Source organism: Rattus rattus, chromosome 7 (assembly GCF_011064425.1).
Source record: "Rattus rattus isolate New Zealand chromosome 7, Rrattus_CSIRO_v1, whole genome shotgun sequence".
NCBI classification, from domain to species: domain Eukaryota; kingdom Metazoa; phylum Chordata; class Mammalia; order Rodentia; family Muridae; genus Rattus; species Rattus rattus.
The window spans coordinates 53,495,757-53,639,935 of NC_046160.1; the positions used below are offsets into that span (position 1 = coordinate 53,495,757).

The 144,179-nt window shown below is 41.6% G+C and overlaps 1 protein-coding gene across 1 annotated transcript; it reads right to left on the reverse strand.

The window, feature by feature from the left end:
* Window positions 1–51,367: 51,367 nt before the first annotated feature.
* Znf277 (zinc finger protein 277) lies at window positions 51,368–105,445 on the reverse strand. Its single transcript, XM_032909101.1, has 12 exons — window positions 105,436–105,445; window positions 105,161–105,362; window positions 97,200–97,288; window positions 96,603–96,685; window positions 71,233–71,324; window positions 65,721–65,831; window positions 64,897–65,029; window positions 57,897–57,964; window positions 56,209–56,305; window positions 54,198–54,240; window positions 52,756–52,930; window positions 51,368–51,757 (listed from the first exon to the last, which is right to left on the reverse strand). The coding sequence occupies exons 1-12, from the start codon at window positions 105,443–105,445 to the stop codon at window positions 51,571–51,573; spliced, it is 1,290 nt and encodes a 429-aa protein (XP_032764992.1). The 3' UTR covers window positions 51,368–51,570.
* Between the last annotated feature and the right edge of the window lie 38,734 nt (window positions 105,446–144,179).

A 144,179-nucleotide genomic window follows, 5' to 3' on the forward strand; every position in this document is an offset into this window, starting at 1 on the left:
AAGTTCTGGACAAAGAGAAGAGTCCTGTTGAACCGGATGCAGATAAGAGGGTTGGAGCACAAGTAACCAGCTCAAATGAAGACTGTGTGCCCAGTACAGCTAGCTTCCTGTGCTCGAGCCATCTACATCCCAATTGGTTCCATATACCACGGGATAGAGCTGAATTGTCCCCAAGCTTCATTCACATAACAACAGAGCAGACTGCTCTTCTAGATCACCATTCTTTTGAAGTTTCATCATAAACAAAGACTCTATGTTCATTCTACTTTAATAAAATCATACAACTGTGGTAGGTTGCTTGCATACAATGAGACAAGCCACTGGCCTGTCTTCACTCACCAGTTTTCATGTAAGGCGTTGGCTCTCTCACTGACGATCTAATGTCCTTAGATGGGCAATTCAAGTGCTACAATTTCTTTATAATGGAATAATAGGGCTTCCTGGAGCTCTCCCCTCCCTCTCCCTCCCCTGTCACCCTCCCTCTCCCTCTCCCTTCCCCCCTCCCCCTCCCCCTCTCTCTCCCCCTCTCCCTCTCCCTCTCTCTTTCTCTTGGTTTCTCAAGACAGATTTTCTCTATGTGGTCATCTCTATGTTAGAACTCACTTTGTAGACCAGGCTGGCCTCGAACTCAGAGATCTGTCTGTCTCTGCCTCCCAAGCCTGGGACTGAAGTCATGTGCTACCAGGCCTGTTTTCTTGGAGTTTCCTTTCACTGAATCCTTTTTGCCCATCTCTGTTCCAGTGGAAGGCAAGTGACTTATCTAACAGTTTCAATCCCCTCTTCTTGTGGTATTCCGTGAAGAAACTAGACACCTCTTTTAGCATATGCTACACCTGTAAGCAGATGGCCCAGCAACCATAGGTCCTGAGTGAGCGTCTGCTCTGAATGCAGTGGTTTTTCAGGACCCTGGTAGGGATACACTTGGATTCCAGTAGGGGTGTGTGTGTGGACAGAGCATAGGGAAATTACATGGGTTTGGCTAGAATTCTAGAACAAGAGCCTAGTCAGAATTTAAGAGGGAGAGAGGGGAGGAAGGGGGACACACAGAGAAAAAAAAATTCTGAGCTGGCCGAGAGATTCAGCAGCCCTCATCAACCCTGTAGAGAGGAAACCAGGGAAATGGATGCTCACCATACTTCCTCCCTGGTGGGGAGGGAAGGGGGAAGAGAGAGTCTGTAGGCTGAGACAGAGAGTGTCCCTAGGACCTGGGTACCCAGAAGCCTTTCAAACACATTTTGAAGCACTGTGACATTTCAAACTCAGCATACCTCTTAGTAGACCATTCGTCTAACTAGTCCCCAGACTTAGCCAGACTGGTCCCTTCTATTGTACCCAATCTTAGGAAGTGTCCCATTTACCAATTGGCTTATACAAAATGAGAGAAGCATAGGAGGGATTCCTGGATGGTCTGCTTCACTCCACCTGCATCAGCTGCAACACAGAGACTGTGTAGTCAAGTTAGGGAACACGAAGATTGTAACCACTGTCTCCCAGGGTTTGAATTCTTGAGCTGAGAGGGCCACTGAGGGCAGGCAGTGGTTCTGGATGCCCTCCTCACAGTGTCCACTGGCTATTGGAGGTCTCTGATCTTTTTTTTTTTTTATTAACTTGAATATTTCTTATATACATTTCGAGTGTTATTCCCTTTCCCGGTTTCCCGGCAAACATCCCCCTCCCCCTCCCCTTCCTTATGGGTGTTCCCCTCCCCACCCTCCCCCCATTGCCGCCTCCCCCAACAGTCTAGTTCACTGGGGTTCAGTCTTAGCAGGACCCAGGGCTTCCCCTTCCACTGGTGCTCTTACTAGGATATTCATTGCTACCTATGAGGTCAGAGTCCAGGGTCAGTCCATGTATAGTCTTTAGGTAGTGGCTTAGTCCTTGGAAGCTCTGGTTGCTTGGCATTGTTGTACATATGGGGTCTCGAGCCCCTTCAAGCTCTTCCAATTCTTTCTCTGATTCCTTCAACGGGGGTCCTATTCTCAGTTCAGTGGTTTGCTGCTGGCATTCGCCTCTGTATTTGCTGTATTCTGGCTGTGTCTCTCAGGAGCGATCTACACTTCTGCACTTCTTTGCTTCATTCATCTTGTCTAATTGGGTGGCTGTATATATATGGGCCACATGTGGGGCAGGCTCTGAATGGGTGTCCCTTCAGTCTCTGTTTTAATCTTTGCCTCTCTTTTCCCTGCCAAGGGTATTCTTATTCCCCTTTTAAAGAAGGAGTGAAGCATTCACATTTTGATCATCCGTCTTGAGTTTCATTTGTTCTAGGCATCTAGGGTAATTCAAGCATTTGGGCTAATAGCCACGTATCAATGAGTGCATACCATGTATGTCTTTCTGTGATTGGGTTAGCTCACTCAGGATGATATTTTCCAGTTCCAACCATTTGCCTACGAATTTCATAAAGTCGTTGTTTTTGATAGCTGAGTAATATTCCATTGTGTAGATGTACCACATTTTCTGTATCCATTCCTCGGTTGAAGGGCATCTGGGTTCTTTCCAGCTTCTGGCTATTATAAATAAGGTCATGATGAACATAGTGGAGCACGTGTCTTTTTTATATGTTGGGCATCTTTTGGGTATATGCCCAAGAGAGGTATAGCTGGATCCTCAGGCAGTTCAATGTCCAATTTTCTGAGGAACCTCAGACTGATTTCCAGAATGGTTGTACCAGTCTGCAACCCCACCAACAATGGAGGAGTGTTCTCTTTCTCCGATCCTCGCCAGCATTTGCTGTCACCTGAGTTTTGATCTTAGCGTTCTCACTGGTGTGAGGTGAAATCTCAGGGTTGTTTTGATTTGCATTTCCTGATGACTAAAGATGTTGAACATTTCTTTAGGTGTTTCTCAGCCATTCGGATTCCTCAGCTGTGAATTCTTTGTTTAGCTCTGAACCCCATTTTTTAATAGGGTTATTTGTTTCCCTGCGGTCTAACTTCTTGAGTTCTTTGTATATTTTGGATATAAGGCCTCTATCTGTTGTAGGATTGGTAAAGATCTTTTCCCAATCTGTTGGTTGCCGGTTTGTCCTAACCACAGTGTCCTTTGCCTTACAGAAGCTTTGCAGTTTTATGAGATCCCATTTGTCGATTCTTGTTCTTAGAGCATAAGCCATTGGTGTTTTGTTCAGGAAATTTTTTCCAGTGCCCATGTGTTCCAGATGCTTCCCTAGTTTTTCTTCTATTAGTTTGAGTGTGCCTGGTTTGATGTGGAAGTCCTTGATCCACTTGGACTTAAGCTTTGTACAGGGTGATAAGCATGGATCGATCTGCATTCTTCTACATGTTGACCTCCAGTTGAACCAGCACCATTTGCTGAAAATGCTATCTTTTTTCCATTGGATGGATTTGGCTCCTTTGTCAAAAATCAAGTGACCATAGGTGTGTGGGTTCATTTCTGGGTCTTCAATTCTGTTCCATTGGTCTATCTGTCTGTCTCTGTACCAATACCATGCAGTTTTTATCACTATTGCTCTGTAATACTGCTTGAGTTCAGGGATACTGATTCCCTGAAGTCCTTTTTATTGTTGAGGATAGTTTTAGCTATCCTGGGTTTTTGTTATTCCAGATGAATTTGCAAATTGTTTGTCTAACTCTTTGAAGAATTGGATTGGTATTTTGATGGGGATTGCATTGAATCTGTAGATCGCTTTTGGTAAAATGGCCATTTTTACTATATTAATCCTGCCAATCCATGAGCATGGGAGATCTTTCCACCTTCTGAGGTCTTCTTCAATTTCTTTCTTCAGTGTCTTGAAGTTCTTATTGTACAGATCTTTTACTTGCTTGGTTAAAGTCACACGGAGGTACTTTATATTATTTGGGTCTATTATGAAGGGTGTCGTTTCCCTAATTTCTTTCTCGGCTTGTTTCTCTTTTGCGTAGAGGAAGGCTACTGATTTATTTGAGTTAATTTTATACCCAGCCACTTGGCTGAAATTGTTTATCAGCTTTAGTAGTTCTCTGGTGGAACTTTTGGGATCACTTAAATATACTATCATATCATCTGCAAATAGTGATATTTTGACTTCTTCTTTTCCGATCTGTATCCCCTTGACCTCCTTTTGTTGTCTGATTGCTCTGGCTAGAACTTCAAGAACTATATTGAATAAGATCTTCTATAGCACCCTCCCAGTCCTGTGAGCGTTGCCTCCTAGCTCTTGGCTGGAAAGCCTCCCTTTGCCTCAGTTACTGTGAGTTAGTTTTGCTGCTTATCAAAGAGCCTTAATGAGAAAAATAAAATGTCAACTAGAAAGCTGGTTTGATATGTACTTTTGCTCCTTAAACATGCCATTCCCCCTTCACAACCTATGGAAACTTCTCTATCAAAGATTGAGCAATGAGAGGTAATATTATTAATTGAAACATGCAAGGCTGCTACATATGACTGAATGGAATCAAATGCCAATGTTGACAGTGAGTCTCTCAGGGAAGGCTTAAAGGTCACTTTCTTCCATCTTTGAGACTTTGGTCCCAAGTTTTTAAATTGTGTGAATGAGTGCACATCTTGTAACTAGATTTTGCAAAGTAAGTAGACGCTATCTTTAAATTAAGTTTAATAATCCATGTATTAATGCTAAAATAATAGTAAGGAAGGTCTCACATCATATACCAAAACAGCAAAAATGGGAAACTGCAGAGTCCTGGCAGAGAACAATACAAAGGAATTGCATACATTACCTATTCATACCCACTCACACACACAGTCACATAGTAACCGATGTCATTATTCAATGAACATGTGTTAAGTATCCACTAACGAATGTCTCAGGCATGCAAACAAGTGAAAGTTACCTTTCATCCTTGAACCATCTTACTGTGTGGTTGACACACAGACTCCAGGTAGTCTGTGGCCACCTACATTCAAGTCGCCTGAGGTATCTGTGACAAGAAGATATCTGGATCAATCCCCCACCTCATCCCAGCACCCAGGAAAACAGCCGAGAAAGATTAAGACTTGACCTTGAATAGTCTAACGCATTAACTGTTCGAGGAGACAGACATTCCAGCCTGTATAAATTAAAAGCACTCAAGACAGGATCCCAAGACTCTAACCTTACCAGTTTTAAACAATGTACCAAAATATCAACATTATAGATTTACACTTTTGCCTCCTTAAGAGTAGACATACAGGAGTTAAAAACTGAACATGGCAGAGTCAGTGGCCTGGAAGAATAATTGGTGGGGTTATTACCCTCTTGTTTCTCCTTCAGACAGACTGTTTCATTAACAAATTATGCCTCTGTTATATGCAATCTATGACCAATAATAAACACAGCTGGATTTCCACAGCTGTTGTGGATCGAGATTGTCTTATGTGCACAACTGGAGTGCTGTTCATCTGATTCTGGAGTACTATTACCTTTGAGACCTGAAACAGGAAGGAAATTTACATTACATTGTTTTAACTGCAGCATAAATATTAACAGGGCCCTTTAAAAACCACAAATCCTTATGCTGCCCCAATCAGTGATAACTCATGGTTGGTTTGTTTCCTCATTCAGTCAGTTACGGAGGCATCCCATGCCATGGCTTGAAGGCAGGCGGTGTAGGGTCCAACTTACTGAAATACCTTTTCTTAAAAAAGAAATTGGAGCTGGAGAGATTGCTCAGCGGTTAAGAGAGCACGGACTGCCCTTGCAGAGGACCCGAGTTTGGTTCCCAGCACCCACACAGCAGCTACAACCATCCGTGAGTATAGTTCTCGGCAGTCACACGCCCTCTTCTGACTGGATAAGGGATAGAGCTGCCTGTGGTTCACTTATGCATATGTGGTAAAATATATAAAATAAAAGTAATTCTTTTAAAAAGGGGGTTTACAAATCAGGTAGAGAAAAAAACAAAACAAACAAACAAACAAAAAAAAAACCAAAGAACAAAAGACAGAGAGGAGAGAGACACAGTAAGCAAGATTGCCCCAAACATGAGCATAAAAGACACTAAGTGCTTCAAGGTGGAATAGGGACTGCCACTTGGTTTCAACAGAGCAACCTTGCCTCTGGTGGCTCAGCTCATTAGGGAATGAAGCAAACTCTGCAACAACTGAAGGTAGAAGTCTGAAGATCAGCAGTGCTGGGAGCCTTGGCAGAAGCAGGAAGAGGAAGCTAAGAGGAGGAACAGCTCTCGAGAGCTCCATGTAGTACTGAGCCTGCTGTGTTGCCAGGAAATCTTCAGAGGAGTGGAAGCAAGTGTTTAGAAAGCTGGTCTTAGGCTGTGTAGAGGGCGCTGGGCAGAAGGTCCCTCTTGGCCTGCGAGCCAGTGTAGAAGTTCGGCTCTCAACGGGAAATGAGATCGTCAGCCTCTCCTGGTCTCAGCTTCCTAATCTGCCAAGTGAAGACACCAGGACAAGTTCACGTGTTTCAACTAGTCTGCAGTATGATTTTTGGTGGAAAAATTAGATTTTTGCTGGATTCTGTTAATTTAAATATTTTTATGTGTGCATTTGTGTGCACATAGCCACATCCGGGCAGGTACACATTCACATGTATATGCATACATCCACATGTGCGCATGTGCTAATCGAGTCCAGGGTTCAACAAGGTGTTTTCTTCAAATGCTACAGTATTTTTTTTTTTTTTTTGGTTCTTTTTTTTTTTCGAGCTAGGACCCAACCCAGGGCCTTGTGCTTCCCTAGGCAAGCGCCTACCACTGAGCTAAATCCCCCAACCCCGCCACGGTATTTTTTTTTGAGACAAGGTTTCCCATGGAGCCTGGCACTTACTCATTCGGATATATTACATGGTTGGCAAATCCCAGGAATCCTCCTGTCTCTACTGGGCACTGGGTGCTGCCAGCTTGGCTTTTCACACGGATACTGGACATCCCAACTCAGGTCCTTTTGCTTCATGTCAAGCACGTTACAAGTGGAGCCATCTCTCCAGTCCCTAAACTTTAATTTAAAAATTTTTATTTGTTTATTTCTTTATTTGGGTGGTGCAGAGGACAACTTTCAGGGGTTGGTTTTCTTCTTCCACTGTGGATTCAGGGGATCAAACTCAAGCTCTCCTGTTTGTGTGGCAAGCACTTCTCCTTTTTTGCCAGTTCTGCAAACCCCTAAGTTTTAATGTATTTTTATAAAAATACTGCACAGCAACCTCTTGGTTACATTGATAGTGTTTTGTTGTTGTTGTTGTTGTTGTTGTTGTTGTTGTTGTTAATAGGAAAAGCAAACTTATTTAAATTGTGTGTGTGTGTGTGTGTGTGTGTGTGTGTGTGTTAAGGAAGTAACACAGGCAGTAGGGATGTAGTGAAACATGAGAAGAAAGTTTGGAAATATTGATAGTAGCACTGCTTCACTCACTGGGCAGTGGTGGCACACACCTTTAATTCCAGCACTTGCAAGGCCAAAGCAGGCAGATCTCTGTAAATCCAAGGCCAATCTGGTCTACAGAGCTAGTTCTGGAATAGTTAGGCCTACACAAAGAAATCCTATTCAAGAAAGAAAGAAAGGAAGGAAAAGAAAGAAAGAAAAAAATGAGTGTGTGTGTGTTCATTCCCAATAGTCTATGATTTCTTTAAAATGATAACTTTGTTTGATTTTCAAAGTAGAATGGAAGGAAAAGGTGAGACCTTCAAAAAAAAAAAAAAGTAGCCAGAGGGCAAGAGGCTTGGAGAAATGAAGAGGGGACCCTCCTTGGGTTGAGGGAGCTGCAGAAGGGGAGACCAAGAGGAAGGGTGAGGCACTACTGAGAGCTCTTCCCCTGCTGAGGTGGCTATTAGAAATCTATAGGGGAAGAGGTGGAGATGCACAATGCCTTGCAGTTCACTCGTCTGTGAGCAGGCTGAGGGCATTAGCCACACACAACACAACACAACACAACACAACAGATTAAACCACTCATTGACATTCCACACTCTGCAGGTCGGTCTAGCTGACATTTCAATACTTTCTAACAATTTCTAGAAGCTGTTCCTTGTAGTGAGGTTTAGAAAGAGACCAGACAGTCTCTTCCCTAAGGAGTCTGTCTTGGGGTTTCTATTGCTGTGATGATACATCATGACCAATAGCAAGTTGGGGAGGAAAGGGTTTATTTGACTTATACTTCCTCATTGCTGTTTACCACTGGAACTCAAACAGAGCAGGAATCTGGAGACAGAAGCTGATATAGATGCCATGGAGGAATGCAGCTTACTGCCTTGCTCCTCATGGCTAGCACAGTCTGCTTTCTTATAGAACCCAGGACCACCAGTCCAAAGATGGTACCACCTAAAATGGTCTCCCCCACAATGAATCACTAATTAAGAAAATGTCCTACAGTCCTGCTAACAGCCTGGGTGTCTGGAGGCATTACCTCAGTTTAGGCTCCATCCTCTCCAATGAACAGCTTTTGTCAAGTTGACAAAAATTACCCAACACAAAGCCTTCAGTGGAGGAGGGAAGCAGATATGTACAGAAGTGCATTAGACTTCACTGTGATGAAACCAATGATAGTGCCCACAGGAGAGGAGTGAGGGAGAGCTCGGGGAGTCTAGCTGCATGCGCTGGAGAGAAGAAAGACCAGCTAGATATTGAGCACGAATTACCCAGGAATCTTACTGGTACCAAATACTCTGATCTGTACACTCAAACCATGTTTACAGACTATGTGGCATGCGTCAAAGAATAAACAGTCAATAAAAGGGATTTTAAAAAAAAATCCTGCCTCTTCAAAGCTAGTGGGTAGAGATGGATAAGACACACATAAAAGTGTGTGAAGAGGTAGGATGTGCTGCGGAGGATAGACAAGGATGGGGAGGCTTGCTGCTCTTTTGAAAGGCACTCAGGAGAAGCTGACTGAAAATGGATTGTTTGAGTGAGCTTCTGAGGGAGATGAGGGAGCAGGCCACGTGGAGATAGACTAGTGTTCCTGAAGGAAAAGGAAAAGGAGCTAGTGAAGGGTCTGAGGTAGTGTGCTTTAGGAACACTACAGAACTGAGTGATGAAGTGAAAGGACAATGGAAAATAAAAAAACATGTTTGAGCATCGAATACACGAGTTCAATAATGGATTGAATAAGTTAATTACGTTACAGACAGTCCAAGGGTGAGCTAAGTAGCATCATAGGAGTGGTTATGTTCAATGGACGGTGAGCTCCTCTAGCCTGCAGCTCAGGTGAGAGGTTGAGCTGGGCATGGTGTATGCAGGTGGCGACTACAGCCTTGAGAATGGATCAGACCTCCAAGGAAATGCACAAGTGAGAGAAATAAGGTAGGAAGAGTGGCTGCTGAGAGCCTGGGGTCTCAGGGACGAGCTGAGAACAGCTCTGAGGTGTTTGGTGACAAGGGAAGAATCAAGAAGCAAATGACATTAACCTGAATGGGACACGGAGACCAAGGAAAGTCTGGAGGCCCAAGGGGACTCAACATCCTGGAAGCCCAGTGAAATGCTGGTAAAGAATAGTTAACTATTCGGTGAAGAAGAGGGAATGAATAGTCAACTGTCAAATGCTGCTTCTGGGCCTAATAAAATGAAAACCAAGAACATGCTACTGGAGAAGTCTGCAGACAAACTGTGGATCTTCACAAGAGCCAGAGCAACAGAGACAGACACACACACACACACACACACACAGAGAGAGAGAGAGAGAGAGAGAGAGAGAGAGAGAGAGAGAGAGAGAGAACCTGGTTAGGGCTTTTGAAAACTCAAAGCCTACATGAAGTGACATACCTTCAACAAGGTCACACCTTCTATCTTTTCAACTGTTCCAAACAGTTCAACTGGGGGCTACTTAGCATGCAAGTATATGAGCCCATAGGAGCCATTTTCTTTCAAAGCGCTACTAGTATCTAATACCTTGTATGCTAATTAAAAATATAATAAAATAAAGAGGACCTGTTGGAATCAAGATGTTAGTGGCGAAACATACAAAGAACTTATTGTGCCTGGCCCTATCTCAGACACTCATATGCACATTTGTGCAGTTAACCAGACCGAGTCCTATGTCATTCATATTTTACGGATGAGGAAACTGATGCACAGGGAGGGGTAACCTTGCTCAAGTTTGTACAGCAGGCATGTGGTGAGGTAAGGTTTCCTGTAGGGCTCTGGCGCCTGGGGCTCTCCACAGCAATCTCTTGCTTGGCTAGGTGTGTGGGCTGAGCCAGTAGGAGACAGACTAGCTAGGGGTGCAGGGGAGCTTCTGGTGGGTGTTTTTCGGGAGAGCAGATCTCTTCCCCAAGCGGTGATGTTACAGCTCTTAGGACAGAAGCTCTCAGATGATGGGATAATTCCTGCACACCTTTGATTCTGAACATGACACTTAAATACAGTTTTTTGGATGGGTCAGTGTCTAACAACAGGTACTTCCTATTGGTTTGGCCTGACAGCTTGGGAAGACCTCATCTACATATTTGGGGGCGTGATCTTGTTTCTAAGTCTGATCTGTCTTGAGCCTACATGACCCGGTGGTCACAACCTCACCTATGGAGGAGGGGTTTGGGACGTTGTCCTCTGTGATTGATCTGTCTTGAGCCTATGTAACCTGTGGTCACATCCTCACCTGTGGAGGAGGGGCTTGGGGCATTGCCCTATGTGACTGGTCTGTCTCAAACCTCTCTACCAGGGTCTGTGGGGCGCTGCAGCTAGTGAGGCCTTGATCTAGGAGACTGGGAATTGGCTTGCCATCCCTGTTAGCATTTCCAGGGATTAGACCTATCTTGACCAGGAGTCAGGGTACGTTTCACAGCCCGCTGCCCCACAGTTTCCCACCCAGGTAGTGCAACAGACCATCATTCTCTACATTTTATGTGGTTACATGAACTTCAGAGATACAAAGAGGTTGCGTGTGCGTGTGCGTGTGCGTGTGCGTGTGCGTGTGCAGTGGGACCTGTTCTTTCCTAGCACTGCAGAAGCACATTATTTATATTAGAATACTCAGTGGAAGCCTGTGTTGTACAATCATGTCTAATTTGGAGAAACTTTCTTATGAAATGGAAGACATAGCCATTTCTGTGACTCAGGTAATGTATCATTCCTTTGTTTGTGTCGTTCTTTAATACCCCAAGGCTTTCAAGAGCTTTTGTGGTACGTACAGAAAAGAACCAAATACCAGACATTAGGAAGCAGGGATCTGACTGGATCAGAAACCTACCAGTACTGAGAAACCCCAGCAAGGCTGTTTTCTTCAAATCAGTTCATTCAGGAGAACACTGAGGTTCTGTCCATCACTCAGATAATCTTGTAACTCTTAGACCTTGTGGCATATGGAAAGAGCTCCTCCTTCCAGCAAGGATTTCTGAGAATGTCTTAAGCACCCATGTATAAGCCAGGAATGCTGATAAACTTTTTATATTTAATAGTTTTGTAGAGGTCTAGTTTACATATTTAAATGTACTCTCAGTAATTTCTGATGAAATTTTGGGTTGCACGCTGTGATAGCTCTTCCTTGTTGTCAACTTGACCATATCTGGAAGGAACTACAATCCAGAAATGGAGGGCACTCCTGTGATCCAGATCTTGAGGCCTGAAGACATGGGCTTTAGATCCAGATCTTGACATGGGACGATGCACAATTTTGATCTGGATTTTGAAGCATAGTGCCCACGAAAAGCTTAGGCCCAGGCAAGATAGTACGGCCTTTAATCCCAGGAGACAGAAGCAAGCAGATCTCTGAGTTCAAGACCAGCCTAGGGCAGAGCAAGTTTCAAGTGAAGAACAGTTTAGGTACAGGCATGCAGTAGAAACTTCTGGTTTCTTTGAAAAGTTAGTTATGTCAAATGATGTCTTGTTAAGGCAGACATAGGTGAAAGGATGTTTTGATATAGCAAACAAATGAAAATACCCGTGATGAAGGAGTATAAATATGAACCCATAGACAGAGGAAGCCAAACACTGAGCAGTGGCTTGGTCTGCTCTGCCTAGCGATTCTTCACTAATGGCACAGGTATATTGGTTTGCCTTACATAGCGTTGTTGAAATCAATGTGTGGAAATGCACACTTTGAAAGAAACTCACCCAAGAACTGCTTGTGAGGTTTCCGTAGCAGCTTGGTGCTTCTGAGTCCTCACCTCAGGCCAGTTGGCGAGCTTTGCGGTTTCTTCAAAACTGAACTACAGCTGCTGGTTCATGCTGATGGATAGGAATGGTCTGTAGCTGCTGAGTCATATTTGGTGTTTGCTATGGGATTGAACTGCTGCCAAAGAAGATCAAGCTCGCCGCCAGAGAACAGGTCCACTTCCCCCATACTCTAGTAACTCTTCTCTTCCACCACCTCTGTTGGGTAGTGGGCTAGAGGAGAGGTTGAACCTTTATTAAAAGTAGGTTGCAAAAAATGTATGCCTTCTCAGGTGTGGTGGTACCCAACTCTAATCTGGACCATACCTTCTGACTGAAGCCTACAGAAGGACAATGGAAGAAGGCAGGTTTCTTCTTCTTCACTCGCTTGCACTTACTTGCCAGCACATCTATTGGAACCCACTTCTTCAGGATTTCAGCTTCTACGGAAGGCCAGCTGAAACACCCAGCCTAGTGGGACTGAGCATCTACCAGACTCTTGGACTTCCCCTTCACAGCTGCCCACTGTTGAGTTAGTGGGACTGCAGAGTGTGAGTCATCCCAATGACTTCGTTTAATGTATAGAGACAGTCTGTAAGTTCTATGACTCCAGAGAACCCTGGCTAAGACATGCCAAAACCCAGTTGGGAGATGCTTTTCTCACCCACAATGCTCACTGGTGCCCATTTATAGTTTCCCCCACTCCTATCCTGTGCTCTGGCAACTTCTGATGTATTTCTAGCCCTATAAAGTTGTCATTTCTAGACATCTTATGTGAATGGATTCATACAGTATATAGCTTCTTAACTCTGCTCTCATACTTTGGAGTTCATTCATGTTGTAATATATATATGTTACTTCTTTTTATTGCTGAACAGAATTTCACAGTGTATATAAGCTGTTAATCCCCTCATTCCTAGATGGACATTTTGTAACTGCCTGGAAGCTATTATGAACAGCGCTGCTATAAACGGGCACATGCATGTCTGTGCATGGCCGTGTTTTCATTTTTGTGACTAGAGATATTTAAGTATATAATTACTTCAGTAGCTCTCGGTATGGTCATAGAGTCCTACAACTATAACCACCATCTAAATCCAGAACATTTCTGTCATTCCAAGAAAGAAATCCCGTTCCCACTAGCAACCACTCCCTTCCTCCCTCCCCTGGCAACCACTGAGCCAGTTTCTGTTTCTAATGAGCTGCCTATTTGGGACATTTCCGGTCCTGATAATTTTCTTGATGTCCTTCTCGCCTTGTCCTTATTGGTGATGAAAGAAACCAACCACATGTGGCCTTTGTGACAAACTTATTTCATCTAGCCTTATTCAAGGTTCATTATGTACTATATGACTCTACTCTTCCTAGTGTCAAAAGCGTTCTGTTGGTTCCATTTGGCTTTTGGGATGGTTCTTTTGTTTTTATTTTATTTTATTTTTCCTTTTTGATAGTGTTTTAATTTAACAATGCTAGCATTGCTATGTAGATCAGGAAGACCTCAAACTTAAAGCAATCCTCCTGTCACTGCCTCCTGAGTCCTAGAGTACAGGCAAGTAACAATAGTACTCCAGTAGCTCTTATGGAGAGCTTATGATATCACCAGTGCAGGCTTCCCTTTGGACTTGTGCTTTAAATTCTTAGTCCCTTGGGTATAGTTCTAGGAAAAGACATGGAAAGTCATGTGCAAACTATAAGTTTAAGTTTGTGAGGGGCCATTCAAATGTTTCTCAGAAGGACAGTACCATCTTACATTCTCATTGTTAATGCTGGAGGGTCTTGCCAACACTTCTTGTCTTTTCTTCTTCTTGTTCTTCTTGTTCTTCTTGTTCTTCTTGTTCTTGTTCTTGTTCTTGTTCTTGTTCTTGTTCTTGTTCTTGTTCTTCTTCTTCTTCTTCTTCTTCTTCTTCTTCTTCTTCTTCTTCTTCTTCTCTTTCTCCTCCTCCTCTTCCTCTTCCTTCTTCTTTTCTAAGTAGACTGGTGACTTACTTACGGTTTCTATTCCTGTGAGGAAACACCATACTCATGGCAGCTCTCATAAAGGAAAGCATTTTTCTGGGACTGGCTTACAGTTTCAGAGATTTGGTCCATTATTGTCTTAGTCCATTTTCATCACGGTAGGAATCTTGACGGTATGCAGACAAACATGGTACCAGAGAAGAAGCTGTAAGTTCTGCATCTGGATTGGCAGGCAGCAGGACACACTTACTCCAACAAGGTCATGCCTCCTAATAGTGCCACTCTCTATGAGTCCAGGGACCATTTCCATTCCAACTACCACATCACATAGACTTATAGTTATAGTGCAAAAAATGCATTCCCATAGTCTCTAACAGTCTCAAACTTGTTTAAAAGCCCAAAATCCAAAGTCACTTCTGAGATTCACACAATCTCTTAACTGTAATTCCATGTAAAAATAAAAAATTATAAAGCAGATCACATAAATCTAACATACTATGATGGTTTGTATATGCTTGGCCCAGGGAATGGCACTGTTGGGAGGTGTGGCCTTGTTGAAGTCACTGTGGGCACAGGCTATAAAACCCTCATCCTAGCTGCCTAGAAGCCAGTATTCTGCTAGCAGCCTTCAGATGCAGATGAAGAGCTTTCAGCTCCTCCTGCACCATGCCTGCCCGGACGTTGCCATGTTCCGGCCTTGATGATGATGAACAGAACCTCTGAACCTGCAAGCCAGTCCCAATTAAATGTTGTTCTTATAAGACTTGCCTTGGTCATGGTGCCTGTTCACAGCAGTATATCCCTAACTATGACACATATAATGGCACTGAATATACATTACAATTCCAAAAGAGAGCACAGTTAAAAATACTGGACAAAAGTAAGACTGAAAACCTGCCAGGCAAACCTGCCGGGCAAACCTGCTGGGCAAACTCCAATCTCTGCATCTACATTTCCGATGTGAAAGCATTCTTCAAATCGCTAACTCCTTTCAGCCTGGCTGACAGCAACACATGCCTTTCTCTTAGATTGGTTTCACTCCTTGTTAGCAGCTCTACTCAGACTCAGATCCCATGACTCTGGCATCTCCAACATTTTGGATTCTCCAAGGCAATCTAGGCTTCATCTTTAAAGCTTCACATAATGGCCTCTCTAGGCCTCCGTGAAGAGATACCCCTGACATGCCTGGCCTCAGTGACATTCATTAGTCATGGAGGGAGCTTCCATATCCCTTTCTTATATCCTTGACTCTAAAGCCAGAATCACATGGCTGAAGCTGCCAAGTTCTGCTGCTTGTTTGAGCTGGAACATGGCCCCTTCATTCAATTACATCTTCACCAGCTTTCTGTTTCGATAGTTTCACTGCCTAAGCCTGGCTATCCTGAAACTTGCTTTGTAGACCAGATTGGCCTTGAACTCAGAGATCTGTCACCCTTTGCCTCCTCAGTGTTAGGAATAAAAGTGTGCCTCACTACATGAGGCCCTAAGGTTTTCCTTAATCCCTTTTCACAAGCTGGGAGCTTAGCTGAGTACGACCTTGTCCTGAGGTCACCACTCCTTGATTCCATCTAACATCAGGACATTCTTTAGTCTGTTTCTCTCCTTGAATAAAGAATTTAACTCTATTCCACTTCCTGATAGTTTTTTCTCCTCAAATTGTATATTTTGCATTTTTTTTCTTTCCCGGTGTGCTCCTTTTCATTATAAATCTTCATAAGATTAGCCACTAAAAACAATACAACACCCCCACAGTATTACTTTTTAATGTACTACTACTATTGTTATTGTTATTGTTTTAAAGATTTGTTCATTTATTTTATGTGTATGAGCACACTGTAGCTGTCTTCAGACACAGCAGAAGAGGGCATCAGATCCCATTACAGCTGATTGTGAGCCACCATGTGGTTGCTGGGAATTGAACTCAGGACCTCTGGAAAAGTAGCCAGTCCTCTTAATCTCTGAGCTACTCTCCATCCCATACTTATTTTATTAATGACTAAATGCTTGAGCTCTTTGATCCTTTTACACTTTCCAAATAACCTCTGGCGTTTCATTAATGTACTAAATCAATTCAAAATGAATATTATTCCAATTTTAAAAAGATTACTTTTAAATTCCATGGGTTTGTGCATGTGAATACAGTGCCCATAGAGGACAGAGGAGAGAACCAGATCCCCCGAAGCTGAAGTTACAGCTGGTTCTGATCCTCCTCATGCGGGTGCTGGGAACTAAACTTGAGTCCCTGCAAGAACACTAGGAGCTCTTAATCACTGAATGATCTCGCCAAACCCATATTATTTATTCATTTTTAAAGGTTTTACACATTTTGTCATGGGTCAAACATTTATCTCCTGTGTAACAGATAAGAGCAAATCAGATCCCCAATTTAAACCAGATCAAATCTCCAGAGGTGAAAACCACTCAGCTCCTTCTCATAGGACTGATGGATGACCATTGATAGAGTTGTACAAACGGGATTCCGGTGAGATTATCATTGACCATGCTCAACCATTACCGGTCAGCCACAATCCAGTGACAGTCTTAGCAAGATAGTCTGTGCTGGTTAAGTACAAGAGCTCTAGGAAGAGAAGAACACTGCATACACCCTCCACTGTAGTTCCTACTTTCTCATTAGCAAACCTCCCTGTACTATATATCACACCTAGCTTTCCCTCCACCATTCCCGTGGGAGAAATGCTGTCTCTTGCTGTGTGTGCTAATAAATGCAGTCATGTGTGGAGGTCAGACTCTGCTTGCTTTCCTGACTTTTGTCTTTTTACTCTGTAATCCAAAATCCACCAAATATGATTTGGCATAAACCCTCTGTCACACCATTGGGTCTAAATCCTTAAAGACCCAGCTTGATTCTTCTTCAGCATCTTCTGTTGGAGTTGTTCCTGATTTTGTTACTAATTTTCATCTGAACCCAGTGGGGGATAATAGGACAATTCTGCTTCTGTTTCTTGACCAGGAATCATTTGATTCTGACAGTCTTAAGAGAAGACTTGGTAAGAAGCTTAGTCAGGTGACTGTCACATGATGGCAGAAGAAAGACCTTTTTTCTGTTGTTGTTAATGTATATGGGGTGTGTATGTATGTGTGTGTGTGTGTGTGTGTGTGTGTGTGTGTGTGTGTGTGCTGTATGCATATATGTGCAGCTGCACATGTTTTTGTTTGTTTTGGTGCCCAGGAGGCCAAAGGTTGACATTGCATGTCTTCCTCCATTTTACTTTTGAGATAGGACTTCAATGAACTTGGAGTTGACCAATAAGTCTCCAGGATCCCTTTGACTCCCTGACATACTTCCCACCCTCCCCCGCCAGTGCTGAAGATACAGAAGCAATCTGCTGCGTTTTACTTTTATATTAGTTATAAGTATCTGAGCTCAGGTCTTCATGTTTGCTGAGCAGCAGGAATTTTACCTTCTTTTTTAATTATTATTAGATATATTTCTTTACTTATTTTTTTTTCTTTTCTATTTTTCGGAGCTGGGGACCGAACCCAGGGCCTTGCGCTTGCTAGGCAAGCGCTCTACCACTGAGCTAAATCCCCAACCCCTATTTCTTTACTTATATTTCAAATGTTATTCCCTTTCCCGGTTTCCTGTCCATAAGCCTCCATTCCCCCTCCCCCATACAGATATTTCCTCATCCATCCCCCTTACTGCCCCACCCCCATATTCCCCTGGACTGGGGGTCTAACTTTGGCAGGACCCAGGGCTTCCCCTTCCACTGGTGCCCCAACAAGGCTATTCTCTGCTACATATGCAGTTGGAGCCCTGGGTCAGTCCATGTACAGTCTTTCAGTACTGGTTTAGTCTCTGGAAGCTCTGGTTGGTTAGCATTGTTGTTCTTATGGGGTGGCAAGCTCCTTCAACTCTTTCAATATTTCCTCTAATTCCCCCAAAGGGGAGCCTGTTCTTAGTTTAGTGGTTTGCTGCTAGCATTGACCTCTGTATTGGACATGATCTGGATGTGTCTCTCAGGAGAGATCTATATCCGGTCCCTTTTAGCATGCATTTTCTAGCTGCATCAATCTTAACTAGCTTTGGTGGATATACACATATATATATGCCACATGTGGGGCAGGCTCTGAATGGCCGTTCCTTCAGTCGCTGCTCTAAACTTTGCTTCCATATCCCCTCTTATGGATATTTTCCCCCTTTTAAGAAGGAATGGGAGCATCTGCATTTTGGTCATCCTTCTTCTTGAGCTTCCTGTGGTCTGTGGATTGCATCTTCGGTAATTCGAGCTTTTGGGCTAATATCCCCTTATCAATGAGTGCATACAAATATGTTTTTCTGTGATTGGGTTACCTCACTCAGGATGATATTTTCTAGTTCATTCCATTTGCCTATGAATTTCATGAAGTCATTGGGATTTTTTTTATTTTTTATTTTTGCATTTTTTTTATTTTTATTTTTTTTATTTATTTATTTTTATTTATTTATTTATTTATTTATTTATTTATTTATTTATTTATTTATTTTTTGGAGCTGGGGACCGAACCCAGGGCCTTGCGCTTGCTAGGCAAGCGCTCTACCACTGAGCCAAATCCCCAACCCCGCATTTTTTTTTTTTATTAACTTGAGTATTTCTTATTTACATTTCGAGTGTTATTCCCTTTCCCGGTTTACGGGCCAACATCCCCAACCCCTCCCCTCCCTTCTTTTATGGGTGTTCCTCCCCATCCTCCCCCATTGCCGCCTCCCCAACAATCACGTTCACTGGGGGTTCAGTCTTATGGGACCCAGGGCTTCCCCTTACACTGGTGATCTTACTAGGATATACAATGCTACCTATGAGGTCAGAGTCCAGGGTCAGTCCATGTATAGTCTTTAGGTAGTGGCTTAGTCCCTGGAAGCTCTGGTTGCTTGGCATTGTTGTACATATGGGCTCTCGAGCCCCTTCAAGCTCTTCCAGTTCTTTCTCTGATTTCTTCAACGGGGGTCCTATTCTCAGTTCAGTGGTTTGCTGCTGGCATTCGCCTCTGTGTTTGCTGTATTCTGGCTGTGTCTCTCAGGAGAGATCTACATCCGGCTCCTGTCTGCCTGCACTTCTTTGCTTCATCCATCTTGTCTAATTGGGTGGCTGTATATGTATGGGCCACATGTGGGGCAGGCTCTGAATGGGTGTTCCTTCTGTCTCTGTTTTAATCTTTGCCTCTCTATTCCCTGCCAAGGGTATTCTTGTTCCCCTTTTAAAGAAGTAGTGAAGCATTCACATTTTGATCATCCGTCTTGAGTTTCATGTGTTCTAGGCATCTAGGGTAATTCAAGCATTTGGGCTAATAGCCACTTATCAATGAGTGCATACCATGTATGTCTTTCTGTGATTGGGTTACCTCACTCAGGATGATATTTTCCAGTTCCATCCATTTGCCTATGAATTTCATGAAGTCATTGTTTTTGATAGCTGAGTAATATTCCATTGTGTAGATATACCACATTTTTCTGTATCCATTCCTCTGTTGAAGGGCATCTGGGTTCTTTCCAGCTTCTGGCTATTATAAATAAGACTGCGATGAACATAGTGGAGCACGTGTCTTTTTTATATGTTGGGGCATCTTTTGGGTATATGCCCAAGAGTGGTATAGCTGGATCCTCAGGCAGTTCAATGTCCAATTTTCTGAGGAACCTCCAGACTGATTTGCAGAATGGTTGTACCAGTCTGCAATCCCACCAACAATGGAGGAGTGTTCCTCTTTCTCCACATCCTCGTCAGCATTTGCTGTCACCTGAGTTTTTGATCTTAGCCATTCTGACTGGTGTGAGGTGAAATCTCAGGGTTGTTTTGATTTGCATTTCCCTGATGACTAAAGATGTTGAACATTTCTTTAGGTGTTTCTCAGCCATTCAGCATTCCTCAGCTGTGAATTCTTTGTTTAGCTCTGAACCCCATTTTTTAATAGGGTTATTTGTCTCCCTGTGGTCTAACTTCTTGAGATCTTTGTATATTTTGGATATAAGGCCTCTATCTGTTGTAGGATTGGTAAAGATCTTTTCCCAATCTGTTGGTTGCCGGTTTGTCCTAACCACAGTGTCCTTTGCCTTACAGAAGCTTTGCAGTTTTATGAGATCCCATTTGTCGATTCTTGATCTTAGAGCATTAGCCATTGGTGTTTTGTTCAGGAAATTTTCCCCAATGCCCATGTGTTCGAGACTCTTCCCCATTTTTTCTTCTATTAGTTTGAGTATATCTGGTTTGATGTGGAGGTCCTTGATCCACTTGGACTTAAGCTTTTTGCATGATGTTAAGAATGGATCACTCCAGAACACCTGCTACTTTACTTCTTCCAGGAAGGAAGGAAACAGTTAAGCACAGACAGCAATCCATGGCGAAATCTTGGAAGATTTCTGTAGCAGGCTAATCAAATAATCACAACCTTGTAGTAACAGTTGCACTACAACACTCCAGCAAGATCTCAGAACCTGCTTATTAAACCTCAGGGCATTCTGTGTACTTCATGATTTCTCTACTCAAATGAGCAGTTTCACTTACAACTCTTAATTGATAAGGTAGAGCATTTGCTTCGCATAGGGAGGGAGTCCGTCAAAAGGACCTAAATATGTGTGCATATATACATATGCTTACATTGTACTTCCCGGTTTGGCATCATTTTATCATCCAGTCCAAAATGCCTAGGCAAGAAGCCAAAAGCCTCAGAATATGCTTTCTTTTAAACTAAATCAATACGAATGATTTAAAGAGTTAATTCTGTTTAATTATAGTTAATAGTATCTACATGTGAAATTTGTATGCTATATATTTCATGAAACATTCACCCCACTGTTTAGTTGGGTTCCCTGGAGCTATAGACAGCTGTGAGTAGCCATGTGGGTGCTGGGATATGAGCATGGGTCCCCTTGAAGAGCAATTAGTTCTCTTAACAACTGAGCCATTCCTCTAGCCTCAATCTGCTGTCTAATTATAATCTGGATTACATTTTCTACAGCAATGTGCTACTGAATTGAGTCTACAGTATCTACAGTAATTTTAAGAAGTCATAGCTCGATTTAGGAAATGAGTGTACATCACAGTCTAAGAATGCTCTAGAAAGCATTATGTGTTTAGGTCTTCAATATGTGTTTGAATGAATTTATAGTAATAGATAATAGTCAAAACTAGAACATAAACCAGTTTCATTGATAAAGTTAGCAATGTACTGTCGATTGGCAAAAATCAACACACGCACACCAACTTCTGTGAAAGAGAAATACTCAGAAAGTCAAGGAGCTAGAGAATAACACCAAAGAGAGAAAATCAGAAGGACAAAACTCTAGGAATCTTGTTCTGGGACTCAAAGATATTAAAATGTCCTTCCTCCCAGATATGGCTTACAGCTCACGCTGACATTAACACCCAGTTACTACTGTTGCTACTTTTCTCTTCATTTTCATTAGTGCCTGGAATTTGTAGACCCTTCCCTCTTTTTACACACATAAAATGAACAGGTTGGCAAAATGTTAGCAATCCTTCCCTTAGAATGTTATCCAAGGGAATTGTCTTTTAAGTGACAAACACACACCTATAAAGGCCTGATAAATGTGTCCCCAAAATATTGTTCCCTCAGTGGCAGTAATCTCATGTACTATGTACCAGGGCCCTTGGGCAAGGGTGTATGTTATGCTAAGTGTCCCTGTGTATGCTTGCACACACTATAAATAGTAGCTTTCAGAGGTCGAAAAAATATGAAAAGAAAAAGATGCAAACCTGGTTGAGTCCCTTACAGGTGTCTAGGACAAGACTTCATTGACAGTAGAGCATGATCTTTTTCTGAAGTCAAGAAATGCCTCAAAATGGCAATGGAAGGTAAACCCTGTGATATTAACACGTTGTAATGGTTGGTTTTGATTATTGATTTTGCACAATGTAGAGTTGCCTGGGAAAGGAGTCTCAATGAGAAATTGTCTAGATTGGGTTGCTTTGCTCTGTGGAACTGCCAGTGAGGAACATTTCTTAGATTTATTTGTTTGTTTGTTTAGTGTGTGTGCGCACGTGCACGCACTTGCAAAAGGGATTTCTCTCCTTGTGAGCCCCACAGATTGAACTCAGGCCATCAGGATTGGTGGCAAGTATCTTTCCCCAAAGATACCTTACTGGCCTGCGATTTTCCTAGGTTTTTCAATAGGCTGATTGAGTGGGAAGGCCACCCTGACTGTGACTGGTAGCATTTCATGGGCTAGTACCTGGACTGAGTGGAAAGGCGATGCTTTGAGCAAGAGCATTCTTGTATCAGTTCCTTGCTCTCTCCTAGAGGCAGGCTACATTGGATTATCTGGAGGTGGAGCCACAGACTCTTGTGAGACCCTTGATATGAATCCTGGGAACTTGGGATCTCTGCAAGAACCATTCATACTCTTAACCACTAAGTCATCTCTCTAACCTCCAATTCAATTTTGTTTGTGATAGTAACAGAATAAAAATAATCCAAGTAGTCTTCTTAACATGGGCTAGTTAAAATATTTATTTATAGTATATCCACTCATGTCCTAATGTGAAAAAAATACCATAATATCTTAATGAAAAAAGATCAGTATACTAAGAATGCTAACATTTCTATAAAAAAAAAAACAAGGGGGATAATGATAGTTAAATTATTTAATAAGCATGATTATGTAGAGAACAGTTTTGATACAAGAATCAGAATGCAGTGGATAGAGTTACCGTAGCAGTTAACTTGTCATCTTCTGGCTTTTTCTACATGTTTAAAGATTGTCATGTGAATATGGTCCTGTAATACAAGACAAAGAAATGCCTGTGGCACTGAAGTAGGCCTCCGTCACACGTTTGTAGAATCTGAGGCCAAACTGATACAAATAATACAAAACGAAAATCACACACCAGGACTAAACATTTAAAAGTTGTAAATCAAGATAGCGAACTCTTTTTTTCTCTTATTTTGCTAAGCTTCCTTCCTTCCTTCCTTCCTTCCTTCCTTCCTTTCTTCTTTCTTTCTTTCTTTCTTTCTTTCTTTTTCTTTCTTCCTTTCTTTCTTTCTCTCTTTCTTGTGGTGTTTCAAGACAGGGTTTCTCTGTGTAGCCCTGGCTGTCTGGGCACTCACTCTGTAGACCAGGCTGGCCTCAAGTCAAAGGCCACCTACCTCTGCCTCTGGTGCTGGGATTAAAAGAGGCACTACCATCACCCAGCTAATCAAGTTTCCTAATAACAAAATAGAAAACTAAAATATGTGAAAACTTGTAGACCATCACACCTGACAGGACTGTGTTGGAGGGGGTGGTTTGTTGATGTACAGTGATGAGAATACCACAGAGACATGCCATTTGTGAAGTTTTACATTTATCCCAAACAGTTCCTTTTCTTGCCTTCACATCACATCACTATCTTATAATAATTTTTTCCACATAATTGAGGTCTACCAATAGTAATTTTATATTAGATAATACTTCTTTTTTTTTTTTTTTTTTTTTTTTTCCGGAGCTGGGGACCGAACCTAGGGCCTTGCGCTTGCTAGGCAAGCGCTCTACCACTGAGAGAAATCCCCAACCCCCTAGATAATACTTCTTGAGTAATTAAAATTTTAGGATTCTTTTCTTAGTTTCAATCGGAAGAAATTGTTCTGCCAAGGCAAAAACAACTAGAATTGCCATTGGTTTCTCAAAGCAACAGTTAGATTGGAAAGAAACACTAAGATTTACATACCATGTTCACACTACAATTTGGGGATTGTGGAAAGAGTTGCTGTAGTAACAGACTTGATCAGAGCAGCTCAAGGAAGAGAGGGTTAATTTTGGTTTGTAGACTGAGTGGATGCAGTCCACTCTGTTGGGGAAGCTGTCATTTAGGAATAGAAAAGGCTGCTGCTCAGGACAGAGAGAGTGATGGACGCTCACTTATCCTTTTCATTCAGTCTACAGGTTAATGTGGATTTTCCCACCGGAACCAAGCCAATCCAGAAAACACCTCTCAGACATTCCAAGGATGTGTCTCCTTGGTGATTATAAACCCTGCCAAACTTGCAATCAGTATGATATGTCACAAATCTACCCTCTGTCATCTTGACATGCAAACATATCACTTTAATGCTATAACATTTCATCATTCCCCAAAGCTCATGGCCATCTCATAACTCACAAAACACTTAGTCGTCTCTAAAATTCCCCTTAGACTTTACACCGTTAAAAAGTCCAAAGCCCAAAAGCCCAGTTGCTTAACTGGGAGCTTTATGTACAAGGAAAGAACAAGTTATGTACCTGTAGCATAGGCACTGGGGCTAAACATTCTCCTTCTCAAGGAGAAGGATGGAGTAGCAGCAAGGAATGATCAGACCAGAGCGAAGGTGAAAGATAGCAGAGAAAACAGCGAATCCTGCAGCTCCTTGTTAGGCATCTGGAGTTCACAATGAAATGATCTGGACTCCAAAAGCCACAGTAAGCACCAGCTTTGTCACTCTGCCACCTGCATCACTTATAACCTCTCTTCTAGGGACCTTCTACTTCATGACTGCCCCTTGTCTTGGTGGATAGCATCTCCAACGTCCCGGAGTCTCCGTTACAACTTGGGTTTCACCCTCACAGGCCTTCCCTGCAGAGACTCTTACACTGCTGCATGTCAGGGGCTCTCTGGAAACCACAGAGGGAGAGTCCGTGGCCTCCTTAATCTTACATCTTTACACCTGCAAAACAAGATCACAGGAGGATGACACTGTCAAGTCCTAGTGTCTGCTCAAGATGGAGTCTATCAGGCTTGGACCACCATTGCTGAAGCCTCCTCTACTGGCCTTGGGGACACACTTTCCTAGAAAAGAGAGGTTTAGATTCTCCCCTTCAAAATAATTTGCATTGTCACAAGTTGGAGCTTGACTGGCTAGGTTTTATCCTGGGGCAACTGTTCTATGTCTTATAGGGCAAGAGGCCCCACTCTAACAGTGCAGCCTCTTTTCTAACATTCTGATTGAAATCTAAAGATATTTGATCTTGTTCCTTTCGTAAAATGCATCTACCCCACTCTCTGTAGATAGAAATACTAGCACTGCCTGGGCAGCAGCCAGAACATAACTTGACTGCTATGCTGTCTTGAAATTTTCTCTGACAAACAAATCAACCCAATACTTTTCAACTTAGCCGCACAGGTCCTCAGGACATGAGTAGACTGCAGGCAGAGTCTTTGCCATAATGTGGCAATAATGTCCTTTAGCACCATTTCTAATAGAGTCCTTGTTCCCTGAAACCACCCAAGAAGGAACTGCCCTGTCTCTCTGGCATTCTATTCCGGTCTTTCAAATGCCCACCAGAAGGACCCAGTAAGACCTAGTTACAGCATTCTTAGGGTTTTCTAGCCCAGAGTTTCAAACTCTTCTCTAGTGAGTCATTCCTAAGCCTTAGTTAGCATCAGCCCTGCCTTTACCTGCTTCCAATTTTCTGTACTTTTCTTGGTGCTGTGACAAAAAATGCATAACCAGAGCAGCTGGAGAAAGGAGGGGTTTAATTTGTGTCACTATTTGAGAGGAATTCCATCATGGTGGGGACATCAGGGCAGCAGAAACCGAAGGCTGCTGGTCACATTTCCTCTGTATTCAGAAAGCAGTGAGCAACCAACGATCTTCCCGCCCAGTTCATTTCTCCTCTTCATTTAGTCTAGAGGTTGAGGTGGGTCTTCGTGTTTTGTTCTCTGTTGCCATGATAAACAACTATGACCAAAAATAACTCAGGGGAGAAGAGGGGTTATTTACCTTATAGGTTACAGTCCACCACAGAGGGGAGCTGGGGCAGCAACTCAAGACAGGAACTGTAAACAGAAGGCAACATAGGGATTTCTCATCTGGTTTACTCAGCTACCTTTCTTAACAATCCAGATCCATCTGCCTAGGGATGGTGCTGTTCATAGTAGGCTGAGCTTTCCCATATCAATTAGCAATTAAGAGAATTCCTCACAGACATGCCCATGGGCTTGTCTCATTGGTTATTTTAGGTAATTGCAAGTTAACAATATGAACTATCACAACTGGGAAAGTGCTTGCTTCTTAAGCATGAGGACCTGAGTCATTAGGGCCCTAAAAAAGGGGTAGACATTGCTTATGTCTCCCCCGGGAAGGGATTTTAGCAACACCTGCACTTCTCACAACGAGAAAAGCAACTAACAAAGAGTATTCATACATCATGCATAAGTGTGGCTATGTTCCAATAGATCTTTGTTATAGAAGCAGATAGGGAAGTGACCGTGTCCTCAGACTTGAGTTTGCCAGTCCTTAGAGACTAGTACATGATACCATGCAATTGCCCCAGTTCTATCGGGCAGGATATGGTATCTTACTAAAGAACGCCTGTAATTTCAGCCACACAGTATGTGGTCATTCATTTGCTGTCATATTCAAGAAAGGGTGAGGGGAGGGGTCAGAAATGGTCCATATTCACATCACAAAACAACACTGTACATGACTGTTTTTGCCCTCAGAGCTGTGAGCAGTTCTGCTTTCTGCCATGATATACTGGATCTGGATTACAGTTAGGTCTTCCCACTTCAAATGATTTAATTAAGAAAATTCCCTCACAGGTGTACCTAGTCACCTGCAGTTTAGTTGATTCCAGACATAGTCAACTTGATATCATGGATATACAAATTTATCTTTGATAGATGGCAAAATTACATATATAACTACTTCTTTATGACTTATTAGTTTGGTTTGTGTAACGGTTTGTATATGCTTCCCCAGGGAGTGGCACTATTAGGAGGTGTGGCCTTGTTGGAGTAGGTGTGTCACTATGGGCATAGGCTTGTCCTAGCTGTCTGGAATCCAGCCTTCTAGTAGCCTTCAGAGGAAGATGTAGAACTCTCAGCTCCTTCTGCACCATGTCTGCCTGGATGCTGCCATGCTCCTGCCTTGATGATAATGGACTGAACCTCTGAACCTGTAAGCCAGCCCCAATTAAATGTTGTCCTTATAAGAGTTGCCTTGGTCATGGTGTCTGTTCACTGTTCATATCAGTAAAACCCTAACTAAGTTCATTTACCCACTTTATACACCTAGATACCATGGGCCAGAAAAAATGGCTCAGGTGAAAAGGGTTATAGAAGTATCTATGTTTTTAAAAGCAGCTAATCTAATAAATGCCTGTGTTCACCTCTCCAAGACCCAGTGAACATTATACAAGAGTGGAGTGTGGGGAGATTGAAAGAGCTGGAGGTTAGGGAGGAATGCAGGCAAACACGGTCTCCTGGGACCCTCATGAGCACAGCTGTGGGTACCTGCAGCTACCTGTACACCATTTGCTTCAGGTACAAATAGAAAGAAGGGAGAGGGGGAGGTGAGGGACTCAGCAGAGTGGGAAGGGGAGGGACTCAGCAGAGTGGGAAGGGGAGGGGTCAGCAGGAGGGGGAAGGGGAGGGGTCAGCAGGAGTGGGAAGGGGAGGGGTCAGCAGGAGTGGGAAGGAGGGATCAGCAGGAGTGGGAAGGGAGGGGTAATGAAAGCAAGTAGGAGCCTAAGACACTGTTCATGGGTAGGAAAGTGTCAACATTTCAAAAATTAAAAGAGGAATTTATCTTAAAATCATGCTGCTCTAACAGAAATTCACTGCCTTGCCAGACAATAAAATTGATTGAGCCTTCGCATTTCCATTCCAAGCTCATACTAGCCCCTCCCCTCATCACTTTGCCTGGATACGCCATCCCCACCCCTATCTCCCATCCCCTCACCCCCCCACCCCCCCACTCCCGCCACTCGCGCTTGAGTTCCTCATATACGCAAGTGCAAAAAAACAAAGTAACAAATGACTGAGTCTCAGCTAATGCCACTCATGGGGTTGGGCCTTCTACCCGGCCCGAAACCCCACAGCAACTTAGTTTTAGATAAATAGCTGAAGGCTTGGAACTGAAGTGGCTCTGCGCAGGGTGTGCACTTTGGAAACGGCAGAGGGAGAAAATCCACTCAGCTATTTTGGTTCCAAGTGTCCAGCCCACAGGAAGGGAAGACAAGCTGCCACCAGCTGGCACAGAACTCCGGGCTGCCACAGACTCACCAGCATGCCACAGTTATCAATATGAGTGTCACAGTAGGGTAGTGCTCAAGGTCCTCGTTCCTTTGGGACCCGGAAGAATAAATACACCAATGCTGAGGGAACTGTTTGGGTGAGACATTTTGGATCAAAAGGGAAATTTCTAAATTTTACCTTCATTTTCTTACTCAAGTTTTAAAATAATAATGAAACCATTTATGTGTTGTGAGTGCTGTGAAAACGGCACTCCACGCGTGGACAGGCATATCATGTGGAACGGTGGGGACTTGAGGTTAACTGGATCTCAGTGACTGGCAGTTGTTTAAAGATGTGTGCTTGGAATTAGTGGAAACAGCTCAGGTGGTAACATGCCTAAGAGGCAAGCATGGGGACCAGAGTTTGACCTCCAGAAGAATGCCAGTTACAAGAACATGTGCTTGACATCTCCGAATTTGACAGGCAGAGACCAGAGACTCCCCAGGGCTTGCTGGCCAGTCAGCCTAGCCTACCTACAGAGTCCTGCTCTAGGCCAGAGAGACACTGTATCAAAAACAAGTGGGACAGTGTCTTGGTTAGGGTTTTATTGTTGTGAACAGACACCATGACCAATGCAAGTTTTATAAAGGACAACATTTAATTGGGGCTGGCTTATAGGTTCAGAGGTTCAATCCATTATCATAAAGGCAGGAGCATGGCAGCATCCAGGCAGACATGGTGCAGGAGGAGCTGAGAGTTCTACATCTTTATCCGAAGGAAGCCAGGAACAGACTGGACATCCTCAGGCAGCTAGGAAGAGAGTCTCCAAGCCCAACCCCACAGTGACGCACTTCCTCCAACAAGGCCACACCTTCTGATAGTGCCACTCTCTGGGCCAAATATATGCAAACCATCTTAGATAGTTCCTGAGGAACAATTTTTGAGGTAGTCTTCTGGCCTTCCATGCAAACACATGCACAGCAGGATATGCACTTGGAGAGAATGTGCAGGATGTGTGCAGCACTGCTGCTTTCGTTTATCACAAGACTGGACCCCATGAAGGGTCAGAGAATGAGGATCCAGGCACCTATAAGCTGTCTCCCCTTTGTCCTTATACGTGAATTCCAATTCATCTGTGCTAACATTTTGAGAAACGTGTGCAGAAACTACATTACTGTCCCTCACACAACCAAATCTACACACACACACACACACACACACACACACACACACACACACACACACACAAAACAAGATAGAGTGTAACTATTAAGATTTTTTTTAAAAAAAATTTATTTATTTATTTTTCATGTATGTGAGTACACTGTAGCTGTCTTCAGACATACCAGAAGAGGGCATCAGATCTCATTACAGATGGTTAGGAGCCACCATATGGTTGCTGGGATTTGAACTCAGGACCTCTGGAAGAGCAGTCTGTGCTCTTAACCACTGAGCCATCTCTCCAGCCCAACTATTAAGATTTTTAATATATTTCAACCAATATAATCCATTGTGGATTTAAAAAAAACTCTTATGTATATGTATGCCTGCATGCACATATGTGTAAAATATGCATGCATGCCTGATTTCCACAGAGGCCAGAAGTAAGTGTTGGACCCCTAAAATGATAGTTACAGAGGATTGTGAGCCCTCAGCTGGGAGGTAGGAATTAGATCTGAGTCTTCTCCAAGAGCAGCAAGTGCTCTTAACCACTAAGCCATCTCTCAACAGTCCACCACTGTGGATTTTATAGTTATTTAAAGAACGTCTTAGGTATCTTTGTCTTGAGCTGGCCAGGTGATTACAGTACTGAGCATACTGTCCTATAAGATGACCTCTCAGAAGTAGAAGTGTCTGAGACTGCTCTGGCAACAGTGAGGGTGTAGATGGTGGAAGTGAGCAAAGAAACAGGATTTAATCACCATCTCTAACCTCAAGCTATGATACAGAATAATAGTGATACAAACTGTATGGTATTGGTACAGAGACAGGCAGGTAGATCAAGGGAATAGAATTGAAGACCCAGAAATGAAGAAATGAACCCACATACCCATGGTCACTTGATCTTTGACAAAGGAGCTAAAACCATCCAATTGAAAAAGACAGCATTTTCAACAAATGGTGCTGGTTCAACTGGAGGTCAGCATGGAAAAGAATGCAAATTGACCTATTCTTATCTCCTTGTACAAAGCTCAAGTCCAAGTGGATCAAGGACCTCCACATAAACCAGATACACTCAAACTAATAGAACAGAAAGTGGGGAAGAGTCTTGAACTATATGGCTACAGGGGAAAATTTCCTGAAGAGAACATCAATGACTTTTGTTCTAAGATCAAGAGTCGACAGATGGGACCTCATAAAATTGCAAAGCTTCTTTAAGGTAAAGGACACTGTCATTAGGACAAAACGGCAACCAACAGATTGAGAAAAGATCTTTACAAATCCTACATCCTATAGAGGGCTAATATATATATAAAGAACACAAGAAGTTAGACTTCAGAGAACCAAATAATCCTATTTAAAAATGGGGTGCAGAGCTAAATAAAGAATTCTCAACTGAAGAATACTGAATGGCTGAGAAGCACCTAAAGAAATGTTCAACATCCTTAGTCATCAGGGAAATGCAAATCAAAACAACTCTGAGATTCCACCTCACACCAGTCAGAATGGCTAAGATTAAAAAAACAAAACAAAACAAAACAAAACTCAGGTGACAACAGATGCTTGTGAGGATGGGGAGAAAGAGGAATACTCCTCCATTGTTGGTGGGATTGCAAGGTGGTACAGTCACTCTGGAAATTAGTGTGGCACTTCTTCAGACTATTGGACATAGTACTACCTGAGGACCCAGATATACCACTCTTGAGCATATACCCCAAAGGTGCTCCAACATATAACAAGGACACATGCTCCACTATGTTCATAACAGCCTTATTTACAATAGCCAGAAGTTGGAAACAACCCAGATGTCCTTCAACAGAGGAATGGATACAGAAAACGTGGTACATTTGCACAATGGAGTACTACTCAGCTATTAAAAACAAATTGATGGAATTAGAAAATATCACCCTGAGTGAGGTAACCCAGTCACAAAAGAACATACATGGTATGCACTCACTGATAAGTGGATATTAGCCCAAAAGCTCGGAATACCAAAGATACAATTCACAAACCACATGAAACTCAAGAAGAAGGAAGACCAAAATGTAGATGTTTCAATCCTTCTTAGAAGGGGGAACAAAATACTCACAGGAAGAAATACAGGAACAAAAAGTGGAGCAGAGACTGAAGGAAAGGTCATCCAGAGACTGCCTCACTTGGGGATCCATCCAATATGCAGACACCAAACCCAGACACTATTGCTGATGCTAAGAAGTACTTGTTGACGGGAGCCCTATATGGATGTCTCCTGAAAGGCTCTGCCAGAGCCTTACTGATTACCGTTGAGGTTGCTTGCAGGTAACCATTGGACTGAGCACAGGGACCCCAATGGAGGAATTAGAGAAAGGACTGAGGAAGCCGAAGGGATTTGCAACCCCATAGAAGAACAACAATACCAACCAATCAGACCCCCCAGAGCTTCCGGGGACTAAACCACCAACAAAAGAGTACACATAGAGGGACCCATGGCTCCAGCTGCATATGTAACAGAGGATGGCATTGTCTGGCATCAATGGGAGGAGAAGTCCTTGGTCTTGTGAAGGCTCCTTTCCCCAGTGTAGGGGAAATTCCAGGATGTTGAGGTGGGAGTGTGTAGGTGGGAGGAGCATCTTCATAGAAGCAGAGGAAGAGAGGATGGGACGGGAGTAAAAGGGAACACTTAAAATATCCAATGTAAATACTTAAAATATCCAATAAAAAAGCTATATTTTAAGAGAAAAAAAGAAGCAGGATTTACAAGAAAGTTAGCCAGTTCCTGGGCTGGCTCCTTCCTTTCCTTACTAGGGTACCCTGGGCAAAATGTATGGAGGCAAACCAGGTATTTAGGGGGCATGTACGATCTTAATAATTTTGCTAATGTTTGAGGCTGAACTTGCAGCAGCCTTGGTTGTGACGAATTGATGCATGACAGCTTCCCGAAGGAACGCCAGGACAAATTTGCACAACACTGTGACTAGAAAAGTCTCTTGAGTTTTAGATCCCTCTGCAGGGGGCCAGATTCCCTCTTTCTGGATCCCCAGGGACTTGCTGCAAACACACAGTTTAAGCTCGAAGCATCTCAGGTCAGATCTCACCCAGACCTGTCCTAACCTCCAAGGGCCTACCTGAACCGAGTGGCATCAGGGAAATGATTCATCATTATGTAAGTTCCTTGGAAACTGACCAGAGATGGTAAATGAGTTTCATCTGAGAGCAGTTCCAGTTGATTGCTTGGCTGCCTGATGGACTATGTCGAGGAAGGTTTAAAGTTATGTCACTCTAGCTAGTGTGTCAGAGGATTTCCAGCATTAGAACAAAGATGAACTCTTTCCTCTAGACCAAGTTATGTGACATTTGGAAGACGTTCTGTTTGTTGTTCGTCTTTTGGTGAGGATCATGGACACCTGAGCTAATCATGTTTCTATCACTCTGACAAAATACTGGAAACAAATCAACCTAAAGTAGACTGACATTTCAGAGAGTTTGCTCCATGACTGACTGGCTCTGCTGCCTTGGGCTCACAGACAAGTGGACCATCACTACAAGGAGCACGTAATGAAGCAAAACTACCCACCCCTGGGGGTCAGGATTCAAAGAGAGACTGAAAATGGGTTAGGATCCCAATCTCCCCTCCAGAGTCTGATTTGAGTGATCTCATTCCCTTGAGCCCCCATCTCCTAAAGTTCCCACCACCACCAATAACATCATCGGCTTGTGGCCAAGCCTGTCACTCACATCCTGTCAAGAACAAGTAAGATTCAAGCCGTGTGGGCAGGAGGATGACTGAGAACAAAGTGCACGTGTATGGAGACAGCATGATGACACCCTCGGTTTGTAGACAAACCTAAAAATAAATAATAGGAAAAGATCGGACCCATCTGTAGTGGTTTGAATATGGTTAGCTGAGGGAATGGCACTATTAGGAGGTGTGGCCTTTAGGAGTAGAAGTGTATCATTGTAGGGGTGGGCTTTGAGACTCCTCCTAGCCATGTGGGAGCCAGGCTTTTCCTGTTTGCCTTCAGAATAAGATGTAGAACTCTCACATCCCTCTCCAGCACTCTATCTACCTGGATGTTGTGGGGCAGTGGACTGTGAAAGGTATCCTGGTTCCTGGTTGAGCTAAGGCTTGAAACCGCAGTAACACTGAAAAAGACGGTAGGTGTTTTGCCTATTCCTGGGCTCCAGGCCCCTGTCACATAGCTACAGCCTCCCACAGCCCACTGTAGAGGGGTTTGTGCCCATCAATCATGTAGGAACAGCACCCCAAGCCCTTTTACATGTAGATAAGGTCTTCCCAAGGTCTCAGACCAAGCCAATAGAAGTACCTACTGTCAGACCCTGACTCACCCCAAAACTGTGTATAAGGGTCCTATCCAGAAGGAATAAAGGGGTGTGAGAATTATTCTGTTGTCCGAGAGTTTCTATCATAAACTGCTGCTTGGGGAAGAGATTTACTCTCCTGAAAACTCTGCCAGAAGCTACCTCGCACCCCTGGCAGTGGAGATGGAAGTGAGGCAGTGAAAGCAGCAGAGACAATTCCCCTCCCTGCTGGAGTTCTCTCCCCTTTGCCTGAACCCTCGCACCTGGCCAGGCCAGGGATCTCCGTAGAAAGCCTCTGGTACACAGGCCCACAGCATCTTGCTTCCCACCTTGATGATAATGGACTGAACCTCTGAACCTGTAAGCCAGCCCCAATGAAAAGTTTGCCCTTATAAGATTTGCCTTGGTCATGGTGTCTCTTCACAGCAGTAAAACCCTAAGACACCATCATATCTTTGCAGAATAATATTTTAAAGGATAAAATAAAAGTAAATACAAGTGCAGGCATAAACCTTTACAAAACACTGCAAATGCAGTAATACACACGAGTCTCTGTAATGCATTCATCAAAGTCCGGTGGTATGTAGCGAATTTTGTAGTGGTAATAACTGCAATGATATTTTGAGAGGCCTGGAACAGCTGACTGTGATATGAATATATCCGCCATGGTCCTTCTCATCAAGGGCACTGCTAATTCTATCGTCAAATCACTATATTCATGGTGGAAGAAGGAAATGCTAAATTTTAGTCTGTGAAAATAAAGATAAAAATTTTTCTCCCTGTTTGCATCTACAGACTCTTGGGCACTGTGTTGTTAGTATCAGTTGTCAACTCGACAGTATCTGGAACCAGAAGGAGGCAAGCCTCCAGGCACACCTGAGAAGGATTACCTCGATTAGGCTAGCCTCTGAGCATGCCCGTGAGAGATTGATTAACTTAATTGTGATAGGAAGACCCACCCTAGTGTGGTGGCATCAGCATTCATCTCTCTGTGTTTCCTGATTGTGGAGACAACATAGCCTGTTGCCTCACGTTCCTATAGCTATCATAGGTATAAGGATCAACTGAATCCTTAAACAGCAAAAGAAAACAAACCCTTTCTCCTTTCTATTGTTTTTCTAGTACATTGATCACAGTAATTCATGCAGGACCCTTGAGAGGGAGTCCAGAGACCCGGATAAAACCCCTACTTGATACTGGAGCATAGACCCTGTCCCTTGTTTGTCAAGCAGTTTCTAAGGCATTCAGGGTTAATGTTCACTGAAGTTGAATTGTTTCTAGCAAAAACGGATGCCTATTTATTGACCCCAAGGTACAACATCCCAGGACTCACCTGGACATAGTGAGGGGACCCATACAAGTGTCTAGGTGTCCACAGTGGCCCAAGTCATGACCAAATTCCTGGAGGGACAGAACATTATCCTCAAAGTGTCAGTTTCTTCTCACACCTCTGGAAGCAGTCACCAACCCCCTCGGACAGGGTAGAAGCAGTCAAGAAGAGTGACTCTATCAGCATCCATTGGCTCTGGCATCCCTACTGGACTGTTGTCATACGGATCACACATCATTGTAGGTTGATTGACTTATAATTGCCTCTCGCTAGAAAGTAGGATAGCAGAGGCTTTGGAGATGGCCGAGCCGTTTAGAGCTCGCCCAGCAACTGAGCTGAGTTTCTAGCACCCACGTGAGGCAGCCCACAGCAACCTTAGCTTCAAGGATGCAATGTTCTCTTTTGGCCTCTACAGATACCTGCACTCAAGGGCACATACCTACACATATACTTGTAATTAGAAATAAATTCTAAAAACAGACAGACAGACAAACAAACAGGACTGGAAACACTATTTTCCAGATGTAGGCCTTTAAATAAAACCATGTGGCAAAGATACGGCGTCACAAGGGAAATAAACTGGGCCCAGCACTTCAAGAATTAAAATTACACTCAATTCTGGCCATTACCACTTCCTATATTTAAATGGTAGCTATTATTTCACAGAAGAGAGAGGTAAACAGCCTCCACCTGGGATCCCACATCAAGTAAGGTTGTTTTCAGAGAATGCCCGCACAGCATTCTGGTAGCATTTCCAGTAAGCACCCAGAAACTTTTCATAGCTTTTGATGAGCCTTTCAGAAACTCTAGAAGCTGTTGTAGCTGAGGGGCAGAGAGAGTGTGTGCCTTGGTATCTTAGCTTGTGTTCTCAGCTCAGCATTCTCTTCCTAACCTCAGGCCTGCTGGCACAAATAAGACCACCCTGGCTAAGCAGTCAGTCATAAAAACGTGGTTAGCATCCCCAAGGACAAACCCAACAGGGCTATCACCCCCTGAAGCTGCTGAATGAAGTTACTAAGAGTAGTTGGAGGCATCCACAGTTGGGCTAAGCAAGCTTTGTCCAGAGATTTGCTGATCACGAGTTTCTGTGGCTAACTCCCAAAGGTGGTTTAAGGGTATATCCTTTCAATTCCTATCTCCTTGTTCCTCCCCTCCCTTCTTCCCTCTCTTTTTTTAAATTTGTCTCTTTTCCTTCCTTTCACTTCTCCTTTCCATTTTTCTTCCCCTCTCCAGCTTCCTTTCTTTGACAAGGTCTTGGCTATGTGGCCTAGACTGCCCTCATTTCTATTTAAATCCTTGCAAGGTAGAACAGGTTCTGAGGTCCTTATGTCAAATCAATTTGGAGCCTGTTTTTCCTCACTTAAAACCTCCTTAAATTGCATTTCTCTGTATACCCAGTCAACACTCTTGGCAAACTTGGGTTTATGAAGCAAAGAAATGAACCTGAACTAAATCTGATCAATATACAATGTATATAGAATTGGGAGGAAAGAAAGCTTGGTTGATTATAACTAGAGCTAAAGATGAAAATGACGACGGCTATAAGAATGGCATTCTCGGGAAGTGCTGTCTACAGGCTGTGAGTTGGTATTTCTGGTTCTCTGTTCCATTCCACTGGTGCCAGCCCTGCGTGGCTGTGGTGGTTGAAGCTATGTGATGTGCTTTGAAGTCAGTAGTGAGGTTTCCAACATTTTCTTCTAAAGGATTGCTGCTTTGCTATTTGGGTTATTGGTCAGATGAACACATCACAGGTTGCCAAAGAGAACCTTGCACAGGAAGGATGATATGGAGGAGAGCCTGTGCAAAACAGACTTTCTGGAACTTTTGCATTGAGGAAATCTTTAAATCTATTCATAAGTAGGGAGATTAGTTTGATGAGTGTTCACTGTAGGGTAAAAAAATCCTAACTCACTTCCAGTTTTGAAAACTTATCAATCCCTGAGCTCAAAAACCCACCAATCCCTGAGTGTGCTCTAAGCTCAGAACTTGAAATCCACTCATCCCTACCCTGGAACCCCCAACACTCATAAACCCTATAAAAAATCTGCCTCCTGCTCAGTTCTTTGCTCCTTCTTGTTCAAGCAGAGGCAGCCACCCTTTTGTGATTCTCCCATTGAGTCTCTCTATGTGAGGTTTGTTGTGTGGTGTGAGTCTCTGGTACTCCTTGGCTCCTGCCAGCCAGGTTACCTTTCCCTTCATAGCTGTAACTCTGCATTGGGGAAACCTTTCCATGCCACATTTCCAATGGGGAAAACTTCCCTCTTAGAGCTATAACACTTGTATTCAGAAATACATTTAAAGGGATGGAGAGATGGCTCAGCGGTTAAGAGCGCTCCCTGCTCTTCCAGAGGCCCTGAGTTCAATTCCCAGCAACCATATGGTGTCTCACAACCATCTTCCGGTGTGTCTGAAGACAGCTACAGCATACTCATATGCTTAAAATAAATAAATCTTTAAAAAAGAAATACATTTAAGTAATTGAAATCGTTACAGAGAACCAGGGCATCTTTGAAGAGGTAGATGATTCTAGAAAGAATAAATAAGGGTATGAGAAAAGGAAGGAGGGATTCAGATGAAGGGTGTTTTTGGAGATGGGCAGCAAGAATATCTTTGCCCTGGGAATACTGATATAACCTGCAAGATTTAAGAACAAATTCATCACATTAAAATAGCTCCTATTTATTGGGTACGCTGAACAGTGTTTTACAAGCTTACAAGATAGCCGTTATTGTCATTAAATTCTGTAGATTAGAAAGATGAGGATTTTAAAAGTTTAATGTTTTCAGTTTCATGGCTGCTGAGAGGTATCTGTCAGAACTCAGTGTTGAACCCACGACTCTTTTTTTTTTTTATTAACTTGAGCATTTCTTATTTACATTTCGAGTGTTATTCCCTTTCCCGGTTCCCGGGCAAACATCCCCTAATCCCTCCCCTCCCCTTCGTTATGGGTGTTCCTCCCATCCTCCCCCATTGCGCCCTCCCCCAACAATCTTGTTCACTGGGGTTCAGTCTTAGCAGGACCCAGGGCTTCCCCTTCCACTGGTGCTCTTACTAGGATATTCATTGCTACCTGTGAGGTCAGAGTCCAGGGTCAGTCCATGAATAGTCTTTAGGTAGTGGCTTAGTCCCTGGAAGCTCTGGTTGCTTGGCATTGTTGTTCATAAGGGGTCTCGAGCCCCTTCAAGCTCTTCCAGTTCTTTCTCTGATTCCTTCAACTGAACCCACGACTCTTTGGCGCTAAAGTTTACCATCAGCAATGAGTCCATACTTGTCAAGTCTAGTCCTTGAGCTTCTTTTTTCCCGTTTAGTTCAAATGCAGTTAGCACATTAGGCAAAAGGATGGATTTTTTTGAACCTCATTCTCAATTGTGTATATCAGAACACCAAGCTGTGAAGTGTAAAGTCTAGGGATATGCGAGACAGTGTTTAAAGTCCCTTGAAGTTTGAGAAGCCCTTCTCTGTGCTGTTTGCTGCAGATAAGCAGTCTCTACTGGTCATTCTCTGAACCTGTTTTTACCCTAATCCTTTATTTGTGAAATATTTTTAAATGTGCTTTCTTATTTTCTTTCCAATTTACAATTAGACTTGAGCCTGTGTGGGTTCTGCACGGTTAGGTATTACCAACCAAGAATGGAAAATATGTATTAAAAAATGTACAGAAGCATGTGTGCAGGTCATGACATATGCTACTCCACTTTACAGAAGGGAGTGAGAATCTATGAATTTGGACAGACTTGAGGTAGTCTGCTCTGGTTTTATTTCATTGCCATGACAAACACCAGGACAAAAACAGCTTAGTCGAGGAAAGGGTTTATTTGGCTTTTACTTCAAGGTCACAGCCTTATCATCAAAGGTAGTCAGGGCAGAAATTCAAGCAGGAACTTTGAATAGAAACCAAGAGGACTGCTTGCTGACTGGCTCAAGCCCCGGCTTTCTTGCTCAGCTTAGCTGGATTTCATATCAAGTCAGGACCACCCGGCTAGAGAATGTTGCCACCCACAGTGGACATGGTGCTCCTACATCAATTAATAAGACAATCCCCCCAGGCCAATATGATCTGGAAAACCCCTCAGTTGAAACTCTCTTCTCAGGTGAATCAGGATAGGTCAAGTGTGCTAACTAGTCTTATGTCAACTTGACACACAAACTGGAGTTATTTTAAAGGGAGGAAACTTACTTTTAAAAATGATTTCGTAAGACTCAAGCTATAGGACATTTTCTCACTTAGTTATTGATGGGGAAGTGCCCAGACCATTGTGAATGGGGCAATCCCCCTGGCTGGTAGTCCTGGATTCTATAAGAAAGCAGACAGCAAGCCGTGGAAGGCAAGCCAGCAAGCATGCCTCTGCATCAGCTCCTCTCTCCAGGATCTTGCCCTGTTCCAGTTCCTGACCTGACTTATTCAATGATGAACAGTGGTGTAGCAGTGTAAGCCAAATAAATTCTTTCCTGGGTTTCTTTAGTCGTGATGTTTCATTGTGGCAATGGAAACCTTAACCAAGACATCAAGTGTACAGTTAAAGCGAGTTTACAATTAAAGCTAACTAGAACAGGGTTGTAGGTAAAAGACAGAGGTAAGTCTGTGCATGGATTCTTTGTAATATAACAGATACTTTGTATCTGTTCTTAATTTTTTTTATTCTCTTTGTATTTTAATATATAAATGTCACCATTTTAATTACTGTGTATATTATAATACAAATACAAATTTTAAGATGCCTCTGAAGCATGCATTTCACTTTACTTTTTAGAATAGTGGGTTCCAGTAAAACTACTTGAACTTTATTCATTTATTCAGTAATGCTGGGGCCAAACCCAGGCCTTTGTGTATATTAAGTAAGTATTCTTCCTCTGAGACACATCTGACTATTTGAAGTTTTAAATTCTACTTTATCATGTCACAGATATCAGGAGTCAAACTGAAGTTCTCAGAGAGGGATAAAAAGCCAGGAAATCTCACATAAAATTCAGGTTTCTGGCTTCTCTTGAAAAAACAATTTGTCTAGGATCCAAGTTTCTGGTGTACTGGAATGGAATAGTCTGGGAAAATGGGTTAGGACCGAGTGAGCCCCTGGTGTGTGGTCCCAGGCTCACCTAGCTCTCTCTGAATTTCCCAGCTAGTATCATTTCAGGCTGTGACATTGGATCTACTGCCTCAAGTTTAGAATTTCTAATTTTAAGCTTGCACGAAGATCACCTTCATCATGGCTGTTGTATGCTACTACATAATTTTTAATTTTTATCCTCTTTTAAAGTTAATCATCTCAGTTTGACACATACAAATTTGCCATTTTTAAGGCTCCAAATACTCTAAATAAAGTTTACAGAAGTCATCGCCGCTATAAACCATGATTATTGCATTCATCAGCATGAGAGCTTATTTTTAATAAGTTAACCCAGGTTATTTTAGTGCCTGACGATAAGAATATGCTTAGAAAAGGAAGGAATTTCACTAACCAAGGCCCTTTTCAACCATGGCTGACATCGCCCGTGGTTTCCAGGGAGATTTAAAAGAAGTATGTTGTCACTTTCTAAGGAGAAGAAGAGCGTGTGGAGATGAAAGCTATAAAACAAATTAGCAAGCCGGGTTCTCTCAGGAACTCAATAGCTCATTGATTGTAGGGTAGTGGGATAGAGAGAGAAAGCAATTTCATTAGTGCCTCAGAGCTTCACAAGGATAAGACTCACTTTGAGGTGTGTGTTTACCCATTTGTAAGTTGACTGCCACAAGGCGTGCCACTTCACAGCACACCTAGAAATGAGAGACCAGAGAGGCTCAACTGCAGAGCCTCTGACTGGTATTCATGGAGGACTTTTTCTCAGTCACAGTAAATCTTATTAGAAAGAACAGGGTAGATGCGGGCAAAGAAAAATCTGAAATGGGATTACTGATGATTAAAATCTCACACTGAATGCTCTGTTAGTGATCAAGCAAGATTAAATTATCTTGATACAATTAAATTCTGCAAATAATAGATTTAGGACTAAAGGATTTTACAGAAAGGCTGAGCACAAAAGGAAATTCAGATGGGCAGAAGTCACACAGATAATGTAGCAGATGTATGTACACCTTCCTGCAGGATGCTTACTGACAGAATTAAAAGCTGCAAAATTAAGGACAAAAAGCAAGAAATATCACAACAATGATCTCTAGGGTACTTACTAATATTCTTCTCCTCTGAAACTCCGAGCCAGGCTGCCCTAATCAGCATTGCTCTACTGGAAGAAAGGAAACTCATCACGGTGTTGAAACTGGTTTCATGAACTCACTTCAGAAAATAGATTATAAACATAAGCATGGAGTCCAATGGGATGGCTCTAAATACCAGTCCAATGTGAATGACACAGTCTCTACTCTGGGGACAGAAAGTCCAGTTCCTACTAGAAGATAATATTCTAATCTCACTGGCACATGAGGAGATATGTGTGTGTATGTGTGTGTGTGTGTGTGTGTGTGTGTGTGTGTGTGTGTGTATATATATATTCAAACTAGAGGACTTTACTGTCTTGAGTTTCTGTCTTCATGTCAGTTTCTCTGCCTAGTCAATATTTCCCATGTCATAGTTCCTAATCTAACTTTATGACTAAGACCTTTTGTTGTTGTTTGTTTTTGTTTGAACCATTCTCTCCAGAAACCCAGTCCTCAACCTTCCTCATACTCTCCTGTCAAAGTCATCAGTGATATTTGTTAATCTGAACTGTTAAATACAAGTAAAACTCTGGTTGCCTGCTCTACAGTCACTTCCAACTTATATTGCTGATTTCTCCCACGGTTCCATGATCCTTTGCAGCTTATTTTAGTGAAGGACAATTTAAATGAGGAGATAGATCTGTGGATCATTAACAACCTACACTCAGGCCAGCTAGGGGAATGAGGGTGCGGTAGTTTGAATAAGAATGGTCCCCATAAGCAAGCCCCAATCAAATGCTTTCTTTTATATATTTGGTTGTGAGCCTAGCCTTTAACGGCTGAGCCAGCATGTGTGAGGGGTGTCCTTAAACGGAGGCACAAAGAAGTCATTGTATGGAGTTGTGAAGGTGAAGCCTGGATTTCATTGAAGACCCCAAGATGGTGGAGGTGTCAGACATAAAACACTGACTAAGATAGACATTGATATCAGGGAAGAGGGTATTGCTATGATAGGCCTGACCATGCTGCTTATTGGTAGAATGGGGACTTTACGAAAGCAGCTGAGAACGTTGAGCAGGGTTTAAAGGCTATCTTAACAGGAACCTGGAAGACATGGTACTGATGGCAATGTAGATTATGACAGCCCAGCTCAAGAGGTTTCAGAGGAGAAGGATGTTATAAGGGTCCTAGAGACCGTTCCTGTGATATTTTGGCAAAGAATAAATAGGGCTGCTTTCTGCCCTTGTCTAAAAACATCTGTCTGAGGCTAAATTGAAGAGCTTGCATTAATCATATTGACAGAGATTTCAAGGCAGTCTAGTAGTCATGTGCTTTTTAGTGGCCACTCTTGCAGATCTATCATAAAAAAGAAAAGACCAAGCTGAACAAGGAAAAACACAAAATGAACAGTTTGAGGAGAAAAAGAGCACCAGGAAGTGTAATGGAGCTGTGGTGCTCAAGGAGATGAAAAGTTTAAAGCAACGCCCGATGTTAAATAGAATGAAGAAAGGAGTGGCCTCAGGGTAAGATCCCACCCAAGCTTCCAAGTTGTTAATAGTGTAGGAAACCAACAAAGGGAGAAATCCGACACAGATGTAACTGAATGAGGGGGCCATGTTCCAGCAGACTAACTTGGCAGCTTTAGGCAGGTGGTTCTGACTTTAGAGTCAAGGCCACAAAAAATGGTTGTGGAATCTTCCTCTGGAGCTAAGGAAAGCAGCTGAGGCCAGCCTGTGTGAGGGGTGTCCTTAAACGGAGGCACAAAGAAGTCATTGTATGGAGTTGTGAAGGTGAAGCCTGGATTTCATTGAAGACCCCAAGATGGTGGAGATGCCAGTCACAGGACAATCGCCAAGGAAGGGTAAGAGGGTGAGGAACCAGCCCGTGAGAGAAGAATGTGTTGTAAAGCTGAGAGGCGTTGAAGATCTGAAGAGCGCTTTGGCATCAGACACGGAGATTCAGAATTCGGACTTTGCCCAGCTGGTTTTCGGTCTTGCTTTGGTCCAGGATTTCCTCACTGCGCTCTGGTTCCTCCCCTTTGGAATGGTAATACGAGTTCTGCACCATTGTACGTTCAAAGTCTGTGATCCCCTTTCAAATTTTGACTTTACGGGGGTTACAGTTGAGAGATCGCTTTGAGTTTCAGAAGAGACTTTGAACTTTGGACCTTTAAACTGTGTTGAAACTATGATAGACTATGGGGACTTTCGAAATTAGACTAAACGCATTTTGCATTATGATATAGCTACAAGCCTCTGGGGGCCAGGCAGTGGGATATAGTGGTTTGAATGAGAACGGCGCTCAGAGATTCATAGATGTGAATACTTGCTTATCAGGGAGTGGCACTATTAAGGTGCGTGGCCTCACTGGAGGAAGTGTGTAACTGGTGATGGGCTTTGAAGTTTCCAAAAGCCCATTCCGAATGTAGGGTCCCTCTTCCTGCCGCCCACCGATCCTGATGGAATGTAGAGCTCTCAGCTATTGCTCCAACGCCATGTCTGTTTGTACGCCGCCAAACCTCTGTAAACATGAGCAAGTCCCCAGTTCAATGGTTTCTCTTGTAAGAGTTGCTGTGGTCACGTGTCTGTTCCTTGCACTAGAACACTGAGTGAGACAGACTTCCTTTAGTCTAGGAAGAGCCTGGACAGTAACTGCTACCTGACTCAAGGGCCACAGGTGTAAAAACATATTCACTGGGTCCTGATTATTAGCTGTGCGTGCAGATGCATGCATGTGTGGAGATCAGAAGTCAACCTTGGTGCCACTCCCTGACCAACTCTTAAGGAAGAAATGCAGATGTCACACAACTCTCGAAATCTTCACCTCTCAGGTGCTGACCTGCCCACAGTCTCTCTAGCTCCTGAAATCTCTCTCCAGTATCTTTCCTGCCTTTACGGTTGCTCTCATGTCTCTTTCTCCTTGCCCACCACTCTGCACAAGTTTCCAGTACGTTCTTTTGTGCCAAACAGAGGAGTGCAATCTGTCTTCTTCTTTTTAAAAAAGATTTACTTATTTTATGTATATAAGTACACTGTAGCTGTCTTCAGACACACCAGAAGAGGGCATCGGATCCCATTACAGGTGGTTGTGAGCCACCATGTGGTCGCTGGGAATTGAACGCAGGACCTCTGGAAGAGCAGCCAGTGCTCTTAACCTTTGAGCCATCTCTCTAGCCCCGCAATCTACCTTCTTATCATGGCTTTTGTCTCATGGGGATAGCCAACTGGGGTTCTTATAAATTAAAAATTTCATCTAACATATCCTCTCATTGACAATATCATTTTCTCTCAGAAGAGAGAATGGAAAAAAGATCACATGCAATATCTGTCTGCGGTGCCTAAGCATGCTTCCAGTGGGCATCCTGACCTTCCTCTTTTTACTTCTCATTAGTCTGTGAATTTAAAGCTGCTCCAGTGTAGTGATACATAGTGGACAGGGCCAGTTGGTACATGGAAGATAAGCCAAGGTTAATGTACAGAGATACAGATGTGAAAACATTAAAGTAGGGGACGTGAGGCTTTATATTTCATAAACAGAAAGGGCTTGGTTGCTCAGTAAGAATGGGCACTCAGACAAGTGGGACAAGCTTGGAGACACTCAAAGAGGATCAGAGGCTTGCACTTCTTCCTGTGTACACTGGGAGACATTGATGTCAGCCAAGACTCGTCAACTGCATGGTTTAGAGACCTACTTAAAGGCTCTATGCAATAAAGTGGCCTTATTGGCTTAAGCAACCAAAACTCCATAGTAGGTCTTCTTTAGATCATGATTCTTCTGCATCAGAAACCTCTCTGGATGCTCTTTGGGACAGCTTTTCTCTATGTTGGAAGATGGTCTTTCTAGCAGCCAGGGTATATATTTTTTACTTTTTTAAAATAATTTTTTATTGTTTTGAAACTAATACAAGTACATCATTTCTTCCCTTCCACTTTCTTCCTCCTATCTCTCCCATGTACTTCTCCTTGCTATTTATGGCCTTTTTTTCTTTAACTGTTGTTCATGTATATGCATACATTCCTAAATTTTAAATACAACCTGCTCAGTGTGTATAATGTTATCTGGAGGTGTATAATCTCAGACTGATTTCTTGGTCCTGGATAACCAATTAAGGGCTCTTCCCTGGAGAAGACCATTTTCCCATTCTCAACATTGCTCCGAGTTGCTCATAGTTTTATTGTCATTACTTTGTTTTTGTTGCTGTTGTTGTTTTGGTCTGTGTTTGAGAAGGAGATTCTAGATTCTCTTGGATGTGTTCGCTCTGTAGAAAGGCAGGGTAAAAGCAGTAATTGGAGGAAAGGACTAAGAAACTGGTGTCTGGTCTCCAAATTTACAGTTCAAAAATCTATCCATCTCTCCTAGTCCTCCCCCTCTGCCCTCTCCCACCTCATCCCTTCTGTTCCAATTTGCCCCTAGTCCCTATCCCCATCCCCAAAGTCTATCCTTCTTGGAGTATCTTCAAGCATCTCCACTTATACCCTCCTTGTTACTTAGCTTCTTATGATATGTAGTTTGTAACATGGTTATCCTGTATTTTCTGACTGATGTTCACTTATAAGTGAGTACATACCATTATGTACTCACTCAGGATAATTTTTTTCTAGTTCCATCCATTTTCCTGCAGTGTCATGATGTCCTTGTTTTTAGTGGCTGAGTTTTGCTTTTATTGAGTATTTTGCATAATATTCCTAAGGGAAATTGGTCTGAAATTCTTTATTTGTTGAGTCTTTGTATGGTTTAGGTATCAGGGTGACTGTGGCCTCAAAATAAATTTGGAAGGGTTACTTTTGTTTCTATTTTGTGCAATAATTTGGAGATTATTGGTATTAGTTCTTCTTTGAAGGTCTGGTAGAATTCTGCACTAAAACCATCTTTCCCCCACACCCTTTCTTTTAGACTTTCAAAGACTGCTTCTATTTCCTTAGAGATTATAGGTTTACTTATATTATTTACCTGATCTTGATTCAAGAGAATCATCTTTCTGTTTTGTGAGTACAGGTTTTTGAAATAAGACTTAATGATTCTTTGGATTTTCTCAGTGTCTGTTGTTATGTTTCTCTTTTCATTTCTGACTTTGTTCATTTGTATACACTCTCTCTGCCTTTTAGTTTGCTTAGCTATGAGTAGTGGGAGAGATAACTAGATTGGTGGTATTTGGGGAGCAACATTCTGGGATGAGCTAGAAATCCAGGACAATGGAAACTCCTAGGATTCTATAAGAGTAACCCTAGCTAAGAGTCCTAGCAATGGGGGATATGTAGCCTGAATGGTCATCTCCTTTGCCAGGCAAGACCTCCAATTGAGGGATTGGGACACTAGCTCAACTATAAAAGCTTAGACTCACAATTTGTCCAGCCTACAAGATGTACAGGGGTAAAAGATGGAACAAAATTTAAGGGAAGGGCCAATCAATTACTGGCCCAGCTTGAGACCCATGTCATGAGAGAGAGCCCACATTCTGCTGTACTTCCAGAAAGGAGCCTAGCATGCATGTCATCAGAGAGATTTCATCCAGTAACTGATGGAAACAGATGTAGAGACCCACAGCCAAACATTAAATGGAGCTTGGAGAATTCTTTGGAAGAGGGAAAAGAAAGAGTGAAGGAACCAGAGGAGTCAAAGACACTACAAGAAACCCAACAGAATCAACTAACCTGGACCCATGGTAGCTCATAGACACTGCACTGTCAACTAGAGAGCATGCATGGGATGGATCCAGGCGCTCTGAACATATATGACAGCAGAGTCTTCATGTGGTACTCCTAAAGGGGATGTTTCTCACTGCTTGCCTTTAGATCCCTTTCCCCTAACTGGGCTTCCTTGTTTAGCCTCAATATAAAATGAGTCTACTCTTTTGTGACTTGATATGTCAAGGCTGGTTGATATCCATGGGAGGCTTCCCTCTTCTTTTGTGAGGAGAAAGAGAGGATGGGTGGATGGGGGGAGGGAAGGGAGATGGGGGGGACTGGGAGGAGAGGATTGGGGATGTTAAGTAAACAACCTAATCAAAAAAGTATAGACAATATTTCTAATACTCTGCCAAAAAAAAAAAAAAAAAGAAAAAGAAAAAAGAAAAACGTAAAAGAAAAAACCCATCCATCTCCCTTTTTGGAGGAAGGAGTAGATAAAGCAATTGTGCTAAGTAATGAGTTTCTCTTCCTCATGCAAAGGAGTCTCTTGTCTTCTTCCCCATACTCTGTGCCTTAGGCTTAACTATTAATTTCAATTACTAAACATAGGTGAGGCTATCTTTCCAAGCAAGAGGTCAACAACCTACCAGAGCAGTGCCTTTTGGTTAATAGTACATCCTTCCCACACTTCTACACGAATGAGAATCTCTTCTTTGTATATTCTAGTTCAGGATCAGTTCTCATTTATCTTGCCTTGAAGTGGAAATTTTTGGTGTCATTGGACTCAATTAAGTCATGTGATATTTTTCTGGAAACTCTTATGAGAAGATGTTTTGCTGAAGCAGACACATGAGAGGATGTTTTGCTGAGAGCATACATGTGTTTTTCTGGAAACTGCCTGGTGAAAGAATATGTGATATTTTTCTGGAGTGGATGCTCGAGCAGATATGTGATATTTGGAAAGAGTATAAATAGTAACCCAGCAGTGGATGATGCTCTTGCATTGGTTTGCCTTGCAACCCTTTGGTGGTCATTGGTGGGCTTCACTGATGCCGGTCTTTGCTGATGATGCTCTTCATTGGTTCGCCTTGCTCTCTTTGCTGATTATCACTTTTGGTAATTTAATAGAGAGAAACACACCGAAGAACTTGTGATCTGCGGAACCTTGAATTATTTTCTGGATGGAGCTGCTGCTGCTGATGTGTGTTGGTGTTTGCTAGAGGACTGGACTGCTGACAACAAAGATTGGAATCTCTCCAAGGAACTGTTACTAAACAGGTCCACAAACCCTCTCTCTCCTCTTAACCTTTCTTTCCCCCTACCTCTGGTGAGTGGTAGGCTAGAAGGGAGGTTGAAGTATTAAAGAGTCATAATTAAAGTAGGTTTTTTTTTTTTTTTAAATCTAAGCCTGGATCCTTTTGTAGTTTACCATTCTTGTCTTCATTTTGAGTCTTAATTCCAAAGCTTTCCCAGGTATGTTTCCCCTGGGTACAACAGCACTCACGTCTTTATCTTTAATTGGAGTGACACCTACAAACTCATTAAAACCTCAAGCAGCTTCTTTTCATTTATTCTTCTCTATCTCTGTTTATTGCTGCTCCCTCCACCCCCACCTCTTGGTCTGTTTGTTTAATCTGCTGTTTGTGGGTATGGAACCATCTTTCCTGTCTGTTTCTGGTTTTTGACAATCTTGCTATTTATATATCCAGGCTCTCTTGAATTTGTAAGTCTCCTACATCAGCCGCCTAAGTGTTGGGATTATAGATACACTTCTACATCCAGATGTTTGTCCATTTTTACGAGCTCTCCATCGCTACTTGTCAAGGAGTCTTTACAGCTGAGAGAGGCCTTGGCTAGTAATTGCCTGCATTTTTGGTCCCTCAGAAAGCCACTGTGATTTGCTGGAATTTTGCTTCTATTGTTAGATTTGATTGGGCTTAATTTACTCCTTTGGTCATTAAAATAGACCCCTCTACCCCCAGAATAGCATCTTATGAGTTAAACCCAAGAACTTTTCTTCCAGTGGCTGCCTTTCCTTAGGTCTCACTTTTCCTGTTATGTCTGACTTGTTTTCCAAGGCAACACTTTTCTCACCCCCAAAGCTTTCTCCTTCGGAAGCTTGCTATTCTTGGTTTTAACTTACATCCTTTTGCTCCTGTTCTAAGCTGAAGAACAATCTAGAGAACACTGCAGACACTGTTTGATTTCCCCCAACAAATCTGTTTCCTAGAGACAGTGTTCTAGAGACAGGAGAACACTTGTCTTTTTAACCTTTGTTTTTATGGCAATTTTACTTAGTTTTTTACTTAGGCGTTTCACAATAAGGGAGTCTACTGTGTTTGCTAGGTTCTAATAAAAAGCCTACATGGGTGTCTCTCTGCAGAACTTGACTTGTGGGCATATAAAGATATGGTCAGATCAGATGTAATTTACAAATCCAGGCAATGTATTATCACACAGGCTGCCATTAACCACAGAAGCCTAGAACCCCAGAAGCCAGTGTTGTATAGCATACATGGTATGTATGGGTCTCAATTGTAAAGAAAGAACAGAATTAGAAAGCTACCTCTCTGTATTACCTGAAAAAAATATATTTAGCCCCAAATTACTAAGGAAACTACAAAGGGTAGATGAAAAATAGAAGGGGAGGTGTGCAACATATCGGGCTAGTGAAAGCTGATGGCATATTTTTGAGGGACAGGCAGCAGGAGGAAGACTGCCCCGACTTGGCCTAGCTTGAGCATATGAGACCACAAAGTTTGCCTCCACAGTGACACACTTCCTATTCCTCCAACAAGGCCACACCTCCTAGTAGGCCAAGCATTCAAGTAAATGAATTTATGGGGGTCATTGTTATCCAAAGTACCATGGCAGGCCCTATGCGTAATAGAACATGCAAAATCACATGGCTTAAAGGATCTCAGTTCAGAAAGTGAGACAAAGGATCCAGTTTAATAAACAGTGGTATTAAAAACCAGGAAATGTGGGGCTGGGGAGATAACCCAGATGGTAAAGTACTTACCACACATGCACAACGGTCTGTGACCCACATAAAGAACCAGGCATGGTGGCATGTTTGTGATCCCATCCATGCAGATGTAGGTATAGACCTCTGAACCTTGGTGGCCATCAGCTTAGACAAACTGGTGAGTCCCAGGTCCCGCTAAGCCCCTTCCCCTAAAAAATCAGGTAGGTGGCTCCTGAGGAATGATACCCTCAAACTTGAGCTGTGTAGCCTACACATGGACTTACATGCACAAACTCCTGCCTCCCACCTCTCCACACCCCAAAACGGAGGAAACATGAATTGCTGTGGAATATAAGACCTTTTAGGTGTCCAGAAAAACCACATCAACCGAATGTAATTTATTGATTTCATTTGGGGCCTAATTAAGTAAACCTAATGTAAAACGATATTTTTAAACCATTTCAGACTTAGAGGAGTTGATATGATCCCAAGAATTTCCATATAAAATACACATGTATTTTATCATTCCTTTTCTATGCCCATGCAAATTTTCTGAGGGTAAGATGCAAATTGCTTCCTCATCCTTAAATGTTTTGGGGGGATGATTTCTTAAATACAAGAACATTTTCAGACATTACAGTATCATCATCAAAATCTGTAAATTAATGGCAATGTTGTGATGGTTGATACTGTTAACTTGATAGGATCTAGAGTCCCCTGGGAGACAAACATCTGAGATAGTTGTGAGGGACTTTCAATTTTATTTTATTTTATTTTTTCTTTTTTTTCGGAGCTGGGGACCGAACCCAGGGCCTTGCGTTTGCTAGGCAAGTGCTCTACCACTGAGCTAAATCCCCAACCCCTGACTTTCAATTTTATTGAGGTAGGAGTACCGATTCTAAATGTGTGTGACTCTGCAAGTCCCAGATTAAAAGAAAAAAACCATTCTTCACCAGCTTCAGCCTGACTAGCCAGTTCCTGCCATATCTGTTGTGCTTTCTTTGCCTCGTGGGTTGTTACCTAAACCTGTGAGCCAAAATAAATCTCTTTTTCCTTAGGTTGCTTTTTTTTTTTCAGCTTTAGGTCAAAGCAAGAAGAGTAACTAATGTGAACCCCATAGTGTTTACAGACCCTGTCAGACATGTGCAGTAATTCCACTGCCTCTCATGGAAAGTCAGATGCTTATTTCCTGTTCCCTCATCCAACCCATCCATCACGCTATCTTTAGCCCTCCTTAGTGTGGCATACAATTTTAGCTTTTTCTTAAAAAATGACCTTGACGTTTTTATAAGCGTAAAAGCCAATTATTTTGCAGACTGTCACTTGACTGAGGTTTGCATGGTGTTTATTTTATTCAAGCTATTCATTTCTGGTAGAAATTCACAAGACTGATTTTTGTTTTCCTAAGTGCATCGTATAAGAGGTCATATATTATGTGTGTCACAGTTGGTCCTTGCTATAAGAAGACATTTTTGAGACTACCTGGGAAAAATAAATATATTAAGAAGTTCCTTTTAACTTTATTAAGTGTTATAATGCCGCTACAGTTATGTTCACAGACTTATCTCTGTTACTATTGCTATTATAATATATAGTAGGGAAAGCGCACACATAGCTGCACATAATTTTGGTGGAGTGAGTTTAATTATACTGTGCCCATTTCTATGGGGTTTGGAACAGGAAAACAATAACACTGTAATACAATCAGGTTTGACTTTTTTAAAAAGTCTAATTTGTGCATTATCCAGACCTTTGCAATTTTTTTTTTGTTTTTGCTTTGGTGGGTCCTGTTTTAATAATTCACAGGCTCCCAATTTAGTACAGAAATCACATTGAATTCTGTGACTTAATGGGTGACAGGCTCATGGGAAGGAGACTAAGATAAAGGGGTTAAAATCAGGTTCATCCATTCCAATGTTTGTGGCTTTTACGTTCTCCATATTGTAGATAATTATGAGTTTATGAAATAAAATCACTTAAGATAACCATATAGTAAAATTTCTCAGTCCAAATATAAAAACATGTTTTATTTTTCTTATTTCTTGAAAAAAAAATTCATTAACAACAACCATGATTCCAGTAATGAATAATGCTGTGTCGATGATCAAATCTGAACTCCTGTTCTGTCTGTGTCTTCCAGGAGGAAACCATGCAACACTGCGCCCGCAGCAGCCTGTGCACTGCGCCCACAGCAGCCTCTCCTAGCTTTCCAGGCATTCCTGGAGCAGCAATTGGTTGAGAACACTGCTCTGTCTTAAGGCACACAGCCTGGATGTATCTTCGCTGATGATGGGAACATTTTCAGTTTGCTCTTGAGCTGTCAGGTCACTTTCACTGTCAGACAGCGTACACAGGAGAGTGTCATTCTCATAGGTGGGAAAATAATACCTGGAAGCAACCACAGATACACCGAATAACAAATGAGTAAAACCCATGAAAACATCAAGCAGCAGCAGCACACAGCAGCACACACAGCAGCAGCAGCACACACAGCAGCAGCAGCACACACAGCAGCAGCAGCACACACAGCAGCACACACACACAGCAGCAGCAGCACACACAGCAGCACACACAGCACACACAGCAGCAGCACACACAGAAGCACACACAGCAGCAGCACACACAGCAGCACACACAGCAGCAGCAGCACACACAGCAGCAGCAGCACACACAGCAGCACACACACAACACACACAGCACACACAGCACACAACACACAGCACACCGCGGCCCACACACAGCATGACACAGCAGCACACAGCACACAGCAGCACACAGCAGCACACAGCACACATAGCAGCACACACAGCAGCAGCACACACAGCAGCAGTTTTGCCATGTCCCCTGACTGACACTTTGATTAGCTGCAAGGGCTGTGCTGGGCGACACCTCTGTTGATTTTCCTCTGACCCTTCCTGTCTGACTCGAGCCCGATGTGATAAGAAACATTAGCTGGACAGGCCGCCTGCTCCAGTACTGGGCAGCTCTGTTATCAGCTAAAAACCAGCAACTCCTTTATTTACTCAAAGCTGGGTCCTTCCAAAATTTTAACTGAGTCAAAAATAGTTTTTTCTTTTCAAAAGTAAAAATCTCAAAGACCAAACAAAACCACAGCCATGTTCTTCCATCTCTAATGTCTATGAGGACGAAGACCAGCGTACCAGTTAAACAGAGGACTAAGACCAGCGTACCAGTTAAACAGAGGGCTGACTTTGGCCCTCATCAATGGGAAGTCTTCCACACAGGGATAACCAGAGTTTTTTGGTTAGAGTTCTGTGGAGGCCTAATTTCATATTCTCTGAGGACACTGAATTTTAGGTAGCTAGCATCCACTCCCTCCCTCCCACTGAAGTCACACAAGTGATGTTCGGTTCAGCAGGACTCACTCCAGTTGATCCCACGTCTTGCTGTCAGGAAGCAGTGAGGTGTGTTTAGCGTCCTCCATGTGAGTCCTTAGCTCTGCCTTGGACTTGAACTTTGCCTGGCAACTGTAGCACCTGCACTGGTGAACCTGCCTTCTGATGAAGTTGACCAGCTTCACTTGCTGATAGAAATTTAATCCTGCAAACCATCACACAACCTTCAGCACCATTTCTGCATTGGCATTAATTTATTTTCTTTAAAAATTTTTAATCTGTTTTAAACTGATATATTAAAAACTTAAATATTTGTATGATATCATGTGATATGATATCTTAAGATCTATAATTCTACAATATTGACCAATTTTATGTTGAAAACATGGAAAAATTGTTTGTTATAATTTCTTACAGGAAACACCCTATCCTAATTTGCTGACCTGAAGACATGGAACAATTAAAATACAATAATGGACAGCAAAATAGGGCTTGCATGCTCTGGTCTATGCTAACCACTTTTTATGTCTTAATACATTTCATCCTCCAAACCATCATCATGGGTGGAATCATTACATCAACATTATTCATTGGGAAACTGTTCGAGATTTCACAGCTGGGAAATGGTGGAGTCTCAATCTCATACCACGCTGTTGGTTCTGCAGTGTATGGTCCTGACTAGAAAACAAACTGTATGTGTAATACATACGCATGTTTGGAATGGCAGCAAAGCCAAGCCACATATCCAGGAGTCCAGTGTATTAGACCCACTAGGAAATTAGTAATTTATGACGCAGCATCACTAATCCTTCTATGATAGTCACCCTGAGAGCTATACAGTTGGTCACATTTGTAATAACACATGTAGGCATTCTGCCACACACTGCAGTATGATTGTTGAACACACAGTGCATAATTTCCTGCCCCGAGGCCTAATGTCACATACATAGTATGTGCTGGAGTCAGACACTACTGCAATCTGACTTCAGAGACCTGAGCTCTTATCCAAGTGTGATAGTGCACACCTTTGACCTCAGCACTCAGAGGCAAAGGCAGGCAGATCTCTGTGTGTTTAAAGCCTGCCTGACAGACATGGCAAATTCTAGGTCAACCAGAGCTGCACAGTGAATAAAGCTCTGTCTCAAAAACAAAATAAACGAATAATAATAAAAAACCCCAAGCCTCAAGCTACCTGTGCTCTTTCTGCCAGCCTCTTTTTGCATATTATTAAAGGGCTCACATAGGTAGAAGAGCATAAGAAAGTATGTGAAATTAAAAAAAAAAAAAAAAGTAAACCTTTTAAGATCAGAATCCAGAATGGTCAAGAATTACCGCTTTAGTGAATTTAGGAATGTCTACACAGAGATGGATCATGTGATTGCAGCCCTTAGTCATGGCTAACACCGGCATCACTTACAGGAGGGTCCACAAAAGCGCAGCATCATAAAAAATAACTTCCCAACCAAACTCACCGAGTTCTGACTTTATTCTGAGGAGATCAAACTCGTGTGTGTCCTAAAAAAGGGAAGGAGCATATTTGTAAGCATACGAATTATTTAATCTTTCAGGCTAAAGCTATAAACAGACATCTGATTCAGAAGCAGTCTGAGTTCATCATCTTCTGCTTTTGATATCTTCTAATTCTAACCACCTTCCTCCATGGTCAGCAGTTCTCTAAAGCACAATCCAGAGCATCAATTAGTTGAAACGCTTTAATTGGTTACAGCTTATTTTTGCCAATTTACAATGTCTAAAATATCTAGCCTGATAAAAGTGTGTGCTAAGTTGTGATTCCTGCATACAGGGCATCTGGACCACAATTACAGAACTAGGTTTTAGAGAACTAGAAGCATGTGATGTTTCACATAGTCAGAGGGTGTGTGTGTGTGTGTGTGTGAGTGTGTGTGTGTGTGTGTGTGTGTGTGTGTGTGTGTGTGTGTGTGTGTGTGTGTGTGTGTGTATGTGTTTCTTCGGTTCTACTCTCACATCAACCAACCTTTCTTTGGACTGCCACAAGACAGAGACTTATGGTATTCTGCTTGTCCCCTTTCTCCAGTTGACTGTGCTATAAATGTTCAAATCTGTCACCTCACAGAAAAGCAATCTTGTTCCCTGTGGCAGCGTTCTGTGCAGTACCAGTAGATGCAGGATGCTCAGGAGTTCATGACATGCTACCGATTGAGCATCCTGAATGAGCAGGACCAATGAGCCTTGTGAGGAGTCCAAGAATGTTATCCCTACATGGTGACACACCTACAAATGGCCACATATCCATCCTACTGGTAACCTATCAAAGACAAACCGACTCACAAGAATATATGCCCATAGGCTTTCTAGCTCTGCCCAGGACCTTATTTTGTTGAACCAAGAACAGTATTTCTCAATGAGGAGAACTGAAGGTGAGTAAAAAACAGATGCCAACTATAGACAGACACAACTCAGAAGACAGGCAGAGAACGTCAGAACTCCACAGAAATATTGTTTATTATTATTATCATTATTAGTTATTATTATTATTCCCATGCTGTTGAGATACTGTCCTATATCATTAGATATTCTTTTCTTTACCCCAGCATTTAGCCAAGGTCAGAGCAACACATAGGGAGTATCTTTTGGGTATACTGAAGTGAATAAAGGTTCAGAATTCCTGGCTTCAAGTGTCACCTCAATATAAACATGACACAGAGGGAAGCAGAGCCGGATGCTCCTGTGCTTCTTTCTGGTTTCTCCTCCCCGAGTGGCTGTAAGGTCACATTATGTGCAGTTTCGATCTTGACCTTTGTGAATAGCAAGACTTTTGCTCTTTCTACCCTAGTCAACAATACAGGCAGGGCCAGAAAGAAGGCCCCAGAACCCACTACATTTGGATATTGTCACTGTGGCTGCAGATCTCTCATCTCCTGAGCTACGATGATCAAGGAAGCCCCTTAAGGGTGGGAGCCGTGACATCTAAGCTACGGTCTGCTCAGGTTAGTCAATCACCCTCTACCCTGCACCACTCTCCCCTCCTGGATGGACCTGGCCTGTCTCTTCTGTGCGTACTTTCTGGAATGGAATAGTGATTGGAGGATGTGGGCTTCCTGTCTGTTTCCACACTGAGACTAATTTACCTTGACAAACAACAACAACAACAACAACAACAACACAACAACACCAACAACACAACAACAACAACACAACAACAACAAACCTTCATGGAGAAAGAACAAAGTAGAGAGTGACAAACGCTGCTGTTTGTCCCTTTCTCCTAACTCAGTTGCGGACTGGTGCATGGAGTGGTGCTGCCCACACTCAGCGTAGTCACCTACCTAAATGAATCAGTCAAGAAAAGCCCTCAAGCGCTCCCAGAGGCTCCTTTGCTAGGACATTCTAGGTCCTGTCAGCTGGACATAAACCATCCCAGCGAGTTAATGTTGATCCAATGATTACCAGCTCCACGCTGTCAGAATGAAACAAAATTAAAGCAAGGTAAACGCATCTCACCTTCATGTGCACATACAATTTATCTATTGTCTCCTCTTGCTTTTCACAAAATAGGCAGACAGCAGAGACAGGGTACTCCTGCCAATCGGACCAGTCACTAGGTTAAAAAGAAGACAGAACACACGGTCATCTTCTCACTGGAGGTGCACCTCATGGTGAGTTGTATTAGTGTCTCTTTCCTAGCAAATGCCACCGATCATTTAGTGACATTTTGGGAAAGACTGCCACATCCTATTACGACTTTCAGATACAGAGTCTGGAATTCCAAGCATGAGATGACAGCCAGCCAGTACGTGCTGCCCTGGTTTCCCCATTTGCCACTCTTTTGAACAGTGACTTGAGAATGGACGTGGTGTGATTTTCCAGACACAGAGAAATTTAATTCCAAAAGGACACCTATCAAGAGGTGGGATGTTCTCTTATTAGTCCGAAGCACCAATACACAGGATGTGAGCGGACGTGCTTCAGCATGGCCTACACTATATTTCAAGAGGGAAACACTGATTATTTTAAATGGGGTAAATGTTACATCTTGTGGGAGAATGGGAACTCAAAAGGCATGCAGGGCTGGAGACACGGCTCAGGGGTAAGGGCGTATACTGTTTTAACAGAAAGCTTGAGTTTGGCCGACTGAGGGCCATGGAGGCAGGTACAGGTTGTAACTGCTCAGGTTCTGGTCCAAGGCATCTGCTTTCTTATCCGCCGATGGCTAAGTTATGTTGTAAGCTCCATCAGCAGTGATGGAGCCCAGCTTCCGTGGTTGCCCAGCCATGAAACCATTAGCCCAAACAAACCCTTCTCTCCTGGGGTGCCTCTTGGACTTAGAGTGCAGTGACAGGAGAGTCCCTTAAGGAGCAGTGCTACGCATGCCACGGCACTGGAACACTGGTATCCGGCACTGCACTTTCACTTGCTGCAGTCGCTGCAGTCGAAGTGCAGCTGCACAGCCACACACAGCTGCAAGGCAGGCTGTGGACGTCTTTTACTTACAGGCCCCAAAGCACCCTGATCCTTACAGGTTCTCATTACCAAGTAAGAAGCGGAAAGTGGGCACAGAGAGACAACTGGAAATGCCCATTACGGAAAGTACGGAGTGTGAGGTCTCTCTCAGTGCTGCTCCTTTCTAACTGGGATCTGAGACAAGCTCACTGTCAGACTCAAACCATTACCACTTCAAAGGGATGGATGGAAGAATCACATAACAGACCGTCTAACATGTATTAGTACATATGACCACTCAAAGTGTGAGTTTATTTTCTTTATCTAAATTCCCTTTGACGATATTTTTATGTATGGTAGAAAAGAATATGAAGAAATCAGAAAGTCTTAATCGGATTTCTGTATGCACCGTTGTATCTGCAGTAGGTTTTTGCCTAAGACACTGACAATACATATTTCTGACATTATTTCTGTATTTGTATGTCCTGTTCTCTGTATGAAAAAGTAGAAATACAAAACAAAATAAAAACAAACCCAAACCCCAACTAATCTCACCCAAAAGTATTGTTAGTGATTTTTTTATGGGAAAATTATTTTAATTTAAAAACCTTGCCACTTTCATGAAAGGGTGTATGGCTTAGAGACTTTCTTCTTATTGTCCCTCTTTGGAATGGTAATTACAGCCCAAATTAAAGAACCATCTGCCTGCTCTCCACGCTGGAGCTGACAGCAGCAGTGCGGTGCCTTACTCTTCCTGAAGGTCCAGCAGCTCGCGGTCGTCTTCCAACTGCACCTCTTCCCATGACTTCCCGAGTTCCTTTGTAGGAAGAACGCAGAGTTCAGACAGAGTAAGGAGAAGAGGCGCAAAGAGCGAGAAAACAGACACCGAACCCAAATACCACCACCATTAAACCAAACCCACTCAGATGGCTTCCACTCACTGCTATGATTGAGATGAATAAATCCTGCAATGCTAAACTAAAATAGTAAACATATTTGTTTCTGGAGAAACAGCCTTTTAATCACGATTTTCTTCCCATTTCCCACCCCACTTCCTTAATTTTAAATCACTGTTTTTCAACCCTGAATATATATTAGTGCCACTTAAGGATCTGTATTTTTTTTTTCCTTTTAAAGAAACCACCAAGAGCTCCTGGAAAGGACTGTGAAATACTGCCTAGCAGAATGTTCAATCTTTTGTCCTTGCAAAATGATGCTATCATCTGCAGAGTTCACACTTGAGAACCCCTATTCAAGTTACAATCTCCCTCCCTCTAAACACTAACATCACCTCTGCCACCACTTGATGCTGAGGAAATACCTCAGTGGATACAGTACTTGCTGCACAGCGTGAAAACCAGACTTGGGATCCCCAGAACCTACATAAATGCCAGGGGGCATGGTAGTCACCTATAATTCCAGCACTTGGGAAGCCCACACAGGGGATTCCTGGGGCCGGCAAGGAATTACTAGCTGTAATTGGTGATTCCTTGGTTCAGGGAGAAAGTTTCAATAAATAAAGTGGAAAGTGATGGAGGAGGACATAACATTAGCTTCAGGTCTCTGCATGTAGATGTGTACACATAAGCCCTCATGCACACCATACACATATGAAAAAAAGACCCCCAACTAAACTACAACAGCAAAAATATCACCTCATACAGACACACACACACACACACACACACACACACACACACACACACACACACACACACACACACACACAGCACTCATAACGTTTTAAGGAGGTTTATGATTTTTGTATTGGGCCGTATTCTTAGCTGCCCTTGGCCACATGCTTCGGTATGCAACCTGCAGGTTGGACACGCTCACACAGACTGCTTCCACTCTTGTTCTCTGCTGGCCCATTCCCCAGACAGCAGCCACCGTGATCTTTCTGCAGGACAGTTCTCACAGTTGGAACACAGTACAGACTTCCTACCATGGTGTATGTATCTCCATGCTCTCCCGGGCTCCTTCTGTATTCTCATTTCCTGCTGCCCCTTTCTTCCTCAGGATCTCCCTCCCAGCCAGGCTGGTCTTCCTGTTGTATCCTCAACACAGCAGACCGGCTTCCCTTTGAACACTCTGTCTGAAACGCTCATCTTCCACATCTCTGTGTGGTCACTCTGGTCTCTGCTTGAACAAAACTCAGTCCTCCTCTGACTGGTATGTTTAAACAAAACTCTTCCAATAAAGATGTCCCTGGGCATGCCATGGCACAGCCACTGTATCTGTGACCTTACTGTAGCTGTGGTGATCTGCTATGATATCCACAATATGAGGCCCCACCCGACTGAGGCAATTAAGTATTGTTGGAGGAGGGGCTGTAAGTTGCAGCCACTAATAAGTTGCTCTCGTTCCAATAAATGATCCACCCATGCTCAGTCAAGAAACTCTGAAGTCAATGGCTGTACACAAAAAGACATAAAAGTATGGGGTAGGGAGATTTGACAAAAGTACAGGTCCAGGGAGAGAAAGATGGGAATGGGGCTGGAGAGATGGCTCAGTGGTGAAGAGCACTAGCTGTTCTTCCAGGGGTCCTGAGTTCAATTCCCAGCAACCACATGGTGGCTCACAACCACCTGTAATGGGATCTGACGCCCTCTTCTGGTGTGTCTGAAGACAGCTACAGTGTACTCCTTATGAATAAAATAAATAAAAAAAATCTTTAAAAAAAAGAAAGATGAGAATGCAGTGTGTGAAAATGACTAAAGTTAGATTATATAAATGGACAGAGTGTAAACAATGAAAAACAAAAAGCAGTAACACTCCTGTTCCAAGCCACTTTGTATTCCTGCAGGAGTTGCAGGTGTATGTGCTTGTGCATGAGTTTGTCCCTTTGTTTGCTATTTATCTCCTCCCCTTGAACGTCCAAGGAGACTTGGCCTTTGTTGCTGGTTACATTTGCTGATTCTGCCCATAGTAGATACTATGAAGTTTGTTTGTTTATTTTTAATTGTAACTTCAAAAAATACAAAAAAATTGAGGTCAGTTTAGATCTTACTTCTGAAAGACTTTTGTGAGGTAATTAAACACTGTGCATAAAGCTCATGCTGGATATGAATAGGTATTCAATATCTATTCAAACCTTTTATCTTTTACAGTTAGTGCATAAGTTCCACTTTTAGGGACTTTTGTTTGGTAAGTCACAATGTCAGCAAAACACCACAGAAAGATGGTTAGGGTGGTTTATTCTGGTCCAGTCATTTTTATTTTTTCCTTTGAACTTTTTTTTCTCTTTAGGATCTGTCTTCTCTCACTCAAATCTGCCAAAGCAGAGAGTATACCAAAGCCATTGAAGGTCTAGCACTGAACATCTTTTCAAGGAGCTGACACAGGTTGGGTCAAGCCCAGCCTGGCTGGCTCTGAGCACAGCTATCCTTCTCACTCAATGTCTTTCTTCTGGAAGCCTGAAACCAAGATTTTTTTCAGCTATGGACATGCCTCTCCCTAAAATAAAGGCATTCATTTGGCTAACACAAAGAACTATGTGCACCATTATGCTTTAGAAGGAGCAAGAATATCTGCCGTTCATCAGCTTAATGAGAGGCTTTGAAACTGTCACTACTTATCAACCAAACGAAGCATAGGCTCAGACATGCCGAGATCCACCATACTGTCGTTAGAGACAGTTAATCTGAACTCTATAATGCACTTTCTAGAGTCATCAGAAAGTGTTGAACCTCATTAGAGGTCATCAAGAATGGCTCAGCACTGTAAACAGGATCTCTGCAATAATTTTTGGTAATACATTACAATTTTCAAGCCATACTTGGTCTCCCTGGACTAGGATTTATGGTCATATTTTTACTGCTGTAAAGACATTCAAGGAGAGGCCATCTGTGATGTTACCATTCCAAGTGAAATGAGTAAATGATGCTATCAACAAATGTTCCAAGTCAAAGGAAAAACTGATTTTTCCCCCACTGTCAAACTTTGTAACTCAAGTATAATTTTGCAACTTTCTGAGTGTTTATTATAACCTGTGTCGATTTATTTTCATAATACAACCTCAAAAATACAACTGAGAGAAGAGGAAAATCTACTTTCATTAGTATATTAGGAAATTAGCAACATGCACCTAGTCTTTCCTAAAATACCCTGCTTGGGGACAAGAGCTAAAGGGGGAAACATGGAAAAAAAAAAAGAAAGAAAACAAGGCACATGACTTCCAATTAAGATAGTGTGGTAATGAATCATGTCAGAAAAGCTAAGAACACAAGAAAAACAAGGTTTGGAAGGCCTGTCTGTAAAGTTGTTCAAAACATCCCTCAAACCACTGCATCAGATAGATGTGAGCAGTGAGAGGATGGAGAGAAAAAGAGAAATGATCTGAGAGCAGAACCCCTCAACTCACGCACGCACACACGCACGACAAAGGAAGAGACACTTCTTTGAATGTGAAGGATTTATAGGACTATAACAACGCTTTAGGCTAGGAGCTTATATCTACATGGTCTTGTATATTTTAAGACAAAATAATATAAAATAATATAAAATAAAATGAAACAAAACAAAACAGGCCAAATGATAAAACCACAATAGAAATAGTTTCCTTTAGAAGACTCTGGGCTTGAATCATGAGTGCCTTAGGCACATGTGGCTGAAGCCCAGTGACGATAAGCAGTTTGTTATACCCGACGTTGGAGTATCTGACTAGGAAACTAAGAGAGACCTCATCTCTTAACAATTATCACTAGACACTGAACTCTTGTTTCTTGTTGGTGAGGAAATAAAGCAAGATTTTAGGTAGATGATCCAGACTGTGCCAAGGAGTTCAATGTGTTTGAGTTCAACGTGTTTGTAAGTCTGTCACATTAAAAAAAAAGCAATGTAAGTTATTAGGCAAGGAAATTATCTCACCTAAGAAGTAAAACACTTGCCTATTTGCTCAGTTTGGAGGGCAGCTGACTGCTGGAGTGCATCTGGCCAGAGTATCCAGGAGGCACTGGAGATGCTAGAAGGGTTTAAAATGGAGCATGAAGCTCCATGTGAATGGTCGAACTACTACTGCTGGAGCCCACAGAGGAGGAGGAAGGCTGATTCGGGACACGACTCTCATTGCATGTGCTCACAGCGGCCTTGTACTGCGGCCTCTAAACTCTGAGCAGAGATCTGACAAGTCGCCCTGCTTGCCTTCTGTTCTCGTCTTCTGCTGTCTAAAGGTGCTGCAGATAGGTGGACGGCATGAAACTCACAGAAGGACACATAGCACAGACTACTACTACGGCTTTGTCACCTGCCCACATCCCTGTGAGGAACGAGCCACGGATGCCTCTCACTCTTTTACTTTTATTTTTAAAGTGTTTATCATTAGCTATCACTTAGGCAAAATTTTAGAGAATTTATTCTTCATGTTAATGACTTGTTCTTCACATTAAACACTGTTCATTAACATGTCTAAAAAAACAGACTATAATGACGCTGAGCTGCTGCTGGCTCTAAGTTTTCCCCAATGATGTATTAATATTATTTGGAACAGTCTCTTCTATGCATATTCCAAGCATTAGCTTTTTACTTCTTAGCAGACTCTGTAAGCACCCTGGGGATGTCAATGCTGGGGTGTCTGTGTAGCTCTTTAGTTCAGGGTTGTCATAGATCTCAGGGACTTTATTGCTTCCTTCTGTCTCTTTCAAAGTGGTTTCATTATTTTTTAAAATACTAATACATCAGAATACATTTTACTTTTTCTAATAATTTCTCTATTTATTAACTATTTGTTTTAATACTTGGGCTAAAAGTGCTATGGTTGTAGATGAGAAGCACTGCATTCTCACAGATTAAAGCCAGTTGCTCTTTCTGGTTTGTTACAAGAGAACAGGTCATCATAAAATCAACACTTCTTAAAAACCTCAGCTAAAGAAGACAATGGAGGTGCCAACATTCTCTCAACCACTGAATGGAGAAAACGGAGTCTGTCGACAGCTAGTTCACCCTGGCTATGTGGACTTGTGGACATGACTAAGCCTCACTATGTGGTCTCCTTATCGCTAAAGAAGGCTTTCATACTGATGTCTGTGTCCTGGGAATCGGTTAAATGATTCAGTATGTAAATACCTCTGACAGTGCGTGGCCCACAGAACGATCTCTGCCACTGCTGTTACTTTTTAAAATGGGATTTATGTCAATAGTACCCTCAAGTTGTGATACTGTTTTCATTTCATATTTACTAAGACCATTATGTTCTCTTGAGCCATGAAGTGCTATAGCCAATCCATGGCTAGTATAACCTATCATGTTCCCCCTAGGGACAGCTGACACTCAGAAATGATTTCAGCTTGACAGCTGGGCAACACCACTTGATGCCCAGGGATTGAAGTATCACACTTTTCTAATATGCTAGCAGAGTATGAGTGTGAGTCCTTTGAAGACTCCCTCCAAGGTAAAGACTCCAGCTATAGAGTGTCCTGTTAATTCGCAGCCCTTGCATATTAGTTTAAAAGGGCCCCGGGAGGGGAACTATTAAATTGCTTTCCTGGCTTGCTACAGCAGCTGCATACTCCAGCCAGGGCTGGAGTCCACTCCTTGCTGGAGTGGCTGGGCCCTGAAGCAGCATTGGCTCTAGGAAGTCATGACTGAATGATTTGAGAGATGAAAGGACTCAGAGGGTGCCTTTGCCTTTAGCTGCTTGTAAAACATTTGTAGTAAACCTTGGCAAGTTCCCAGAGCCAATCTTTAAGCAAATGCTAAACTTACTTCTTGAGGAGAATTTCAGTTTAGCACTATATGACTAAGTTAAAATATATAAAAAGTGCACACGAGAGCAGGGACTTCCAACATAGATCCTGCCTACCGCTTTCTACCCAACACAGGAAGTGGCTGATAATATTCTCTCCGTCTTTCCAAATCAACAGGCTTGGATTTTAATGTACTTATATTGAGGGGGGGGGGAAGCAATTCTTGCTTCAGGAAGGTTCAGCATCGGAACTTTCATCCTTCATCGTTCTGTAGAATCTGCAGTGCTTTTCTATGTATGGGTAGGATACCTCATTATATACAATGAAAAAGCTGGGGACGGAAGGCAGGCTTGGTAGCATTCTCTAGTCTGTATGTCAATCCAAAAATCCCTGCTCAGAATTTTAAATAACTCCAGGAACTTTGTCTCTAACAGAATACCACTGCTTCTCCCAAAAGGATGACTCTCCAGTGCGCAGTAGACAGGACAGAGACTTTGTACCCTTAAGACATTTAAAATCTTGGCATGGGCCACCAAACAAAAATACTTGCTTAATAAAATGGAACGGTTTCTCTGAAACCTCCCTTAGAAGAAGCTGGCAGACAATGATACAGATGCACATTTTATTTTGAGGATAAGGGGAAGATCACTTATGGAGAGATGGGAGAAGAGTAAGAAAATTGCTTTTAAAAAATTATCTTGTGTGGCATCTAGCATATCCAATTGCTCAATAAAGGCTTTTAAAGGCAGAATACACAAATCCCTGGCTTCAAGCTGCCAGATAACAGCAAAAGGGGACTGGTTTGGAGATAATGAAATACTGTTTGTTTTTCCCAGTTGCTATCACGCTGCATTCCAGAGGTGCATCTGCCATCTTTCCTGCAGAAACATCTGTCAAACCAGTCAGATTTGCTTTGTAAACTATTGCTGACTACTTCTTGACAATGCCTCTCATGGTCTTTCAACCTTTGTGCCCATTCACTCATTATCAGTCATTACTTGGCTTGTAGGTAGATGTTGATTGCAGCGTTGCAGCCGTATTTTAAACTGTGAGCAGCAAGACTTACCAAGTAATTGATGACATAGAACCGGTCATATTCTCGGTTTTTTGGATTGATCCTACGATGCTGCTTTTTTCTCATGTGATCTTTAAGTGTGTTTTTGTCTCTGAAGGTCTTCTCGCAGTACAAACACTGTAAACTAAAGCAAACACACATACACACACACTGCTAAACACATCTCTTGGACAATTGTTGCAAGAACCCTATTTTTAAGTTTTATTTATTTATTTGGGTTAAACAAAATAAATGAGGGTAATGCGGTCCCTCTGTGAATCCCCCTGTCCCTTTACCCACTTGGTTTTGTAGAAAGCATGGTACGGTATGGTTTGCTTTGTAGTCTAAATTGGCCAACTCGCTGTTTAGTTCAAACTGTGCAAGGATTGTTCTGTTTCCAGACTGGCAAGCAATGTGAGCAGTGTCCTCCTGCTCAGAAAGCCCTCCCTTTCCTACCACAATGCTTGGCACCCCTTGGGACGATATGCCAAAATAACCCTGCCTTCCTGAAGTTGTGACCTGCCAGGTATTGGGTCACAGCAATGAGAAAGGTATGGAATATTGATGATAAATTTATCTTTTTATGATATAACTTACACGGTCAATGTTTGGCATAAAGCAATAATGCAGTAACTTCAAAACTCATTAGAAGGCAATATAATGTAGATAAAATCTATATCAAAATCGAATGTCAAAAATGTAAAATCCCACAACATAAGAAATGAGCAAATTTCATTTACTTATAAATTAAATTATTTAGTAAAATAATTCTTAAAAATTCTGAGGTGTCCAATATTAAATTAGGTTTAGGCTGTGTTTTGCCAGAGAATACCTACTTGTCCAATTTCTTCTGCAATGTGCATAGGAATTCAGTGCAGTTTACAATGTTGTCTGGCAAACCAATGTTGAAAGCATGCTCTCTGGCCATGTGGTTCAACAGAACAGATCTGAGAAGGAATATGAACAATTCCTATTATTTGTTAAATAATCTAGGAGCAGATCAGGCTAGGAATAGCAAGTATATAACAACAATTAATCAGAGGACAAACACGCACTAGATACAGACACAAACACTTGAGCCTTGCTAAAATGGATATGCTACACAATGTGCAAATCCACATTCCTGCTTTCTAACACCGGAAGGGTTGGTCTCTGTAGGCGCATCAGGTCCTGTTCTCTTTTGTTTTAGAGTTTTGAGGCAGGGTTTCTTTGTGTAGCTCTGGCTGTCCTGGGACTCACTCCTAGACCAGGCTGACCTCAAACTCAGAGATTTGTTTACCTCTGCCTCCTGAGTGGCTTGTTGGGATAAATGGCTCTTGCCACACTGCCTTGCAGGGGTTCTACTCTTTAATCTAGTAAATAAATGAGGCTCCCTCTGCTTTTCCAACTTCTATGAAAATGGTTAATTTTAGGCATTATTTACCGGGATAAGGAATAGTAGAGAAGGGGAAGGCACTGGGCACGTGTGGTGTTTTCACAAAAGAGTGGTGGGCATCTGAGAGTAGAAGCAGGAAGCCTGCCCTCAGCGGGCAGATGCTGCCTGCTTGGTCTGTTTCCTGGGCTGAGACACCACTAGTCTCTCCCTCAGATCCTGGAACTCAGGCCCTCTGGTCTTGGTACTCGGGCTTACACCAGTGGTCCAGGACTTGAAGCCATAGGACTTGAAATGAACTCCCCTGATTCTGAGCCCTGTGGATCTGCATGGAGCACGTCTGTCTCTAATGTTTATACAGCCTACCACGGCAGTGCTCAGCCTCTATAATGAATAAAGCCACTCTACTACTAAATCTCCATATGTGTTCCTTATCACACACGGTGGGTCTGCTCTCTGGAAAATCTCGACTAATGGTTAATATCAATATGGCCTTTTCTGTGACATGAGATCATGGACACTGACCTAGCACAGCACCAGACAGAGATTATGAACCTACTGTTAATAGATGTTACATACAAGGGTCATGACAGCCTGGAAGTGCAATTATCAGCTTATGCTCAAAAGAAAACTTTATTTCTAAATTTTAATTTATGTGCAAAATATAATGATGTATGATGAACATATTTATTAATTATCATATGGTATTTTAATATATAGCTATTGTGGAGTGCTTACATCATATCTGCTCTAACATGGATTACTCAAACTTCTTTCTTTAGCTTTCTGTGGTTCACAGTACATTAGCAGTATCCTATCGGGCAATACCAGCATGCCAAACCTCTTACTGCTATCTAACTATGATATGCACGCACTGATCGACTCTGCCTTTCCCACTACCCTTCCTGGGCACTGGTAGTCACCACTCTATTCTCAACTCCTACAACCTCAATTTTTTTTTTCAGATTCCACATATGAGTAAGATCATGAAATACTTGTGTCCCTGTGCAAGGCACATTTCGCTTGGTATCATGCCTCCCAGGTTCTATCCCTGTTGATGTGATTCAGCTATTTTATAGAGTTGAGTAGCATTTTATGGAATATATGTATTACATGAAAATTTTAATTTCTAAAACTTGAATAGCAAGAAGCATATGTATGTAATATCTCCTAATAAGACTTTCTCATAAATAAAGGCAATGGGGGAGTATGTATAACACTGTTAGACTGTGCGTAGTTGCTGTATAAGATGTTTATTTTATATACATTTGATTCCTTCAAAGTGTTTTTTAATTTGTTTTTCATAAAAATAAAGCAACCATCTTTCCATGAATGTATGCTACCTTTTTTGGTTAATGATATAGGGGGCACATTTATTAATCTGTGGTTAATAAGTCATCTTCTTTAATTGCCTAATGATAACTTATAACTTAATTAAAGTACTTGTTGGGGACTTTACATTGCTGGTTAGACCATCAGAGTTTTCCCAGGATATCTTACATATAGGTTGCAGGACAGAACCTATGTTGTGGAAGACTCCAGGTAGAAAGAGACTGGGAACTTTTTATAGAAATCGAGGTGGACGGACGGATGGATGGTAGAGGTATGATGCAGTAAGTCAGGAAACCTCCTATATCCCAAGTCCACAATAGAGCAGAATCTATGGAGAATGCCAAAACACAGTTGGACATACCTTGGGCTTTTAGGAGGAGATTACCAACTATTCCTAGATTCAGTCAGAAGTAACATCTGGCTCAAGCATAGATGAGTTGACAGCTTTTCTGCTACCCCAAGCTATGTATCTAAGATCTTTGGTTGTTATGAATTATACTGAATGTACTCCTGGGAGCCTCCTCCCTCACCTTCTGCAGATTAAAGGCCTGTAGAATAAGGTTTGAAAACCAGGCTGGTTCAAGGTATGCGTGAGATAAGAGATATCCCAAATTTGTGGACACTGGCTTCTGGAGTCTAAGAGAGTTGACTTAGGGGGAGTTGGGGTAGCACTGTTCTTAGGACCTGTGTATACATAGGTTCCACTGGGCCAAGTCCCATGCCATCTTGACTCTAAGTCTTTTCCTAAAAGTAGCAGGCCTGAGTTAGATCTACCCGGGGTATTTACATACGAGCTTTGAAATGGACAGAGATCCAACAGTTGGCTGATGAGCTGCAAGGGTACTGGGATGGCCCCATGGGTCTAGCCTTTGCGTTGACTCTGAGTGCATTCTTGAGGCCTACTCCTCCTCTAACTTTCACGAGGCCTGCCAGACAGGTATCTAGATTTTGAAAGTGAGGGGGTTCAAGGTTAGCACACAGTGTGGGCCCTACTCTGTGGGATTAGAAAGATTTTCCTGTCTTGCCACGCTCCCATCTTCCCAAGGTTTTCACGCCCATTTAGACAGGAAGGGGGTGGAGCAGATGCAGAGACAGCCTAAAGAGAGCTTATTATAGAGGTAACATGGTAACATGTCTCTACATGGCCCCAGGGTCTGCTCTGGGGACAGACTGATGCCCTTCTAGTTTTGAGTAGGTTGCCTAGAAGTGGCCCAACTTGACCAGGACATTCTGGGGATTCCATACTTGACATCCAGTCACTGTAGGGGGAACCACAGATAGGCAGAGCTATCAAGAAGGGGCTTCGCTCTCCATTACTGATGGTTAATTTATGAATCACCCTGCCTGGTTAAGGAAAGGCTATGTAACTAGTAAGGCATTAGTTGTGAGTATATTTGTGAGGATGCTTCTGGAAGATGTGGGGAGCAGGTGTGGCGGCAGTCCCAAGATGGCGCCCGGGACTGCAGCTAAGTCTCATGACTGGCACCTGACTTCCTCACACACCTGAAACTAGCCACGTCCATTGTGAGAGCTGCGCAGGCGCACCATGACGCAAGATCAGGTCATGTGACGTGGACCTATGAACTGAGATTATGCAGTCTGGACTGAGGAGGCGGAGTTGGGGGAGGATATAAGGGAGTGTGCTCGGGGGCTGAGTAAAAGGAGAAGAAAAGAAAAGAAAGATTCCTGTTCGAATGTTGTAAGGTTCCTGAATAAACCACTTTGAGAAGAACGTCGTGGTGTCGCTCCTTTCTGTGGGACAGAGACAGAAGTGACAGGAAGAAGGTCCATGAATAAGAATGATGATTACAGACAAGTATCCACAAAATAAGCAGGTAGAGAGAGTGATGTTGCTTTTAAATAAAGACTTGGGAGCCAGATGCTATCTCAGAGAGGCAGAGAAAGCACCCAGCTGACCTTTCCCCTTAGCTGATTTCCCAAAAGGAAAAGCAAGCTCTCCCTCTCCACACTGTCTCAACACCCACTCAAATTGTATGTCCCTCCCTTCTACTTCCTGTGCATCTCTCTATCCATCCTCCTGACTTCCTTTCTATGGTTTTTTTTTTCCTCTGTTCACTTCCTGTCAACTGACTGCTTGCTCCACCTCTTGACCTATGGTTGACTTTATTTAATCCTGTTTACAAAAAAGAAAACTCTTGGATTAAAGGTGTGTGTTAGGGCTGAACCACACCACAACTGGAAATGGGTTTTTCCAGTAAATAGCACACTTTTGGGGTTCACAGTGTGATCAAATATCCAGCACAGAGATTAACATCTATTTATCTGCTCTTGTCCTTAAGACGCTGAGACATCACCTCTGGTCCTTGGGGCTCCCATGTTATCAGATTGGGACTACATTTGCCATTTGGATCCTGAGATTGCAAAAGGTATATTTGTGAACTTTCATGCCCCTAATTATATGAACCACAACACCAATTTATATTCCTTTATAAATTCTACTGGTACCTAATGGTTTACTAGCTAATTTAAAATTGGGTGACTCACCCTAAGAATTTGACAAGGCCAGGGTGGGCTGGGACCAACTGCACTCATGCTTCTAGCCACAGTTAGCTGGCAAGGGCAGGGGAGTCTCTGTAGCCTGGCTGAAGGTGTTAGCTTCTGCCTTATCTCTTGGATTTTCAAGATATTAAAGACCAGCCAAGATGATTCACTCTAATTGTTAATTTAAATTAGTTTCACATCAATTCAGCCTTAATTTCCAAGAAATTACATGCACAACAATTTTAACTAGTATTTCAACTTCTTACCTTCTTTATAATGTTAATTTTATCATTAATCACAAAGTTTTACTTCAAATTAGAAGCTATGGAGAAACTTGTGGTGTTCATAATTATTATATTTTCCATATTCACAATGGTCCTTAAAGGCATGTAATAATTATGAATATATAATTAAAACATTCCAGTTAGGGACGAAGTTTTACTTAAAATATTATTTCAAACATTTTTTTCTTCTCAGTTTTTCGCCCTATACACTTTAGAACCCATTTTGATTTTCTTTTTATGCCTCCTTCTCTTGGGTCTTATCATCTCTCCTGGCTTCCCATTGGATGCTGTCAGGTTTTCCCTTACAGCTCTGTGGTTTGGACAAATGGGATTAAGTTAAACGTGGCTGGGCCTCTCCAGCTCTCATAGCAGCAGCCTCACAGCCACTGGAGGGGGCGGCATGGGAACGGCCATCCCTAGTGCCTGTCACTACCGACCAACCCTGCCTGGCAGGGGCTGCTCAAGCTCTCCTCACAAAGCTGGCTTTTGTTTGAACCAAATCTCACCCCCTGTGTATTTGTCCCAAATAATCGGAGCCTTTTTTTTTTTTTTAAAAGATACTGCAGATGCATGAGGAAAGGATCGTTTGTGGCAAACAGTATACTGGATAACTATCTAAGACAATCTGAGAGTAAGATGTTTTATGGAGCCTTTGAGAAGTTACAACATTCAGGGGTGTAGAAGACCATACTTAAGTGTAAGGCTATGTGAATACCCACAAAAGATCCAAGAAGACTACAAAATGGAGGCCAGGATGAGTTGTGATCCAATGCAGCATTGAGGTTTGCTCCGCCCCAAGTAGAAAACCCTTTAATGCAGACCCTCCACAGCGATGAGGAATGTTATAGAATGTCAAACCTGTTTCCGCGAAATTCCTCGCTGCAAAACATGCACACACCATGAAAGTTTGTATCATTTCGCTCTCGCTGCTGCTGATCCAGAATTTCTTTCTGTAAATTATAAAAGGACTTGTGAGTTTATCTTTAATCTATGTAGTTAATCTCTGAGCAAAGCCAGTCTAGATGACAGTATAAGAGTACAGAGGTCATACATGGAAGCTGTTCATACTTCCGATTTCTTTGTTCTGGTCTTGTCACTGAAACACTCTGAAGGAGTTTCACTGGTCCACCGACCTTGCCAAGGGCTGGTCCCCACCCAAGCAGTATGTGGCCACCAGAAAACAAACTCTTTGGTACTTTTGGAAGATTTTTGTCTCACGTTGCTTTGTCTGGACATTTTTTTTTAACTGTACAGATCTTTTGTTTTTACATTGTGGCTTCTGATTTTGTTTTTCCAGGTTTTTTCTGTGTGGGACTCTGTATCTGTATATGTTTCATGTGCTTTTTTCGACTCCTTTCCCCCTTGTTTATTTCGTTCTATTTCGATTTGTTTTTATTTTATCATACTACTAGGTTTTTAGATGCTTGTTTATATTCTAATGAAAGAGAAAGGGTGTGGATTTGGGTGAGTGGAGAACTGGGGAGGATCTGGGAGTTGAGGGAGGGGAAACCGTAATCAGAATTTTATGAAAAGCATTTATTGTCAACAAAGAGAAGAAACGCTAAGTCTGCATAGACCAGCAGGCCACGAAAGCCACATGGCAATGGTCGCAACTCTGAGCCAGCGAGGGAAAATCTTCCGGAACCTTCTGTTGGCTGTGTTACTCATTTCCTGTCCTCACTTCCTCATCAGACCAGAATCTGCTTGGTTCTTTGATTGCTTGTATCCTTAAATCTCTGCAGTTTGTACTCACAGTATTCAGTTCTGATGACTTCCTCACTATCTCCAAAAACATCACCCTGAGCTCAGATTTTATTGCATTATTATGAAATTACTATAAATAAATATCAGAGTTACCATGATGGCAATCCTCACGTACACTTCCATCAAAGGGAGAAAACCGTTTACTCAAAGTGCTTTTATGTACAATTATCATGTTGGGCTGCAACTGAAATAATTTTATAATGTTCTGCTAGGTTCTGCTCTAATCAGGAAGGCCCTACGAGCTGTCTTTCCTGGAGGTCAGTGTGCTCCTTTGCTTCTCGTGTTTACAAATCATTTCATGTTCATCAGAATCCAGTGTGATTCCTGCAAACTCACATGAACGGTCAATGTTTTAATGCACATTTCTCAAGCCTGTGACAATGTTAACCCTCATTTTTTAAGAGACAAATCTTACTTAGCCTAACACCTCTATTTTGATTCAAATGTGAGGGATTTTATGAGTCAGTACCCTGGTAATATTAAGCCATAACAGGTTTTCGCTGGTTAGAATTAAGTTGTTGGTGGAATCCTAACTGCACAACCAAAAAGTAACTAAAGTAATATGCAAACTGGTTAACCTGATTTATAGGACAGTAAACTAAAGGCAGCATTGGGTACACAGAACAATAGAGGAGGAATATGCCTGGTAAATAAAGTGTCCCAACCGGGCTGTTTGCTAATACTCTGTTTCCAGAACAATCTCATACAACCTATATAACTGCTAATTATTTTCAAGTTTAGTAAACACTCTCCTTCTGTCCCAGATCGCCTCTTCCTCTTTATATTTCTGATCCTTTTCAAAGTTTTTCCAGTGTATATCCCTTGTACAAAATAATGAGCGTCAATGTGATGTCTGCATACATCTATGTAACAAACTTTGATCATATTCATCCTTTTAGGATCATATTCATCCTCGTTCCAATTTCCTAACAAACTTTCTTTCTCTTTCACCCTCCCTCTCTGTTTCCCAGACAGGGCCTACCCATGTATGTCTTAAGTTTTTCCAGTTGGCCTTGAGTGGAACCTGAGCAGTGACATCTATGGATGAATGCTTGCCTTTGCCCAGACTCTTTGTAAAGTCCTTCTAAAGAGCTGGAGAGACAGGTCAGGAGTTCAGAGCATACACTGCTCTTCCAGAAGATCTGAGGTTCATTCCCTGAACTCACACAGGGATGCTCAGGAGCTTCTGTAGCTCTGGCTTTACAGGCTTCACTGCCCCTGCTTCCAAGAGCACTTACAAGCACATATGCTCACGCACACATGTACACCCAAACCAAACCCAGCCTCCAAAGGACTCCCCATGCTCATGGACTGGCAGAATGATTATCAGTGTGGAAATGGCTAGAATATCAAAAACAATCTACAAGTTCAATACAACTCCTATCAAAATTCCAATGATGATGTGCACTGATGTAAAAAAAAACAAACAAACCCTACAATTCATATGGAAGCACGAAATAGTTTAATAGTTAAAGCAATCTTTAGCAGAAAGAGAAAGAACCATAACAATACCTGATCTCAAATGACACTGCAGGGCTATAGTAACAAAAACTCTGATAATGGCACAGGAATGCTCATGTGGTCCATGAAATAGAATGGAGGACCCAGAAATAAAATTCACAGTCACCTATTTTAACCAAGTTATCAAAAAAACAGATATTGGAAAACATATTTAAAACAAGGTGCAGGGAAAACCAATTTCATGCAGAAGAATGAACTAGATTTATACATATCATAATTGACTTAACATGGATCAAATTCTTAATGTAACACCCAAAACTGGAGGAAAATAGTAGGCAAGCACTTCTGAAAAGGACACCACACACAAACGAACTGCCAGAATCAGCAGCCAGGATTGCCTGAAATACAAAAAAGCTCCTGTTCAGCAAGGGAAAGGATCACCAGAGAAGAGAGAAACATCTTTGCCAATTATACAACAGATAGGGGATTAATATCTCCACTATGTAAAGAGGAGCAAAAATTAAACTTTAAACCTCCAAATCATTCAGCTAATAATGAACTCAACAGACCAAGCAAGTGAAAGAAGATAATCAGCTAATAGTATCTGAAATCTGTCCACTATATTTAGTCATTGGGGAAATGCAGCTTCTGACATTCTATCTCCTCCTCCCCGTCAGAAAAGCTACAAATGTCAACAAATACTGGTGAGGATGCACTGCTGGTGGAATGTAATCTTGTGTAGCCTGCATGGGAGTAAGAATTAAAACAAATTAAAAATGGAATTACCATGTGACTCAGTTGTGTCATGCTAGGTTATGTAGCTGAAGTCAACAGACCCCTGAGATCCCTGGACATCTTATGTTTATTGATGTACTCTTACAATAGTCAGTCTATCAAAAGAGGAAGGGATCTAGAAACAAGGTATACACAAAAGAAGAATTTTTATTCTGCTATAAGCAAAAAAGGAAATCATGACATTTTTGAGAAAATGGTTGAAGCTGAAGATCATTATGTTAAGTAAAATAAACAAGATTTTGGAAAAAAGTACTGAATTTTCTTCTCATATGTGGAAATCCCAATTTAAAACTCATGTGTGTGCATCGTAAGAGAGGAGGAAGTTCTTTGTTTGTTTGTTTTTTGTTTTTTGAGGCGCGGTTTCTCAGTGTAGCCCTGGATGTCCTAGAATTCACTAGACTTGAACTCACAGAGATCCACTTGTCTCTGCCTCCCGAGTACTGGGATTAAAATCATGGAGGGATTCTTAAAAGAAAGAGGACAGAGGGAGAGATAAAAGGTTAATGGAATCCTGTGGCATGAAAGCAGAATGGGACACCTTTTAAGAGAAAGGGATCAGCAAGATGGGATGGGGAGATGGGGTTGGGAGTAAGAGAGAAAGGGAGAGGTGAGCTGGAACAAAGTTTAACAGTACAATGATGCTTATATATGAGAATTCCATAATGAGCTATTTGTTTACATACTAACTTAGATATTAAAAAAGAACCTGCAGCAAACCACTGAACTGAGAACGGGACCCCCGTTGAAGGAATCAGAGAAAGGACTGGAAGAGCTTGAAGGGGCTCAAGACCTCATATGAACAACAATGCCAAGCAACGAGAGCTTCCAGGGACTAAGCCACTACCCAAAGACTATACATGGACTGACCCTGGGCTCCAACCTCATAGGTAGCAATGAATATCCTAGTAAGAGCACCAGTGGAAGGGGAAGCCCTGGGTCCTGCTAAGACTGAACCCCCAGTGAACGTGACTGTTGGGGGAGGGCGGCAATGGGGGGAAGGATGGGGAGGGGAACACCCATAAGGAAGGGGAGGGGGAGGGGTTAGAGGGATGTTGGCCCGGAAGCCGGGAAGGGGAATAACAATCGAAATGTAAATAAGAAATACTCAAGTTAATAAAGATTAAAAAAAAAAAAAAAAGAACTGTCCTAGACATTAAGATAGTTTCTATTCTAACCTTGCATCCATCTGTTCCTCACTTTGATATCAATGCAAGGAAGGGCCCCAGGATTGGGAGCAACAGACAAGGGGCATGCCGTTCTTCCTAAAGGGATTCTGTCTGTCTGCTGACCTTAAGCTTACATTCTTCCCATACCAGGCTCTGTGATTCCCATAGTGTGAACACTCTTGACTATACATTTGTGGCTATTTTCTCAAGGTTTCTCCACTAATACAATCAAATTTCTTCTCTTTTTAAATTGTATGGGTTTTATGAATTCTTTGGCAGTTTTATACGTGAGTGATGTTCTGTTGACCCTCATCCCCGCCCTCTCTCATTCCTTCCCACTTTCTGTCAAGATTCCCTGCGGTCCCTTCCCATTTTTTTTATGTCATTTTCTTTTGTGACTCACTGATTTTAATCAGGATGACCTGTGTTGTCACTGGTTTGGAACTATTGGTATTGGAGCCTGGTGACCTCACTGTTGGGTGTACGGCTGCTGACTGTGCCTCCCCTAGAACCCATCAGTAGCTGGTATTTCAAAAGGGAAGGGCAGGGTCCCATTAGCTGCTCCCCGATCCATGATTGGTTGTTGACAGGCCCAGTCTTCTGCAGGGCGAGCGTAAGGAACCAACTGTGAGATCATATTTGCAATGGCAGTGTATTATGCTCCAAAGCTAGCATTTTGTGGTTCCTTCCCGTTTTTTAGCTCCAACATTTTTTTCCCATGCTCCTTCTGTGACTTTTCCCTAAGCTGGAGACAAGATGGTGTAACTGACATGTTTAAGGCTGAACACTCAACTGTCGGCGGTCAGGAGCTTGCATTCACCAGCTTTCATTAAAAGGAGAAATTTCTCTGATTAAGGATGAGAGAATAGCATTTGTCACTGCTATTGTTGATAAACAGTGAGTTCCCCCTTGGGGCCTATGACTTCTCCAACCATAGATTTTTCAAAGAGGTTTATAGTACCAGGCATGTATTGCCTCCTGTGGAGTGAGCCTCAAATCCAATCTGAGATATAGTTATCTTCATAATAGCTGTGCCATTACTATACCAGTAAGCATATTTTACTTCACAGGTGAGCACTGTTTATAGTTTGTATTTTTCAGAATTTGGTAAGATAACTGATATCTTTTGTCACTGAGTAGCTGGCTCTGTACCTCTGGCATTATGAAAGCGGCCAGCAGGGAGGAAAATTTCACTCAATTCTAGCTTGATTTTGATGTATTTTACAACCCAGACGTGTAGGATCTTCAGTAGGTTATCTTGCTAGATAACTAGTAAGAGTTACCTAGTTCTGACAGGCAACAGGGAGAACAGAGAGCATGTATTGTTTTGCAGGTCTCTGGGGTCTCCCTGACCAACGATTCACAAGGGTGTATCCCAGATCTGGCACTGGGATTTTTGTTTGGTAATATCCAACTATACATTTTAACTTTTTATTGATTCTTTGTGAGTTTCACATTACACACTCCAATTCCACTCATCTCCCTGTCTCTTTGTATTTGCTCTCTGCCCCTGCAGCCTCTCCTCCCAAACAAACAAACAAACAAACCCCAAACAAACCAAACAAAAGAAAGCATAAAAAACATCTCATCCTGTAAGCTTGGAGTTGGCTCATTGGTGTCTTTGTCCCAACTTTACTGTGCTGCTTAGGTGAGGTACAGGGTCTGCACTCCTGAGTGCTGCAGTCAACGAGAGTGAAGCACCCTAGTTCTTACTGAAGTGTATGAGCTATTAAGAGGCTTGGCCTGGTAGAAAGTAGGTAGGTTATGGAGTTCATGTGAAGGACCTTGGGGGATTTTGCCAGCCTTACACCTACTGCCTCAGGTCAAGATTAGGCCAAGTTCCATTCTCCACCCACAGTTCTCAGAGAAGCAGGGACATTCTTGAAAAAAGGCAGAATGTACTGATAGTCACTTGACCCTCTGGTCCCAGATAGAGTTTGAATGCATGTCATATGCTTGTTAGCCAATAGATTCAAAGGTCAATATGCTTGGCCAATAAGTTTAAATTGTAACTTTGCTGATGTAACCTGTACCCCTAAAAAGTATAAAAACTGCTTGTTATAACCACCCAGGGTCACATTCTAGTCACTCGCTTTGAGGGGCTGATTGATAGTTGACCCCAATGCACTGGAAAAAGAAACCTCTTGCGTTTGCATCAAACCACTCTCGTGTCTCACTTGGAGGGTCTCCCGGTAGTTAAGACTCACTTCGAGCCTTACAAGAGGTGGAATCAGGTCTCCAGAATGCCACAGACAGTGAGGGGTGGGCCAGTTCTGCACAGCCCTTGGACATTAACATGGTTCCAGGCATCAGCTCAGACCAGGGTTGTCTGCATGGCCTTTGGTGGTGACACCGACCCCTCCTGCTGCATGGCCATGGACTCAGACATGGCCCTTAGTGGCAGCATGGGCTGGAATTTCACCATGGCCTCAGATGGCAGGGTAGGTTGCTCACAACATGCTATTCCTCTCCACCCTTGCATCTCCAGTTCCACCTCTCTCCACAATGCTCCAACTGTACTGCTCATCTCTCTCTCCCATCCGTCCACCACATCCCTGCACACTGTAGTGGCTTCTACTGCTGGATGGCCTCTGGCTATCTGCTGCGGCTGCAGTGTGGTGTATTGGTCAGCAGGCCTCTTGGTCTTCTGACCCCAGCAGTACATGGGATGGCAGCAGGTGGGCCTCTGGGTGTCTATGAATTCTTTTTTTAAACATTTTAAAATTGGTTTACAAATAATTTTTTTTTATTAATACAAATAATTTTAAAGTATTTTTTAATATGTTTTTCATAGATCATGTGTTCGAATCAGCCCATTTTCTATACCCCACCACTTCTGCTATCTATCTCTCTCCATCTCTGTTAACACCCCCCGCCCCCCACTATTCTACATTCTACTTTCATATCACCCATGGTCTACTAGACACATTCTCTCAAGGAACCTCCTATCCAATGATCCCTTCTGTTATGAAACATAAATGCAGCTGCGGTGGGAGTAAGAAGGTATCTAGTGGGCCCATGTTAAGGTGTCTCCCTGAGAAATCACCCCATCATGTGACAAACCTGATATAAGGAAAATAAACTGTGAGGGAAAGGATGGAGAGACATGAAAAAAGGGGTAGAGGCAGAGAAGGACAGAAAGAGAAAAGACTAGTTGGGAACACGTCGGAGGGAGGAGGGGAGGGGGAGGGAGGGAGGGAGGGAGGGAGAGGAGAGGAGAGAGAGAGAGAGAGAGAGAGAGAGAGAGAGAGACTCTATAAAGAGCATTTCTATAAAGAAATGCTTGGGTTGGGTTGGATTTTTAATGCTCTGGTACTAAAGTTGGTGTACAATATAGTATTTTCTCTCTTGTCCTCAGAATGTACAAACCCATTGCAGTGTGTGTGTGTGTGTGTGTGTGTGTACATCTTACAATGATCCTACCATTTAGTGAAGTTAATACAAATATCTAGAGAGGTGGAGAAGCACTAATAATTTTCTACAAAGCACCCATATAAGCTTCACTGAAATGAGTCAGATGGGAGATTTTCTCAACAGTTGGAGCTTTAGAGCACACTAATACAATAGGAACATTGAAACATAAAACAATTATGCCTTCCTCCTGATGTAACTAGAAAAGGACTAGTAACTATTCTATAAGTTCATTTCTTAGATCACTGGAATTTAAGTCTGGTATGCAAAGGTTTAATTATGCACAGGATAGTTTTGTAGATGACCTTCCATGTTTTTCTCAGAATTCTGAATACAAGATGTGATTTGACTTGCTTACAAAGTGGAGTCCAGGCTAGAAATAATTACTCTTGTACTGCATTGTAACGCAAATCTATTTGACTTTCAGGATCTCCTGGCCACTACAAAAGAGGACCTGCTGTGATCACCTTATCTGCTTTTACTCTCTCCTACTGCCTTTTGTGCTACCTCCTAGGCATTGAGCTTTTCTTCATTGTCTTGTGTGTCTAACATCTGGTTATACCTGATTTTAACTTACTCTACTCTGTTAGACCCTCAGCTTGTCCTCTGAGCCTGAGACTAAACTACTGGACTTCCCAAGCTGAGCTAAAGAAACAGAGGCCATCACATTCTAAGAACGTAACTAAGTCAAATATGTTTGGCATCCAAGAATGGGTAGCCCCTGATTGGTGTCTGTCTTTGATGGGTGTGCTAGTTACTGCCCCTTGGTGAGAACACCTCACCTCTTATGTGTGGGCTCTTTCCTATCTACTGGTTATCTGATATCAGATGGATGATTTGTAGGCCTTCTCTGTACATTTATTTAAAATATGATTATCTGAAGCTTGAAGAGTAGGAGGGAGGGAGATAAAGAGAGATGGAGGAGGGAAGAAGTTAAAAATTTACTGGAAATGGTATTTAAAAGTAGTCTGTAAATATAGAAAAATATGAGGAAAACTCAATTTTTTTTTTAAAGATTTATTTATTATGTATACAGCATTCTGCCTGCATGTACACCTATACAACGGAAGAGGGCACCAGATCTCTTTACAGATGGTTGTGAGCCACCATGTGGTTGCTGGGAATTGAACTCAGGACCTCTGGAAGAGCAGTCAGTGCTCTTAACCTCTGAGCCATCTCTCCAGCCCAAAAACTCAATTTTTAATATTGCTAAATAACACTTGATTCTAAGTTAAGTTTTTCAAAGCTTTCTTTCACATTGCTTCTTCATGTAACTCTATTACAGATAAACCTGAAAGGCTGTTGTGGGCCTGAACATGGCACATGTGGCATGGACAGGTTTTTGTCTTTTGCCCTTCTCCTCCATCCCCTCTACCTTGTTACAGTCTTGGGTTACATTCCTACAGCTAGCTACCAAGGTCCATTTCCTTATTTGGCCATTTTCTCTTCCTAAGGCTGACCACCAAGGCCCAGCTACCAAAGTACTAAAGTCTAACAATCAAAAGTCCTTTTTTGGCTCCTCTAATTAACGTGCCCAATCAAAATTAACCAACTCAGCCTAACACAGGTTTCCCCTTTCTCATTATAAACTGCCATTTGCCACTTCTTTCTCGTCTCTATCCAGAGGAAGTCCTTTGTCCCTTCAGGGAAAATACCCCTGCCCCCTCTCCCTGGTCTCCTTCCTCTTCTCTCTTGTCCTCTATCTTGCTTCTTTGACCCTTATTCCCTGTCCTTTGTGCTCAGAACTTGGTTTTGGTGTGTCCTGGGTTGCCCTTCCTTTCAAAAGCAAGAAAACACACTGCATTGTCTAGCAACACAAGTAGCAGGTCTCAAGTCCTCATTTTGATTTCTTTAACCTGCAAAGGGCCTGGAGAAATAGCTTCATCTGTGCCTAGAGGGAGATCTCTGCCCCAGGGTCTCACAACAGTCCAAGCGGTTCCTCTCTAAGGGGAGTGGAGTAGAAAGCTAATGACCACTTAGTTCTGTATTCTTTTGCTTCTCTGATTAACTAATGTACAATGCTGATTGGGCATAATTCTTTTCTATGGGTCAGTTTCTGCTGATCTCTAAAAATCCCATGAAAGAATTCTATTAATAATTAAAGTGACCATCCTAGACCACTTGCATGTTAAACTGAACAGGCCTCTACACTGCTTCTCCAGAAAACTGTACTGACGGTCATTACCAATGGAAAATGAGCTTTAATGAATTGTGTACACAATTTCTTATAGTATATTTCCAAAAAACATGTGAAAAATCAAATTTTACCTGGTTGCAACTATATACATGCTACAAGTTTGTATGCTCTCCTGAAGATCAAAATAGGATTCTCAGAGGATTTATGATTCTGAGTTTCTGTTACTGAAACAGGGCTTGCACATACTGTGTGTAATTTGTGTTGTGATGTTCTTAGAGCAATCCCACATCTGTGTTACAGTGCCTACAATGTTGACTAATCACAGCTTTGTGATGGGGAGAGCTAAAATGCATCAGTGGTAATGTACTTGCCTAACACACACAAGGTTCCATTTCTAGCACCAAGATGTGAAAATCACCAGAAAACCGGCACCTACGTTTAAAGATCCCATAAGGCTGATTGAGTAGAACTCCTGTGATTGTGGTGGGCAGGGCACTGAAGGCCTTGAGCCAAATGATCTTGTGTTATTTTTAGGCCCCATAAGAACCACTAATTGCCTACCTCTGTGTCTGATCTAACACCATTTTAACTACCAGGTAAAACCTTTAGGGATATGTTAGCAGACTCCTAACTCCCATTAACCCAAACACTAAGAATGCTGCTAGACAGCACCTGCAACCTATGATAGAGACTCCTTGGCTTTGCTGTAGGCCGCCTACCAGTTTTCACTAATGTATTTTTAAAAAATACCTTGATTTTTGACGTTCTTTTGTTCTATAACTATAAAATATTCCACGAATTTATCTGCATATGGAATGTGCTTTTTGGGGGCAACCTGAATCTGAGTTCCTTAGCCACAGTCACTCAAATCTGGCTCTAGAATAAATTATCATTTCCTTTTGAGGTAAGAGTTGTGTTTGGTGCAGAGAATGTAAACTGGAGAGCAAACAGCAAGTTGGTAATTGTTCCAAGACAAGAAAATACTGTATAGAAAACTGTTCTAAGAAAACGAATTGATTGTTGGTTATAATTTTTAAAGTCCTAAACTTTCTTTTTTGTTCCCTTCAAACATGTCATAATAGATAATTTACAAAGTCTAAAGAGATACACAGAGCATTTTAGATTGCTTTAGGGATAGGTATGTACTTAACATCACTAATTTTTAATTCTTACTTTAACATTACATTAATACATATGCATCTTAAATGCATAAAAATACAACCCTAAGACAGCTTTTTGAGTAAACAGGAGGTACACGTGAAGACGAGGAAATAAACTGTAGTGATAACTACCAATTCTGTTCAATAAGGAAGCTGAATTTATTGATACAAAAACCTGACTGTTTATTCTTCATCTTTATTAGTTAAATTTGTTTTATTTTATAAACTTTTAGAAATTGAATTGGGGCTGTAGCTTACTGGTAGAATGCTTTTCTAATATCTAGAGCCACTGGATTTGATCCCAGCGCATGGAAAAGAAAAACCTTCAATAATGGTATCAAGGTTTGCCTGCATCTACTCTACAAGGCTTTATTTACTCTTGGGAGTGCTAAACTGAAAAGGAAATTATCCATATTTCTTAAGATAGAAACACCAAATATGATACATTCTTTTGGTCAGATAGTACCTATATGTAAAATAAAGCTTATGAATATTTAAATCACGATGCTATTTTGTCTATAATAATTCTGATTATCTAAGTTGGGATCTACTTAATATAAGCAGCTTTCCCTTAACTTTGTGACTACTTGGTCTTTGTAACTATCTTGTCTCTAATTTTTTATCATGTAATAATTCTTTTCAATAGAGAAGTTGGAACAATAGTACAACAAAATTCCTGTCCTTAATGTCTGTTAGCTATGAACATTTGCCATCCACCCTTACCCAACTCTGCATGCAACTAGCAATCTTAAGAATTATATCTTCTGGCTGAATTATTTAAAAATAACTTTCAGGCATAATGGCACTTCCTATGTATATGATTCAAAGTGCCTTCTGTTAAACACAACCACAAAACTATCATTATTACTCCTCAGAAAATAAAGAAACTTAAAATAGCACTTAGGTAAGAGGTAGACTTCTTCAATCATCCCAGTAATTTACTGAATATTCCTCATGAAGTGTAGACCATCCTAGGCCCATGCATTTTATTTGGTTGTTAGGTGCCCTGCCTCTAACTCTGAAACCACTAAGCAAGCATTGCTGGGACTCAGCTCTGTTCCCCAGAGAAGGGACAGTTTTTCTGAGGTCAATGACACTCTTCCTCAGGAAATGGATGACTGCTAGGAAAGCCTAGTTATTTTAAATATCTGACAATGTTCCTGACCACACAAGCTCAGGAAGGGATCAACTGCTTTATTCATCCTTGCAGACCCAAGGTGCATCTAGAGAGAGAGTGGAGATGGCCTCAGCTTTCTCACATCCTCTAGTGAGGAAGCTCCAAGGACGTGTCCTGACACTCTACTCTCATGGCTGTTTACTTTGAATGCAAAACAACAGTTACAACAACAAATCACACCAAACCCCATTAGGACCAAAAGCCAAACCACAGAACAACCAAAATCCAAACTAAACTTTAATTTCTGTGCGTCTGTCTCCATAACAGAAGTGCCACTACCTGCTGAGCAGGCACCACAGTGAACGAAGAGCCTGGCCACTCAGGCTATCAGGAAACATATATTTTCTCCCCCCTTACTTCTCTTTCTTTGTCCTTCTCTTTGTACATCTTAGCAGCTGATATAATTAGTAGTAGCATATGTTTAGAGTCATTTATGAACAAAGAGATAACATCAGGAGTCAATCCACAGTGAGTATCAAACAGAAGTGCAAATCAAAGCTCATTAGCTTTGCGGTTTTATTTTTCTAAGACATTTCATGCTGGGCTATATATTAGGCTTTATTTGTGGGCTGGCACAGTGGAGAGATAAAGTGAGTGTCACAGATGTGATATATTTGAATTTCTCAAAGCAGTTGGTATAATGAGATGAAATTTTCATTATAAAATTGGCTTGGATAAGAACCACAGTGGTAGGAATACAAGCTCAGCTCGTGCATTAGGCAATGAGTCACAGTAACAAGCTGTATGTTTGTCTCAGAGGTGCAGAGGGGCAGCGGGGCAGGGCATGGTCTTTCATCTTTATTCATAAGCTGGAAACATGGGGAACTTTAATAAAGCTGCAGGTGCAGAGTCACAGGGGATTGACACAGACGTAGAAAAGGAAAATGGGAGTGAGGGTAGAAATTGTGAGAATAAAAATCAGTCAATGTAGGGAAGAAGCATTTAGAAACCATTTTAGCAGAAGGAAACAGAAAACAGAACGCTGATGTTTTAAATGAACAATCCAATCAAAATGGCAGGATGACACTCTGTCACAGACCACCTTCCTAGCACAATTACAGCAGTGGCTCATGGGACCCACAGGAGGCAACAAGACCTTGTATTCCTTTTGCTTTCCATTCCTAAAACTAGGGATCACCTGCAAGGTGTCCGATTCTTTAGGTCTTCGCCCTATTCTAATAAGCGTTTTGGGCTGGCATAAGACACGAAAGCATAGTTTTGAGATAAAAGAACAAGAGAAGTAGGTGAATGGGCACATACATCCAAAATAAAGATAAAAAGAACATATATCCTCTCTAATAGGTGACCCCACATTTGGTTCTCAGCTTTCTTAGAAAAGGGAAACAGAATTTGAGTGGTCGTTGCCCTCTGTTCTTGGAGGCAATTTATAAACACTTTGAATTTCCCCTGGCTGAGTTACTCTTTTACTCAGTGGGCCCCTCTGATTACAGTTGATTACTTATGCTAAGCAGATGTTTCAGGATGATGGCTGGCTGGCTAAGCCAGAAAAACCAACTGTGTGATTAGTGGGTTGGGGGTGAGTCACATGACTTTTGGGTGTGGTCAGTGATTTAATCACTCATTGTACTCTGACCAATCCTCAAGGAAGATTTCCTGGTTGGACAGACACGGTATTCTCATTCTCATTCATTCTCTCTCTCTCTCTCTCTCTCTCTCTCTCTCTCTCTCTCTCTCTCTCTCACGCACGCACGCAACCTGGAGGATAACACCTCTCAAGGGACAGTGAAAGCTCTGAAATAGGGTCAGGGTGACCACTTATCTCATTTCTGTAGGATGAGGGCAGACTGGAGAGAAAGTCTCTTCAAATCAGGCAAAAACAACATAAAACAAAATGACTCACCACAAACAAAAAACAACCCACCCCACCCCACCCTACCCCTATCCAACCCAACAAAACCAAAAAGATCTGACTAGTTTTGAGACAAAAAAAGCAGAATCCATTAGCCAAGTGGACACACTGAACTACAAAGGTGATGAGTCTGTCCCTAGGAGATGAGAACCAGGGACCATTTCTTTTTTGGCCCCACATGGGAGTAAAAGGAATGGCTGAAATTGTAATGAATTCTTGCTTTCTTCTTTTTAAAAATCACATTGCTATTTATGTTCATAAACATGAGGCATTTCAAAGTGCTGTATGGTGCCACACTAAGTATATACATCTTGATGAAATTCAGAACTCTGTCATTTTACTCAGTTCTATGCACCAAACATGAACAAATACAGTAACAAGGAAGAAACAGGCTAGGAAAAAGGAATACAACACATACACACACACACACACACACACACACACACACACACACACACACACACACACACACATTTCTTAGTTCAAAAAGTAACTAAAATAATAAGTACTCAAAAATTCCATATCTAATTTTCATATGAAAATGTAAGTATTAAATTAGTTATAGTATACAGGCCATGTAGGAATTAAGACAGTACTTACAGATTCACAATATATTTGTATACAATATATGCTCCTCAAACATTGAGGTATTCTTACAGTACTTAGTTGTAAATGTCTAGTCTACTACTGGCTGCAAGAGCCACCCAAGACTTCTACAGAAGGTGGTGCTTCCAAGTGCATCAAGTGACAAACTCCCTTCTGTGGCATCTGCTGGCACTTAAGCACCATTGTAAAAAGGAGGAGTGACTCTGTGTGGAAACTTGGACCAGAACAAGGTGACTTCAGTCTCCTGAGGCTCCCAACTGTCCTGAATGCTCATGGATGCTACCAGATGGGAGTCCAACACACAGAGTAGTGCCACCCTTGCACATGTTCACCTACGTTTTCACCATTTCCCTCTAAGTGCTGGGGGTGTGGAAAGATGTGAAGAAAAGCCTTCTGCTTGTGAAAAGGCCTCAATCTAGTTGGCTTCCTGCACTGTTCTCTGGCATCTAAAGCAGAAACTCGATGTTGGAAGAAAGACAAAACCAATACAGAACACAGGTCTGCTACTGCTCAGGCAGGGGAGAAGCCATGGAGGCATGGACTACTATTCCTTAGTTCCCCCCTCAAAGGTACTGAATGCACAATAGTGTTTTGTGGAGTAGGAGCCACACACAAAACAGGCTGGAAAGAACTGATCTGTAGTTTGACAAACAACTTTGATTATATACTTCTTGGAATGTTCAAGAAAATTATACGTATTATTTGTTTTAAATAAATCTATTATTTAAAAATTATATCTTTAAAATACTTCTAAATGAAGGCCTTTTCTTTTCAAAGGCAGAAAATCAGTTTGTCCACTGTATGGTTGACGGCCGAATGGAAATGGGCAGGGTGGGTTAGGGAGCATTGGCTCCTCTGGTAGGTCCACGGACCAGAAAGGTCCAGGTGACATTTTCTGTGTTTGTATCAGGACTACTACAGAGCTACAAGAGAAAAGTGGGTCCCCAGCACCCACATGGAAGCTCACGACTGTCTGTAACTCCAGTTCCAGGGCTCCAGTAGCATCTGATGGTCTTCATGAGCACCGAACATGCATGTGGTACACATGATACATGATGAGTAACAATCATACACATAAAATAAAAACAAATACATCTCTAAAAGAACAAGAGCAAAAAAGGAATGCTAGGCTTTTCTTGAATATTTAGCCATAATGAAAGTTCAGAAGAGAGGACTGGTGAGACGGCTCAGCAAGTAAAGGGGCCTGCCACCAAGCCTGACGACCCGCGTTCAATCCCGGGAACCCATATGGTGTAAGGAGGAACCAACTTCCAAGTTACCCTCTGACCTCCACATGTGAGCACGATACATGGCTCATACCAGTGCATACATGACTGTAAAACGGGGAGTCCAGGGTAGAAAATCCTGTAGTTTGGATGTGCTGTGCCCTGAAAGGCTCATGCACAGAAGGCTTACTCCCCAAATGGTACTGCTATTCTGGGAACTGATAGAAACTTCAGGTGCTGGGGCTTTCTGAGAGTAGGCTTCCCAGGGGTAGGCTCTCATGGCATCTTCAACCTGGCCCCTTCCTGTATCTTGAGGTGAACAGCTTCCTCCTCCTCCATTCTAAACCACTGCCATGATGGTCAACCTTGTCTCAGGCCCAGGTACAGCCAAAAGATTACAAACTCACTGACACCTGACTCTATGAGCCAAAATTAAGTTTTCCTCATTTGAATTTTTCTCTCAGGTATTTGGTCATATTGATGATCAAGCTAAATAAAAACCCAAACAATTTGCTCATCAGACATTGAATAATTAACTGAAAACTTGTCTCAAGGAGTGAAGAGAGCTAACCCAGCTGATACTGCTGAGACCCTTGCTTGAACCATTCCCATTTCCCTTCTCTTATTACACAATGAATAAGGACTTAAAAAACACATAGAAAAGAAGAGGAGTTGCTAGATTTTTGATTAAAATGGTTGATTTGGATGGTTGAATAAATAAATGCCATTTATTGAGGAAAATAATTCCTGAGATTAATCAAAAGTTTCTTGTGACAGCACTGCAACCTACAACTTCTGTTTGGCCATAATGTTGACTTTACAATAAGTTTCCTTACCCAGCAAGAATTCCTAATAAATTAATCAATCAATATGATTGTAAGTGTTCACTTTCCATTACATTATAGCTGATAATAAAAGTTAATCATTTGTTGAAGGCTTCTATTTCTTAAATCATTTCAGTGAACTTTCTGAATCGGTCTACACCATTGTCTTCCTGAAGCACTTATACATGTCTGCCTGCATTGCTGTTTTAGACACTTGGATTAGATACCATTTTCTCCAAAACCTCCCTCTTTGGAGAGCAAGTAGGACAAACAGTAAGTGCAAAGAGTTCGGAAGAGCCTGGAGTGTGTGGGTAGCACAGAAACCCAGGATGGCTGGAGTACACCATACAAACAGACTGGGTGCAGCATGGTGAGGGAGCATGAGAGGAAAGTACCAGATGCTCTGAGTTCCCCAGGGAGTCTGCATTTAACTCTTCAGGTTTTAGGATCTGAAGAGGTGAGCATTATATAGACTGTTGAAACTGGCTTCCAATCGACTCAAACTGAGGTAGATTACTAACATCAGCTTATCCTATTTCTGCCATTTCTGAGCATCTCATTTCTTATCACAGTCCTTATGTGCAGTATCAGTGTGCAGGGATCAGAAGTGCACAGTAAATTTCACTAATTTAGGTTTAAAGATAGATGGACCATCAATCAGTTGTGTGCTGGCACAAGGCAGCAGCTGCTCTTGGAGTGGTGCTTATCTGTCACTTACCTAAGTATCTGACTCAGTAGTAAAACTACAACCCCACTCCCACAAAAGAATTCCTTTCAAGTGTCAAAGGTGCTAAATGGTACCACAAAAGGATGAACTGCAAGAATTTGATGATTTGAGCAACATTTCTTATAAAAGGTATTTAATATACATAAAGCACAGCACAGATGGGAATGACTATTGTAGTGGCTATTCCTGGTTGTCAACTTGACTATGTCTGGAATGAACTATAATCCAGAACTGGGGGGCTCACCTGTGATCCAGATCATGAAGTTGGAAGACACGAGATTCTGACCTGGATCTTGGCATGGAAGTCTTGAGGCATAGTGGCCATGAAAAGCTTAGGTCCAGGAAAGGTAGTATACCCCTTTAATCCCAGGAGACCGAGGGGAGGGGATCTGAGTTCAAGGTCAGTCTGAGACGAATCAAGCCCCAGAGCTAGGCAAGGCAGTACTTCCTCCTTTAATCTGGCCACGCCTTCTGCCGGCGGCCTACAAAAGGACATTGGAAAAAGCGGCACTCCCATCTGCACCGACTGGCCAGCACGTTTGTTGGCGTCTACTTGTTCAGAGCAGCTGAAACAACTGCCTTGTGGGACTGTGCAACTACTAGGCTTTTAGACTTCCCTTTCACAGCTGACCCTTGTTGGGTTAACTGGACTACAGAGTGTAAGTCATCACAATAAATTCCCTCAATATAGAGCCATTCCATAAGTTCTGTGACTCTAGAGAACCCTGACTAATATAACTATGAAGTAAAGATTTTCAAAGGCATCGTATTCTTTCTTAAAAAAATAGTAAAACTTGCCTTTCTCAGCATTTTATGACAGAAGTGGAATCAAAGCATCTTAATAAACAAGAGCGTTCATGTCAGTGAGCAAAGAATGCTGAGAAATTCCATCCTTTCTTCCCCCAAATCAGGGCTGGGGAGTGAGCCTCTACACTTTCACACATGCCAGGCAAGCACTGTACCTCTGAGAAATGCCCACATCCTTCGAAGGGAAACTTAGCTAGATGTTTTACTCCCCCAAATCCATGAGATTTGATCTGACTAATATTTCACCTTCTTAAAAGGCGTCGGTTCCTCCCACCCTTTCCGAAGCTGCAATGATAGAGTCAATAGCCATCTGCTTACTACACAGGATGGTGAGACTCATCGGCTGCTGTTGAAGAGCGAGCAAGGGACAAAGGCAGAATACATTCAAAAACAGACTAGATCCAGGCTGGTGCATGCCCAGTACAGGACAGGTGAGTGGAGGGGACTTGTGAGCTCAGTGCAGTCTATAGTAAGTCACCCCTGACTGCCAAGCAAAGAAGTAAAACAGAAAACCATGAACAACCCACAAGAAACGTCTCCCATCATAGAAAGGCAGATGTGTAGGAAAACAGAAAAATAGAAGAGTTAAAGATATGAGAAAGTTAAAAAGCCACTATCTGTCTTTAACAAACATATAAAAAACTAGCATAGGAAAGAAGAGAGAGCATTTAAAAACTGAATAGGTAGCTTTGACAGACCATGATACCCATCTTTCTGACCACCGACGCCAGGGAGCTGTCAGCACGACCTGCCCCATGGTAGTGCTATCTGTCTGAGATGCGACTCTCTGGGTAACTGCTGGCTCAGCCACAGCCTCATGTCTCTCTATTGGATAGAGAGGCTCTGAAAACAGTCAAACTTTAAAAGAAAATATAAGAAGCTCAGGTCCAGAGAAATATAATTTCTACTACTCCTGACCCAGGAAAATAATAAATCATATTTTCTTTTAGAAATTCTCTATGAAGACATTTTATTTATTTGCATATATATTTATGTTTTTTCCTAATAAATGGGTTTAGAAAATGACTCGAGTTGCTTCTCTTCCTATTGGTTCACTAAGAGTCATGACTGCACACATCCCCTAACACTTCTGACCATCAAATTAGCAACAATAATACTGCCTTCCTGAGTCCATACAGCAAATGTACATATGAAAATGACTTAGCATCAGAAGAACAAGTTCAAAATGGTGAACTTTAGGATGCAGCTGAGTATTTTTCAGGCTCTGTTGACATTTGTTGACCAATGAAATCATAAGTAAATCAAAGGTCAAACTCATCCAATGGCCGTTCACGTTAGTTAACTCGGTCTCTGCTGAACTGCTAATAACCATGCTCTACTCACCAGAAGATACCACCTTATGCTTATGTGGGGAGCATTTTTTCCAAGTGCAGTACAAAAGCTTACAATATAGTATAAAGCCAGGCATCATATAAGAAAGGTTTAGAGATGTATTTATATTTTAATTTAAGGTGATTGATTATGCAGTAATAATATCTTCTACTAAAAATCTCCAAAATCTATAAAGTAAGGTAGCACGGGAAAAAATCTCGGTGGGAGACATTTAATTTCATTTTGATGCTTTATTCTGGAATGAGCTGAGATACACGAAATAGAATTAAAACAAAACACACTTTCTCTCTAGAGGATCAAATTGCTATGCAGGTTAAAAATTTCATAAATTATTTATAGTTGTCATAAACATTGTCACAAGCTGTCATTTATATGGCAATTAGAAAAACCTTTCCCTGGGCTAGAGAGATGGCTCAGCTGTTAACGGCAAGGTTCACAATCAAAGGTATATGGAAAACTCTTCTCTGCAGTTAGTGGACATCCCCCTTCTCCTGATGTACTGGGAGCTTATGAAAGCCACATATTTTCTCCTGTAGGCTAACAGATAGAAGGTTTGTGTTTTATCTTTAAGTGAAAAATTATGATCCAGTGATCTTTGGCCGCTTTCTATGTCTTTTTAAATTCATGGCTTTGTAGAACTAGTCAAGTCAACACCCTCAGGCTTAGAGAACTGACTTATAGTTCTAACTGTTCAGGAGCACCTGAGCCATCAAGGAAGGCAGATGTTTGTTTCTGTTTATTTGTTTTTAAGGCAGGCTTTCTCTGTGCAGTCCTGTCCTCAAACTCACTCTGCAGGCCAGGAGGGTCTAGAACTCAGATGTATCTACTTCTACCTCCCAAATGCTGGGACTAAAGGCATGTGCAACCATGCCTGGTCACAAGAAAACAGACTTTCAAAGAACTAATTATAATTGAAAAGGTAAATAAAATAGCATGTTATTAAAACTTAGGAGTTGTCAATTTCAACAGATGGCATCAGGTAAACATTCAGAAAGTATATGTCTCAGTTAGGGTTTCCATTGCTGTGAAGAGACACCATGACCAAGGCAACTCTTAAAGGCAAACATTTAATTGGGCCTGGCTTACAGGTTCAGAGGTTCAGTCCATTATCATCATGGCTGGATGTAGGTAGATAAGGTGCTGGAGGAGTTGAGAGTTCTACATCTTGTTCCAAAGGCAAACAAAAGACTGGCTTCCTGGCAGCTAGGAGGAGGGTTTCAAAGCCCACTTCTACAGTGACACACTTCCTCCCTGGGCCATGCATATTCAAACCACCACAGTATACATTTAAATAATGTTCTCCAGGATATATATTTAAGGAAGAAAGATGGGGCTGGTGTTATTGGTTGATGATCTAGAGTTCTGAAAAGATCCAATAGACCTAAGTAAAAGTGAGACTAGCTAGAATTTCACCTGAGCAACGGCTCCACAAGGGCAGGGCTGCTGCTGCTTCCCTCCTCTGCTATGCCAGAAGCTCGAATGCCCAGCACAGAATACGCATACATTAGTTAAAACTTCTGGGTTCAGCAGTGGGAAGGGAGAGTTGAAAAAGGGCACTGGAAATTCAGCCCCAAAGCTCCAGAATGCATAGTTAATATTAGAGTTCAAAGAAGAAAGTGGAGTGGTTACTCTTACTAGCAAGTCTGGAAGCAATGTTAATTGGTATAGAAGAGGGTCTACAGACGAGGCAAAGGAGTGCAAGAGCCCTAAGGAGGCAGATGAGGCTTTTCTGTAACCCATGGCACTGGACAGATAAGGCTGGTAGTGAAGAAAACAAATGAGTTAAAATGATTCTAGAAATTTCCAAACTGACGACCAGAAGAATGGTGGTTTTACTGTGCCAGAGAAGGAGAGTGGAAAAGGTTCAGGGAAAGGAAGCTGCACTTTTAGGCATATTAAACAAGACTCTAATGATAACTGAACAGTAACATTTGGTACAGGGAGGTTTAGGCCCAGGCTCAGGAGGGAGCCAGGATGAAGGGATGGCGTTTGCCCTGCCTGCTCTCCACTGGCACCAGAGGAGGGACTTCAGCACAGTGCTCATCATCATGAATCAGGGTGACCTTGGGACATTTTTAATCATTTAAAACAAAAGAGGTGAAATAACTGCTGTAGGACACCAACCCAGACAGATGAGAGATAGAGTAATGAACAAAGATTGGGGGAAGCCTTTTACAGGAAGCCATTCAGATCCCCCGGAATCTTCCAACTCTGTAGTTCCTTCAGAATACAGACAAAATAATTTCAAAAGAAGTGTCAAATGGGACTCAAACTCTTGCACAAAGAGAACTGGGAACTCGCAAACCCTACAAATGGTAAGCAACCAGGGTGGGAGAGGTTTCACAGAAAGTAAAAGAGATAAATTGTTCTAACCTGAAATCTACTGCCATGATTAACTCTACTTAGAGCTTAGGAGCCCGAAGCGACTCATATTTTCATACTCAAACGGGGAAAACATCAACATGAGTTTAACAGCCCAGCAAGGACCATGGAAGGGCATTTAAAGACAGGGTCAGTTCCTTTCTTGAAAGAAAGCAGAAGATGACACTGAACCGTGGTTATCACTCTGGTGGCAAATGTAAGAGGGTTTAAGTTTGACGCTAGGCTGGGGTAAACAGCAAGACCCCATCTTAAAAAAAATTAACAGCAAGATGCCATCTTTTTTTTTTTTTTTTTTTTTTTTTGGAGCTGGGGACCGAACCCAGGGCCTTGTGCTTGCTAGGCAAGTGCTCTACCACTGGGCTAAATCCCCAAACCCTGCAAGATGCCATCTTTAAAAGTAGCAACAAGACCAAATATATAATAAACAAACATAAACAGAGTCACTTAGAGCTGAGAGTGAACGGCAACATGGCATGTGAACGCAACGCTTTCTCAGTGTTTCCGGCTAAGAACAATGTGCACGCAAGCAGTCAGAAGCACAGGCTCCACATGGTGACTGCTTCTGTCTGAGGTTCTTCTCATGGAGCTGAGGTGATACCTGGCTGAATTCATTTGCATAGGCCAGACTCCATGTTCCATATTGTAACACGGTTGGTTTACGTTATGTTTTCCAGAAACTACACCAAAACTTTAATTAATAAAGGGAATTACTGATAAAATGTGAATGATAGCAATATGAGGGGAAGCACAAGCAACTGTGGTAGAGTGGGGGACTGACTCTGAGGGTCAGAATCTCAGAGCTGGTCCATAGAGCTCTTGGTTCTTACGGACCACGGGCATAAATGCTGCTGAGAGTTCCAGTGTATGAAAACGTGCCTTTATTTTATTTTTTTGGCAATTCAGTATTTTTTAAAAAAAATCTATTAGTTTTCCAGAGAAAAATAGTGTTATTATTTTGCTGAATGTTGTTTCATTTGACTGCTTTAGACCTTTTCCTGGAAATACATGCTATTGATGGAAACAGGTCTTTGTACACAAGAGATATCTTGTAATTGTTGCCAACTCTTCAAGGAGGACCAGTCACTAACCTGGAGCTTCCACACAATGGAGAAGGAAACCGGGTGACTGCAAATTCAACCTGTCTTCCTGCAGCTTGGCCTGCATCTCTTACTTTGTGTTAATGCTCTGGACACGATTCCCTGTGGCTGGATAATCATAAACCTCTAAATTTCCCATCTCCAATCCTAGCCTGACTCCTTTTTTTTTTTTTCGGGCTGGGATCGAACCCAGGACCTTGGCGCTTCCAGGCAAGCGCTCTACCACTGAGCCAAATCCCCAACCTGACTCCTTTTTCTTATGCAGCACTATCAAACTCCGTGAGCATCCGGGACAATGATTTCCAAAGCCTGGAATCACAGTACAAAGTGTGTGAGATGCTGAACAAATGACTGTATTGGGAAGGCACAGCGGAAAGCAACAGCTGCATTTTTCATCTACCTCCAGAATGACCTCATAGTGCTGTTAGACTTATGGAAAGGCCTGGCATATGGCTGGCACTCAGGAATTGTAAGTGTCTTTCTGTAGCTCCAAGTCTGTTTGCTCTTTCCCAGAACTTGACAGTGTTAAAATGTTAAAAGGCCTTTTACACAGCCACTTTACTATCTTCTTTTTACGACACTCTGATAGGTAAGGACACATAAATGGGCCTTTCTCATCAGGTAGCCAGTGTTCCTTAGCTCCATCTACATCTATCAGTTTGCCTCTGCTGCTCCCGGTTCTGACAAATTCAGCCATTCTGTTCCCAGACACACCTTTAACCTCAGATCCAAATAGATGTTGATGTCTTACAGCTTGCCTCCTTTCTACAGCCTACTACTGAATTGTTATTGTTGCTGGCGAATACTTCCCAAGTGCTTCCACAAGCCAAGTATTATTGCATGCGTTGCTCCAATCAATCTTCCCACCCTGAAAGCCGTTCTACACTATCTGTTCCTAAGAATATGTGTGTGGATTCTCTTCTGCACACTCTTACGATGTGAGCTCTACCTTGCAGTTCTTTGCATAATTATTGTGTAAAGCGGGGATCCTGCACATGACAGCAGTTTACATTTTCATCTTTTTAAGCTTCCATAATGCTTACTTTCATCAAACCTATCACTCTTTCAGACCGGATAGTAATATCAAAGAGTTGATCTACATTCTGCAGATATTTTCCAGGACCTCACTCTATCTTCAGACATATAGTGAAGATTCTGTACTCTGAGGGAGAGCTATGGCCTAAGTGGCAGAGTTGGACTTTTGTATAAAAACGTGTTAGCTTGATCATTCTTGACTGATCAAGGCCACAGTAAGCAAAAAGAAAGAAAAGGAATTTTATTTATTATAAATAATTATGAAATTCATACAAGACAGTAAGTTAGCCTTGGGTGGCAAAGTGCACAGGACCCTGATATGGGAGGTGAAGGGAACTTGGGAAGTTCTGTTTCTTTACTGGGCTGGTACAGAAAGAGCCTTTTTCTTATATGTCACCCAAATCCAACAGTGTCATCTCACCTACTAGGAAAATAATTACTAGGGATGTTTACAAAATATGCTTCAGGGATTTTTCTCAAATGCTAGAACTAGGTATTATAGGATTTATTTTCATTTTAGGTTTCTTGAGAATGTAGCAGAGATAATTAAATTCACAATCTCCTCATGATGTATTTAATCAGATCTAAATATAAAAGGAAGACTTATAAGAAACTGCTAAAGGAAAAGAAGCTGATTGCGAATAACAGTCAAGATTAAATTATAAACAGTAAACAACATTTTATGTTAATTAACATATTAAAATGCATGACTAACTTACAAAGATGGAATTTTCATGCTTTCTATGTGCTATTATCATTCTAAAGAATAAAGATGCTAAGGTTTTCATAATTGCTTGCTTATGGATAAAACAAAATAAGAAAGGCTTCTATGTTGATGGAGCCATGAACTTAATTCATAGCGGATAAAGGAAATGCTAGTACATAGTACAAGCCACTAAAAAGGAGAAAAATAAAACGTTGATCAATTTAATTTGGATTAGCTAAGGGCACTTCTTTTTTTGCAGTGTGTGTCAAGGGTCAAGAATCTAGAATTATAGGAAGCATACAGACTCTGTTTTCATGTTGGGAATAACTTAGGAAACAGACAATGGTCCTCTCTGCATTTCTACTACTTTAGCCTTTAATCAACTGAATATTTTAAGACATGTACCTGCAGTCTCTTATTCTGTGTATGTTTGAAAATTCCCTTAAATAAAAGTGAAAAAAGATAACAAGAATGATTTTTGTGTTATGTTCTTATAATGCACTGTTCATGCTATAAATTCTTACCAGTTTCTGTTTTTGAAGCTCTTCTCTGAGGATTCTATCTTCTGGTAACACATCACACAACAAAAAATAGTTGTCTTGTTCTTCTGTTGGGAGAGCAGAAAATAAATGAAAAAAAGAGAATTTTTTCAGGAGTATTTATGTCTTTAAAATGCGTGGATACCAAATAGTGGAGATGGCTCAGTCAGCAGTGTTTACTGTGTAGGCAAGGAGCTGGGGGTGGGGGTCTGAATCAGGATCCTCAAGACTCATTTAAAAGCCCAGGGTTGGTGGATTCCTGGAGTTTGCTGGCCAGCTATTATGCCAATTGGTGGCTACAGGCTCAGTGAAAGAGTATGTCTCAAAAGCTTAGGTAAAGAGTCATAGAGACCAACACTGGCTGTGGCTTACACACACACACACACACACACACACACACACACACAGAGCATGTCCATTAGTATCTGGTATAGAGTTCTGATGTAGGTTTATTTAAGTAGAGCAATATAAAAACATCAGTTGAATTCAGCTATCATGCAAGTGAGAGCAAGTGCAATTTAAGAGAGTGAGATTATTTTCCTGGATTTTTGATTTACGTGGACAGTCAAGAAATGCACTTACCAAATGGTGCTGTGGAATTGATTCTTATCACACTGCAAAAGTCGGTGATGGGCTGTTCAGTGAATCTTTTCCTCCAATATAAAATGTACCTAAGAAATTACATTCAAAAGGACGAGGAGAATCAGTATGCGACTATTAAAATGATAGGATTATCCAAGAATGTCTAATTACCTCCACACCAAAAAGCAGATGTTAAATGATACTGCTAAAGAACCTGCGAGGAGAAAGGCAGTGAGGGATTGCAGGTGTATGAGATAAATATTTAATAAAATCGAGCTATCCTAGGAAGGCTTGAAAATGACTGAATCTCACTATCTTGAGATTCGATAAACAGGTATGTGAGAGAGTTCAAATGAGTTTTTATTGGTTTGTTTGTTTGAGATAGGCTCTTATACAGCCCGGATTATCCTTGATGCTGTTGAGGCTGGCCTTGAACTACTGATTTTTCATCCTCTACCTTCTAAGGTCTGGACTTATAGGTAAGGGCTATCACACATAGTTAAAATGAATTGTTTTAATGTGATAATGAAATTTTCTAAAACAGTATTAGAGTTTATATGCATTTAAAATGTAAGAATTAGGGGGTTAGAACAGTTTAAAGCACAGCATGCTCTTTCAGAGGATTCTGGTTTGAGTCCCAGGACCTACATGGAGACTCACAGTGTCTATAACTCTAGTTACGGGATGTGATGCTCTCTTTTGTCCTTTGTAGGCACTAGGCATGCATGTGGTACACAGACACACATGTAGGTAAAACAGCCATACATACAACATACAAATAAATAAATTAAAAGAATCAAATAGGCTTATGACATCCAATGAGGAGCAGACTGAGTGGTCATCTTTTGCAAAGGTCAGTGTAGTAAGATAATAGCATACAGCCAACATCTGCAAAATTAGACAGAACGTCTGAATGCCCACACCATGCCTAAAATAAATCAGATGCAGCCTTTGGAAAACAGCTGAGCTACACACTTTATATTTAATGAGCAGAGTTAGAAGTAGCATATGGGCTCAACTTGAAAGCAAATCATAACCCAGCCCTGTACATGTGCTGAAAGACAGAGAGATTCAACCAGTCCGCTCTCCTTCAATTTACTTCTCATGACAAGATGAATTATTGTGCTACCTCATAGACCAGAGGCATCGACAGGGGAATGTGACCTTCTTCATGAGGAGAGAGGACATGGGATAGTTGACCTGACAGTTGACTTTTTATCGGACTACACAAATTAGATAAGAAAAGCAAGTTACACCAAAGAACCAAAGCTCGAAAGAGACGAGATTTCCTGAGATGCTGGAGGAACACAGAAAGAGTAGGGATTTGCACATTTACACTTGATATAGCACCTAGCAGTGGTCTCCCAGAATAGGCTCAAAGTCAATGTTGCAGGGATGTGGGAGAGTGCTTGGAGACTCTGAGGGCTCTCCCGGCAGGCAGCACCTCCCCAGTCTGGTTTCCTTTTACTCTTCCTTTAGAGTATCTGTCACCATCATGGTGCTCTGGAGATGGGTTAGTGGGTTAGAATAGAGTCTGTGTTGAGAGAGCTGAGAAAAAGAGAACTGTGAGATGAACTGGGAAGTAAAGAAAAATAGACAACAACAGGAAGAATAGGAGGCATAAAGAAAAGAAACCAATGAGGGTGAGGAGGATAGGACCACACAATTCAGTCCTGCCTCTGTACCTACCCTGGTAGGAAGGTTCCCTACACAGTAATTTGGACTTCATCCATAGATCAGACAGGGACAGTGTTAACTCTAACTCAGCTTTTTTTTTTTTTTTTTTTTTTTTTCTTTTTTTTCAGAGCTGGGGATCGAACCCAGGGCCCTGCGCTTCCTAGGCAAGCGCTCTACTACTGAGCTAAATCCCCAACCCCCTAACTCAGCTTTAATTTCAAAGCCAGCACACAATCCATTATTATTCTGTGGCTAACTTACTCACTGGCTTTTATGTGCCTTGGAAGCAGAAGGGACAGCATATCCATTACAGTAGGAGGAATGAATCTACAAAATGACAAAGAGTTATCTCCTTGGTCAACTTCAGCACTTTCTACTCTGTGTTATTCTGCATAGCTATATCTATTCTCTACTAGTTGACTAACATGTCCTGGAAAGGGGATGGGATAGAGGGAACAAGAAAGGCAGGAAACTCAGGGTTGGGCAGATGGGCTCAGTCAGGAAAATATTTGCCACACAGACCTGAGTTTGGATACTTAATATCCATATACAACTGTACATCCACATCTGCAAATCTCAGGGCTAGGGGCGGTGGGAGGTGCACAGACATGGATAAATCTCCTGAGTTTACTAACCAGCCAGCCTAGCTGAACCAAGGAACTCCATGTTCACTGAGAGACGTATCTTAAACATTGAGGTGGAGAGCAGTGGTGAAAGACACCTTGTGTTGACCTTTGGCCTCCATATGTATATGCACATAAGCAAGTACACAGCATACAGACACAGAGACACACACTCATATGCACAGGGAAGAGGTTTCAGAATGGTCTGCTGAGTACATTGTTTATTGCAATGTGGTGACATGGATTTAAAAAAAAGTGGTAGAACCTTTGTTAGAGATGTCAAGAATAGGACATGAATTACTTCTTCAAACTGAAATGTACAGATATTTGTCTTTGTGTAAACAAATCTATATATGGCATGGTTTTCAGGAGAGAAGAGGGCCAAGTCTCATGGCTACCAATACAAAAAACCAAGAAGAGTTTCCTTAGCTCCAGTTGACACTTTAATGAGGACATCCAACACATACCATCTAAGCAGAGCTGACAACAGTAGCCAGTCTCATACAGTACTATTTCAATTTTGGATCCACAGCCTGCTGAAGCAGTGATGACTCTGCCTACATGGGTGCTCACCTTGGCAGCTATTCACAGACCTTCAAAATCATCTGTGGGAAACAGTGCAAGCAGGTATCTGGAGCGTGTGGACCTAGGGACTGAACCACACTTTGAACTATTGTGATTTATTTCCTAATGAAAAGTCAAAACATTTTCTCCTCATGCTAGAGCGTAAGTACTATCATAAATGATCTCAAACTGGAAGCTGGCTGCTCTTGAAATGAAGACAGTGGCCAAAGCCTTGAATATCTGGTGTAAGAATGTGTTAATCAGGAGGAGCGCGTGGTACTCAGATACGAATCTGAACTTACAGTTATCTAACCCTTCTGAGACTCGGCTTACTCATTTGCATAAGAATTATTATTGATGATTAAGTATGATAATGCAGGTAGAGTATACATGCTAAGTCCTGGGTGTTTATAAATGGTAGTATGAGGAAAGAAAGTCATTTACATATGGTTACAGGAACAAAGACATTTTGTCAGAATAACTGTCTAAAACAACCAAAATAGCAATAAGATTTTATAAAAAGAAGTAATAATATAATAAAAGAAAGGAGAAGTGGAAAGGATACTGGCCTGCAGTCCCAGCTCCCTGGGACATGAGGTGGGGAACCACTCGACCCTATGTGTTTGAGACAAGGCTGAGCGGCAGTGGGAACCTGCCTCAAAGCAAATGAACAGGGAAAGTCTTTTTTTATTTTTTTGAGCCAAGGTGTCACTATATAGCTCAGGCTGGCCTCGAATGTGCCATCTTCCTACTTCTGTCTCCTGAGTCCTGAGACTACTAGTCTGTCTTCACTTCACAAGACATTTAGTGAGAAAGTAAAAATGTAACAGGGTAGGAACTATGGTGAAAGAGGTGGCGATGACGACAGCAAACGCTGTGTTTACTGAGCTCTCTAGGGTGGCCTAGAATGGCAGAAGTGGAATCCAGACAGGTCTTTCTGGCTTCCAAACAAACTTGGTCTCTGTGACACACATGCATGTGCTCATCAGTCTGTACAAGAATCCTGGAAAAGGGAAGGCAGAAAAATCTCTTGGAATTGTAGTTGCAATAAATACTTTGTCCCCCATCCCCCGATACTTTCAGGGAATAAGGAAGGCACATTTTTGATATGAACAGATATAGAACTATATGGAAGTCTGAATGAGAGGTAACGTCCTATTTCTAAAGAGCACATTATATAATTGTAGCCGGCAGTGGGAACGGCTCCTAATTGGCTACATACAGATTGAAAGTTGTTATCAGCTGCTGTGGCTACCGATTTGGAATGCATGATGGGGCAACAGGTGCCAAGTATCCCCCTATACTGCTGAGGAAACAATGACCGGGTTCCTATGGTCCAGTGGTCCGGTCTTCAAGGTCTTCAATGGTTGAGTACTACACCTCTCATGAGACGGATCATAACAAATGCTGCTGCTGTCTGAGCGATTACTCCAAGGCTTACAAGCACAGGGGAACAATTACTAGCCTGAAATGAATAAAGATCTCAGGGAGATCCTGCCAGGCAGAGGCTCAGATTCTTAAGGCCTGCCTCCGACCTGAGAGGGCCTGAGATGCCATACAGCTCACAGCCTGGCTACAGGTTACGTTACTGCTCTGCAGACAAGTACTCCAGGGTCTCAGAAGTGAGGCTTTTCAGCTCCATCTCTAGCACTGTCTGAGATGTTGTTAAGCGGCTCTGGGAGTGTGCTGCGGATAAGGAAGGAACAAAGTTGTTACCTGAGTCTTCTCTTCCTCATCAAAGACAGGGTGACAACATCAAAGAAAATCACAAATCACCGCACAACTTAAAGGCATAAACTCATGCTCCATATGCTATTTAAAGACAACTTGAGCCTGAGCTCACATTTGAGTTTGGAAATATCCAAAACACATAGTACTATCTTGGTAGTTTTTAACCTAAACTAAGGGGTGTTCCTTTTTATATTTTGTTATGGTTATTATAGATACTCAGAGAAATTCTATTCAACTGAGAAACAGCTTAATGACATCAGGTCTTCAACAAACCTCTTGTGCCAGCCCCAAATGAGAATGTATTTTTCAGAGTTATATGATTATTAATACTGGTTAGCTCCATTTCCTACTTCTCCAGTTCATTCAAAGTAAAAGTTCTAGCTACTCAAGAAAGGCTGCTATGAAATATGTGGTATGAGTTCTTTATTGCTATAACAGTCAAAATAGGATTTCACACTTTATTAAAAAGCCACAGAAGTAATTGTTAAGTCATCAGCAAATGCTTTTGTTCAAAAGAACTTTAAATTGTATCTCGTGGAGCTCTTTTGCACATACAAGAAAATCTTTTTTTTTTTTTTTTTTTTTTGGTTTTTTTTTTTTTCGGAGCTGGGGATCGAACCCAGGACCTTGCGCTTCCTAGGCAAGCGCTCTACCACTGAGCTAAATCCCCAACCCCAAGAAAATCTTTGTAGTGACGTTTTGTGTGCTAGACAGCCACTGTAGTTTGCTCGCACACATACTGATAAAGGTATGGAGGGTCGAGGGATGGTTGTTATCTAAGTAGCATTGAATAAATGGCACTTCAAAAACTATGGCGTTAACATTTATCTTCTGGCACAAGTCTATCTACTGAAGAAAGCTACAAGAGAACAGCTCACTCTAAATAACTGTAAAGTGGCCCCAAAGGGGAGGTTTTCAGTTTTGTTTTGTTTTCTTCTCTCTGCCCTAGGAAGTTTTGTACGTAATTTGTTTCAATAAAGAACGTCAAATGTGTCTAATAGGAAAATTTATAGCTTACTTCTTATAAAACACAGGGTGATGCTGGAGTGGTGGTGTACCTCTGTAATCCTAGATTTAAAAGTCTGAAGCAAGTGGAGTATGAGCTTGAGGCCAGCCTGGGCTACACAGTGAGACCTTGTTGAAATACAGTATGAGGTAATCCCATCTCACTTCTGTTATTTAAAAGCCTTTATAGCTTGTACTTAGAAGGATCAGATTTTTTCTGAGAAGAGTGAATTCATGCATGTCAACTGATGCTCTTCCCTGCTGTGACGCCCCCGACCTTCACAGTTTCTTCTCTGAAAGCCAGAGTAAGTCACATAGTGTGTTGAGACAGTTGTAACTTAACTGATCACAAAGAGTCCATGTCTGTTCTCCAGAAGAACTTTTAGTTACATTAAATTATAGGAGGTTAGTCAAGGAACACTGGATATATTAAAAATGTTCTTGTGGGAAGTGGTTTTAATCCCAGCACCCAGGAAGCAGAGGCAGGAGGATCTTTGAATTCGAGGCCAGCTTGGTTTATAGAATGAGTTCCAGGACAGCCAGGGCTATCCTGACAGAGAAACCCTGTCTTGAAAAACAAAAACAAAAAATGTTCTTCTAAGAGACAGAGAGTTTACTTAGACACATTGTTGGTTCATTCAAATTAATCTTATCTATACTTTCTGAGAGTGAAATTCTTATTTAATTAGGAGGGTGTCCGACAAGAAAGAGCTAAAATTCTACATATAAAATACACGTTAACGACACATTTTAGGAAGCGCTTCCACTTGACATGTGTCTCTTTCCTTTAATCACAAAGCATCCGTTTACTGTTGAGCTGTCCTTACTTAGTGACTGTTCTCAACCTGTACGGATCGATTCCTGAGCCCTGAGACTGAGCGAAGTAACTTGATTGCTCTGCTCATTTATGAACAATAAGATTAATGCCAATAAGGGATTAATAACTATAAACACGGTCACTTTATTAGACATAATCACAAAAGAGAAAAGACAAATTTTGATCTAAATATGCCTCAGATTTTAAGGGCAGAAGAGAGTTTTAACACTCCTCAGTTCCCGCTGGTGGTTGTGCTTCCCTGCAGCTCACAGGGGCTAATGGTTGTTTACATGGCCCAAGAGTAAACAAATCATTTTATAGCAAAGAGAAGCTGAGTAAAGTAAGGCATGTCCATCTAATATTCCTGTCATATTCAGACAGGAAGATGATTAGAAGATGACTAGCTTAAGAAGTTTCTTAAACGAACAGATTTAAATATTTTAAATACAACTTGAAAACAGTATATGTTGCAAAGCTCTCATAATACTCCATCAACCATCCTGTCTATTTCTTTCTAATTTAAAAATAGAGAATAACAAATGAGAGAATACAATGAAAATATGCAAGAAACTAGTTTAGCAGTTGGTGACACACACCATTCAGATTTCCTTGCTCTATCCTATGACCAGGCAACATCAAAGTCTGGTAAAAAAACAACCATACTTAGTGGCTACAGGCCCCATATTACACAGAAGGCATGTTACATATATTCCATGTTAGTGTCAGGCAGCAGGGAAGGACATCAGAAACTGGGAACAGCTGGATTACCGCCCCCACGACACCGACTAGGAATGCTGGTTATTCCTAACTCAAACCACCTGTGTTTCTGAAGATCTAGATAATGTGGAACCGTGAATGAAATTTTCTTAAAGTTATATTTCCGACATAAGTGACAATGAGGCTTTTACACATTAGTTTATATTAATAAAGCTGCACTGATGACTAAAGCTATGGCTGCGACACTGCAATTTCATCCGTTACCAAAATACAAATACATTTTGGCTCTTCTGTATCAGACAGGCAGCACAGCCCAGGAGGTGCTACTCACACTTGACAGGCTGGGACCAGTGCTTACACTAACCTGTTTATTATTAACCCGTCACAAGGCCAAGAGGTTCCCTGGCCGGAGTTCTCATCGTCTATCCACTGTTAATAATACAGCCTGCTGCTTTGGAAGGCCCATGGCAAGAATAAGGTTGCTTTCGGGCTGTGACATGGGTGGCCTGAGAGAGAGTCAGTACTGACATTATAATGCTGAGGTGACGCTCTATACTAACTACCGACGTCTGCAACTTTATCTCCTCAGTAAAACAGGTACTCCATGTTGTAATTAATCATAATTTACACGCTCATTGACAAAAGATTGCAAAAAAAAAAAAAAAAAAAAGATCTAGTGCTCACTTTGGCAACACATATACTAAAAAAAAAAAATCCCCGAACATGACAACATGATCTTCCCTATCTGTATAAAGATTACTTTCTGTATAGGTTATACCGCCTTCCAGTCAAGAAGGAATTATTTTATAGGCAAAACCAAAATTTACCTTTGGAAATCTGCAACGAGCTTCACATCAGCTATGACAATCTTATGCTCGATAATCATGTGCTTCAAAAGTTTGTCTTGTTCAGTCATGGGAAAATGTTCTTCACAGAAAATACAAGGCACAGATGGAGGCCCTTCTAAAGCGGCGGTGCCACCTGGACTCTCTGGCAGGGAGAGCGGCTCCAGGATACAGTCTTTACTGTCTGTGAGAGGCACAAAAGAGGAAGAAAGAAAAGCTGAAACCAACTCTTAATCTTTACATGGATGATTTCTTACCTTTTTGCATTGCAAGGAGCCTGGAGACATTTTACATACTTTGGAAAAAGTACATAGCACCAGAGAGAACTTTGCTGTCATTTAAAACACAGTCACAGCCATACTGCAATAGAACTAGGAGCCCTGCTCTTAGTTTGGGGGAAACCCATTTGTGGAAGTAGCTGTTGCAGTTTTCTTCTTGGGTCCTGGCTAGTGGCTGCAATTCTGAGTACTAGCAAGTGGAAACAGCAACAGCTGGGTGAGGGTCCTACGTGACCACGTGATTCAGCAAGCCACCACACAGCTCATGCCAGCCTCTTTCTAACGCACTGGAAACCTCCTTATTTCTAATCACAAGCCCTGTAAAGAACACACTTCTTATACTGGCTTGAAACAGCATGTGCTAAATGGCCGAGGTAGCACTCTCTGTGTTATATCTGTCATTTGCTCATTATGAAATCGTATGTGACATGTATCATCCTTTGTGAGCCAAGTGATGGACAGTATAGACTCAGGGACACTTTCCTTGCCTGTTCTATTCCTTTGATTCTATTGCTTACAGTATCTGCAAGTGCTTTAGGGTCTCCATGTCCCTGATTTCAGGGCTTCACACTAAGGCAGTTTGAAGGACCTCTTTTTAGTCTGCCGAGCAAGAACCCTAGACCTGCCATCTTATCCCAGTTCTTGAGTGGGTAGTTACCACCATGGAAACTAGGGTCAGCTTTTGCTTTGCAGAAGGAAAGGGACATTTCTTTAGAAAGAGGAAACTGCTGGGCTTGGTGCAGGAGCTCAAGTTCAAATGTTGCTGGGGCTACAGGGCAAGTTCAAGTTTGGCCTGGGCTCCTTAAAGACATCCTGTCTCAAAAAATAAAAGTAAATAGAGGGCTGGAGATACAGTTTAATGATAAAGAGCTTCCTTAACATATGTGAAGCATTACTGCCAATCCTCAGAATTAGAAAAAGAGCTATTCTCCCGATGAAATTTGGAATTAGGTTAATGATAATATTTTATCACATTTTTAATTTTTACTCTTACCTTAGCACTCAAGCCACTCTTAATTGAGTAATATTAAAGTGGTCACTGGTACACTGCTGAGCACGGGCCAAGAATCAGACAAGTCACATAGGTGTAAGCATTCACTCACTTAACAAACACCAATGGAGTATCTACAAGTGCAGGTCTCCTGTTCGGTACAGCATGGTATGAGCCTTGACAGCAAGGGTAGCGTGCTCACAGTCTGTTAGAAGGTACACATAAGTTAACAGGATAAAGAGATAGAGGAGCAAGAGAAGTGACAGCAGACATTCAGGGAATGCTAGAGCAGGGCAGCTCACAGCACGGCTGGATAGGGAAGTGCCGCACAGGATAAGATTTTCAGCACACTACTCTCATACGCTCTAGTCATATTAAAATCTGCTCATATGTTTGTAAGACTCTGGATTAGTACTGAGGAGGGTGCTGAGCAGACCCGACACGAGGAGAGTACTTAAAACATGCTAATGCTTTGAAAGTACTATTAATGAAACTGCCGTTGGCAGTCCTCTGCCTGCCAAGGACAACCATGGCAGCATATCCGGTGGGTAGTATACTGGCCAAAGTGCGGGGAGTAAGTAACTGTTCAGCACATAGTTGTAAAGCAGACACGTATACCACCTCATCGCACGGCTCAGGGAACATCATGGGAGAGGAGCCAAAAAGGACTTAAAGCTGGAAGACGAGGCAGAGTGTTGAGACGTGCTGCCTTCTGGGCATGATATGGCTGAAACCAGGGCAGCTGTGGTTACCCACCAAAGATCAAGCCGGTTAGCACCCCAGCAGGAAGGAGAGAGGGTATCACAAGGCCCTGCCTTAGCTAAGGAGCTGTTGGTGGCTGCTGAGGGGATGATAAGTCGGCTTTCCTCTGGGGTGTAGCCTCTGGTAGGCTGCCCTGCTCTGGTGGATGGTCTCACACTTACTAGTGTAGCGCCAATGGGATTTAATAGGTTATTAGAAAATAAAGAGGAAGAGGGCATGCAGTTGAGACCTGTGCTGGCAGTGGTTTTGAGGGGAGAGGAAGAGAGAGTTAGGGGTGAATATGATCAAAGTTATATTGTATACATGTATGGAATTGTCAATGGGTCAAAGATTCTTAATGAAGAAACCAGCTGTCTTAAATAAAGACAAAGCTAGCAAACATAACCCGTCAGATACATAACAAGCCCCGATTACATCCTTCCCCCACAACGTGACTGGGGTATTTCTAAGTTCCTTTTGTCTGAAAACAAGCACGTGGTTTCACTGCCATCCGGAAGGAACTTGGAATTTCCCCCTGGTAAATCCCCAGGAGTGCTCTTGCACATTTCCTCAATCCTAGCATGTCATTCTGTAAAACCACTCTAATCCCATCTTCCAGATGACAGAGCTGAGAAAGGAAAAGTGAAAAGTAATAGGTTATGAATATGGTTCAATCTGAACACAAATACATAATTCTGCTCCCAGTACCCGAAGACATTTTCCGACTTGAATTTTCCTTCAACACCTACTTTCACTGCTGTTTTCAGTATGTATGTATTTATAAGCCACTCTGAATCTATGTGCATTCCCTAGTGTCCTGATACCACCTCTACTGGCAGCTTTTGTTCCACGCTCAGTATCTCACAATTTCTTCCATTATTGTTTTTGTTTGTATTTTTTCCAAAGGGCTTCCTGTGATTTGTTTTCTTCCCTTTATATGGCTAATGCCCAGCTTTTCTTTTCCTCAAGTTATTCCTGAGTGAACAGACACCAAAGTCACGTGCACTGAAACAGAATTACCTGCCATGGCAAAGGAACGGGAATAAAATCATGGATGAGCAGAAACTTGTGGTTTGTAAGTTACTGAATATGGGGACTGGAGTTACAATATATAAGAAAGCAGGCTGAGCAAGCCAATGTGGAGCAAGCCAGTAAACAGCACTCCTCCATGGCCTATGTATCAGCTCTGGCCTCCAGAGTAGGTACCAGTCCTGCTTGAGTTCATTTCCTGGCTTCCTTCACAATGATGGACTAGGATGTGGACGTATAGTCAAATACCCCCGCCAAGTTTGCCTCTGGTCATAGTGCTTTGTTGCAGCAAGAAACTCTAAGACAGGCACTCTTTGTGAATGGGAGTACCAGTCAACAGTTTCAGATTCCAATACAGAGAAGAGAGAAAATGGTTAGGTTGTAAGAAAAGGATGGGCACTAAGTATGATCTGAGAAGTTACATGTTCCTCTTTGGGTTGGTAGGCACAAAGCAAAAATGGGCACTCCATGTGATGAGCTTGAACTGTCATGTTTGTCAACTTCTGCTCTCCAAGGTTCTCCACAGGGCTTGACCCGCTCCATCTCTCCATGTATCACTTCGAGTGTTTACACATGTATCTCTACTACTATGTTTGTCTGTGAACTCAAGGTCAAGGGCTTATTTTTATATGTCGTGTATAGACTATAGTAGCTGGAACAAAGATGGCATTTGACAAATGTTTGTTAAATGAACACATGAAAGAAGAAATAACAGGCCAGAGGGCCTTTGAACTACAGCTCTAATGTTAAGTTTCTAGGAAAGTCCCATTTTAGGAAACACCTGTGCCTGTCTTTAGTGGAACTTTTTCTGCCTGGAATTAAGGCTAGTCCAGCTGTATTTACAGCTTGATCTTTATTTAGTGCTGGGGCCTTGGCATAACAGGCACAATGACAATTAGTAACGATTAAAAATGGAAGTGAATTCTAAGCTGGAAATGAACATGTCAGTATACCGGCTACGATGTATCTGTCTTTACTTTATCTGTTGATCTGGAGTCTCCCTATACAGCTCAGACTGACCTCAAACCCTCACTAGCCCTGTCATGTTACATTTTTTTTTTTTTTGAATTTAACTTTTAAAAATATTCTTCACGGAAGAAAGGATACCTTACAGCAAAGAACAAGTAGCATTTGGAATGCATAGTAGACTACAAGACTCCACAAAGGAAGTTTATATGGAATAGACCTGGGTCCTGATTACAAGCTTTACAGCAGAGCAAATGTTTCTGAGTGAGTACCATTTCCTGTAGATATCTTTTTCTTTCTGGTGCTTTGAGTCAAGCCCAGGTCCTTGTGTGTTAAAAACAGATTTCAAGTCCTCAGCTTACACGGAAGTAGTGCAGTTTTACCAAGTAGTAATCCTTACACTGCTCCCTGGAAACCAATGACTCAGAGCATTAGCAATGTGACTATCTTGAACTCAGCAGCAAGTGTGGGCATCTTCAACACCAGAACAGGCGATAAATTAGGTGGCGAGGCAAAAGATAGTCTATTCTTCTCCTAAGAGTGCCAGCAGATACTAAGTACTGAGTCAGTAACTGTGATTCTCTTATAATGTCTAACAGCTGTAATGAGTATCAGATCTACATTTTACTGCATGGCAAAAAGCAAATATATACAGTAACATAGAACCAATTGCTACATGGCTTTAAGTCCTCAAAAACAGAAGGAAGATCTGCAAATCCAGTTCCTTTGAGCAAAGAACCAAAAAAAGCGCCTTATAAATTCTACTTTGGCCTTAAACTTACTTATGAACTACGGCAAACTATTTGATCTAGTTCTTGCTGTGAACATTAACCATTCAGATGAAGTATAAAACAAACAACAAACAAACAAACAAACAAACAGCCCCCATCTCCAGGAAGGTGAAGTTTGAAGAGATCCTGTGTTGAGTATTGATGGCTTTATTGACTCTAGGACAAGAGTTGGAAATGTCAATAGTATTTCTTCAAACTGAACGTCCATGTGAGTCATCTCGAGATTTTGTTAGAGTATGATTCAGTAGCTATGGCAGCCATGGAAATATGCCATTCAAACCTGCTGCTGCCACAAGAGAAATCAAGTGTTGTACTCTGAAATGCCACTTGTAAAGCCAACAGTCCACAACAGCGGGTTGATATTTGGTACATGTACGAAGTCCCTTAACCCAGCAACAGAACAGAACAAACCCAGATTAAAACCTAGTCAAGGGACTTCAAAAGATGATTCTCCAAAGAAGATAAATAAACAGCCAAGAGGCCTATGAAGAAGGGATTGATATTGTAATTAGGGAAATCAAAACCACAATGAGATAAGATTTTAAACTTGTTAGATGGCCACTAGAAAAACAAAAACAAAGACAAAGACAAGCGAACACTTTAAAGCTTTCAGAAATCATCAGAAACTGATTGGCCACAGGATCCCCAGTCTTCCTGCTTGTGCTTATTTATCCCAAAGTAGTGAAGACAGCATTTGGAAGATGTGTCTGTGCTCTTCCTATGCTCCCTCAAGTGTTAAATAGAATAACAAGGAGGTGGAGATAACTGTGGGACAAACACTCTTCAGTCTTTAAGGAGAGTGAATCCAGGGCCTACGAGATGGCTAAGTGGGTAAGAGCACTCGTTGCCAAGCCTGATGACCCAAGTTTGTCCCGTGAGGCCCTCAGTGTGGAAGGAAAAAACCAACTCCCACAAATTATCTTCTAAACTCAGTATGTGGGTTGTGGTACACACCACACCGGGCCCCACACGGACCCCACACACAGAGTAATGAAAAGGGGAGAAATTCATGCTACACTACAACGTGGAGGAGAAACCTTGAGGGCATCATTAACCAGGAACAGAAAGGTAAGCACTGTGTGATTCTACTTACATATGGTATCTAATGGTAGACAAACCCACAGAATACACATCACAGGAATGGTGGTGATAAGGGGACAAGGTGTGGGAACTGGGGTGTTGAGGTTCAACGGGTCTGAGCATTAGGGGTGAAGGTGCAAGGCTGAGGATATGTGCTGCACAACGACACGCACACAGCTAGTAGTAGTGTGAGCTTAAATTTTGTTTTGTGGGTAGACTTCATGCAATAGGCTTCCAAACCACGTTAAAAAGAGAGAGAGAGTCGCTGAAGTAAACACTGGAAGACCTAAGCCATTGACTCTATACAGTCATGGTTTTATCATCCCAGCCTGTTTCTATTCCTCATAATTCCCCCTGGAAAAAGAGTCCTAAGAGTTAAATGAAGGACTTAGTAGGAAGCAACAGACATGAATGCTATACACATGAACTCAAAAGAAGCTGCATCTTGTGTTTGAAAGGCAAGCATGCAAAGTTTTATTAGCAGTCAGAGTGTCTATTCTATTGCTTTCTGTTGCTGGGACCAAAATCAACTTGTGGAGGAAGCAATTTTTCTGGCTTTCATGTCTTGATCTCAATCCATCATGAAGTGAACTGAAAGCAGGAATGAGCTGATAGGAACAGTGAGGAGTGCTGCTTACTGGCTTGCTCTTCATGGCTTGTTCAGCCTGCTTCTTATACACCCCTGGTCCATCTGCCTGGGAGGGCCCCACCTACATTGGTCTGGGCCCTCCTCCCACATCAATCACTCATACCCACAGAATTGCCAACAGGCCAGGTTAATTAACATTTTCTCACTTTTGTCTTCTCAGATGACTCTGCTGAGTCAAGTTGACAAAAAATTAACCAGTGCATAGAATTATAGCTCCTTACAACAGAGAGGTTTCTCAGAAATGAATTGCTCAGAAGCTAAGCTGTTCTTAACTCTACTGATAGTGAGTTTGGCTGTATATCTGAGATGGAGTGAGATGGGCAACATTTGCCCTGATACAGTGCTAGAAATTCCTGTGGGCTACTTAAAGGTGTAAGTTTCTCAACACAGAGCTAAAGAAAAGGGAGCCTAGGCTCCTGAAACAAAACAAATCCATTTTCCTACTTTTAAAGTCCTGATTATAATGTTGGTATTTGTAATATCTCTGACATTTGCTGTAGCACATTATGGTAAGAAATAAGGGAGAATGCGCAGTAAATTTAATATAAACATAAGAAAAGTTGAGGATTTATAAGCTAGCCTCAGAGATGAGGCTGGCATGAGACAAGCTCCACTCATCTGAAACAGGGCTTAGAGAAATGTGAGGAAGATTTAGAACTATCACTATGGAGAATTTACTAAGATACAAAACTAAAGATAAGGCTAAGATTAAAGGCTCACCAATAGTAAAACAGTCCTGAGGGCTTAGCTGGGATGGTTGTCTCAGTTATAGCCACAGTGTTACAAAGTGTTTTTGATCTCATCCAAAACCGGAGGCCATCACCCATGTGGGCACTAAGCTCTAGGCATGCAGACAGAAGGCGGTACATTAAATTTCTAGTGTGTTTCCCTAATTTAAACCACCGTGTACCTGCTGAGTCATCAGATTTCACATACTAGTTCAGAAGTTGGGGTTAATAGGTACACAAATGGTTTATACTCTCTACATTTCCGAGTTCAGTGTAAAACTGTATTTAAGATTAGGTACATGTGGAATTTTCTTGAAAGAAGGACTTTTGATTCTTAAATGGTTCAGGGGAACGACAAAATGTTTAATAATCATGAATCCTGTTTTTTAATGATATTTTCTTTCACTAGGCCTACTAATATGTAAACAGTGTTATGTTAGCATTTTATTGCTATTTTTATTTACAGTGAGTACGTGAACAGTACGTGTTAGGTTTTTGTTCTATACTAAAGGAGAGAAACATAATGAACATATTTATTTTAGAGTTAATGGACACTTGGCTCTTTGACTCTGTTTCTTAAAGCTGTGATGCAAACACCCAGATGAAAGCAACGTAAAGGAAACGGCTTGATTTGTCTTGTAATTCTAGGTTACTGCAGGCAGGACAAAGTTCTGAGAACTTGAAGCAGCTGGTTTTGTTCAGCTTGTATGCATGTATCATTGAGAGTGAAGGTGAATTGGAAGCTGTGTGACAACACGTGGCAACAATCTTGCCTTAATATCAAAGCTATTACCATGGCCAATCCTTTCCGAAACACCCCATATTTCATTCTTATATGATCCCAAAGCCCTGTCTATCTACCAAATTGTGCTAGGATGGACTGGGAAGTTGGTTATTTGTAGATCTATTATTTTTGTTCATCATGTTCAGATGCTTCTAAAAAATGGTCTTGTGTGAGAACTAGTAGAGTAGGGGAGGGCCTCTTTTCCATTTATAGTATAGTAGACTGGAGGATACCTTTGACACTGACCAAGGTCCTCTCTTATTATACTAACAAAGTAACATAGAATCCCAGCCCCCAAATCTGGCTTCTGTTTCTGTTTTGTGGCACTTTTTTTTTTTGTTAGTTTCAATACTACCTAAGGGTGAGATTTTTGTCCCTCAGGCAACTTTGGTTAAAACAAAGTAGGAAACTAAATTGGACGATTGTTTCATTTCTAGGTTATTGTAATGTCTAATTGTGCTTGTCAACTTTATTGGATAAAGAAATGCCCAAGGGCTACAGAGACACAGAGAACAGCAAGTGCTCAGTGGCTAAGAGTGCTTTCAGAGTACCAGAGCTTGGTTCTCATCCATGCCAGGCACCTCACAACCGCCAGTAACCTCAGTCCGGGGTACTGAGACGTTCTTCTGGCTTTTGTAGGCACGTGGTTGCATGTGCACATAATGAACACACACACACACACACACACACACACACACACACACACACACACACAAACATATTCAGAAATCAAATAAAGTATGATTTAAAAAAAAGTCAGATCTGGGAGGCATTTCCAGAGAGGATTAACTGCAGGGGGAGGCTCAGACTGAGCGTGGGTGGCCCCATTCCATGGGCTGAAGTCCAGAACTAACAAAAACAGGAGCTGGCAAAAGCAAGCTGGCCACTTATGGTCCCCTCCCTCTGCTTCCTGATCTATATAGATGTGAGGGAGGGGCCATGCTGCCATGGACCCAGCCAGTTCTGTCACCATGGTTTCCCTTTCACGATGGACTGTGTCCTCAGTCTGTGAGACACATTAAACTTCCTCCCTTAAGGTTCCTCTTGTCAGCTGTTTGCACACAGCAACAAGTAATGGATTTAGCTATGGGGTAACTACATTTCTGGGTAAGACACAACACCTTCTTTTCTTAATTCGCTCTAGAGGAGGGAACTAGTCCCACCTCCTTGATCAATGCAAGAATTACATGAAAGCAGCAGCTGTTGGAAACCATACAAACCCATGACATTTTAAAGGAAATAAACTGCAGGAAGAGAAATGGCTAAAAACAAACCCTCCCTTATAATATGGTAAGCATCTAAGTCGTATACCATTTCCACTGCGAAAACATGCTTCAAAAAACATATACATGGATAAGAATATTCATTTCCCTAGAAGCTACTTTTCCTACTGGAATGTTCATTGTCAACGAGAGATTTCAATTCTAAAAGTAGATGATCATACTATACATTATATAATTACATTAAATATTCCTTCACATCTAGATATTTCCTCTGCTGCTCCTACTCTACACTTTTAAAAATACTTCCAAGCACTTAAATTAAGATTATCACTCTTCCTTTAATAGGGCCAGCACTAGGGATGTGGAAGCACTAAGGGGAAGTCAAGGCTGGCTGTGTGTTACATTTTAACACATTATGGGTGCTAGATTCTTGGCAAGTACCTTACTTTACCTCTGCTTAGGTCTTACTTAGTCCAGGCCAGCCTCGAACTCCTAATCTTCTTGTCTTTACTTCCAAAGTACAGGCCTGAGCCACAACACCTGTTTTTGCTTTGTTGTGCTGTATTCTTTGTACCCTCCCCTTTATTAGTAGAATGTAGAATGACTTTCCAATGGTAAAACTGTATAAACAACAATGCCAGACATTAAATCTTAACCTTAGCTAATGGCTAACATCATTAATCATAAAGACTTACAGCCAACAATGCCAGAGGATCAAGGTAACAGAAGACACTGAGAAGCAAAGCCTTTGAAGCAAGAATGGGAAAAAAAGGTGGTGACTGCTCTTACTCATTTAATGCCTAATAAGAAAAATGACGGAAAGGGAGAAAGGCCAATTCTGACTCAGAAAAGTCTGGTTGGTTAACTGGCCTTCCTCATTTATGCATAGTATGTACACAAGTATAGTCCATACACATTCACAGCAGGTATGTTTAGCATAACTTAATTTATCTCATTTGACAGGAAATTAGTTTAGAATTAGTAGTCTAGTCAATATTTTAATGAAATGGGCTGGCAGCTAGAAAATTATAAATTACCTATCTGATGTTCTCTTTTAAGTATAATTAGTGGTTTGGATAGAGTCATAAATTTTTTTTGTGGGATTAATATATCTCTATTTGCAAAATTAGATGACTAAGTCATATTTTTATTTCAGTGGTAGTGTTTTGATTCATTAATATGAATAACTCTTTGTATGATCACTTGTTTTTACAAGAACAGATAAGGAGTAATTTCCACACTCTAAGAAAACCCTAACATTAATAATTAATAGACTTTCACACAAAGGTCCTGCATATTACTTATTTACAATTTTTGAAAAGATGTGGGAAGTCCACGTTCTTGCTAACCATCTTCTCTCTATAAGAACACCATTATTCCTTGAAAGAGTTTTTATCTCTACTAATGAGAAGATTCTTTGGTTTGTTGCTGACTATACAGTTCTAATTTAGAATTAAGTCAAGTCCTGCTTTCAAATTAATATCTGTGCTGAGTATATTTTTCATTTGGATAAAAATCATAGGCTATATTCTCTACTCTTTAGGCAAGCAATTTTTACCATCTTATTCAGCAAATGCCATACCAATTCTAACTAAGAACATTTGCCCCAATTCCTTTTGACCTGCTCTTGAGATGTTACGGTTAGCATGGACTAATTCAGCCTCATTTCTTTAGAGGACAGCCTGTAACTATCATAGCACAGCTAGACAATGAGCATTTTTGCTGACTAGTCAACAATGGTTACATCTGCTGATGGTTGACCCTAAGGGTTTAATTGTTGAAATAGAAACAGGTCGCACAAATATAGATTAAGGCTCTAAAAGCATCCGTATTGAAAAGTAATAAATTATCTCTTAGTCTTGGTATTTTGAAATAAAAACTTAAAGTTATAACTAATATTCAGTGTATTACTACAATGTAGTAAAATTTTTCTCTAAAAACCAATACTTTCACACAAAGGCTATAACGACCCAAGAAGCAAAGGAAAAATCTGAGCTGGATTGCTCTCCAGGAATCAATGCTTTCCAGCAGGCTGGCTGCTCATGGCCGTATCAACTCAAGTGAAACCATCAAAAGCACTAAAGGTAGAACAAGGTGGGCAGAGCCTAGGCCACTGGGCAGGGGGTCTTACTTTATCACATTTTAAACAAATCTCTTTTCTTCAAGTTTCTACCCGTTAGGATTTGGGCTGCTTTAACACAGATATAGTTCTGAACAGTCTTTAAGGCTTTTGTAAATAGTGAAGAGTCGGTCATATTCAGAACACTACAGCATAGTTTTCTTCAATTTCTTCATCTATTGACAATTGTCATACGTCTCTAGTGAAGTTCAGAATCACAAATCCTATTTCTGTGACACGTCATCTTCTATAAGTTTGATATCAGAGATTTTATCCCCATGACAATATAGTTACATATCTGACTATATCAGAAAGATATCTTGAGGGGGTAGGGATGTGGCTTCCTCAGTAGAGTGCTTCTGTGGGAGGCACCAGACCCTGTGTTTGAGTTTCAGCACTCCATAAGCTAGGCACTGAGGGTGTATGCCAGTGATCCAAGCACTGTGGAGATGGAGGTAGGAAGATAAGACATTCAAGGTGATCACAGGCAACATAGGGATTTGGGATCACCTAGGATACATGAGACCCCGTCTAAAAATATGAAAGATAACAAGCGTTGGGGGAGTAAAATAATGTTGGACAACAGAAACGATGAGAAACAGCTTTTAGCCTTGCTGTTTCAGTGCGCTACCTTTCCTACATTGATAGTCAACATTACAAAAATGAATCCCCCAAAATAATGTAAATCTTATTTTTCTAAAAGAATAGGTATTTCAGTCAGCCTACACAGCACATTCTGTAAATGACTCATATGACAATAACACTGAATTTTGCCAGCATTTAATCCAACTAGCACTGTCTTAGGTAACAATGTCTAAATGCAACCTTACTAAAAATGACATTAATGAATACCTTCAGTCATTTTGATTTTCAGGCAGTGACACTCAACCATGATGGTCCTTAGGAATCAACTCAGGAGTTTTCAAAACATGATGATTTTTTTCATATAGAGGTGCTAATGCAATTTCTTTAGGGTAGCATGGACATGGTTTATGCAACCCAACAAACCACTGTTATAACAAAAACCTATTATGATCAATTATGAGACTTTATAAGTTAACATAAGATGATAAAAGTAGCTTTCTTTTGGGAGAAAAAGCATTTTATTTTAGAAGTGATATTTTGCAATGAATAAAACCGTATGTTACATACGGAAAATGACTAAGGAAGATTTTTATAAAATGTAAATAAATCATCATTTATTGAGTTTTCTCCTCTAATGTCAGTGAGTTTTATAGATGCTAGATCCAAAAGAGATCTTTGAGAACACTTTGGTAAATTCTTGGGTGTCTTGCCTTAAAGCAAGGTGGAGCCTCAGGAACAGTCAGCTTTTTCTTCCATCAAGCTACCTTGAAGCTGAGCATGTACTGTATATGGAAAGCATCACTTTCGTGTGTACAAAGCATACCTGACGCAGAGAGATTTATTCTCCTTGGGCCAGATGCTTAATTTTAATAATCAGATCTTCATTATGAGCAATGCCCCCAAAAACCTGCGCTTTGAGGATGAGAAGATGAGTGTAATCATCCAAGGATGTAAAGGTTCACCTGGATGAACAGCAACAGTTTACCTGTCTACTGTTTACCAGGGCTGCTCTGCCATGAAGGTCACCAACTTTTAGCGAACTGTCATTTATTCTGTTTCCTTTGTAAGGTCTGTTATTTAAATGTGTGGTTTTTTAGAATGTAAAGTTTTTTTTAAGAATGCATATTTGTATTAGAGCTGGAACACCGGGATCTGACAGAGCATTTTTAGATCAGGACTCATTGACACTGGCCACTTCTGACAGCACAACTCAGCTTCTAGATTACAGTGAGCCTTTGCTTCTGGAGGGTGGGTTAAAGAACTGTGGTATCACATATATAAGAAGTTTATTCTGAAACACTGCAGCACAAGTATAAGTGAGCGAGAAGGAAAAAAAAAAAATCAAACCCTGACCTGACGGATGAGAAAATTATTTCCTGGAAGCTTTGTCCCTTCTTAGGGAAGTATGAGGACTGTCCTTGCTGCATGCACCAATGTCCACTACACCAAAGGACTGGCCGCTTCACTGTTGCTACACCAGCTGCAGCCACGCCATCAAGGTTCCATCCTTCCTCATGCAACTCCTGTTCTTTTCAGCAATACCGTGACAAATGGTATTTGGCTACCAAGCACACTGTCCAACTAATTTTACTACAATGCTTTACCCCTCCCCAAATCCAGATCTATCTGCTAAGAATAAAAATACTAACTGTATGAAGATAATGCAGCTTCGCTCAAGACCCACTGTGTCCAAGTCTTGGAGGTACTGACTCACAGAGTATGGATACCAAAGAGAATCAATCTTAAAAGTGAGACAGTCCCCTGAAAATCCAGATTAGACAGGATCATGCCATCCCAGAAGGCAAGCAGAGGCTCATCTTCTCTGCCAATTAAAAAATTAGAGGGCAGGAAAAAGGTGTCACGAGAAACCGTGGAGTGTTCTAGTACAGCCATCATATGGTACTGAGGACATCAGGGCCTCCCGGCTCTTTGTCTCACAGATAAAAGTATTTAAGACTGATCTCAAATGAAAGTTTGATGGCTATGGACTCAGAGGGAAGCTTGGACAGTTATTAGAGTTTAAATGGAAAACCCCAAGGCAGGCAGCTTGTAATTATCACAGCTGTCTGGAGGAGGAGCGTGAAGGTGGCATGGAGGTCAGCCATATGTCAGCAGGCAGCTACATGGAGGACTTAGGAGTGGGCTTTAGAAAACAGTGAGGCCCAAAGCAATAGGGCTGTAGCTGGCATCGGAAGAAAAAGACAACGGGGAAGGAAAAGGAATATTTACCCTTCTAGACCAGCTGACCCTTATGGGGGCTCATGGGGAGTGCACTAAGGGGCAGTAGTTCCAGGAAGGAGAGCATGGCTTCCTCTGTCTTAGGAGTGGCCAGCTAGCCAGATCTCAGACCTGCTCCAGTGGGTTAGCTTTCAAAGGAGGAGACAAAGGCAGAGGTAGAGCCTATTCTTTATTAAAAAATACCTGGGATTGGTTTTGAATTTACGATGTGGCAATCAGTGAAATTCAGTCAGATATTTATATAAACCTCACAAAACAAGAGAGACACTAAATAGCTGTTAAAAACTGAGGCTGAATAAAAATAAGCAAGCAAAGGGAAGACTGCGCTGGTAAAACAGTGACCTGTGGTTTTGATATGTTTCACTGTAGACACCATTCTTAGGTACGTATTGTGATTCATCTTCTTGTATAGACTTTCGTTTAAGATATGCAGAAGAAATTGAGGAAGACCAGCCTGAAAGCAGGTTTCTTACACTCGTAATGTTATAAATAATGCCCAAACTATCCCATGTTGGACACACACACACACACACACACACACACACACACACACACACACACACACACACACACACCCCAGAAAGACCAGAAAAGCAAGATAGTATAGTCAGTCAGGCTGGGGGTCCAATTCCTACAGTCCTAGTTACTCTGGAGAAGCAGGAGGATGGTTGGAACTGGGCCTTGCTGGTCACATGTAGAATGTAAACCATAAATAAGTCCTATGTCTCTTAATCTGAAAACAAAATTCCCAAGCACCCAACAACTAATCAGTACACGCGCAGACATGTGACATGTACACTATCCTCTGAAATCCTTGAAAATGAGCTTTCTTCTTTGAAACTCATTCTTTTCTGTTTTTGTTTCCACACACAGCCTGTTTATCTGGCCAGCAGGTGAAGGGCTGTGATAATTCATATACCTTCAATGAGAGGTATATGCCTTGATGGATATGATTTATAGGAAAATTAAATGCAACAACATAGCAAATTATCAAGAATTGCTTTTGAATCCCCAGAAAGAGCATTTGAAATTCTCTGTGCTCACTTATGTGGGTCTTAGACTAGATCCGAGTTTAGTGCTTAGCTGGCCACAGGAGAGGAAATGCTGAGTTCCTGTGCTGAGAACTTTAGTCACCCAAGGGTGCAGTCAGGGAGTCTTAGGGAAGGTCTTCCTGGGTGAGCTACTCTGAGGGAACGGTGGGCTCACAGCCACTTTGGGGATGAAGAAATGTCAACAATAGAGGAAATGTTGGATTTCTTCTCTATCTTTCAGTTTTGTGCCTGTAACCTCCTGGTCCTCATTCAGCATGCTCATCCCCTACCATGGAAAACTGGGAAGGGAAAAAATGAAGGGGACTCTTAGGAACAGGTAGTACAGAAAAAGAAAAAGGGCTGGGAGGGCAGGCCAGCAAATGCCAGGCAAGTGTTAGCAACCACTAGACCCTGTTCGGTTTGTGTTCTTCCCTCTGTGTACCCCAACCTCTTCATACTCGGAACAGATTCAACAAAGCCTAACACATTTAAGAAGAGCTTTCAAATAGAATGCACTTAGTTTCAGCAAAATGATAAAATCAGAGAACGTGATGGAAATATTTGATAAATCAGCATCGGCTAGGAAGGTTTCTGGAATGCAGCCTAGTGGTAGAGTGCTTGCCTGACACACACTAGGTTCTGAGTTCCATTCCTAGCACCAGAATTTGATCTAAAGTCTCCAGAAAGAAAACCTATTCATGTGTTAAGGCTAATTGGCTAGAGTTTCTGTGATCGTGGAAAGCAGAAATGTTGCAGGTCTTGACCCAAAGGATCTTGGGTTACTGTTCAGCCTCTTAATATCATTTATTGATCACCAATGTGTCTGACCCATCTGTGCCATGATCACTGGGTAAGACCTTCATGAATATATTAAGAGACGCTGGCTTCTACCAAACAACAGGTAAGAATATTGTCACATAGTACCAGCGCCTAACACTTAGCACTATCCTAATTGATTATGTACAATAACCATTAAAGAAAAAAACAAACTGAGCTGACTGGCATAAAATAATCAATTACTATTTCTACTGGACACATTTGATATACTGAAAGACCACAGTAAAAGCTATAGTCACGTCAAAGAACGTTTTGGAGCAGAAAAGTCTCTTGCTTTGAGTCTCATGGCCAGCTCTCATTTACGCTGTGCTCTGAACCAATGGTTATAACAGGGTGAAGAAATGGAAGGCTTTGAAAGGCTCTGCCTCCACTCTTCCAGAGCAAGCAATGGGATTAAAAATTGTCACTCAGAAGAGAATGCAGAACTGAATGTCTGAATAGTAGAGATGATTCTTAGAGCTATTAAAAGAGAAAAACAGTTTTGGTGCAATGGAGGATTATTTAAAAACGATTTCTTTAAAATTTCAGATGTGTGCAACAATAACTGTAAGAGTATCAAGAATTATAAAGAACCAAGGACTATTTGCATGTAGCCCAGGCTGTTCTGGACCTCTCTATGAAGAACAGGCTGGCCTCAGCTCACAGAGCTGTCTGCCTCTGCCTCCCAGGTACTGTGCTATGATTAAAGGCCTGAGCTAGCATGTCCAGATTATTTGGGAAATGGAAGCACAGTGTTGTCAATATTGCTAAGCTTTTGGTGAAATAGTTGTTTTAACCATACAATAAATCTTAGAGCTTTCAACAATGGTGTCAATGTTCTTCATAGCTACATTTTATAATTACTTTCAAAAGTGAGCTTGTTCATGGAGCCTGCATGGATCTCAGCTAGGCCCTCTGCCTGTGTTCTGGTTGTGTACTTGCCGAATTGTGGGACTCCTAACAGTGGGAACAGGAGCTGTCTCTGACTCCTTTGCCTTCTTTTGGGGCCCTTTCTCTCCCCTTGGGTTGCCCCATCATGCCTTGATAGAGTTGTATCTAGTCCTAATGCGTCTTATTATGCCCTGTCTGCTCTTCTCTGAAGGGAAACAGGAGGAGTGGATCTGGCGGAGAAGAGGGGAGGGTTTGGGGAAGAGGAGGGATGGGAAACTCTGGATGTAATATGAGAAAAAGAAAAAAAACCCTCTCTATATTGGTAAAATCTTCAACACTTGGAAGCTGTCACAGCTCTTACAAAACCCAGCAAACAAGTGGATAATCAGCTCCCAAGCCCTTCATTTAAAACATTTATTATTATATTTTTAAGTTACGTAAACAAGTGTAGGTCTATATTCAGCGAGTCCTGGTGCTAGAACTCCGACCTGAATGTGGGTTCTCTTGTTCAGAACTTCTTGGTTGATCATTTTAGCCTTATAGCTCTCTGTCCTGTCCCATTCAATATAGGATCTTACAAATACTAGGCAAGTGCTTTACCAATGAGCTATATTTCCAGGCTTGCCTTGCTTTTTACAAAGTTATCTGAATAAAGGCAAAAGTTCTAAGGAAAAAAATCAAAGGAAAAAACACGTATAGTTCTGCCATTCAGAAATGACCAGAACCAATATCAATTATCATGATTTTTCTTCATAAGCATTTCAACATATATTCATTAAAAATAAAAAGGGCTTTTTATTGTTTTCTCCATTTAATGTGACACAAAAAGTCTCACACCATTACCTTTCCATGAAATTACCTGCACTAATTACCTTAACGATGAAACACAACATAATTTATTTAACAGCTCTCCATGTCAGATATTTAGGTTTATATAGCTCTGGTTATTGTATCAGTTGCAGTGACTCTGTTTCCTTTTCAAAGGTTACTTCCCTTGGAATTAATCATTGAGGTAGAGTTTCTAGGACAAGGATATGGGCATTTACACATTTATACGTCTCCTTTATCCTCAACTATGGAGTGGTAAGGAAGTCTTGGTATTAGCAGTTAGGGGATGAGGTTCAATGGGGAGCCAGGTGTGGTGACAGTGAATGTGAGACAGGTTTCTCAGCGTAACCACCCCTCGCTGCGTCTCTCCTGGATTCAGTTTGATTTGCAGACCATGCTGGCCTCCAGCTCACACAGATTTGCTTGCCTCTGCCTCCTGAATGCTGCGATCAAAGGTGTGCACCGCCATGCCCAGCCCGATTTTCCTTTTTTCATTCTAACATGAAGGCGGTCGGGAACAAAAAAGGTCAACAATCTCCCTGGTTCAGTAGCTTCTCGGGATGAGCACTGAGATAGGGCCTTATTACATCTGAGACAGACTCCAGGGAAGGGAAGCAGCCTCTGCTCAATGGGTTTCTGCAGAGAGAGAGAACAGGCTGGCCAGAAGGTAAGTGGCATTTCACTCAGGGAAGCCATGATTTCAACATTTATTGAGTAAATTCTGTAAAACTTTCTTTCCAACCTATTTTCTCAAGCCTCAGAACTACAGTACTTCTTTTCATTAAAAAAAGAAAAAGAAAAGAAAAGAAAGGAAAGAGATAAGTCATTAGACAGTTATTCTGCTGAACGGACTGAAAGAAAACATGTTGTTTTCCATGAGAACTGAAGGTCTGAGGTTCTCTTTAAAATGATGAAAATCCCTACAATAAACCTCTTTGGCTTTTGTTCCGAGTTTTAATAGAAAGCTGAACAGTTCTGGTCAGTAGCCTAGTGATTCTGTGTCATAAATCTGGGCAAGCAAGCTAAGCACGTGGCACAACAATCCTTTCTTCTTAACTACGTGTGAAAGTGTCTCTGAAATTTGGTAGACAGTACATGAAGAGATGAACTCAAGTGAGGCTGCAGAAACAGAGGGCAGACTGCAGGAGGAAGGAGCATCCTTCAAGGCAGCGGGAGCACAGTGTAGACTTGCTGAAGAGCTGTAATGCGTCACAGAAGACCAGTTTCTAAAGAGCCAGCCCATCCTTGGCAGTCATACGCTAAACACACTGAGTAGAAGAGGAAAGGCCAGTGAAGGATGATGCTCGGAACTGCACCAAGTGCTTTAACAGGTAACAGAACCATGAGCTCTCCCTGCTTTCCTATCAGCCAAAGGATGCCACTGAAAAGGTAAGTAATGACTTTATTTGGAACAAATGGTCATTCAGGTCACCTTGCTTTCAAACGTTTTCTGTTATTAAAGATCAAAATGGAAGCAAACAGCTTGAAGAGCAGGTGTTGCTGTTCAAGAGGATTAAACAAGTGAACTTGCATGTCTTATAATGGAGACAAAATTATGTAAAAACTCACAATTTGAAGAGTCCCATGAAGGTTAGAGAATTAAAGGATTTGGGGTAAAATGTTACACATGGCATTTGTCATACAAGGTCATCAGGTGAAAGGTTAACCTCAAAAAAGGATCTCTCCCCTCATATCTACTGCAGCCATCACGATCGAGAACAAACAGATGTGGCTGTAATCACTACATTGAAAAGCTGCATGTGGGTATATAGGGACCTGAATTCCAATGTCCAGAGCATATAAAAAGTTTAGTGTGGCTTTTACTCACTCTCTGCTCCAGAATAAAGCAGACATAGTTGAGCATATGACATGCCATTTGTAAGCTCTTTATGGACTACAGCAATTTTACTTTTCATTTTCATGTTTTTTACATACAAAAAACCCAAACTTCCTGTTAGGTCAAACAAGTTTGCAAAAGGAGAAAGGAAGCATAGTTGGTCCCTGAATGCATTATTACTAATACTCAAAGAAAAAAATCACCGACATTGAAGTTTTACCCAAGCACCTTGGAAGTGGCTGACACACATAAGCCAAAGCATCACAACGGAGACCAAAAAGGAGGCCAGAGACCAGGGCAGTGTTGGAATGGTACTCTCAATCTCTCAGAAGTTAGCAATGGCCGCACTGCCATGGTTATACAGATCTGCCCATGCAGGAGGCACTGGGACGACATCTAAACACTAATTAAGGTCAAGGTAACCTGTTGCTAAAATTTCCAACCTCTCTTCCACATGCACACCTCTGTAACCGGTTTTGAATTATACCAACAATTCCATAAATCCAGAAATAAATGCTGAAACGCCAAACATTTCAAACTTGTAAAACCTGAACCCAGGTTGAGAAATGCTATTAAGTCTCTTCAGCCCATCGCTTCTGCTGACTCGGTCCCGTGACGTGTGCCCACCTTCCCTGCATGCTCTTACTGCTTGCTCCACCTCTTAGGAAACAGGAAGGATCCTTCTACTTTGAAGGGTAATTTGAAAGGTTCAACTACAATTGACCCTTGACCAGAAATTACTTTTTAAAGACAGTAAGAATGAGGGCTTTACTCATGAATATCCATTGATAGTAGAAAAAAAATCAGAAATAATCCAATATCAGAATAGCAGACAGATTGAATGAAATACAGAAACCAACTACATCAGATCTTACTATGAAATGAAAAAAAATTACTTGTTAGAGATTTTCGGAGGACTATTTCTACTGTTACATAAATAGTTTCAGAGCTCTTGGGGGATAGAATTCCTTTTTCAGGTACTTGACATTCAGCTACTGCATTGCTCGTGTTTCTCTTGCATTGGTACTTGAGAGACGCAGAGCCTTTGGTCCCTTTCAGGACGGCACACTGGAGGCTGCCTGTTCAGAAGGAAGTGGCTCAGTTTGCATGCAGATGCTGCTGTGTGTGCATCGGCATGCTTGTAACTTTCCCAGTGTCTCCAACAAAGCCCGGGACATTAAAATTCTCTTCTAAAAGTTTGCCTTTCCCCCCGTTTCTCTTTCTCTCTTAGTAAATAAAAGACCTTTTGCTTACTGCAAGCAAAGCCATGAAAGCAAGCAATTATAAAAGCAAAGTCATTAGGTAGTTTCTTTGGAATTAATAGTTCTTGGAGTAACTTTGTTAGTGGTTAATAAGTTTAGAAAGTGTACTCCTTATAAAAGCATTGGAAAAACCATTAGGATGTATTTGTGGCTTTCTGTGATCTGTGGGTCAGGCCATTCTCTGCTTAGACCCTCTATTCCAAGACTTTACTCTTACATCAATTAGTCAGGGAGCATTTCAAAGAAGAAACTTCTTATATAGGGAAGATAATAAAAGCAAGGGCTCCATCAATTAGTCTTTTACAATATATAATGGATTAAAAATCTTAGATGTATTTTTTGCTAAAATATAAAAATTCATTGTATTTTATTATATCTGGGACAGTGAAACAAACAAGAACACCCGCTGGTATGTTGAATATCTTCTAATTAAAACTATCAATCAATCAGTCATCAATCCGTCAATTTGTTAGCAAAAAATCCTGTTTTGTTATCTTATTAGTAGAATGATTACTCTTTGGAAGTGAAGAATGAGAGAAACTCTAAGAATACAAAATAATAACAAACAAACAAGCAAACATGGGTCTCAGGAAGAGCTGCATTTAAGACAGACCACTCAGATTTAGATTTTCAGAGAAAAGGACCTTTTCCTGAGAAGTTACTGACTTTTGCTGCTGGGTGTGGTGTGACTGTTTTTTCTAAGTACTGGAGTTTTTAGAATTAATGAACTGTTTAGAGAAAGTAAATGAGTGATTTTAGATTTCCTGTCAACATAATCTGTGCACATTCTCCTATGCCTATGCTATGTGCACTTCTTACCTTGGCTTTAATTATACTCTGTAATGCCTGCTTAAAACAACAGAACCAAAGGGGTCCGGGCCAGTATATGGTTGTCAGACTGAGACAATAAAGGCACCTCTGTGGAGCCTGAGACCTTGACTGTCTTGACTCCTGCCTGTCATGTCCTCTGACATTCACACGCATACCCCACTCCCAAGAGTAAATATAAAGGTGGATTTTCAACAGCCACACAGGTAACTTGGTATAAAACATAAATGAAAATGTTTCTTTGGGGACCATTGAGCTGGCTCAATGGCCAAAGGCACTTGCCATCAAGCCTGATGACCTGGGCTCGATCCTAGGATCTACACAGTCTAAGAGATAACGAACTCCACAAGTTGTCCTCCGGAACCCCCTAACCCCAGTTTAAAAATGTTCATTGATACATCCAATAGAGGACTAATATCCAATATATACAAAGAACTCAAGAAGTTAGACTCCAGAGAATCAAATAATCCTATTAAAAAATATGGTACAGAGCTAAACAAAGAATTCTCAGCTGAGGAATATCGACTGGCCAAGAAGTACCTAAAGAAATGTTCAACATCCTTAGTCATCAGGGAAATGCAAATCAAAACAACCCTGAGATTCCACCTCACACCAGTCAGAATGGCTGAGATAAAAAAAAAACTCAGGTGATGACAGATGCTGGCAAAGATGTGGAGAAAAAGGAATACTCCTCCATTGTTGGTGGGATTGCAAGCTGGTACAATCATTCTGGAAATTAGTCTGGAGGTTCCTCAGAAAATTGGAGATAGTACTACCTGAGGACCCAGATATAATACCACTCCTGGGCATATACCCAAAAGATGCTCCAACATATAACAAGGACACATGCTCCACTATGTTCACAGCGCCTTATTTATAATAGCCAGAAGCTGGAAAGAACCCAGATGTGCTTCAACAGAGGAATGGATACAGAAAATGTGATACACTTACACAATGGAATATTACTCAGCTATCAAAAACAATGACATCATGAAATTCATAGGCAAATGGATGGAACTAGAAAATATCATCCTGAGTGAGGTAACCCAATCACAAAAAACACACACATGGTATGCACTCACTGATAAGTGGATATTAGTCCAAAAGCTTGAATTACCCAAGGTACAATTCACAGATCACATGAAGTTCAAGAAGGAGGATCAAAGTGCAGTTGCTTCAGTCCTTCTTAAAAGGCGGAACAAAAATATTCATAGAAGATATGGAGACCATGTTTGGAACAGAGACTAAAAGAATGGGCATTCAGAGCCTGCCCCACCTGGGGATCCATCCCATATAGAGTCACCAAACCCAGACCATATTGCTGATGCCAAGAAATGCATGCTGACAGGAGCCTGATATGGCTGTCTCCTGAGAGGCCCTGCCAGAGCATGACAAATACAGAGGCAAATTCTCGCAGTCAACCACTGAACTGAGAATGGGGTCCCCATTGGAAGAATTAGAAAAAGGATCAAAGGAGCTGAAGGGGCTTGCAATCCCATAAAAACAACAGTACAACCAACCAAAGCTCCCAGGGACTAAACCACCATCCAAAGAGTACACATGGACAGACCCATGGCTTCATCTGCATATGCAGCAGAGGATGGCCTTGTCAGTCATCAATGGGTAGAGAGGCCCTTGGTCCTGCCAAGGCTGGAGCCCCCAGTGTAGGGGAATGTCAGGGCGGGGAGGCGGGGAGGAGGGAAGGCAGGAAGGGCTGGGTGGTTGGGTAGGGGAACACCCTCACAGAAGGGGGAGGAGAAGGGGATAACATTTGAAATGTAAATAAATATATATATTATATATAAATATAATATATTAATATATTAAATATATAAATAATATATATATGAAAAATAAAACCTGACAGATCTGGCATCTTGAAATAAACCCAAATGTTTTAATCCAGAAAAAAAAAAAGTTCATTGAAAAACTTTTGTGCCACAATTATAAAATATAAAAACATAGAAGCATATTACATATAAAGGCAAAATAAGGAAGATTTCCCTATGGACAGTCAAATTTGTTTTGTGTATTAGAATATCCTTATGCCTGCATGTGTCTTCCTCAACCATTCTCCACTTGATTAAAGGGTCTATTGTTAATTCTGGCTGGTCTAGCTAGCTAACCTGCCCTGGAGATCCCCTATCTGCTTCTTTAGTGCTGAGATAACAGGTTTTTGTGTGGATTCTAAAGATCCATTCATCCTATCACTGTGTGCTTTATTCATTGAGACATCATCATAGCCCTAGATTTTCTTTTTCTTTTTAAAACTTCCTATTTGTGCTGGGCTTGTGAATGTAGTTACTTTTGTATGCTGTCATAAGACACTGTGGTTTATGGAGGCACTAAGTAATTGGGATCACAGGTCCCATGGCGGGAAGCATGGCAGTGGCTGGCACAGCACTGGAGCAGTAGTTAAGAGTGTACATCTTGACCTAGAAGCAGGAGGCAGATGGAGATGCACTAACAATGGCTTGAGTCTTTTAAAGTCCCAACCTTTTAAAGCCCACCCTTAGTGACATCCTTTCTCCAGCAAGGCCACACCTCTGAATCCTTCCTAAACAGTTCCATCAAATGGGGACCAGGTATGAAAACATATATGTCCATAGAGGTGATTTTCATTCAAACCACCACAAAGGATCTTGCCCATAACTCTAGCACCTGAGAATCCTTACAGGCCCTGAATCACCCTGGTCCCATCACATCGATTTCTTGCCTCTTTTTCTCTGCCACCAATGAGAATAGAGAGAAACTAATTGCTGAAGTCCGCTTCTCCTGTGTGTCGTTATGTTCCATGTGGACAGTAGATCTGGCTCTTTTGGTTTGATTCTTCTGGTTCCAGCACCCAGCATATAGGAAATGCATGGGAAATATTTACTTGATTAACAAATGGGTCACCAGGCAAGAAGGGAAAATAACAATGAGGACAAAAACCAAAAAGAACAATTTAGGAACATCTGGTTTGGAGTCAGTAAGTGAGTTATCACCATCGTCACTGAAACATGTGATCTCTTGAAAAGTAAGTATTCAACATCGAAATCTTCAGAGCGCTGGTGAGTACCTGGACAGGACATGGTGGTGTTTTCTGAGATGCTGGCAGACAAATTAAAGGACGCTATAACCCATTAGGTCTCTGAACAAACTCAGAATTGTCTTGTATCCCTCAATTCTTACTACACTTCTAATGTTCCAACTTTAAGTTTTGGATAGGTGTAGATATGTAAAAAAGGAATGAAAGAGAAAAACTAACAAATTTCTTATCTGGGTGAATAATTCGGTCCAATAATTACAGAACGAAATTGTTCAAACAAGTACAGAAACATGCTGATCTACTTCCCTTCCTTAATCCTTATGAAAGTTCCTTTGAGATGTTCTCCCATGGCTTACGTGGTCTTCCTGAGGATTAGAGGGGAGTCTTCTTTCCATGCTTAGTAGCAAGGATACTTGTTATTACTACACATAAGATATTTAGGAGAAAAGTGTGAGTTCAACAATAGGTGCTCCTGTTTCCCTGGACTATTTGACCCCATGCTGTCTTAGCTCTTTATGTAGTTCACACTGGCCTCGTGATGACCCTTCCACTTTAGCTCAACCTGCTGGGATTACAGGTGTGTGCTGTGTGCATCCCTCTACCCAGCTGAAGTTTATCATGGCTCTGTCAGACTGGCAGCCTGCTGCTCAGGCCAGCACAGGCCACCAGCAAGGCAAATTCCTTAGGCTCTGTACTAATATTTTGGCACATAAATGGTTCGCTTGTGTGGAAGACCAAACCTCTTAAATACTTTACAGACTAGGACGCACTGAGAGGCATCTAGGAGACGACCGAAGCACACTTCTGGATGTGTCTGTGCGGAGGATCCCACAGCCATTACACTATGAGGGGTCTGTTTAACCCATCGGCAATTTTAAAATTGGTTTTTGGAAAGTCCAGGAACTGGAGAAGTGAGGGCGGTGGAAGTGTCCGCCTCTGAGGGGTAGGTCTTGGCTCTGGCGCCTCTGGGCTTTCACGAGGTGAACAATTTGTATGGCATGTTATTTCTCTGTCATGCTTCTGCCTTGCCTTGGGCCTGAGCAAAGTAACCAGACAGCCATGAACGGGAAGCTCTGAAATCCTGAGCCAAAACAAATCTTTCACTCGTAAGCTGTCTGTCTCAGGTACCATACTTTGTAGCAGTGATTGGCATGCAGACTGGCTTCAGTTACAATTTCTGGCTGCATCATGTTCTGAGGCCTACCTGCCTGTTCAAACGCTTGTGAGACAAATGTAACTTATCCTCTTTGTAATTCTCTATTATATCTGATCCTTATAAGTGCCAAAAATTAAAGCATATGCTTCTGATGTGAGAGCTAAGTTATTAATCACAATCAGACAAAACACTATTTGGAAGATTGGCTTTCCCCCTTAAAAAATGCTGGGGGGCGGGTGGGAAGCCCAAATACCTGTAGGCTTTCATATTCTAGAGCCATTACTATTAACAAAGACTAAATGTAGGAGTAATATCTTGGCTTTTTCTTATGCTTGTTAATGACAAATCAAGTGTGAAACACTTCAGGAGCTAAAATCAATTATGCACTTTACAACACTATATTTTACCTTACACAAAATGGTACCCAGGCAATCTTCATAATTTAAATACATTTAAATAATGTATTCATTTTAGTAAAATGACTCCTGATCACGTTAGCATGAGCAAGGACATGCTAACAGCCTTTAATAGCACACCTTTCCTGGAGAGCAGCTCCTCAGTTGCTGCTTCTGCTACTTTGGGGTGTGGCATGTGACTCAGCCCGCAGGTCACGCAGAAGCCGCTGGGGACTGTATTTTGAGGATACCGCCGTACACCAACCTGGAGTGTGAATGTGGAGGAAGAGTGTCCTCGCTGCGGAGCGCTGGCTTCTGAGAAGCAGCTCTAAATTAGAGATTCCAATTCTAATCAGGTAATTTAGGGAGTTAAGTCTTGATCACAACAAAGATTCCAAACGCCAACCTCTTTTAAAGAAAGGAAAGAAAAGAAGTGCAACTGTGTTTCGTGGCAATTTTCACAGAGATTCTCCGTGGGTGAGCTTAGGATGCTGCAGTTTCATTAGCCTTAGTCAGTGTTGCTATGGGGACCAACTGGAAAGAACCTTCAGTGCACAGCAAAGGAAGGAAGACAACAATACCAATAGGGAACTTTAACGGATTAAGAAAGTAAAGCAAAGTCAGAGTACACATTTTCTAATGTTCATTTCATTAAATCTTCCCCTAATAATAAGGTATAGCGACAAAGAGACTTCCTCTTTGAAACTCATGGCGGAAAACAGAATCAAAATCTTTTAAGGATCAGAGAATAAAGGCTATAAGCACGTTGTTCTGCATAGTCAGGTTTGATGATCCTTCAAGGACCACTGGAAAAGGATGCGCTATCGGGCAGCTGGACTCCGCTTGTTATGTGCTGGAGATAAAGGACTCAGGTAAGTATGAAGCACAGCTCTGGGTATTGGGAGGGACAGGAATAGGGTTGTTCTTAGTTTGTTCAAGAATAAAGATGAACCGAAGTCATAGAAGAGGGGATGAATCAGTAGCAGAGATTCATCTGAAATACTCTTGAGATTCTTCGCAAAACAGATAGCGAGCTTTTAGCTTCTCATCGGGGTCAGGGGAAGGGACAGCTTGAGGGGTAAGTTGTAAAGCAGTGGGCTCAGTATTTGCTATTTCCTTTTAAGCAGCAAATGACTCTATGTGTTTAAGAAACTGTGTTCAAGGTTTATTTTTATGTATTTATTTTAAAGATAGTCTTGCTATGTAGTCCTGGCTGCCCTGGACTATGTAGACCAGGTTATCCTTAAAGTGGATAATTCCCTGCCTCAGCTACCCTAGTATTCAGTGAACATGAATTCAGTGAGTATTCAGTTAGCCACCATATCTAGTGCTTCCTTATGCTTTAAAAGTAGGCTTAGGATGCAGTTTTAGTAAAAACAAATGCTATAACCTCAAAGGAATTTTCTGCTTCTTACTTCCAGTTTAGTAACTGTAGCAGCAAAATTCTTAAATTCTATTAATCGACATAGCAAAGAACCAACTTTTTATAACTGGAATTGGAGGTTGAGAGTCCTGAGACAGCCCTACCAATCACTGTTTTGAAGCTTCCTTTGGTACAGCCCATCTTCACCCTCCCCATGACCTTCTTTGTCAGATGGAGTTGCTCATCTACCCTACTTGCAGGACTCCATTTATTAAACCATATGTGCTTTTCGGCTTATGTGCTTATTTATAACTTCTGCAAGGATAAAAATCATATATTACTCATGGTTCTACTGAGTGGGCCTGTCCTGAGACTCCTATCCACTGTGGACACACTTTGGCTCATCTGTTTCTTTGTTATTCAACCACTGATTTTTATAGAACCCAAGTTATCGTCTCTTTAGTTGCTTTTCCTGACTCTCATGGTCAGGACTTTGATCATAGTTTGTCAATATGTTTCAACTGAGGTCTAGCAACTCTAATTTGCAGAGTGGGCTTCAGAATTCTTATTCAGGTAAGAAAACAGAAGCAGGTGCTGCCAGATGCTTTCGCCGGGGTCAAAGGGCATCCTGTGAGGCTGCAGGGCTTCAGATTCTGTTTGCTGACTCATCCTGCTGGATTTCGAAACTGGATAAAATGTATGACATACCTTCCTTCCAGGAACTAAAGTATCTCTCAAGAAAACCACAGCCTCTCTCCTTGCAGGGGCACAGGAACATTAGTGTGCTGTCTTACTTAGATAGTGTCTATCCACTCCTCTAAGGAGATGCCTAGAACATCAGGGCTTTATGGGGATAAAGGCGCTCTGTTCTTTGTTCAGTTTCCTAGCCTCTGGCCGTCTATTAGAGTTTCTTAATTGCACCCAGCTATCCATTTGCATCTCGCATGTACTGTACAGAAATCAGACACTTCAATGAGACTCTCATCAGCTACATGCTTAAGAATGCGGCAAGGAAAACACTGAGCTTCTGCATGTAGTTCATGTGTCACTGTACAAAATGTACCAATTCACGTAGTTAAGCACTATTGTGGCAAAATTATATAAATCCAAAAGGCACGGAGGGCCTTGAGAAATTACTTCCATATCTCAAACTTGAGCCAATTTCACAAACTATTAACGGAACCCTTTAAGCAGTAGAGTCCCTTCTGCCAGTGGAGTAAAAGCATACTCAATTTTGAGTTTAAAACCAGTATTTTATTGAGTAATTCATGTATTTATTGGAGAAAACCCAAAATGAGAGGGATCAGGAATTAGATATTCTTCCTACTTCGTCTTATCTTCTCAACATAGAGTAAGCTATGGCCGTGCCAAGTCACTAGATGGAAGGACACAGCCGCGCTGATCAGTTGGACTTTGGTCTATAAATGTTACTAGGACAATTTTCCTTTTCTGTTTTTGTACCACAGATAACATTATCTATGAGTGAGAAAACACTGTGAAGCCAAGTCTAGACTTGTGTGACATACAATAGATAATCTAGGTCAGGGAACAGATAAGAGAACCCACAGAATGGGGTTAAGCAGTACAGTTAGGAGCATCCGACAACACTGCAAGGACAGACGATTTGGTACTGGAAGCAAAAAGAAGGTAGTGATTCACATGAGAGTCAGATAAGAACAGGTGAAAATTCAGGGAATAGCAGTCACCAAAATGACTAGAGGTCTTGAATGTATATAAATATAAATATGCAAGAACAAGTTTAAGGCAACCAAACAGAACTTATGAATGAGACCATTATATATAATGGGCAGCCATTAAAACATTAATAGATAAGCCTGTACAAGCTCCTTGAGGAGTTACGGACATTGATGGCTTCCAGGGAAAAGAGAGTCGTTTTCTTTAGGGGCGTGGCTCCTGATGGGTGGGCCATGCCCCATTGGCAGGCCCACAGTCAGGAGTACATGGGCAGCACAAACTGGACTCAATAGGTTATTGGGAATAAAAAAAAAGAGAGAGAACAGAGTTGGGGGAGATGAAGTAGTCTAGGAGGAAATTGGAGAAGTAGAAGTAAATTTGATCAAAATATATTCCATGAAACACTCAAAGAATTAAAAACATTGTATTTTTAAAAGTACATTGATAATGGTTATCTCCAAATACAGACTTAGAATGATCTTCTTCCCCCTTTTCCTTATAGTTTTTGATATTATATAATTTTATTCATTGTGTTACCCATAGAAATGCATTACTATAACTAGGAAAACATAAGGGTATTTTATCAGTAGCCTCATTCTGCTCCCATCATTAATGTGTTTCTTCTTATTACTTTCAACTATGTAAGAGCCCTCAGCCTTCTGGTTGGTTCTTCTGTATTGATGGAAAAGAAAAAAAAAAAAAAAAAAAAAAAAAGAGCCAGTCTATCATAAAATCCCACCTACTTCTACAGAGCCACATACATTCTTTTGACTTTGACAGTAACTGACATAACTGATAGTCATGACCGTGAGGCAAAGCCTGAGACTGCCTACATGTACTGCAGCCATCTCCCCACAGCCACCTTCCCTCACTCCCCTTGTAAGCTGGAATATGGTCACTCAGGCTCATACTTCACACAGGGTAAACCATTACCAGCTATTAGCTGGAAATGAGTGTTACATAGACTGGACCTTCATCATTTGTTCACAAACACCAAGTGAGTATTCGGAAAGTTAAGATCCAATTTGATGCTCCTAACCTAGGTCTTGAAGTCTTGATAGACTATAATCTCAAAGAATCATAACTATTTTTTAAAGCATTTTACTTAATATCCATACCAGGCAGTGGTATCCCATACCTTTAATTCCAGCATTTGGAACAGATGCAGGTGGATTTCTGAGTTTGGTCTTCAGAATAGGTTCTAGGATACGCAAAGCTACACAGAGAAACTGCCTCGAAAAACTAAAACAAATGAACACATGGATAAACACATATCCACACACATATATAATGTATTTTAATCAAATTCATCCTTCATTTAACTCCTTATCCCCATGTGTACTTGCTCATACTTTCTCTTTCTCAGTCTCTCCCTCTCCTGCCACCTCACCTCACAATATCCACACCTTGTAGATTTTGATGCTTTCTGTTTATGCATGGATGTTGGACCAACAACTGAAGAAGATAGCCTATCAGAGCTGACGTTCCTGAAGAACATCGACTCTCCCTCCTATGGCAGCCATCAATGCTAATAGTTCTTCAAATAGGGGTTGAACTTGAGCCTCTCTCCTATCTACGCTGGGATTTTGGCTACCTTGATTTTCTTTAAGTTTGTGAAGAATAAAAAATTCTAAATTAAATCATAATAACTTTCAAAACCTTTGGTAAAGTCACATTGCATGACACATGATTGGAATCAATGGGTATCCTCTAAGTCTATCTATTGTCCATGTCCAATTTCGGGCCTGCACTGTCTCATGCCAACATAATTTCTAAGATGGCCTAGTGTACTGTCTAGATTTCTGGCTGTCAGCTTGCATTTACCCTATCCATATGCTGCCTTAAGACTAATGAATATCGTGAGTGTCATTTGTTCATGTCAGTCTTCTGAATAATCCATCAATTCGCACCTTTCCTTACCTGTTAAACTCATCCCGCCACAGCTAACCAACAGGCATTGTTATGATTTTCCAAGTCACTCATCGCATCAACCACACAATACTTGTTCTGTGATTCCTGAACGGCAGTATGTGATGGCAAGAAGGTACCATTGGAAGAGAGCTAGCTAGGCCCTGCATCCATATGAAAGTGCGCGTGTCTTCACGGCCTATCTCCATCACATGGGCTGATGCTCTGCAGACACCAGACTGCTCCCCTCTCCTCCAGATGAGCTGACTAGCACTCTACATCAGATTGCAATGCTCTCCTCCAAAGGAAACGCATGCTTCCTACTTTAGTGCTACATTATGTTCCCTACAGATGCTGTACTCTGCACCTGTCTTTTCTAGAAAGTCACCAAGCTGCTTTTACCATACACTTTCCTTAGTTTTAATGTGTTTTTATCTCTGTGCCTCATCTAATTTTCAACGAGGCCACATTCCTGCCTTCTTCAGAGCTGGCTGCTTCACAAAGGTTTTCTTCTCACCCTCTTTGTGACTTGCCCTCCTTTGTATTCAGTTTTAGTATCAAATTTCCTAGTTAAGCCCTTCAGAGCCAGGCACTGTCATGGATTATTTATCTTGAATGAAGTCCATGGACTAGCACATATCTAAAAGCCACCTTGGAGTTATTTTGTGGTAACATGCTTGTTAAAGACAGACAGTGAATGTCTTAGTTTTATATGCTCTAACACTAATAAAATGTTCAATGCTATGGGCTGATGTCTGTTCCTTTAAAAAGGTAGTAAAACCATCACACCCCAAAATGTGATCTCATCAGGAAAAATGGTCGTCACAGAGGCAATCAAGTTCAAATGGCCATCAGAGGTCATAATCCAGCATGACCAGTATCCATACAAAAAGGATGATACACACACACACATACACACACACACACAGACACACACACACAAAGACACACACACACACACAAACACCCACACACACATACACACACACCATATCATGGTGATGTCACATGCAACAGAGATGTACCCAGAAGTCAAGGAATTAGGTAATGGGGTCCAGGAGACCCAGAAACAGATAGATTCTTCTATTACGGCCCTGGTGGCATGAATATTGCTAAAACGTTTACCTCAGATTCTAAGCAGTCAGAGCTGTAAGACGATGAATCTGATGTTTAAGGTACCAGCTATGGTCCTATGCTGCAGCAGTCCCAGCGAGCTAACCACTTTCAACAGCTGGGGCTCAGAGGCTCAGAAGGGACATCAGAAGAGACCCTGAGAGACCACTGAGAGACCCTGAGAGAGCCTTAGCTAGCTCTTCCTCAGCTCTTTCCTCAGGCTTCTTTTTCCTTCTTTCCTCTTCCTTCCCCCAGTCCTGCTGCCCTCTGACCCTGTGCCAGAGCACTAGTGAGAGACAGGTAAATGCAGCTACAACTAGCTGTCAGGTCCTCAGGGCCTGTGGGTACTAAAGCAGCGAGTGTGTTGACTGCTGTCTGCTGTCTGTCTTGAGGCAGGGGCAAGGGATAACTCAAGGGAGGAAGTGAGGACTTGAAGGAGCATGAGCCAAAAGAAGGGTAGAAGGGCAGCCACTGGGCAATCAGAAGGCAGGAAAGAAGAAGTATTTCTAAAGAGTAGGTGAGAAAAGAAGATATGAGTAGCAAAAAAGGTCTTAGATTATGTAAACAACCTTTTTTCAAAAGATGCATAATTTGAGCTCTATGTTCTCATAAACTAACAAAATTTGTGCTATTTACAGAAGGTAAAATACATGTCATTTTAGAAAATAGTACATGATTGTCTAATCATATAAACAATTACATATTAGAAAACCTTCAACTAGCAAATTATAAAGAATCATGTTACATACATCTACTGGTATTAGAGGTAAAGATGACAGGTTCAGTGATTAAGAAACAGTTCTGGAACGGCCTAGCTTGGCGGTAAGATACATGCTTACATGCATTCGGCCTCAGGTTGATCATTAGAACGAAATTAAAGATAAAAAGAAAAAAGAAGAAAAGATGCATATATACAGCCATCTTATCAAAAATGTTTATCTCAGTAATTTAGTAAAATTACATAACTAAGTCACTTCACAGTAACTACAGCAGCTAATAGAAAAAAGAGAAAGGAGACCATAAATGCTAATCATGTTTGAAAGAAAACTTGGTCATGAAAAAAATACATCACCTATTCTCATACTCTGTGTATTTAAATTCTGCTTTAACTGTAGAGAAGTAAAGATCACTGGTAATCAGAGATTATCAGTGGTTATCAGACGTTGGCCAAATGGAAGCCTGGGAAGCTTCAGACAACGCCTTCTCCAATTAGTGACTTAGTGACTTCATCCAATTAGTGATGTAGTCAAGGCAGAGTACCTGAAAACAGGCATTGTAAAGTATTTCAGGAAATGTTTCTTACAAAATATTAGGCCAGTGTGTTATTGCTGTTTGTCCTTCTTTTGATGATATGTGCTCTTAGGAAAATGAGCAAATCAATCAAATATATATTGGGAAATGACAAATTAGATATCTTACTTTAACTGTTTTGAACATTTAAAAAAACAACCAACAAAGAAAAGGAAACCTAGTGCAGAACAACAGACAATGGTAGAGAATCCTGAATCCAGATTAAACTCTGCTGGAAACTGATGGGATTTTCCCCGTTTGCTTTTTGGTGTGGGGTATTGAACCCAAGGCCCTGTCCTTGCTAGCGGGCTTTCTACCACTGAGCTATTTCCCCAGCCCTCATACATTGATTTTTGACAAAAATGCCAAGAAATTTCAACCATGACAAATCATCTTTAGGCAATGTTTCTGCAACTGTGTACCACATGTGTGAGTAGGGCTGGGTCACATAAAGACACAAAAAGTAACTCATAAGAGGTGAGAAACGTACATGAAAGAAAAGCAACATCACAAAATGCTACAACACTTAATGACCTGAGGTCAAGGCAGAGTCTCCCAGCCTTCCAGAGGAAGAAGTAGGGGACAATGTAATAGAAAACTTTTGTGCTTCAAAGCACACCATCAAGAAAATGATTAAGACAGGTTGCAGGACTGGAGAAAATATTTCTAGATCATACAGTTGATTTGCAGCAAGTACACAGAATATATTAAAAACAGTTAGAACTTAATATTAAAACAATCCAATTTATTTGTAAGTAATCTAAAAGATAACCCTCTAAAGATATACATATGGTCACGAGAAACCCAAAAGGATGTTTAGTATCACAGGTAACCACAGAAATGCAATTGGGAAAAGTATTGGGAACCCCAGGTAAGCTGTGGGAATGTAAGACAAAATGGCAGCTTCATAACTCTTTAGCAGTGTTCAAAATATTAAACAGTTACCACAAGATTATTACTTCAAGGTATATACCCAGAGAAGATTAAACCACTAGGGGCAAAACTGTTGACATGAATACTCATAGGTGAATTACTTGTAACAGCCAAAGGTACAAATCTATCAACTAATGAATAGAAAAATAAAATGTGTGTCCATTCAATGTACTAATATTTAGTGATAGAAATTATGTTTTGAGGTTGAAGAGAGAGCTCTTTGCTGCTCTTGCTGAGGACTGGGGTTCAGTTCCCAGCACTGATACGGTGATCACAATTGTCTGTAACTACAGTTTTAGGGGCTCTTGTAGCTGTTCTTTTGGCTGCTTTGTGGGTTCTTTTTTCTTCCACCCTTTCAACCCTCTAATACTAGACAGGAGAGTAAAAAGGATAGAAGGGAAAGGGGGTGTCCTTATCACTAGACTACTTCCCCCTGATTAGGGGCATTGAGTTACTTGGGACAGATTTGATCGTCACCAGTAGAATATCTGATTTCTTCTTGTTGTTTCCTTTTTGCACACAACTACTTAACAAACCACAACTACCAACAACTAACCAACAACACGCCCAAGCTCTTGGGGCCCGAGCATTTATATATCCTCTGATAAGTCCCTAGGATCCCAAACATCACACAATCACAAAAACTATCTGATGCTAGAAAAATCACATGCCTGCTAGAGCACGAGGCAAATCATAGTCAGCTGCTGTGGACAATCTGGAACAGTCCCATATTCCACACTTGGGTTTAAAATGAAAATACATTCTTATAGTTATATGTTTTTTAAAGAATACAATGCTCTCTTCTAGGTATATGCATGTGGTATGCACACAAAGATGTAGGCAAAACATTTATACACACAAAATTAAAAAACTCTGATAGACATTTCAAAATGTACCTCGAAAACATTGTTAAAATTGAAAAAAAAAAGTCAGAATGGAGTGGCGTGCACAGTAGAAGAGAAGTGGAACTAGATATACCATGGCCAGTACAAGACAGTCCTCTGGCCACCTCCAAGCCCATCTCACCCCATTGCTGCCTGCTAGGCAGGGAACATTGTATGAAATTACCAAATAAGTATAAAAACTATTATGCTGGGGGAGGGGGAGAGGGAGGGGGAGAGGAGAAGGGGAAGGGGGAAAGGAAGACACTGTTAGACAAAAATAGGCCATGAAGATGGGTAGTAGTGGAACAAGCCTTTTAACCCAGTACTCCTAGCACTTCTAGCACGTGGGAGGCAGGCAGGTGGATTTTTGTGAGTTTGACGTCAACCTAGTCTACAAAGCCAGTTCCAAGAGCTGTTATACAGAGAAAGCCTGTCATAAAAAACAAAACAAAACCAACCAAACAAACAACAGGCCACAAAAAAAAGACCACAAATTATATATGATTCTATTCATACCAGAAGCAACTATAGTGACAGAAATTAGTGGTTTTTTAAGACTGGCAGTTTTTAGGGCATATAGAATGTTCGCATTGAATATTAACTGTTCTCCAGACTCATGTGATGGATGTTTGGTCCTCATTGGGAGCTGCCGTTTTGGAAGATGGTGTAAACTTTGGAAGGAGTAAGGATTAAGCAAGTTGCTGGGAAAGTGCCACTTGATGGACCTGGTTCCTTCTTTCTCTGTTTCCTCTCAGACAAATAACATCCTTTACCATACACTTCTATTGCTGGGTCTTCTATCCCTATGCAAGGAGGCAAACAATCACAAAGTGAAACCTTGGGATGCAGGACTTCAATCAAACCTTTCTTCTTTCTGCCAGCCATTCAGCCATTCTGTCACAGCAGCAGTAAAGCTGACCAAACAGGGACTAACTAAAGGGTAAAGGATTTCTTTGTGAGGGGTGGAAATGTTTACTGATTATGGTGATGGCTGTACAACTTTGTGAGCATGCATTCCACATGTATTATCTCAACACATTTCCCTCCCTCACACACTAAGTTTAAAAAAAGATACTAGTGCACATGGAGCACACTTCTCTCTGGTAGATACCAGTGAGAAGTGGTAGCAGTATACAAGAGAAGACTCCATACACACACTGATACTTCATACACACACTGATACTTCATACACGCACTGATACTCCATACACACACTGATACTCCATACACACACTGATACTTCATACACGCACTGATACTCCATACACACACTGATACTCCATACACACACTGATACTTCATACACACACTGATACTTCATACACACACTGATACTCCATACACACACTGATACTTCATACACACACTGATACTTCATACACACACTGATACTTCATACACACACTGATACTTCATACACACACTGATACTTCATACACACACTGATACTCCATACACACACTGATACTTCATACACACACTGATACTCCATACACACACTGATACTCCATACACACACTGATACTTCATACACACACTGATACTTCATACACACACTGATACTTCATACACACACTGATACTTCATACACACACTGATACTTCATACACACACTGATACTTCATACACGCACTGATACTCCATACACACACTGATACTCCATACACACACTGATACTTCATACACACACTGATACTCCATACACACACTGATACTCCATACACACACTGATACTTCATACACACACTGATACTTCATACACACACTGATACTTCATACACACACTGATACTTCATACACACACTGATACTTCATACACACACTGATACTTCATACACACACTGATAGTCAAAATGTATGAAGCAGCAGGCCATGGAACCAGCCCAGGTGCACACCAACAGAGACTGGGAAAGAAAAGATGGAATCCTGTCATTTCCAGGAAAACACACAGACAGACGATCACGGGAGACACAATAAGCTATATACAGAAAGATGGCACATCATATACGTTCTTATATCCAGGGAAACAACAAATAAGTGCTTCACAGATATCAGAGTGACTATTAGAAAGATGAAGGGAACCAAGTACTGAGGAAAAGAAGGACAAGAGACAGAATTGTGGATATTGTCAAAATACAATATAGACATGTACAGATATGTCACAATATAATCTACGAATGACTTAACACCTGCAACAAAACACACATGTTCAATGAATAAATGATGTTTATATTTATTCATAATTCTAAAACTTGGATTTAGGTATACTTATAAACAAGTGAGAAAATATATACATCATATAGAAATTATAAATGAACATAGATTTACTACTTGAGGTTGAGATTTTCAGTGCAACTAACATTTGCTGTGAAAATTGCCATTATTCTTCCTACAGAGAAAAATTTCAAATAAGAAAGTCAAGTAGCATAGATTCCTGCTAGAGGCCCATATGTGTGACAAGTGTAGCTTTTCTCCTTTCCCAACCGTAATTTCACAAGTAAGACTAGAAATTTTATTTGCAGTAGGAGACATGTCTTACCCTCTGCAGGCTTGTCAGCTATGGCTGGCTGTACCTTTTCAAACTGTAATCCAATCCAAGACAAGTAAGGAGTCACCCTGCAACCTCATTTCACAAAAACGAGGAAAAATAAGGTGTTTGTAACAGGAGCTGAGGGCCGGTCGTCTCTTAGCAACCCTCTGAGACGCTATATTGTGAAGACTCTTGAGTGTGCTTCTCTCTAGAAGCCTGCAACCCAGCTTGGTAGGCACAGAACACTTTTCTTTTAACTCCCATACTTAATTCTCTGTTAGATCCCTTCATACTGACTCCTCCTGAAGTCGGCCTCAACACGGGAGAGGGGACAGCTCATGGGCACTGTGGGCAGCAGCACTGAACTGTCCTTAGCTCACACCCTACGGTCACTGAAGAGGCTAGTCTGTGCTTTATAAGACAACTCTGCCTCCAAACCAAATCAAGTTTGAAGATGTACTTATTTTCAGAGAAGACTAGGCCATAGCATTGTCCGTGAAGGATAGCTCATTTATGAAGATGGAGATTTGGCCATGACTGTAGTCCGTAGTTCTTCTAGGGTGTACGCTTGGAAGCTCAGTCACCGCGTGGTGCTTTCAGGAGGTTGCGTGCCTTTGGGAGCCATTTAGGCTATGAGAAGCTGCCCTTGTGAAAGGTGTGGCGATTTGGCTGCCTCATCCCTTCTACTATATCAGAAACAGCAGGGCCTCCTGCCTGTGAACGGAGAGATTAAGTAGTTCAAAGTAGCAGCAGGTGATTCTGAACAACAAAAAGCCTTGAGCTCTGGAAGCTACAATTACTTAAATAATTAAAAAGGCAAAAGAGCAATTAGTCCAATCGGACAGACAGGAAGACACAGTCACATAAGCAGTAGAAATTATAGCCATCATTTTCTATGAGAACTCTGACAGAGTTTCTCAAGGGGAATACAACTGTAAAAGTAACATTGGTTTATCAAATGCGACAAGTGGAAACTGATTTAGTATTTAGAGATAACACCTTAGAATA

What these genes read in the sequence shown, in the direction of transcription:
- Znf277 (XM_032909101.1), bottom strand. An exon ending in AGCTTCAAAAACAGAAACTG is followed by an intron (nt 71,325 to 96,602) that starts GTAAGAATTTAT and finishes TATAATTTACAG; the next exon opens with AAAGAAATTCTGGATCAGCA. An exon ending in AAGACGTGGGATCAACTGGA is followed by an intron (nt 51,758 to 52,755) that starts GTGAGTCCTGCT and finishes GGTTGCTTCCAG; the next exon opens with GTATTATTTTCCCACCTATG.